This window comes from Physella acuta, unplaced genomic scaffold (genome assembly GCF_028476545.2).
Source record: "Physella acuta isolate Inbredline_101_S28 unplaced genomic scaffold, ASM2847654v3 ptg000514l, whole genome shotgun sequence".
Classification (NCBI taxonomy): Eukaryota; Metazoa; Mollusca; class Gastropoda; family Physidae; genus Physella; species Physella acuta.
The window spans coordinates 68,221-212,399 of NW_026732033.1; the positions used below are offsets into that span (position 1 = coordinate 68,221).

General features: G+C 39.3%; 1 protein-coding gene and 1 long non-coding RNA gene across 6 annotated transcripts; one reads left to right on the top strand and one right to left on the bottom strand.

The window, feature by feature from the left end:
• Nucleotides 1-52,098: 52,098 nt before the first annotated feature.
• LOC131944901 (sperm-tail PG-rich repeat-containing protein 2-like) lies at nucleotides 52,099-98,898 on the bottom strand. The gene is made up of 4 exons (XM_059305779.1): nucleotides 98,878-98,898; nucleotides 98,571-98,754; nucleotides 86,791-86,909; nucleotides 52,099-52,991 (listed from the first exon to the last, which is right to left on the bottom strand). Exons 1-4 carry the CDS (start codon nucleotides 98,896-98,898, stop codon nucleotides 52,860-52,862), a joined length of 456 nt encoding a protein of 151 aa, XP_059161762.1. The 3' UTR covers nucleotides 52,099-52,859.
• An 867-nt stretch (nucleotides 98,899-99,765) lies between these two features.
• Nucleotides 99,766-103,532, top strand: LOC131944900 (uncharacterized). Of its 5 annotated transcripts, none has more exons than XR_009387090.1 (5): nucleotides 99,766-99,913; nucleotides 102,248-102,365; nucleotides 102,532-102,684; nucleotides 103,029-103,093; nucleotides 103,410-103,532. It is a non-coding gene; the product is annotated as an uncharacterized LOC131944900 (long non-coding RNA). The 5 variants fall into 5 exon arrangements; XR_009387092.1 differs by lacking the exon at nucleotides 99,766-99,913 and adding an exon at nucleotides 100,070-100,104; XR_009387093.1 differs by lacking the exon at nucleotides 99,766-99,913 and adding an exon at nucleotides 100,085-100,113.
• The last annotated feature ends 40,647 nt before the right edge of the window (nucleotides 103,533-144,179 follow it).

Genomic DNA, 144,179 nt, shown 5'->3' on the forward strand with positions numbered 1-144,179 from the left:
AAATAAGAAAAATCTGCGCGACAAGGGACAACACTACGGACCGACATAGGTGAAAACAAGGGGAGATCACTGCCATGACGACAAATCCACCAATAATAGAAAGATAAACTTTGATACGGGTTTCCAAGTCTCCTTCGAGAGCCCCCGTTTAGTTGTAGATAACAAGTTATTCGAAAAAACATTAACAATACAAGCGTTGTATTTTTTTCGTATGACAAATGCGCACGGAAAATTTCTGAATGTTATTATTTGTGTATTGATGTAACAACCCAACCTGCTTATGCGTTTTCGCGCAGGAAATCTCAATTCGCTGGCAATATTTTCACAGCTACAAAAAAATAAATAGTTCGCCTATTTTTTCGTCTTAGGGTAAACGGTGTTTATTTTTCTACGGTGAAAGCGAGCGACAATATTTTTGCTTTCTATTTCCATTCGCTCGATGTTATGGGTGTTTCGATAAATAAAGCATCGGGTATTCCCATTGTGCGTAAAATGACTTATGGGGGAGTGTTTATTCTTTATTTCTGTGCGGTAAGTCTAGTTAGTGTTTAAGTGTTGATTCTTACATACAGGTAATAAAAAAAACCGGCATCAATGTGTTTTTTTTATCTTTCTGTGGTATTATATCGAATAATCCGTCTGTTTAAAAATATATTGTATGAAAGTTACTTCTTTTAATTTTAATTCTAATTCTTCATTTATTTTTTATACTATGAAACTAGAGTTCATGTATTAGTTATATAAAAACATTTGTTTTTGAAGAATTTTATTACGTATGCACACAGGAAAATAACAAATTATTATATAAGAAACATTTTCCCGTGAAATTTTTTAGTTAATGCATGCGACTATAGTTGATATCCAACAATAATATTTAGCTTCACACAGAGAGGGCAAGAGAAGTGACAGGATATCGGATTGTAAGTTTTGGGATTTGGGATAGCCGTAACAAGCACAGCTTATGTCGCTTACTACACTGACCATACCTTACCATACAACTGCTGTAACAATTCTTGCCTTAACCCTGGGCTAAGGCCTACAACAACATAGATCTAGTAAAGTCACGAATGTATTACATTCATCGTTTCATCGTTCTCGGCGTCTTTAAAATACTTTTGCAGTAGCTTAAAAGCTGTCGATTTTTGCTTGTTTTCCGTATTTATCTTCGTAGAGCATGGGTAAAAGGCGAAAGTGGGGTGTAGGTAAAAAGCGAAACGTGAAGTTATGAGGCGGTAAAATGCGAGAATATTAAGACAAGTGGCGTCCGTTGATAAATCCGCTGACGACTTTTCCTAAATGATTTTCTAATTAATATATTGTGACTGTCTGTAGTGTCACAAAAAGATGGATTAAGACAGACTGGATGAGAAAGAATGACATCAAACACAACTTACCTCTAACGTAGATGGCCAACAGCGAAAGTGCGAGCGCACAAAAGTGCGTGTATGTATTCCATAGGCTCCTCATTGTAGCATGTGAGTTGTTAAACAGGGGCAGGCAATCAGCTCACAACTCCAAGAGAAGGTAATCCGAGTTGACAGTGAAATAAATGCACAAACATCGCAGTTTAAGGTGTTAATCCAAATGACATCAGAATTTTTATTTTCTTACACTTGCACTTTAAAAGTTTGAATTTTCATATAATGCGTATAAATCCTAGCCAGAATAAGCACATCAAAATATCATGAATCAGTTTAGTCAGTGGAAAGATTTAAAGTAAACTGTTATTAGATCTAGATTCTAGATCTAAAAAAAAAAAAGTAGATATGAATTTCCAAACTATAAGAACATAAATCTAGATCTATAATCTGTCAAATAAATAATAAGCTAAATAATTCGAGGAAACGTACTGCCAATTAGATTTAGTAATTAGTACAGGTGAAATTAAAATTAAAGCGCGATTTTTTCGACTCGCAAACAAATTATGAAAAATAAATGTTTCAATTAGTGTCATACTAATTAAATAATTTTTTTTAAAAAGCTGGTTTTAAAAGAGAAGTTTTCTAATTTCAGATAATATTAAAATCATAAAAGAAAAACGGATCTAGATCTAGAATAATTTTAAAACTATAGGCCTTATTTTAAACTTTAAACAAAAGTATAATAGTAATACGTTATTAGATCTGATTTTCAACTTTAAAGGAGGTATTCTAAATTCACTTTATAAAGTCAATAATCAATTATATAATCAATTATATCGCGCTTGTCCATGTCCTAATCTCAATGATAATCCTTCAGAAAATCCCTGTATCACACAACACCAAGTCAAGAAACAATACGAAAAAAAACCTTACAGAACAGAATGAAAGAAGGACGAATCGCTAACACAGATAGCGACGTCTTGGCTGTGGCGTGTTTACGCTTGCAATGAAGAATAAAAGAACGTCCCAGTTCAATAAACAATACTTGCAACACAAAGTACTTAGTCCGCAGGATAAAGTAGACCACACAATCCTCTTGAAGCTTAAGAAACTTGTATCCAAGAAACTGCACTTTGTGGTCTTTTACCTGCAAAGGAAAACCATCGTAAAGATCATTTTTCTGTGTTGATCAACTCCCTACACTAGATTCACGCTGCTTCCAGTAGCCCATTCAAACTTTCAACACAAAAAAAAGCCCTCCACGCCCGCGTTCGTTGACTATACTACCAGCCTCGGTTCCCGTGTTAGGATATCGCGGCGGGCCCTTTTTTTTTTGTCTTCTCGTCTACCTCGCTCCACTTCTCTCGTCCGCCTCGCGCGCGGCCTCACTAAAAACACCCTCGCTACCCCGGCCGCCATTTTGTTACTTACGACGCCTCGTCAGCGCCGTGCGGCGATTGGAGTAAATTCTATTAACCCCGCCTTCACGAAACGGTAACGCCTGATTTCGATTGGTCAAAGGGCGCCGCGGATGGCCAGTTGACAGGACTTTGTGGTACTGTAAAGAAAAAAAAAACAAGAGTGGGGTGAAAGCGATCGTAAATTTACTTTTCCTTTCTTCTTTTGAAGTGGTAGCCTTAACAAGGGTAGCCTGTACGGTTGGACACGCGAGTGGCTATCGGCGACTACTGCTCACAAGTCGGGTTCCATCCATTGTACTAGCCCGGTTGCTTGCAGATGTAGGCCCCCTATACTGCCATCTAGTACTCTATGCCAGACTCTGTTCCTAAGTATTAGTTTAACTTCTAACCTAGCCCTAGTACATCTGCTTACCTATCCACATGAATGCTACTAAGTACGTCTATCTCATTCGCAGTGCTTCCCTCTACGTTTACCCTACTACATTATATCATCTCTTGTATTCCCATTACTTAATACCCAATGCCTAATCCAACTAACTTATACCCAATACTTATCCCCATACCTTATCACTTTACGTTATCCCCATTACTTTATCTCTTATCACAATACCTTATCCCTACTACCTTAGTCCAATGGACACTTTCATTTCACGGATCATTACCTCTTCATTTAACCAGTTATTAAAAAAACAAGTAATAATTAAACGGCGGAGGCCACCAATCCATTACCCAACCAATGAAGTGCCGTCTATAAATAGTTTAACCCTACCTGGGTTTGTTGTAATAAACCCCGAGTAGAGTTGCCATAGCAACCGTACAATTACAACGTTCGTAAAAATAACAGCCTCTTCCAAACCACATCCATAATATCTGATCATTATAAACCTTAACTCAGGACTTAAAGTAAGACCGAACTCATGACTTAAATACTTAAGCCTAACCCTGAACCTAATTAAGGCCTCATACATGCGAGACCATGAAAGAACCATATTTGATGAGACCGGTTTTCCTGGGGGTGGGGTTGGGAACTGGGGTGGGGGTTGGATGGGGTGTCTGAGACATTAGTTTCAACTACATAAAGTTATAAACGCATCGCTAACATCTGAAATTTGTATTCCCTACATTTACATGTACAACACTATTTCATTCAGCAAAGATGTTTCGTTTAGAAGTAGATGAGTATGAAATTCACATTTGAAATAAAATAGGGTCCCTAACTCAACATTACCACCAATAAACTAATCATCGAAGTATCCATGTCAAGCTATCTTTGCTGCCATTGTAAAACAACAGCTAACATACAGGAAAGGTACTGAGCTAAGTACGGGGTATAGAACCAGGGGAAGTAACCGACTTTTTGTCGTGTTTGCTACTATTGGGGCTTGGGGCAATGTAAAAATACAAGTTCTTCGGCTGTGCTGAGGAGGGGGCTTTAGAAGCGTTATACATTTGAGTATATGACAGTAGGAGTGAGTATATATCAGTGAGTGTAAAATAGTACACGTATATGTGTGTGTGTGTGTAAACAAAACAAAGTGCTTGTAATTGTTTTTATTTTGTCGACTAGCTAAATACAAGAAAATCGAAAGCAACGTTCTGCATACAACGTCAATACATAGCAAAAAGTAATAACAAAAGAAAAAAAAACAAAAAAGAAACGAATAGCATCGTCAAACAAACAACTCAAACAGACTTAAGTTAAAATAAATAAATAACTAAAAAATAAAATCAAATAGCAACAGGCAATAACAAAAAATAAATATAAATAATCAGCTTTAACAATGAACTTCAATAATTACAATACATCAAAAGATCACACAGGCAGTGCTTCAATATATTAATTTACTCACCACTACATATAAATAAAAAAAAACCGATTATGCTTTTACAGTTAAATCCAATATTTCCAACCTCCTTTTACCACTACTAATGCTTTTAAAGCCAGTATTTCAATCCGTCTTTGAACCCAACTACTGTTTTTAAATCCCATAGTTCAATCCCTCTTTGACCCCTACTTTGTCAACTCCTTACTAATGTCTGTAACATTTCTTCCCTGACCTTTCTATCCAATATTATCCTAGACAGTACAGAATATCCCAATCAAACTTCATGACCCTATCAGCGCATTAATGAACTTAATGAGGTTCAAGACAAAATTGATAAGCACGTGTTGAGCGCAGTAAGCACTAGTTAATTATGACACGTCAGTGTTTGACTCTGAAGCACGAGATTTTCAATAGGGCTATCCATAAATGACGTCACACTCCAGATGGAAGGGGAGGGGGGGGGGGGGGGCACGAGTATGCCGGAATGGTGGGTGAGAAAATGGGGGTTAGGATAATGTGACAAATCCCGTGCAATTTAGAAACAAAAATACCTAAAATTTAGAAGACCTTTCCAGTTTTTAGACGTTTAAAAAGTGGAAAAGAATTCCATGAAGGTAATCTTGACCGAGTTCAATAAACAGATCATAAATAACTTGCTATTATAAGAGGGGAGTTGTAAGATGAGAGTTCGGGAATAGTAGGGCTGAGGCCTCGTACTATTTTAATTTTTGTTGTGTGTGGTAGTAATCGTTTTTTTTTAGAAGCAAATGGTTTTTTTTAAGATCAGTTGGATACAATTCAATTCATTAGCAAGCTTTCATTCATAGATTTTTTTAGAGAAGAATAACAATAGTTTGTATCTGTAGGTAAATTTTTTTTTTTTTTTTTTTTTTTTTTTTTTTTTTTTTTTACTTTTATTTCCAATTTAAAACAAGTACATCAACATCAAATTCTGTACATAATTTCGAACATCAAATGAAAACGAAAGGTTTTGCAAATGTACATGATGAATATTTACATGATGTCATGTATGTGATTATACAAAATTGAAAGGGATAACAGTAAAGGGGGTGAACGTCAAATGAAAGTGTCAGGAGTCCGGGTGGGTAGTGGAAAGAAAATTGTTCAAAGGGGGGGGGGGGTCATTTTTTTTTTAATTTAAGTTTAATAATTTAATTAGTTTTTAAAATATAAAAATATTTTTTTTTTTATTAAATCAATTTTTTTAAACATTTAAATCAGTAATAGTAATATATTTGATAGATTTTACACAGCATCAAAGACATGAACAATGAACATCAATTGCATATATAATAATCAAAGGCAGAAAATAAAATGGCATAAGAACTAGACTAAAATAAGGTGTGCAAACTAGGTTTCTCATTGTAGCCAAATAATTTTATGTTTTTTTTTTAATTTTTTTTTAATTTTTTTAAATTTTATCCTATTTTTTTTTTTTTTTTTTTTTTTTTTTTTTTTTTTTACATTTTGATTATAATTTTTATTCTAATTTGATTTAACATTGGCAGTGACAAATATTGAAAAATGTTTTAATTTGGAGTATAACCAAACATGAATCCGGCTAAAATTGACCAAACTTTTGAAAAAATGTTAAATTTTATCCTATGAAAAAAGCAGCCAGAAAAAAACCCGATTTAGTAACTACATACGAAATCTGTATCATTTAAATATTTTCACGTAATTTAAAAGTTACAACTGTTTTGATAGAATCAAAATCAATTAATAATTATTGTGAAATGAGAAATAAATAATATTGTGAATATACAAAGTCGCCTTTTATATAAGAGCGTCTTTCTATTTCCCAACCCTGACTGACTTAAATGGTAATTACTTTTTCTTGATATAAAATTTTCTAGTTCAGCAACAATTTTTCTCTTGCTAACATTACGTCCCTTCTTTACAAACGCAGTTATCGTTCTTATCGTACTAACCTTTAACCAGCGTTGTCAGTGACGGCAGGTTTAAAGAACTTATTTTTTTTCTATATGCCTTCAGTCCCCTTGTAATAAGGGACCGCGGCTTTAGGCGGGCCCACCAAGTTGACTGCTTAATTGTATCAGCTTTGTTTCTTATACCGTAGTTATGGCCCCTGGCGGTTCACTTGTCATGTGGAGTATTTATAGGCTTTCGGTAACAAGGAAATTGAACTCCCGCGAGTAATACTTGTGTTCATTTCAATCAACATTTGCCGGGTGATTGGTGGTTGTTGTTTTATATAAGAAAAATATACGTGCATGGTTGCGATGTTATTGATTGGATGGGTGTATTAATGAGTGGATTAATCATATGAATGTAATGATTGCATGCGTGTATCGATTTTATGAGTGTAACACAGTGTGAGTGTAAAGAAAATATGAGTGCATGGAGTGAATGAATATATTTTTTTGTATGTTTGTGTGGAATAGGACGACGTTATTGAATAGAGTTGAAAGTTCGACTTCTAACCCCGAAGCCTGGAGTTCGGGTACTTGACTTGAGTTGTAGCACGCCCTGAGTCGACCCAGCTCTGATGGGTACCTGACTTAGGTTAGGGAAAGTAGAGACGGCTGGACATTCTTAAAACTTAGGTTACGGTTGCTAGTCTCCATGCTAAAGTTACATATGATAGGCTTAAGGTTAAGCTTATGGTTATAGTCTCAATACTAAAGTAACAGGTGATAGGCTACGGTCATGGTTGATATCTTATAGTTGAGGTTACGAATAATAAACATTAGCCGTTAGACCATCAACCGTAACTTAACCATTGAGACCATCGATCGTTACCTTATCCATAAGTTTGTCACTAGTCCTAGAGATCTGCATGTTAAAACATAGTTAGCTGACTCATAGACGTTAAGCTATGTAATCGGATCACGATCGTAATATTATTTTTTCTCTCTGAAATGAAAATTTAACTCTCCCGGCCACTAAATCCCACCCCCACCACCCTTCCACGCGCCACGAAAGAACACCTTCGTCCTTTGTCACGTTACATTAAACCAACCTGAAATCTTTTGTTTTGCTTCGAGAGACGAACAAAAAAAAACCATATCCCGATCAATATCCCACACTGGAAAAGTCTTGTTGTTCGTCCAAGTAGATAAACACCCGGGCTCAAATAAATGTCCGGCGCGTGGCTAATATTCGCACCATTAACTGGGATTTCCCGATTTCCGTATAGCGGGGATTGCCGTTTTTTACAGTGAGTGAACAGTGGCGAACTTTTTTTGTTTTCTGTTTTGTTCCTCTGATGTGGACCACTTTTGTAGTGTTACATTACCTAAACAGTAGTAAACATAGACATGCTATTGATACAATGAATGCGTGAACTAGGCTACCATATTGAAATAATGCTGTGTTTGATGTTTGACTATAAATAGAGACATGTTATTTGTACAAAAAAAAGTTTATAGAAAATTTATAAATGCAGCTAATGAAGACGTTATGGTGGTATCTTAAAAAACAAAATAGATCTATATTATGCAGAAGATTCTTTCTTGGTGGAAATTTTAACGTTTTTTTTTACTTTCTCGTATATACGAAGTATAGAGAAAGTATTGTAATCGTGCACAAAAATCAATTGAAATTTTAACAATTTTCACCGTATTACACCTCAGTCCTTCATCACATCCGAAGTATAGAGGACTTTTTTTAATCGTGCAAAAATTATCAATCCAGATTAATCAAAATTAAGAGGTTTCATGCGTAATCCAGTCTGGAAAACTGGGCTTTGCAATTCTGTCCGTATGTCTGTGTGTCTGTGTGTGTGTGTGTCTGTCCGTGTGTAAACACAATAACTTGAGTACCGTTACAGTTAGGGTTGATGAAATTTCATATATAAGTATTTTATCAAAATCGTAGATCCGTATCAACTTTTGAGCGATTTCCGATAAGCGGAAGTGGTACTTTTTCTACTTTGAATTTTCCAAAAACCTATAACTTGAGTACTATTTCAGATAGATACATGAAATTTCACATGTAAGTATAAAAAAAAATTCTCTACCTTCTGGTAAATTTTGAGTAATTTCCGTTGACCGGAAGTAGTAATTTACGCTACTTCCGATTTCTCAAAAAACTAATAATATTGCGCACTATTATGCACTTTTTTTTATTTGGCGTTCACTTGGTGTGCAATTCTTTTGTCTACGAGATTTTATTCTATTTCTAAAACTTTATGTATTTAAAATGGATTAAAAATCATGTCTATAGCCCGAGTTCCCATCCCCTGTTGTTTTATATAAGAATATTCGAGAAAGTTTAGGGGAGATCACTCCCGGTTTATTTTTCTTCTTCTTCGTTCTTAGTTGTAATACTAGAAGGGATTTGCTCGAAAACAATCAAGTATTACGATTAAACATTTTGGTCTAGTCCATTGACTCCGTCTCCAGACTGCTTTTCTTTATGGATTTGCTTTCAAAGCTTTTGTCCACACTAGAACAATTTACAAGGCAGCAGTTGTTTGATGTTAGAGTTTTCTCTCCTAGATGGGTTGCTGCCCCTGACATATTTCTTACATGGTCATTTCCGGCAATGGAACATGGTTAAGAATCGAACATTTCTCATGAGGGGCAGGTCTTTCTAGAACTCTTCTTCTTCATTCTTAATTTTAATGTTGGAATGGATCCCCTCCAACACAATTATGTATATGTGTCAACTGGTTTTGTGCCATTGAGGCCATTGACTCCGATTTCAGTCTGCTTTTCTTTTTGGATTGGCTTCCATAGCCTTTGTCCAACCAAGAACAAACTTGTAGTTTGTTCTTGGTTGGACAGCAGATGTTTGATTTTGGAGTTGTCATCTGCCCGAAGGTTCGAACTCGAGACTTTTCAGTTTAGCAACCATGAGCTTTACCGACTCGACCACGTCGACCCTCTTTCTAGAACGATCTACGGCCTCAAGCCCAGGATCCGCTAGACCACGCCGTCCACAGCTAACCCCAGCTAAAGATCCGGGAGTCCGAACTCGGAACTTTTTAGTTTAAGTGATCAATGCTTTTCTGCCCGATCACGCCCTCCCCAAGTTTAATTCTGACACAATCCAACAACATCGGTCTCCTTACAATAGGGCTGGTAAGTAGGTCACCAATCAGTTCTACGGCTCAATAAAACCTGCATGAGCCATAGAACTGGATGGTGACCTACTTACCAGCCCTATTGGACATCAACAATGACCTGTTTCAAAAAAATGTGTTAGCTGGGATAATGCTCAGTCGCCTTTACTTTCCCTAACGTGATTCGAGTATCCATTAGAGCTGGGTGGGCTCAGGGAAGTCTACGGCAACCATATTCCCAGTTTCAATACGGCGCTACAAACATTTACACATCCAGAGCTCCTGATACACACAATGTATAACTTTAATTCTTTTTTATTTAATTTTTTTTTAATTTTAAATTTTTTTTTTTTTTAGAAAACATTCGATTTTAGTGACTAATGCAACGTTCACTTAATCAACGCTTCGCCACGACAGCCCGTTTTGATTAACTAAACAGGAAATCAATTCTTTGAGTGATTTCTTTTTTTTTTAAATAAATTAAAAGGCGAGTTTTTTTTTTTCTTCGCGGAGCTCGATAGGCACGCGTCGTACCTGTGCAGAACCATCACAAGTCAGGTTGACAATAGCACCGTCTCCACCCCCTTCTTTCACTGCACCACAATGGCTGCCAACGGCAACAGGAATGGCGACAACAGCATCACAGAAAAAAAAAAAAAAAAAAAAAAAAAAAAACCGACCAGGCCCTCGACAGCCGCGGCGCTGCGGCGTGCAAGTCACTGGTGGTGATGTTGTAGGAGCGGTCTCTCCCGACCTGGCTACAAGACCGACATCTTTAATCAGGGCCGGCCACTCCTGTGTTCACCAGACCGCGAAGTTCCGGTTGTTGGTGAGTGTACGGGATGTGTACACGTCAGGGCGCGTGCGCGATGCATCACGTGCACAAGTGGGCGGGAACATGCAACATTCTCTGCGGGATATCATCGGCGCTTTGAAATATTTTTTTTTAATCTTAAGAAAATAGGCATAGCGACAAAAAAAAACATTTTTTTTTCTAATTTTTTCTTTAAAAAAAAACAACTTTAAATGCTTAGGTAGCTTCCATTACAGCAATGTTAAAAAAATAATGACGCAGTTTAAAATATGCAATTATAGACTGGCATAATTATAGAGTTCGGCTGAGCGTCCAACTGCAAATTTAATGGCCGTGTCAGGAACACATGCCGCCTAGCGAGAGGCCAGTTTTAAAACGACGAGATAATTAATTCGCGGGATATTAATGCGTGGGGTACACTACATCGATTTTTTTTTTTTTAAAGTTAGGGCGACAATAAAAAAAAGTCGTGTTGTTGAATGCGAGAGGTCGGAGGAATATTGTGCATGTTCAACATTTGGGGGGGGGGGGTGTAATGGTGTATGTGTGAGGGTGGGATGGTGTGTGTGTGTGTGTGTGGGGGGGGGGGGTTGTGACTCTTGAGAAAACAAAACAAAATTACAGGTTTTAAGTACTCAGACATCTGTGGGGATGGAATTTTTTTTTTTCCGAGTAGATTAGGTCGTTATGCATGACAGACGTCGTTATGCAAGACTGATGTCGTTATGCAAGAGTTATGCTTCAAGTGCCAGGTTGGGATAATAACCCTCTTCCCCCCCCCCCCTCCCCTGCACACACACATCGTTGGGACAATGTCGCTAAAAGTGAAATCTATTTTTAGCATCTAGCAGCACAAAGAGCGTTATGCAATATTGACTGATGTTATCGTCAATGTAATGAATGCCGGTTTTTAGGACTGTTGTGGATAGATCAAATGAAGTAGAGATGAACTTTTTTTTTTTGTGTTGCCTAAATGTATGTGTAAAGCTATCAGGATTAGCCATTTTTTAAATCCCCCCCCCCCAATTATAGTCAGGTACCAGCTAAAACGGGGCGAACACAAGCTGTAACTGCCACATAGTCAAGTCACATGGCAAATAAACATTATAAACATTGCATTGAAAGTTGTTTTTCCTAACAAAAATTGTGCCATCTTCGTGTTTGTAATAATATTAAGGAACATAATCTTTTAGTACAAGGGGGTGGGGGGGGGGGGGAATTCACAAAACTAACAGAAAATGGTTTGTGAATTTTGTTCCACTAGCAGTATTACCCCCCCCCCCCCCCCCCTCCCCTCCCACAACAAAAATTATACAAGATACACCCCCAAAGATCCGTTAAACATACACCCCCTCCCCACCCCACCCTAACCCTTACCCGCCACCTGAAAACCTACCACATTGATGGTAATGATAACGTCTTCATATCTGTATCGTGAATTTTCCCCGGGTCTCGACACCCCCGGGGGCGTAGCGTTGACAGACCCCCACCACGCTATATCAACAGTTTCAATCTGTCGTCTGCTAGTGGTGGTCAGACGGTTTAATTACTGACCAACCGACGGGTCCGGCCGCCGTCATACTTTACCTGTCGGTCATCTGGTGATCGAGTGACACGCCTTGCTGCAGGGCATCAGGTGACACAAAGCTTCAGGCGGGGAGTTACGTGAGTTGGTGGACGCCAGGGTAGGTAACTGCGGTCCAGCAAGGGGAGATAAGTCACCGGGAGGGTGAAGTAGAGTGCATCTGTTTTTTTTTTGTGAACTCGGCATATGAAAGGGTAATGCGGTCATCACTATGCCCATTCGCCTTTACTTTCCATAACGTGATTCAGGTACCCATCAGGGCTGGCTGGTACTATGAACTCGAACACCGACTAGTGACTTTCTGGTAAAGAAAAATTTTCGGGTTAGGAGTCGTACGCTCTACCCTCCGACCATGCCGTTCCATGGAAAGGGTCCTCACATCACCCTGTGTAGAAAATCGGTACAGCTTTTTCTTAAAGGCTGAGATTAGAATAAGATTTTAGGCTGGGGGTGGGGAGTGGTAGATTAGAATTTATTGTTGGGGCGCGATTCTAATTTAGGTTTAGACCAGGGGTCTCCATTAACTATCAAATTTCAGTTCGGGGGCCAGTTTCTTCCAGGCATGTCTTTGATTTTTCTGGGCAAAGTTCCTCAGCCATCAACAACAAACTTTTTTTCCCGTTGACAAAAGGATCTCCGCGGGCCGGATGAGAGGACCTCGCGGGCCGCATTCGGCCCGCGGGCCGTAGTTTGGAGACCCCTGGTTTAGACTATGGTGCCTTGGTGTGATCACAAAGTTTAGTGACGTTTGCATTGTTAAGGTTATGGGCAGGTTTATAGCCAATGCTAGGTTTGCGATATTGTTTCTTATAATTACCGGGTTTGACGTACCCATTATAAGAAAATTCTGGACCCTTAAGGGTTTTAACAGCTGTTGGATGTGGTAGGATGGGGGGGGGGGGGTGACGGCCTGGGTTGGAGTTAGGAAGCTACCTCATGTGACAGGTTTAAACTGGCCATATTTCACAGTAGACAAAAGGGGGAGGGGGGATCCGGTGGTGTATTGGGTGACCTAATGTAATCACCCGACGTGTAATTGCGTTAGCCACCGGGTCACGTGACGTCACAGCTCGCGGAGGGCACTAAAGACGCCGTAAACTGACGCGCCAAGGACGCACGCGGCGTCTAAAAACGCTCGGCTCGGGAAGTCGTAAAGTACAGGACCAACGGGAGCTTACTCCGATTTATTTCTGCCCTGGGTTACTCTGAAAATAATTCGCGCGGGTGCTTTTAGTGTACTTAATTAGTGATCGTTAAGGATTGGTTTAGTGATAGCATTGGTAATGACGCATAATATTAGCTAGTTATTTAAATTTAACAAATTATATAAGTGATCTACGTAAGTAATCTATCTCGTAAGACTATAGACCAAAAGGCCTCAGAGAACAACAGCAGGCGACAGAGCATTGTTTGTGTTCAGTGTTTACTACTAAGATCATTATTACACGACCAAACTTTGCTATAGTTTTAGGGGCTTATTCTAACACAGAAGCCTCTCATACAACCAGAGGCGTAGCGAGGGGGGGGGGGGCGGGGGGGGGGGGGGCACATGTCCCCGGGCGCCGACCTTAGGGGGGGGGGGGGCGCCAAATTGAAAGTTTGAGGGGGGTGCAAATGAAAAGTTCGAGGAGGGGGGGTGCAAATCGAAAGTTTGTCCCCGGCGCCGGGAAGGGTAGCTACGCCTCTGCATACAACTAAATCAGTGTAGTTAACTGAGATTAATCTGGCATCACCGTCACTATACTTTATTTCCTAAAGTCTACTGCCCTCGCCCCCCCCCCCCCCCCCCCCTCCCCCCCTCCAACCCATCGGCTAACTGAAGTGTACAGTGCCGAATAAATGCGAAGTTTTCGGGAGATCTCCGAAGATCGACTTCGTTATCTGATGGCGGCGGTGGACTAACGCGATGAGACACGGCCCGCGCATGCGCGAAATGGAGGTACTTCTGACCATCAGGAATTGGCTTGACCAGGGGTCAAGCAAGCTCTTTACGAACGCTTGACCTCTGCGTTTTTCTCCCCCCCCCCCCCCCCCCCCCCCCACCCCCTGCAGCCTATCGTTTGGTCTGGGCGATACTCCAGTGATCAAGGGCAGAGAAAAAAACGTTATTAACTGAAGGGCGAACTAGAGTTGTCTGGGGAAACTGTATGAGGGCATGGGTTACACTGAGATAAGATCGTGAACATGCAGGTTTTCATCTTTCCGTCAAGGCCAACTATTATATTTCTATTTACATTCGTTATTATGTATTACTATTTCTATTATTAAAAAGATATATTTTTTTTAAACATGAAGTTTGATCTAAAAAAAATATTTGAAACCAGAGTTTCTTCCAGGCATCTCTTCGGTGGGGGGGGGGGGGGGGGGGGGAAGGGGAAGTCTACTACCCGAACGAAATGGAATTTATATAAAAAAATATATATATTTAGAAAATATATATATTTTAGAAAATATATATATTTTATATAGATTTAACAGTGTCCCCCCCCCCCCCCGAAGAAAGTCTACCGCCCCCCACCCCCCCACCCCCCCGAAAATTTCAAGTGCCCCCCCCCCCCCCCCCCCTCGAGAAAAAAGTCTGAAGAAGCACTGTTTGAAACAATAGCCATTTTTAAGAAATATATTTCTACCTAATTTATTGATTGTGACATAGCCTACAGTTAAAGATGCTTAATTGACTTCAGTCTTGTACAAGTAAATTATAAGACTTTCCTTGCATGCATGTTTTGTTCTCTATTTAAACGCGCTGTCTGGTATATATTGTACAATGAAAGCATACTTTAATTTTAAGATGTGATTTGTGGGCAACAACTAATGATGTGCTTTCATTAAGAACAATAGACTTAATTATAAAACAACAGTAACATAGTAACCTACATTTCTTTAGAAGTATTACATTTAGAGATCGAATCAGGAGGCAACTACTGCGTTGCCACTTCAGTGCTAATTTAACGAGTATCTGGCTTAAGAATCTTTTGCACTTAATGGTAATAGCGTAACTTCACTTTGCTTTGTTACAGTTTATATTTGATACGCATCAAAGGTTAGTGGCGAAACTCAAATGGCAAGGTGTTCCCTGTGGCGTACCGCAACGTTAGGTTCCCCCCCTCCACCCACCCCCACCCTAAACCTAACCCACTTAAACACAAACCAAACACTCGGCCAGCGATACCATCGCGCACAATCGCACCAAATATAGCCCCAACAGCTTAGTATGAAGTCATTCAAACAGATCCAAATCTCGCCTGTTGTCGACGCAAACCCATAACCGCTGACAACCGCGGCCCATTAAGCGAATGTTTAAACTCTCGTGAAAACAAAAATATAAATAGCCCCTCGATAATAGTTCATGCAACATAAGACGCAAGTCAAAGTAGACTTAAGGGCCGTCGCCGCCTGCTCCCCCTACCCCCAGGTTCATTCCCCCCCCCCCCCCCACAACAACATCAAAGGGCGTGGTGTTTGTTCGCGATAAATGAAAACATTGCGAACATTTTAGGCCGTGCGGCAACGCAAGGTGGGGTTTGAGACGTAATGGTATTATGTGATATTTAGCGAGAGATTAAAAGACGAAGCCTCCAACGGCGAAGTTTAGCAACAGAAAGTTGGGGGGGGGGGGGGGGGGATTGGGAGTAAGAAGGACAGTGGCACTTGATGGGCGTTTAGATAAGGGTTAGGGTAAAGTAGAACAGAGTGCGACTTGGGTGGGTTTTGTGTGAGAGACGCTGGGTGCTGGAGACTAGCACAGGTGCTAAGAGAATGTTGTCGGAGACTGGTTGGTTGGTGGTGCTTAATACACGGAGAATGTGATACGCGGAGATTGTTATACACGGAGATTGTTATACAGGTAGGAAATATGACATACGGAGAATGTGATCAAAGTTTCTTCAAGGCATCTCTTCGGGGGGCTGAGCCCCCCCCCCCCGAAGAAAGTCTACCGCCCACCGAACAAAATGGAATATATATGTGTCCGCCCCCCCCCCCCCCCGGAAAATATTGTTGTCCCCCCCCCCCTCGAAAATATCAAGTTACCCCCCCCCCCTTCAAAAAAAAATCAAGTGATCTCCCCCCCCCCCCCACCCCCCACCCTCGAAGAAAAAAGCCTGGAAGAAACACTGAATGTGATACACAAAATGTGACACACACGGATAATAAACGGACAATGTGATAGAGAACGTGATACATATAATGTGATAAAGGGAGAATGTGACACACTTAGAATGGGATACACGAAAATTGTGACGAATAGCTCTTGCATAGACAAAGCCGTCAATAATCTAGCATTATTATAACCCACAACCACGGAAATAGTCTAGCAATATGTAAGTATATAACCTACAAAGACGACAATAGTCTAGAATTGTGTAAGTATATAACCCACAACAACGGCAATAGTCCAGCATTGTGTAAGTATATAACCTACAAAGACTACAATAGTCGAGCATAGTGTAACTATATAAGCTACAAAGACTACAATAGTCTAGGATTGTGTAAGTATAACCTACAAAGACGACAATAGTCTAGCATTGTGTTAAGTATATAACCCACAAAGAAGACAATAGCCTAGCATTGTGTAAGTATATAACCCACAATGACGGCCGCAGTCGAGCATTGTCTAAGTATATAACCCACAATCACTACACAGTCTAGTATTGTGTAAGTACCTATATAACCAACAAAGACGACAATAGTCTAGCATTATGTAAGTAAATAACTCACAAAGACGGCAATAGTCTAGCATTATGTAAGTATATAACACACAAAGACGGCCGCAGTCTGGCACTATATTACAGGTACAAAATCACCAAAGATTACATCGGTTTACAGAAAAGCTTACGGCACAAAATCCACATCGCCGGGCCATTGAACACGACAAGACTTCACCTAACCGAGGACGTGGGTAAGTTGCAAAATCAACACAAAATCCAAGCGTAAGTTGCAAGGTCAACAAAGCCTTATCGTAAATAACCACACGGCAGATAACATCACCTGGGGTTGTCTACGCTTGGTTGGGTATTTGAATGTAATCAATACAACAAAAGTTGGATCGGGACAAGTTGATGACTTGTGAAAGAAGGTCTTTTAATGCAGCGTAACATCGCTATGTAGGTTAGATCTATTTGAGTTGAAAGTCCTTTTGGAGAAGTGAGTAGATATCACTTGTTGATGTGAAGTTATGTTTACATTTTACTTGAATCTAGACGTGCGGTGATCAGATGTTGAGAAAAGTAGAAGCTGTAGAGTTAGTACCTCAAGAATTTTGTAAACCAAGTGCCAGTACTTGAGCACTTGTTGTGTATGTGAGAGAAAACATAAAGAAAAAGTTGAAAAAAAAAATAGATGGACTGATGTCCTATGTTCGTTCTAAGGGGAAAAAGCTAGTGTGTATTGTGTATGCGCGGTGTTCTTAAAGTCGTATACAAGAATATAGGAGTTTTACAAAATGACTGCGCGGTTGTTGAAAACTACTGCGCGGCCGCGCAACCGCGCAGCTTAGAGGGGACATTGCTGATGTTGTTGATTTACTTTGTAGCTTATTAGCAAGCCTGGATCAGGGAATGTGTGGGTGGTACGGCCAAGGGTGATGTGGGTGGTAGGGTTAAGGTTGATGTTGGTATTAGGGTCAGAGTTGATATGGGTAGTATATTCAGAGGTGATGTAGACAATGTAGATGGTGGTGTAAATGGTGATGTGGGTGATAGGGTCAGGGGTGGTGTGGGTCGAAGTGGCGAAAGTGGTGTAGATGGCAGTCAGTTGTGGTGTGGGGTATATGGTAATTTCTGGAGTGGGTAGTTGGATCAAACATGTAGGATTGTTGGTTACTTTAGGTTATATATTCCTTCTTTTTTTTGGCTACGAGTTTCTCGTCTCTCTAAATAAACAAATCCCCCCAAATACTAAAGAAGCCGAGGGTACAAATAGTAAAGAAAATACGACCGTCTTGCTGTTGACTAAAGCCCACATTTATACCGTCTATAAATGTTACATAGAACTCTATCGTGACTGATAAGTTACAGAGTCGAATGTTTGCACTAGACATCATACTGTCGATAACAGATTACATCTATTGCGCTGTATATCCACCAAAGTCGACAAATGGAGACCATACAAGACTTTTATGGGATGCCGGCCCAACGTTCCATTTAATGGAAAAAAAAGTAAGTAGTACGTGTATTTTGTGTGCGCACTATTCTATAAGGCGTATACAAGGATATATGTATGTTACAAAAAGATTACGAGGCTGGCTCAAAACTACGATTGTAGGAAAAAAAGTCACAGGAAAAAAAAACACAGGAAAAAAAAACACAGAAAAAAAGTCACAGGAAAAAAAGTCACAGGAAAAAAAGTCACAGGAAAAAAAGTCACAAATATATATTTGCATGATATTTGTTAATACTTTTATGTATTAAATATTTAGAGAGTGCAAATTAACTTAGGATTAATTAAATATAATGTAATGTGTGTAGGCTGTATACGCATTGGAATTTGTATAATTCATCTAAAAATATTTATTATAAAGTATGTAGATTGTAATTATTTTAAACTTAAGATTAGTAGCATTTAATAGAATGCTCCAAAGTCCACGTTTTTCATCGTGATTTTTTTTCAAATACCAATATTAAATTACCGTGAAATGGTAAGTTTATCTGACTTGCTGCCCTCAACTCATTGCAACAATAGTTATGTTTAGTTCAACCACCTCTACTGCCCACATTTATCACGCTCATTACATAACAAAACATAGGATCAAAACAGAAAGCCGACAAGATTCAAAGGCTGTCGATGACGCATAACGTCAACAACACAAAATATGTTCGGACAATGCCTACTGAGGAGAGGCCGACCAGAGAATAGCCTACGGCAAAATGTGCCTAAATTTCTTTTATAATTAACTTTTCTACCGCGTATTTAACTAAATACATAACAAATTTTGAGATTGATGTGTTAATTATCTTAGAGTATTTTTACTTACAATTGTTATAAATCATAATGCTTTTAACGTCTATACATAATTTTTGCTATAAAAAAATACAACCCACAACAATAAACATACAAAATTTTACAATTCTTAACAAAAATAATAAAAATATTTCTAAAAAGATTTTTGTGACTTTTTTTCTGTGACTTTATTTCTGTGACTTTTTTTCCGATACAATTTTTGCACTGTGACTTTTTTTCTGTGACTTTTTTTCCTAGCAAAAACTGTGACTTTTTTTCTGTGTTTTTTTTCCTGTGACTTTTTTTCCGTTTACCAAAACTACTGCACGGTCGCTCTCCCGCGTATGTTAGAAGGCACTTTGGACGCCGCTATGAATGATGATTAAAAATTGCGGATGCCTTTATGGGAAATAAAATTTGTAAAACTTTTTAACGAGGTTGTCGTTAAAGGAAGACAAATAGGAATATGAAAGGAGGACTATGGGGTGGCAGGGTATAATTACCGTACGAATGTCCAGTCTCATCAGTGAAGTTCTGAAGGAATTTCAAGCCCGTCCAAGCTGACCACTATGGTCCATAAGGGTTACCATGCCAACAATCTCCGGCGTCGTGACCGGCGGCGGTCCGTGTCAATATTTGGTCAAAGTTTTTGGGCCGCGGTCACATGGTGCGGGGCGGTTATCGGTGACCGGTGATCTGATTCAGGTTTTGAGAGAGCTAATGTGGCACTCGACGGTGCACTTGAGCTGGTGCACTTGAGCCGGTGCACTTTGGTGGCGGGGATGTTCGCCCTGTTGATTGCTCATTGTTGAGGCTAATACTCGTGGGTAGGGGGATGTGTGGTGGTGGGGGGGGGGGGGTGAGGTTTGCTGTGAGTCATGGATGATCCTAATCGTTTGACTGCGTGTACTCTCCACAGCTGTAGCGCCGTACGTCGCCTGCTTGGAATCTGAGATGCTCTTTTTATGGGACAGCACGTTCATCGGAGACTCCTGGGGTAGCCTCAGTACGCCATTTGGGACATTTGGAATTGTTAGTAGAATAGGAAATTCAGTACGCAATAGAAATATTTGAAATTAGAATAGGCAAAACAGTAAGCCAGTAGGACATTTGAAATTGTTAGTAGAATATGCATATCAGTACACTATAGAAATATTTGAAATTAGAATAGGCAAAACAGTACGCCATTGGAACATTTTAAATTGTTAGCAGAATAGGCAACTGTTGTAATGGTTGCCAAAATTCTAAAATTTCTTTACATTAAAGGAAACCAATTAGGAATATATTTGCTATTCAGAATGTTATCTTCGGGATCAACAATACAGAACAATAAAAAAAAGCATGGACACTGATTATTTGTTTATTCTAAAATAATTATTTATCTAGCTAATACCAGTCACTCTAGGTATTTTCTAGCCGTCCAATACATAAACCTTAGGCAAAGTATGAAATACATTTTATTGTATACAATGCAAAAGCGCATATACGCCCCACTTCCACGGTACCAACAGAGCGATACAACTTGTGTGTTTCAAAATCTGCTCCTACCAACAAAAAAACATGCCGACAATTTAATGAAGTCCCGACGTTTTTACACCTCTCATTTTTATTTCTGTACCGCGACATGGCGTCGGCGCATGTACGCTAAATACCAGACGTAGATTGTGTCTACGTCCTTTGGGTGGGTGCATCATGGGAGAACATGCGAGAAGTTTTATAACTACATGGGATTGTTACATGCATGTTTGGGTGATTGCTTGTTACGGTGGAGCCAGTTGCGTGTAATTGCAAGAAATTGCATGAGTTGGAGTAGAGTATAAAAATACAACTTGAGTGACTCATACGGTAATATAAATTAATGCGGTAAAAGAAAGTAAATCTTTCGATGGTAATTTGCATAACAGTAATTTCTATTAATTGAAGTATGTGGTCGTTACCTTATATTACTAGAACTAGTGTTATTACTAACGATACTACAACTCTAAACCTAGCCAAAGTTAAGTTCTATAGGACTGCATGGTCGATTAGTAGAGCGCTCGACTGCTTACCCAAAAGTCTAGAGTTCGGGTCCCTGGCTTAAGTCGCAGCGCGGGTAGGCTTCCAAGATTCTGTCACTGAAATTTTCGGCGTTGCTTAGCAGAAGAGCGCTATACTACTAACTCGAAAGTTCGAAATTAAGTTCAAGTCGGGAAGTAAAGGCGGTTTTGACCACACTATGCCTTAACAGTAACAGGTCAACTCTACTTCACTTGCCCCTATGGATCGTCAGATTGGACAAGGGAACTTTAGTTTACTTTTTTTCTCTCATATGACATGAATGCGAGTATTTTACGTTTTTGAAAAAAAATAACTTTTCAAGAACATGTCGTATGTTGAAGAAAACGCCTCAGCTAATTTGTGGTGAAGATGTGTGTCTACAGAAACAAAAAGCTGAATTATTTAACTTTCGCCAGGCTCGCTCGAAACTTGAAGGTTTTTTTTTTTTTTTTTTTTTTTTTTTTTTTTTTACACCGGGCCCTAAACAACCAAGGCCGCTCTTTACCCGGGCAGATACGTCACTTGATACGTCACTTGATACGTCATTTAATACGCAATTCCCTAATCAAACCCGGCCGTCGAGCAGTTTGCAGACCTGACATTCATTCCGTCGTCTGCCCCTTACCGACGACGTCTGATATTCACAATATGAGCAGGATTGTAAATTTCAGGACCGTCGACATGACCGGTGGGGGGGGGGGGGGGGGAGGGAGACAAGGCCGCCTCGAGGGCGCACCCAGTTGTAAATTTCAGGAAGAACAATGACACTAATAGGGGAGATAAATATGCTAAGGAACCCCCTTGACTAGGACACGAACCCTATTCGGCTTGACAATAGCTCTAAACGACGCGCTTGTATTTTTTTTTTATACTACAGCGAGACCATAACTCACCGCCGACAACACTTGCAGCAACGATTGCAAAGAAAGATTTTAAACCGCTGCAGGAGAATACAAGATCCTAAAACAAGCAGTTTGTTTTATTACCTCCCTTTACGTAAACCGAACCGAGTGGTCGCCCCTTCTGTGACCGGAATGGCTTTTTGTTGAGATATATGTCGCATACAGGATGTACAGCCAGTCAAAGTTATATTGTGTCTCCAGGCGCCATGTTGTGACTGTAAAAAACTAAAATATGAACAGGAGTGGGTCAAAGATTAAAGCGTTGTTATGTTGAGACCAGAGACAAAAAAAAATGGAATGCTAGTTGTTAGTTGGGTTGAATTTTGACAACAAATGTTAACGGATAGTGAGGTAGTATTTGAGACGTAATTGTATGGTGGACTATGAGACTATCCACACACTCACATACATACATAGAGATCTTACTGCGCAATTTCATATCGGCCTTTTTTCTGATGAAGACTTTACTGTGATAATCTCAGAAAACTAAGTAAGTAAAGTTCCCTTTCAAACCTAACGGTCTACGGGGAAAGTGAAGTACAGTTCACTTGTTTCTGTGACCTCGGCATATGAAGAGATAGTGTGGTCAGCACTATGCCCAGCCGCCTTTACTTTCCCTAACGTGAGTTAGGTACCCACCAGTTGGGTGGACTCAGGGGAGGTCTACAGACTGGCACCCGGATTTGAACTCAAGACTTACGGGTTAGCAGTCCAGCTCTCTACCGCTACCGTTCAGAGTTAATGTTTTCAACCACGTTGATGGTAGATGTAGATGCCACCCTAAACAAATATCAAACTAGAGTAAGGAGTCGTTCATTGTCCCACATTAGCACGAAAATCAGAATAATCCTTGACATGGCGTTACAATATTCAATCTCTTCCCTCTCCCCTTCCCAATAGTATGTTATTTAATACAGCGATTTCTTCCTAAAATATTAATTGACCTGTGTCAACATTAGATGTTCTGGTCAATTAAAGAAAAAGAGTCAAATAGCTGTTAAATTTCTTTAAAAAAAAACAACACTAGTACACAACTTCATATCTGATATTGAATTACCTAAGCAGTGGCAATATTTAGGGGAAGATGAATTCATTAGTTTGGTGATACCAAATCGACAGCCGAATGACGCAGCAATCATCATGGTGTAACGTTTACCTATCTATCAGCCAAATAGACGGTGAACGTCCCCGGATTCTTTTTTCGGGGTCATATGCAAATGCCTTACGGCCTAAGTGGATGAACACTAACACAACGGCACACTAGGGCTCGAATTCAATGTCTAGGGTAAACTAGTGATACTACTGTAATTAACACTCATCCAATCTACATACAACTTTTAATCAGCGAACACAGTTGTGGCAGAACACAAGGTTGAACTAGATAATATATTTAATGTATAAAATATCAAAACACAACTTACAAAATGTAGGAAAAACACTATCACAGATTTCTACACTGTCTAAAAATAGCCACAGGCCACACTACACTGCTAAAGCTTCAAGAATTACTTGGCGACAAGTAATATTATACTCGAAGACTAAATCAACTTAAGAAAGCAAGGCACACACAGGACTTAAGTTCTCTCACGTTCAAATGGTCAGAGTCTATAGCCGGACAATATGGACGGCTGCCTGATCAAGGTAAAACTGCCTGATCAAGGTAAAAAACTGCCCTGTAGACTGCCACGTGTTGCGAGTGTGCGGGGCAATTAAAGACTTCTGCAACAGGGGAGATTATCCTCAACTCATGTAGCCATTGGTTGGGATGGTCATCTGATTAGAATCATTCAATCAGATCTTAATGGAAATTTTCTGGGCCCTAGACACCTTAAATACGACAGTGGAAAAACCCCAGGTGTTGCACAATCATTCCATATAAGGTATTATACAATATCAAAATAAAATTGGAACCTGACTCGACCTAAGTAGGTCACATCCCCTCCCTTTTTGGAAGTGACAGATAGGTTCCACAAAAACATACATAAGGAACCAATCTGGCAATGAGAATAAAAAAAAATGTTTTACAAATGTAGTCAATCAAAATCATAATACCATGTGAAAATATCCCTGAACATAAAAGGGAAGTAACTCCAACTTTTACAATTGGTGAAAGGGGAGTAACCCTTCAAAAAGTAATTATACATCAAAATCCCTCAAAATAGGGTATTACAATATTTCCGTGAGGATATTAAAAGTGGTAAACCCGCCAGGGTAAAACCTTTATTTCAATGACTAGCTACAATATCAACTGAGTCATATGAGACATATTATTATAAAAGATTACATATAATCAAAAACCACCTTTAATTTAGGTTCACCTGAAAATAAACAAAATTTTCAACAGGAATGGAATTTTGAAAAAAATCAAAAATCATACCACCCACCTCCATGTCAAAACACAACACTTGTGTATGGTCTCAATGAACCACAAAACATGTCACATGATCAATGTGTACAATAAGATTTTACATCCTTGACAAACAATCAGCCACAACATTATCACTACCCTTAATGTGTGAAATTTCCAGATTAAAATTTTGGAAATATAAGCACCATCTCAATATTCTTTGATTTGTCTGTCCTAACTTAGAGGTAAATTTCAGGGGATCATGGTCAGAAAACACTCTGACTGGATTGGTTGAGGAAGAGACATAGACTTCAAAATGTTGTAATGACAAAACCAAAGCTAAAGCCTCTTTTTCAATAGTAGAGTAATTCTTTTGGTTCTCATTTAACTTCCTGGAAAAAAAGGCAATGGGATGGTCAATTCCCATGTTGTCTTCTTGAAATAGGACTGAGCCAATGGCTAAGCTGCTAGCATCAATGGCAAGTTTAAAGGGCTTGCTGAAATTTGGTGCAGCCATAACAGGAGCATTAGATAGAAATGACTTAATGGTTAAAAAAGCTTCTTGACATTTATCTGACCATTCAAACTCAACACCCTTTTTCAATAATGCAGTAAGAGGTTCAGCAATAGCTGAAAAGTTTTGACAGAACCGTCTATAGTAACCAGCCATCCCAAGGAACTTTTTGATCTCTTTACAATTTTTGGGAGGTGGTAACCTTAAAATAGCATCTACTTTAGCTTCAATGGGCCGAACTTGGTTCGTTCCCACTTGGTAACCCAAATAGGTAATTGAAGCTTTACAGAAATCACTTTTATGTAAGTTTACAGTAAAATTAACTTCAGACAATTTTCTAAAAAGGTTAGTCAACTGAACAATATGTTCTTCAAAAGTATTAGAAAATACAACTATATCATCTATGTAGGCCTCACATTGGTCTATGTCAGCAATGACAGAGTTAATGACTCTCTGGAAAGTTTGACCAGCATTTCGCATACCAAAGGGCATACGTTTGTATCTATAAAAACCATTAGGGGTTACAAAAGCAGATATTTCTTTTGCACGGTCAGATAAGGGGATTTGCCAGTATCCTGAAAGTAAATCAATTTTGGAAATTATCTTAGCTTGACCAACTTTATCAATAACGTCCTCTATCCGAGGTAATGGATAGGAATCAGCTTTGGTGAGCGCATTCACCTTCCTAAAGTCGGTCACAAACCTGAAAGATCCACCGTCTTTCGGTACTAGGAGACATGGGGAACTCCAGTTGCTGAAACTGGGCTCAATGATATCATTCTTGAGCATATAATCAATTTCATCTTTTATCAAAGCAGCTTTTTCCGGATTAACTCTATAGGGGTGTTGTTTAATGGGTTTTGCGTCACCTACGTCTACATCATGAGGTGGAACCTTCGCTTCTTTGGGGACATCCCCAAAAATAGAGGGAAATGTCTCAAATAACTGAGACAATCTATGGCTTTCCTCTGTGGACAAATGCATAAGGTGGACATTCAAATTATCTAAAAAGGAAGAATTTACCAATTTTGGGGGTTTCAATTTATCATGTATCACATCATCAGAAACATTTGAACATACAGGTAAAGTAATTTTAGCTGTGGAATGAACATTGTTACAATTATCATAATACTTTTTCAGTGAGTTAACATGATACACGGTCTGTTTCTTTCTTCTGTCAGGCGTATTGACAACATAGTTCAAATCACTTAATTTTGAATGCACAGTAAAGGGTCCACAATATCTCAAGGATAACGCATTGTTCAGATTAGGCACTAGCACGAGAACTTTGTCGCCTGGATTGAATGTTCGTTTACAAGAACTCTTATCATACAGTTCTTTCATTCTCACTTGGGTCTTTCTTAAGTTCTTGTGAGCCATTTCGCACACGGCTTTCAGTCGAACGTGAAAATCGTCGAAGTTTTCCACTGGATGATCACTGGTACCTGTCCAACGTTCGTGTATCAGCTTCAGGGGGCCACGGACAGAATGTCCAAACACAAGTTGAAAAGGCGAGTAGCCTAAAGAGTCTTGGACACAGTCCCTCGCGGCGAAAATAATCCAAGGAACAGACTCATCCCATTGGGTGTTACTGTTAGCGAACGTTCTTAGCATGGTTTTGAGGGTTTGGTGGAACCTCTCAAGTACGCCTTGAGACTGAGGGTGGTAGGCTGAGCTGGTGATGTGGGTAACGCCTAGCTTGGCTAGTGCTTCCTGAAAATGGAGACTGGTGAAGTTGCTGCCTTGATCTGTTTGAACTATTCTAGGTAATCCAAAGGTAGTGAAGAACCGGGTCATGGCTCTGACTACAGTCTTTGCCTTAATGTTCCGTAAGGGAATCGCCTCGGGAAAACGGGTACTTGAACACATAAAGGTAAGTAGGTACTCGTTGCCCGCCTTGGTTTTAGGCAAGGGACCTACACAGTCCATGACGATTTTTGAAAAGGGTTCTTCTAATACAGGAATCGGACTCAAAGGGGCCTTAGGAATTGTCTGGTTTGGCTTTCCGGCCAACTGACAGTTCGTGCAACTTCTGCAGTAACGCGACACATCTTTTCTCATTTTGGGCCAAAAGAACAGTTCTTTGATCTTCGCCGTCGTTTTAGTGACTCCTGGGTGCGCTGACATTGGATGGTCATGTGCTAGTTTAAGTATTTCATGCCGATAAGGTGGAGGGACCCACAGCTGGTTTTTACCCAACCATGGTTCGGCTGGTGAGGCAATCACTGGTATAGCGCGACGAAAGAAGAGGCCGTTCTCGGAGAAATATTCTCCATCGTCAGATGAGAGAGATTTTTCGACCGTTGCTTTGAGTTCCGCGTCGACTTGTTGAGCTTTAATGATGTCTTCCTGAGATATCCTCAGGGGTAAGCCCCGACTTGTGTTCTCTGGAAGCATAGACTCCAGTTTGGGAGTCGAATTTCTTGACGATGATGGTAGGTGTGGTTCAGACGTTATGTCAGCCAATTGTTTGGTCTGGCTTCTTGTCACCGCACATGCAGGATACAGTTCATTATCATTATCTGGAACTGTTGACAAAGGGTCTGAAACCGTACAAGGGTATACTTTGCTTCCCGCAAGGTCATTCCCTAGAAGTAGGTGTACTCCTGGGACTGGAATACTATCTATCACACCTAAAATGACCTCACCTTCGACGAGATGATGTTTCAGGGCAAACTTGTGTAGAGGGACGACAGTAGATTTTGTCCCCACTCCCTGGATAATGGAAATCCTTCCGGTGTTCGTCTCAGGTGAAATGTCCATGGAACTTTTCAAAAGAAGTGATTGTGACGCTCCTGTGTCTCTTAGGACGGTGATATTCCGCTGAGACAACGGATCACCTGGTTTGCTAATGATGGCTTCGGCAATAAAAGATGAAAAGTCAACTTTTCTCGATCCCTCGAGATCGGTAGACTCGGAAGAAACTGGATGGTGGCGAGAACAGTCAAAATGTGACTGCACATAATGTGTGGAGACTTGACTACCTTCTTGCGGACACTTAGGGTTAGAGACCTTTAGGATTCTAGAGTTCATAGTTGAACTGGCTGCTTGAGGGGATAGAGCATAGTGCGCGGAAGTACGCACCACCTCTCTGTTATATTGACGACGTTTGTAACAGTCCTTGACAAGATGACCAGGCCTTTTGCAGAACTGGCATACTGCTCGACGATTGAGAGTTGATCTTGGTTTCTCTCTGGATTGTAATGCCTTCACGTATTGGCCAACAGGAGGATTGCTGCCAAAAAGGGGAAGCACGGGGTTGAGGCGGTTTCCTGACACTGGTGGTTTCTTATGCACCAACATATATGTGTCAGCCGACTCAGCAGCCTTCTGGATGTCAGTTATCTTGTTATCCAGTATGTGTAGTCGTATCTCTTCAGGCAGGGACGATAGGAATTCTTCCCTTAGGATAAGTGACCTGAGTTTCTCAAACTCAGAAACTTCCTCAGAGTGTAGCCACCTTGAGAATATTTTCTCCTTTTCAAAGAGAAATTCCACATATGATTGTGTGGGTAACTTGCGGAGTGTTCGGAATTTTGTCCGATAGGCCTCGGGCGTCAGTGCGTAGGCCTTCAAAATGGCAGTCTTGACCAAACTATAGTTATTTTGAACGTCGTGAGAGAGTGCCTGGTATGTTTTTGCAGCTTTCCCAGTAAGGACAGAGCTCAATAAAGCAGTAATGGAAGTTTCGGGCCATTCACATGTCTTCGCTAAACTCTCAAACGAGTTAAAGAAAACGACCAAATCTGTTTCATCAAATTTAGGAACTAATTTCCCAAATTTGGCAATCACTTGCCCTACCGACAACTTTTTTGGATCTACCGGAGAAGTGACATCACTAACTTGACCAAACTCTAATTCCAACCTCCTCTTATCTAAAGCAATTTTAGCCTCTAACTCCTGTTTCTCTAAAGCAACTTTCTCCTTCTCTAAAGCAATTCTAGCTTCTAATTCTACCTTCTCTAGAGGTTTCTCCTCGCGGAGTAACACACCAGCTAACAAACTTTCATCAAATACACCTTCATTAATAAAATGAACAACAACTTTATCTCTCAACACTTCTGACTTCTGCGTAACAGAATAATCCAATTTCAATTCCTTAACAACACTAATCAAAACTTTTCTACTCAACTTCTCGACCTCTTCAAAAGTAGGATTAGCCAAAAAAGACTCCATAACACTAACTTTCAAATCACAACAAGCCAAGGTTCACTAACTTAACACGGTGCGTTGGGCCGTGTACTTGACCTCCTATCGTGACACGTCTGTCTGTTGACCTAGATAACTCTATGCTTGCGCGCGTTGTAAGAACACTGCGCTACTGGATAAAAAAACAACTAAATCCAACTAACCTTAGTATTCAACTGATATAACCAACAACTGGAACGACAGATTAAATCCCGGACGAGCCCCCACTTTGTAACGTTTACCTATCTATCAGCCAAATAGACGGTGAACGTCCCCGGATTCTTTTTTCGGGGTCATATGCAAATGCCTTACGGCCTAAGTGGATGAACACTAACACAACGGCACACTAGGGCTCGAATTCAATGTCTAGGGTAAACTAGTGATACTACTGTAATTAACACTCATCCAATCTACATACAACTTTTAATCAGCGAACACAGTTGTGGCAGAACACAAGGTTGAACTAGATAATATATTTAATGTATAAAATATCAAAACACAACTTACAAAATGTAGGAAAAACACTATCACAGATTTCTACACTGTCTAAAAATAGCCACAGGCCACACTACACTGCTAAAGCTTCAAGAATTACTTGGCGACAAGTAATATTATACTCGAAGACTAAATCAACTTAAGAAAGCAAGGCACACACAGGACTTAAGTTCTCTCACGTTCAAATGGTCAGAGTCTATAGCCGGACAATATGGACGGCTGCCTGATCAAGGTAAAACTGCCTGATCAAGGTAAAAAACTGCCCTGTAGACTGCCACGTGTTGCGAGTGTGCGGGGCAATTAAAGACTTCTGCAACAGGGGAGATTATCCTCAACTCATGTAGCCATTGGTTGGGATGGTCATCTGATTAGAATCATTCAATCAGATCTTAATGGAAATTTTCTGGGCCCTAGACACCTTAAATACGACAGTGGAAAAACCCCAGGTGTTGCACAATCATTCCATATAAGGTATTATACAATATCAAAATAAAATTGGAACCTGACTCGACCTAAGTAGGTCACAATGGGAATAGCCGTTAGATATTTTATGTCATGGAGTACAGTAACAGAACTCGAGACTTCCGGTTTTACAACCACGCTCGCTACCGCACGACAGTGCCTGTTTTTATAATCCAAAATGAAAATAATCTCAAAACTTAACAGAATATAAAAATCCGCCTTCACGTTCATCCTATACTAGCTACACATTGCACCCATATGAATCTAAGACAGGAACAAATACTCTACTATTACATTGTGGATCATGAAAACCTTGAAACCGATACTTCTCTTTACATTCAACATTTTTTTTTTACAATGTTTAGATATAGTGTTATTGAAAGACAGGTGCGGGTTGGTTGTATATCACATTGTCTCCCCTGAATGATCAGGCACCGAAGATATACAGGTGCTTGATATAAAACAGCCGACGAACAACGACGGCAGTGTGTGTGTGACCGCACCGGTATAAGGTTGGGCCCGGCAAGGCCGCGGATAGATTATCGCCGGATTTAATTTCACGTTGACAAGGCGGCCGTAATTATTGACACCGAATATTATAATCACGCGCCGATTTATTTATCTGCCCGCTAAAGACACCGATCCCATGTTGCCTGCACAGAGGTGTGCACAAGCGATACTTTGATGAGGGGGGTTGAATTTCATTCACACACAATAAAATTGGAATATATTAAAAGGAGAAAAAAAAAGAATACAACATACGGAGTTGAATTATGAACTGCATTTTTTTATGTGACTTCAAACAGATTTTTTCAAGTGGAAAAAAAAGAAAAGAAATTACGATTGAATGATATGATATCGTTAGTTTAAATATTTTGACAAGCTGAACAAGAGTGTTGACGCTGGTACCTTGTATACAATGAGTATGCGAGGGTCCTGATGCGACATTAGTAGGTTATGAAATAGGCCTAAACATATTCCTCATACACTCCCTTGCACAATAGCCTACATCCCTGCTTTAACTGCTAATATAAATATTATTTATCCTTTAATGTTACGGTACTACTAGTAAGTTTTCAAAGTCTGTTAAATCTGTAACAATACGTGAATTCTAGTTCGATATATACCACTTCGATCACCTGAATAGTTATCACAAGGTCGAAAAATTGAATGTCATTCGCAAAGACAGTTTGCGCATGCGCATACCTAATTGCTCCGTCTAGCCTAGAGCCTTAGGGAAGCTAGGCGGAATGCAATTTGCTCCGCGTAGTAATAACGATATTTTTTTTATTAACAAAAAATTTGGTAACAATAAAAAAAAATAACGTGACAGCTTCATTTAATACTTTTTAATTGATTGAAATCAAAATTAATGGTCAACGAATATATGCAGGTAAATCCGACCAAGTGACAAAACCCTGACACCCGTATCGACACGTGACACGGTGCCACCAGGTACCCCGGGTACTCTCACCTGTCTGGATATGACGTGGCGATGATGAATGATAGATCACGTGATACGCCCCATCGTCGTGTGGGGTGATAACGAGGTAGGGTACACGCAACTCTTCCTGTGAGGAAAAAGATATCTCGGCTAGACAGAGATGAGAGGTCTGTACTAGACTGTGATACGTCTAAATTTCGGGGGAGTGGGGGTGGGGGGGGGGGTGGGGGTGGACAAGTTGCTCAGTGAGTCTGCATGGTAATATATATTTGCATTTTAATATATGTTAACAAATATTTTTTTTTATAGGAATTTAAAAAAAATGGCATGGTAGGCTGGCAGCGTAAAATAGTTCTCACATTAAAGAGTTACATTATGGGCATGTCACTGAGTCCACTCAGCTTTGAAGAGTACCTGGCTCAAGTTGGACTTAAGGTCTGATTCAACAATCACTCCCATAGTGTATCGTACCTTTGCTCAAATGGGACCTAACGCTGATAAAACAATCACTGCATTGGTGTAACGGTATACGTAAACAGATGCACTCTGCTTCACCTACCTTATGAAATATCAGCTCTGAGAATTATTTTTATGCATACTGAGATACAAATTTCCCCCCAAACGTAACTACCGCTGGTGTATCTGTGGGTACGGCTAACCGAATAGTACCACACCTATTCCATTTATTATCGTCACGCCGCGATTTACACCTGCCGCTGTAGACACAAGTCTCTAAGGTTTCTATAACCTAGGTGTCCATTCCCCTCCTACACGACCGACCCTGGCGTCGGGGGTATCCCATTTCATCCGACTGGGGTCTTTCACCGTAGGGGTCGGGGATCAGTGCCTGTCAACACTGACATAAAATTATGTAGCGACACACCCCGACAACACCCGCTGTGGGGTGGGACATCTGTCTGGTGTTAGGGTAGGTCGGGGCTTAGGGTATTTGTACTTTAGTATCGTCTTATTTCAGTAAATATCTACGTACGTTGGTGTATTTGTATAGCTGTAAATACGTACATAGGCCTACATTGGTCTGTTTGTACATCTGTAAATATGTACGTACAATGGTCTGTTTGTACACCTTTAAATATGTACGTACTTTGGTCTGTACATCTGTAAATATGTACATACATTAATCTATTTGTACATCTGTAAATTTGTACGTGCGTTGGTCTTGCCTTAAATCTGTATGTTTGTACATGTGTATAGTCGTATACCTGTATATATGTGCGTACACTGGTCTGTGTGTATATTTGTAAATATGTCTGTTTGTTTATCTGTAAATACGGACATATATTAATTGTCTGTTCGTATCTGTAAATACGTAGCTAAATTAGCCTGTTCGCCTTTTAGCAAATAGGCAAGCACATTTATTTTGTTCGTATATCTGTACATTTGTTCGTATAACAGCAAAGGTGTACAATATGTTTCTGTTGTGTCACACGATATCGTGAAATGTATGTCGGGTATATACGAATAAAATAAATATAGCCCTCTACTCACTACGTCAGGGTTAAACCCTGGACTCTATCCATCTAGTGGAAGATATCAAGCCTCCAATGTACCATGGCAACAATTCCAAGCAACATTAAAAACGTTAGAACACTGTGGTCTCATGGTGTGGGGTTAGGGGGGGGGGGGGGACAGGAGGAGGAGAGGAGGGGGGGGGAGAGATATAATAAACCAGCAGCGAATATGACGAAGTCTTACAGTAACCCTCTGACTTAACAATTAGAGCCAGGTGTCACGTGATACCCTGAAACCACCGCCAGCGAAAATTGAAAATGTCGGAGTGTTAGATGGCATGGAATAAATTAACCCCACTCCCCCCCTCCCCCAACATCCCCCACCCCACATGGCCAGCCCGGTCACGTTTTTTTTATGTCAAACAAAAGTGAGGCCCCACTGGAGGTAGAACCAAGAGAATATGATTGAACAAATGCAATCGTTTGACACACCGGCTAACACTAAAACCAGACACGATAAGAATTCTACGGGCACACCTTACTTAATGCATATAGATCTAGCCCTCATTTGACACAAACCCTTTCCAAACACGAATTTTAATTCATTTTCGCCGGAAATTTAAAATTTCACTTTCAATAATTTTTGGCATTTTATTTTCCTTATCTAACTCAGTGGCGTAGGCAGGGAGGGTTAGGGGGGTCATAACCCCCCCCCCCCCCCCATAGACCCCTCGGTATATATATATATAAAGTATGAGGGGGGTGCAAATCGAAAGTTTGCGGGGGGGTGCAAATCGAAAGTTTGAGGGAGGGGGGGTGCAAATCAAAAGTCTGAGGGGGGGGGTGCAAATCGAAAGTTTGTCCCCGGGTAAAAATTGGAACCCCCCCCCCCCCCTCCCCCTTTGAGACGATCCTGGCTACGCCACTGATCTAACTTACTAGACGACGTGCTATTAACGAAATAATTCACTGAAAATATAAAAAAACAAATTGAAATGTAGTTTTCTTAAAATAATAAATAATTTTCCTCGATTTAAAAAGAACAATTACAATTCTACAATTAATGACCCTCTCACTGTTGATGAAGGGAAAAGTCCCTAAATGCCTCTATTTGCCTGTTTTCTGGGGGTTTGAATAATTTATTTAGAGATGGCTTATTGGAAGCGGCGAAACCAAACAGAACAGACAGTGACCTAACGGCTTTTTAATGCCCTACTGATGATCCGGTAATCCGCTCCCCACCCCCCTCCCCACCCCCTGACCGAATGCCTGCTTGGGTTTTCCTCAGACAGGGGGACACAAAGGCATTATTCTCACGCTCTCTCGTGACGTCATGCGCAAATACGTCACAGGACATAAATTATTTTAGAAGCGTGGGGGTAAATTGATTGGTTAATTAAGGTAATCCTCGGCTAATGAGAGTCGTGTGGAATGGTGTGGTGAAGTGTGGGGGGGGGGGGGTGGAAAGTGTGGGTTGAGGGAGGGATGGGAGGCGTGATGATGGTGGCAGTGGATAGTGGATGAGGGGAGTTTAGTGGAGTTGGATATGCTGGATAGCGAAGATTGATGATGGATATAAATAGATGTGAAAGCGGGTGGTGGAATGGAAGGGGGGGGGGTAGGTAAGGAGATGAGATAGAAAAGTGGAAAAGAATAGGAATTAGTGAGTTTTGGTAGAACTGATGGAAATTAATTATAAGCGGGTTTTAGATACTAGGTAGTTTTAAGTATTGCGAGTAAATACAGTTCCCTTTTCGAGCCTGAAGATCCATGGGGCAAGTGAAGTAGAGTTTCTGTTTCTGTAAAATCAGCACTATGCCCAGCCGCCTATACATTTCCCTAACGTGAGTTAGGTACCCATCAGAGCTGGGTGGCATGAGAAACATTCGAACTCGAGACTTTCGTGGTAGCAGTCTGGCGCTCTACCGCTAAGCCACGCCATCCCACCAGGTAGAAGAGTCCATTGTTCGTAGAGCTGCTGATAGTTAAAGGCGCCTTACGTTCTTACATAATAGAATATATATAGTTTGCTTGTTGTCTCCAGTAGCTTTTAATACATTCTCTACTGCTATCGATGTTGATATCTAAGATTTTATGTACAAGTAAAGTCAAGCTGACCCACTCAATAACCTAAAAATAGACTCACGGATCAGACCCCCTTGATGACCCACAAAAAGACTCACGGATCCGATCCCTTAAATGACCCACCAAGAGACCCCCACGAATCAAGTTTTAATTAATTGAGAGTAAAGAGACCTGTAATGGCGCCGCGGATCTCACATTATTACAAAAGCATCACGTGACCGTTGGGTCAAACAGTATCGGGTGGCGGGCACCAAACTACGAACAATACTGACCAGATGGGGCGGCAGTTGGCGGGCCCGTTCCCCCCCCCCCCTCCCCCTTCGTCCACTATGTACATTTGCTAAAGAATTGTTTCTTCTTTTGTTTTTTTTTACGACACTACCGTAAAAATATCGTTTAAAGTGGACAGTCCGCCGAAGACGTTGTCCTTAGGGCAACAGAAGCAGACATAAAAACCCACGGGCTGTTTTTTTTTTTTTTTTTTTTTGTGTTGGCGAACCTCTGAGACGACGATACCCCCACGATTAATGGCGACACGAGAAATGCCATAAAAACTCTCGGGGGCGAGGGCTCTGGCTGCGAGGGTGCCAGAGAAGCGGCAACGACGAGCATTCGTTTTCCGGACACGGGCTCGTGAGATGGGAGTCTTGGACATTTGTAAATATTTGACCTTTGTGTCTGACAAAGAGGGGGTGGGGGGGGGGGTGGGGGGAGGGGTTGGTGTTTGAGATTCATTTCGGCCGGGAGAAAGAAAACAATAAAGGACGAGGGGGCTTGATTAAGCTGCCCTTTCCTTAAGTACCACTAGACCATATTTAATGTTAGTTTTTGAAACTTAATATTTGTGTTCTTGGTTGTGTGGCGTATATCTAATTTATACGCTACAATACTAACAATTTCTTCGATATGGATGGAACATACAGGCATGATTTATTTTATTTGTAACTATTTGTTACCGGATTTTCCGATGATGGCATAGTTTCGAAACATAATTCGACAAGTATTTCTTTTTATTTTGAAGCTGCAATTAAAATTATATTTCGTTTTACTTTGAATATTTTAATTGTTTTAATTTTAACCGAATAAAAGATATAATGAGGTTGTATTTTTAGGCGAATTGCAGTTTTAAGGACGAAATTTTAACAGGAATGCTATGTCCAGTTTTACAAAATCAATTAATAATCCGCTTAATGACCAAATTCTCAGCTCCCCCACCCCCATCCCCCCACCTCTCCCCCCGCTCCCGCGTGTAATGCATACACCACCGTTTGATATTTGAGACCGATGGGAGTTGCTCACGCGCAAGGCATTTCCGGTACCGCGGGAAATTGTAGATCCTATTTCAAATCACGGCAACTTTCTCTAAAAATGAAAAAAAAAAAAAAAAAAAAAAAAAAAAAAACTATTGTCTGTGGATGATGTGAGATTATGTTCCAGAAAATTCTGACCTGACCACAACTATCTGCATTATCTCTGACGGACATGCCTGTCGATGACGACGAGTTATCTTCCCCCTGCTGTTAATAGGAGTTTCTTTGTTGGCGACGTCACTCGAAGGTAACCAAATACTAATGACGTATTTCTCATTTTAATTCTCCAGCTCTATGAAGTATAAAGGGAGTATGGTTTCATGGTAGTGTTCTTTTTAAAAAAATGGTAATCAAACAATAATTATTTTAAAAAATTACATTTTTTTGAATTACATCGGCGTGACTTAAAGTGAAAACTTTGCTTTATCTTTTATTGAAGCATTTGGGGGTGGGGGGTGGGGGAGGTAGATATCGTGTTGCCAGATTTCATGCTGTTGCATATAGTATGCATCTTACTTCATCTTTTGTCGAGTATTTTGAATTGTGATAGTGTTGCTTTATTTCATCACGATAACCCCACTGGCTCGTGATCTCAGTAGCGGTTTTGTAATTTGAAGAATTCTGAGAAATATTTTTTTTTAAAACAAAAATAATATTAAGAAAAACTTTTTTTTACAAAGTGTTTAAAGCGAAATAAAAACAACGGTAATTTGTGTTGTGTAGTGTAAGTTTGTTTCCTGACTTTTCTCCAAAAAAAAAAAATTGATTGTGATTTAAAAAAGACATTTTATTTTTGTGTGTTTATAAGCCAGAAGCAGTTAGATGATGCGTACATGGGTATGAGGACATGATGATATGAGAATTAGAATATAGAGGACATATCGAGCAGTGGCGTAGGCAGGGGGGGGGGGGGGGGGGGTTAGGGGGGGTTATAACCCCCCCCCATGGACCCCCAAAATGACTATTTTTTTACGTTAAGCTACAGCTATTGACTTGTGTCGATATTATTTAGGGTCTAAACACTTAAGCCTGGCAGCCTCTAGAACAATATTCAATAATTTATATCATTGTGATGAGAATTGCATGTAGAATTTAGCTATGAATTTTATTATCGCGCTAAAGTAAAGTATAATAATCTGGAACGCAGTAGGCCAAGGGAAAGTTGGCCAAGGTTAGATCAGTTAAGGATTGTCGAAAGGGAGGGGTGGGCTACGTAGGTAGGCCTTTGTTGTCTAATATGATTTTAGTGCAATCGGAAAGCGTCTAGAAATGAAAAACAAACAAACAAAGGAATTGACTATTATTCGCATTGAGGTTCAATAATGTGTATGTTTTTACTACTTCAAACCATTTGAAATTCGTTTCACTTAATTTTTAAAAAGATAAGTAAACTGAAAATGATAAATATGGCAGAGGGAGGAGTAGGCAGGGGTGAGGGGAGGGGGGGGGGGTAGAACCTTCAAAATGACAATCCTTTACGTTAAGTTACAGCTATTGACGACGATGGACTTGTGTCGCTATCATTCAGTGCTTAAACAACAAACACTCAGGGTCGCAATAGGCGAAGGGAAAGCTGAATAAGGTTATCAGTTAAGGGGTGTAAAAGGGGGTGAGGGTGGGATGAATATTGGTAGGTATCAATTATAAAATACTACCGGATGCACATCTGGCAGGAAGGCGTGGGCTTGACCCACAATTGTTGACACAAAACTTTGTGTTGGTAGGCTATATAAAAAAAAATGCGTATTTGGTTAAATATAGATGTAAAGCCAGGAACCTACAGTAATCAATTTAGACAGAATAGAAGACCAATAATAATTTGCTTTCTTCTTCGTATAGTCGTGTTTTAATGTGTATCTTTTAACTACTTCAAGCAATTTAAATTCATTTTAATGATGGCGGAAGGAAAAAGGAAATTAAAAACTACTTTATTGACTGATTTCTTTACAAAGAAAAGTAAAACTGAAAATGATAAAATTGAAGATGGTACTATTGCTTTTCAAAGTACATTACATCAAGAAATTTCCATAAATTCAGCACCTTCGACTGTTTCTTACACAAATCATATCGGCAATTTTATCAAAGGAGTTATAACAGACGATACACGGTTGTATTTATTAGAAAACATCTGGCGTCCTGATGAACTTTTAAAATTTCCAGCAAGCGGACAAAGAAATTTAAAGTTTCAATATTTGTGGCTACTTAGGTGGAACTGGTTGACTTATTCCAAATTACTTGATGGCGCATTTTGCAAATATTGTGTTTTGATTAGTTTGAATTATCGTGGTGTAGGTAGTCAGCCTATAGATAAGCTATCAAAAATTTCATTTTCAAACTGGAAAAAGGCAACAGACAAGTTTAATGAGCACCAGCAATGTGAGTATCATAAAAGAGCAATTTTACTTTCCCAAAATCGTAAATCGGTGATGGAGAAAAAAATTGAACTTATTAAAATCTTCTTAAATTTATCATAAGTCAACAAATTCAAGAAAATCGTTTTAAGATTAGCGCCCATAATAGAATCTATAATTTTTTGCGGCCGACAAGGAAATTTTTAGTTGGAGAAAACTGCTGAAAATGATGGAAATTTGATTTTTATAATTTTTTTACGATAATGTACATGTGTAACTTGTTACAAAACAATAGCTAATACTAAGATAAGTTAGCCGGTGGCACCCACGAGTTTCTATTGTCACCAGCCACCAATACTTTACACGTACGCACTTACACATACATATGTACATACACACACACACACATATATATATATATATATATATATATATATATATATATATATATATATATATATATATATATATATATATATAAATGCTGAAAAAAATTTGACCCCCCCCCCCATGAGACGATCCTGGCTACGCCACTGATATCGAGGAATAGCTTAGGATAGTGAAATATTCTATAACAGTCGTGTGTAGATAGCGTGATGCAAACAGTGAAGGGTTAATCAGCCAGGGCATACACTTGCTTGATACAGCTTCACCTGTGAACTCCCATTATAAGTCAACAGTAGGTCACTGTCAGTCACATGATGGTCACTGGGCTTGTATTGACCGAGTCGTAACTTCGTCACTGATACTAGACGTAATGGCATGTGATACCTGAGATCTCATCAGGTGAGGTAACGGCTTCATCTCACTAATGCACAGGTAAACAATGTAACGGGTAAACACTGTAACAGATACACAATGTAACAGATAGACAATGCATTATCTCTGAACCAGGTGTCAACATTTATTGACACATCATAGGCGCTTTCATGTTTTCTCGTAGCGGTGGTCAGTTGATCACCGAAGGTTAAAATTAAGTCGATTGGTAATTAAAATTTTCTAGAGTTAAATACTAGAAGACGTAACATTTCAATAAGTTTATTAATTTTTCTAAATTCTGTGTTAATTTATGACTCAACTATAACTCGTTATGAATAATTTCAGCTTGAGGGTTCGGCATAAGGTTGCCGCCCCTGTCACAAGCATGTTCTGACCGTGAGGTCGTCAACATCGATTTGAATGACGTGACGGCTAGTATACACTACATGCATAACACATGTCATGACACATAACGCTGTAGAGATTTGAGAGGTCAAAGGTCAAGGAGATAGATGGCCACGTTGGACTGTAAGGATTTTGTTAGTGTCACGCTTAGACGATGTTCGGACTACACCGGCCATGGCGTTCAATGGGTGATTGTTTTACGTTTTCCCAACTGTCCTCAAGGTGACCAATCGCCACACGGCATCGTTAGTGTATTGTGACGCCACTCACAAAATATATCATGGGGAGTAGTATTGATTATAAGAGGGGAAAAATACTTCTTAGGAAAACAAAGTCACAGGAAAAAGGGGCATGCAAAGTCGAAATAAAAATTCCTATGAATTCCCTCAGGGAAAAAAAAAAGTCTAAGGTAAAATTTAAAACGTTGGTTTAAAAAATGTATCGGAAATATAGTCTGAAAGAAAGAAATTATCAACGAAGAATTTAGCGAAAAGTCAAAGAAAAAAGTCTACGTCTAGACAGTCTATATACAAAATCTATCAATAAAAACAAACATCCCTTGTTTTTGTCTTAATAACCACTGCATCTCCAATGAAAAATGTAAGAATTATTTTTTTATACAAGTCTGTAAAATAATTTTTTCTAATTTATTAAATGAAACTAATTAAAAAAACACAGTAAAAATAAAAAAGAGCATCCATTTGGCCACTGGCCAATTATAATATTGGTTTTATCGTCGCTCGTTTGGTCAAACAAAATTTAATAACCCGAGTGTTCCCTTTTTGTAGGGGAAAAACAAAAAGATTACAAAAGAGGCATTGGAGAAAATTTGGAAATTGCGCCCTCTGCCAAACTTGACCCGTCTCCAAGAACGGCCGCGACAAACTGAGGAAATGACGTACGGTCGCGTGGGGGACCAATCGCTGACAAGCACGAGCGTCACGTGACACGGTCATCATTGTCCGGGTCCTAATCCCGGACACCGTTCGTTTGTCATGTTGCGTAATTCCTTTGTTAACGGCGTGACCAGGTTCTACAGCGCCCCCCCCCCCCGACAAAAGTCTGGGGCGTGGGTGGGTCGGGGAGGGTGGGGTGTGAGGGGTGGACTATGGGCGCGTGCCTAGCCGATGCACGTGCGTGTGTGCGTTAATGACCCCGATGCCGAGCCGGTCAGGTCAAGCTTCATCTGGGGGTTTTTATGGAGCATTGTGAAAGATAATTATGATGATTAAAGAGAGGGCTGTAAGATGACGGGCGGGTGTTGGGGGGGGGGGGGGTATCATGTCTCAAGGGGTGGACCCGTGGCACCGACTTGGACGGTGCTACCCACTTGAGCGTGGGGCGTGTAGAGGTGTGGTCAGTGGGGTTGGTATAAATGGCAAGACGCGGTGGACATCACGTCCAACGGTCAGTTTTGGAGGGGTGGGAAGGGTCTTTATGTTTATTTGTTAATTAAAACGCGGTTTAAATTGCAAGGTTTTTACACCGACAGCTGCGTTAATTCAAGCACTGAGCAATCAGTATTAAGCACTGAACACCAATGTAATACAAGCACAGACCATCGATGTACCACCAACATCATCATCAACATTTTCCTGTTCCATCAAATCATCATACTTGAAAATTCTTGTTAATTACATCGCAAAACTTTAGATAGTAAATAAAAGTATAAAAAACCACGTGAATGATAAATTATTAAACGAACCATTAATAGATGAATGCTCGTGAGAGATTGATGCAAAAACCTAAGTCATATCCACTATAATAACGCTTAAAAATCGTGTATTGATTTCAAATTTTAACAAAATCTTATAACTTCATCTATGTTCAAACAATTTACACATTTAAAATACGCACATAATTTTGAAAAGAATAAAAAAATAAAAACAAAAGTGTATTTTTCTTTTAATTAATGTATTTTAATGTTAGATATCTTGTTAGCTTGGTGTCGCTCATTACTGTCACATGTTTAAAATTTAATTAGAACTAAAAAATCCTTAAGACTAACACAACCGGCGACTATTTCATCACGTGGTATCGCTCATTAACTTTAAACACCCTCGGCCTATCTGCCAACACCCTCCACCACCAACCCATCGGGTTCTTTCCGTCGTAAAACTGCCCCGAAATGTCTTCGTGTGGTGGGCCCTAAATGTTGAACACAGGGCCCCCTAAGTATGGCGTATCTACCCTTACACACACGCACAGCGTACGACTCGACCAGGGCCTCGCTATCTGACAAGATACCAGCGACTTATCTGTGGTACTCGTACTCTCGCCCGCACGCACGAGAGACTAACAGTTTAAAGGTCGCACGCAGTTAAAATGTCTACCGCGGTGAAGTGAGTCCCCTTCAGAAGAGCAAGGCGGGTATCTCTATTTATGTAGCGGCCTGACATGGTCGGTTGGAATAAAACTTTCCCACTGATAAACATGTTGCTCTCACTGCTATCAATGTTCGCCTTGAGCGTACAACGTCGGTAAAACAATTTTTAGGTTTGTATGTCTTCTATTGAAGACACATAGTAGATTCTACCATTTTTAAATAAGTAAACAAATAAACAAATAAGTAAATCAACAAACAAACAAACTAACACACACACAAACATATATATATATATATATATATATATATATATATATATATATATATATATATATATATATATATATATATATATATATATAATATATATATATATATATATATATATATATATATATATATATATATATATATATATATATATATATATATATATATATATATATATATATATGGGTGCAAAAGGATATATGGATTAGGCTTAGAAATTGTACAAGCTCAGTAGAACAACCTTCTGGTTAAGTAAGAGTGATCGGTGCGACGTCATCCTTTATTGACACGAACTTTACAGTGATTGACTTGAATTAAGGTTCGTTAAGGTTATGTAATGAAGCGTTCATTAACCCCAGCGAACTGTGCACACCGCCGACAGTAAAAGACAAAAGCCCTCGGTGCCAGTTTTCCTGATCTTACCTGCACTGGAAGGTAGACTGGTGTAGGGAAATGTTTATCAAGTCGAATGATTCTCAAAGCACAAGTTTACAAAAGTAGGTTTGAAAGAATGGCAATGAATGTTTGTTGTTGTTGAAATAAGCAAAGTGGGAAGCTGTGTGGAGGTGGATGGTTGTTGGTTTGAAGTGTACTAGGCGATGGGCTGAATTGTAGAGGTAAACATGAGAAGCACCTCTACATGGTGATAGGTGTGGACCCTGAAGATATACATGAAAAGCACATTAACAACAAGCGGTGCGCAAATATTATCGTGAAATTATGAACACTACATCCGGTATACGAAAGTCAAAACAAAACATACACCATAATATCTGTTAGAAAATATTATTAAAACAGAAGCTACATCATTAATCTCAAACCATAATGTGTGAGATATCAACAAGAGAATATTAATTTAAAAAATATCTTAAATTTTACAATTTAACACCGTAGTTGCTAAAATATTAGCAAGACACTTGTAGTTAAACAACAAAAAGACCAACAATTTAGCTGGTCAACAGTACAACAAAACTAAAACATCAGCTAGAAATCAACAATACAACAAAACTAAAACATCAGCTAGAAATCAACAATACAACAAAACTAAAACACTAGCTAGAAATCATCAATACAACAAAATTAAAACATCAGCTAGAAATCACCAATACAACAAAACTAAAACACTAGCTAGAAATCATCAGTACAACACTACCAGCATTAACCATCTTCTAAACACGTAGAAAACCATCTAGCCTCGACCATCACCAACACAACAGTATCAGCTGTCAGACTGTACAAGATAAGACACACACACTAAACATCCTGTGCCATAGTTCTCAGTCTAATTATAAACAAACAGTTTTAACGAGCAAAAAAATAAAAACATAAACCTTTTTCGAAAAGAAACGAAAAAAAAATAAAAAAAATAAAAAACATAAACCTTTTCCAAAAGAAACGAGACAAAAAAAAACACAACAACAACCCTTATAATCTTTGTAGGCACACTAATGAGAACAAATGGCGCACGCGTTAAAATTTGTTTATGTTGCCCCGCAGACGACGCGCGCGTCACGTGCATGCACGGACCAGCACGTGGGTGAGTCGTTGAGTCAATACACGCGAATACGTCCAGGGCGAGCCGCGCACTGCCCGGGTCCCGTCCCCCCGTATGGGTCACATCTGTCCTACGGCCCGCCGCGTCGGGGTTCCGTTTCATCCGGGGCAACCTGTCACAGGCCCCAGTACCAATTACGTTTATGGACTGGACGTGGTCAATTGAAAGACCGGTGTCCATCAAAACACGGTAAACAATATTAAAGCGACCAACTGGCATGACGGTAACTAATTATTTTATAAATCCGATATGATTAGCGTTATTGGAAAAAGGGGATAATTCAACACGTATTAATTACAACGAATTAATTAGAAATCATGAACCCGATAATCAAAACTTCTACATCAACGATACTCTTTTTCGTTGTTATGAGTGTTCATAAAAATATGCGGTACAAAAATTATTCATTATTTGTTTCGTGATTATTTTTTTTTTTAGTTACACTTTTGAGCGATATGATTTACAACATGATTAATAGAATCCAGGCTACCACTGAATAGGGCAACGAGAAAATTCCTTTGAAGCAATTGTCGTAAAATCAAGATTCCTCAAAGCTGTATTCAGCTAGCTGCACCCAAATGTCGCCAACAGCCTAGTTATTAAAACGACATTCTCCATACCACGTGACTCACAGCCGTCTCAGTACGACATCTACTCGACCGTCAATTAATTAATTGGTACATCGCATGTCACGTGATGTACTGTACGCCGACGGTGATTAGAAAACTGACCGCCTCTGGCGTTTCCTCCAGAACCCCACAGCTACATTTTACGGCCCTCCTCATCCCATCGGATTTAAGAACCCATCCCCCATCCACAACCCATCCCCTCCCCCACCCACAACCTATCCCCTCCCCCACCCACAACCCATCCTCTCCCCCATCCACAACCCATCCCCTCCCCCATCAACAACCCATCCCCTCCCCCATCCACAACCCATCCCCTCCCTTATCCACAACCCATCCTCTCCCCCCATCCACAATCCATCCCATCCCCTCCCCAATCCACAACCCATCCCCTCCCCCTTCCACAACCCATCCCCTCCCACCATCCACAACCTATCCCCTCCCCCATCCACAACCCATCCCCTCCCCCATCCACAACCCATCCCTTCCCCCTTTCCCAACCCATCCCTTCCCCCTTCCCCAACCCATCCCCTCCCCCATCCACAACCCATCCCCTCCCTCATGCACAACCCATCCCCTCCCCCCACCCACAACCGATCCCCTCCCCCCATTCGAAACCCATCCCCTCCCCCATGCACAACCCATCCCCTCCCCCCACCCACAACCGATCCCCTCCCCCCATCCACAACCCATCCCCAGCCCTAATAAGATACGACGTGTGTGGGAACTTATGGGCCTTAAGATCTGATTTATGTCTATTCAAATCGAAAGTGACCTGGGCTTAAAGGAGGTAGTCGGCTTTTAAAATCAATTTTTAGCAATAGTCGTGGCTACCAATGTGTGACTCGCGTTAATTTCGACTCAATATTTTTGTTTTATATTTTGAAGTTCCCTTTTTTCGAAACTGCCGTGGCAAGTGAAGTACAGTTCATCTGTTTCTGTGACCTCAAAATCTGAAGAAACAGTGAGGGTAGCATTATGCACAGCCGCCTTTACTAAACCCTAACGCCATTTAGGTACCCAAAAGAGTTGGGTGAAATAATGACCTGAACCCGAACTCAAGCTCGAACCTTTGGGGTTAGCGGTAAAGCACTCTACTGCTAGGCCACGCTGTCCTTTTACTTTACGATAATGCCATGTTATTAAAAATATACATTTCCGAAGTAAAAATAAACAATATCATGGTAACGTTCACCTACCTGTTTTTGGAATTAAAAAAACTATGTAGTGTTTCTCGTTAAAAGAATTTATTACATCTTCGATGAAAATTTAAATGTAGCTAAACAAATTTGAAGGTTAGCCGAGCAAGATTTTAAAGTCGTGCATATTCTAGAGGCAGTACCTATATTTTTATAAATCTTGTTTAATTCAAGACCATGACCAGTATTCGAACCTTGAGGATACAAAAGTAAAGACAATGTTCTTCCCAAATGCAATACTGCACCTGATTGAGACCACCATCGTCTTCTTCTTCTTCGATCTTAATTGAAATGTTGGACAAGATTTCCTCTAAGACAGGGGCGTAGCGAGGGGGGGGGGGCGGGGGGTGCGGACCGCACCGGGTGACACCATTTAGGGGGGTGACACCAAATCAAAAAATAGCAAAATATATAGAGAAAAACTTGAGGGGGGGTGCAAATCGAAAACTTGAGGGGGGGGGTGCAAATCGAAAATTTGTCCCCGGGAAGGGTCGCTACGCCTCTGGGGGGTGACACCATTAAGTGCCGCACCGGGTGACACCCGACCTCGCTACGCCACTGCTCTAAGGCAATTAAGTTTTACGTGTCAACTTGTTATACGCCATGTAGGCCGTTGTCTCCGATTTCAGCCTGCTTTTCTTTCTGGATTTGCTTCCAAAGCCTTTGTCCAACTAGGAACAAACTACAAGGCAGCAGTTGTTTGATTTTGGAATTTTCTGTCTCAAGATGGGTCGCTGTCCCCATCTATCGAGCCTCATCTGCCCAGGGGTTTGAACTCGGGACTTTACGGTTTAACATCCAAGACGACCCGACCATCTATTTTATTCTATTGATGTATATTTTTATTCCGACATATACACAGTTAAGCAGGGGAGGCTACTCCGAGTGTTTCACCAGATTTAGATCTACATGAGACCAAAGCACTTCCACCACCAGCTCCCCGTTACCCTACACCTCTCCCAGGATGTCCATCAAAGTCTACATCCAATCAACCCGCGGTGCCAGACACCCAGCAGACGACCACTTACATCCCAGACCACACCGGCTCACCCCGGGGAGATCCGGCCTAACCTGACCCCAGTTGACCACTCGTGTAACGTCCCTCTGATAGCATCGGCCATTAACCACAAGGGGAGATGACCGGGTCCATCTCCACTGATTGTTTGGTTGGTAATGGATAGATCCAGAGCGTAGAAACAAGAGAATTTGATATGTTGGGAGAGGGGGGAGGTAGACAGGGGTCAGCGAGCAGGTACATTGTTTCAAATATCCGTACAATTGACCACTGGTCAGCTGGTCTGGTTTGAGTGCAGGGGGAAATTTGTAACGAACGAGACGGTCAAGTGGGTCTGGCAGGAGGGTGCACGGTGTCCAGAGTTGTTGGATGAGATGGGAATCTCGGGGTTTAGGGCATGGGGATAGGGACACGCTTCACGATACACTTGGTGTATGAGATGGGAATCTCGGGGTTTAGGGCATGAGGATAGGGGCACGCTTCACAATACAATTGGTGTATGGCAATTAGCTATACACTGGCATTGAGCGAACTAGTGCTTGTGTGATTGTGAAGTAGTTTTAAATGATATTAAGTTGTATGGGAATTAGCCATAGACAGAGCGAACTAGTGCTTGTGTGATTGTGAGCAGGAATGGACTGGTGTACTTAGGAATTTCCTTGTGGGCCCCAAGAAACAAATCCCCGTGGGCCACAAGAACGGTGCTGTAATTGTCTTATTAGTGTTTAGATTTAAGGAAACCTAATTTGATGGTATTTCTCAATTTTACCGTTTCCATTCCTTAATTCCAAAGCGTAAAACTCAGGCTTTGATCACGAGAAGACGCATATTGAAAATTTAAATCTGGCGTTGCGGACCCCTTTAAAATTTCTCGGGCCTCTGATATAGCCAGCCAACACATGATTGTAGGGTCATTTTGAAAGAGATTTGTAAAATAGAATCAGCGTAAACCATTAAGCAACAGATAAACTGAAATATGAGGAATTCGAGGTTGAATTGATTCTCGAACGTATCAATATATGCTAGATATGCATAATTCTCTGATCAAATTATTTTGATAAGATTTTTATTTTACCTTGAGAGCACTTAGGAGAGAGATCGCGCAAACATTACTTTTAGAGAAACACATTCATGGGTCAGTGAATCGATCTATTTTCGATCGATCTTTCTTTCTATTGGAAAGATCAATTAAAGAATGATCTCTAGGAAAACCCCCACACACAGGTCTGCACATGGTATGTTAGGTCTGCACATGGTATGTTAGGTCTGCACATGGTATGTTTAGGTCTCACTTACACGACCTTCGACCTGTCAGACTGACACGTGATGACCTTCGACTGGTCACTGGCACGTGATAGAGTCAAGGTTGCCCTGACATGAAACAGACCCACTTGAGCCAGCGTTATCGGCCGGTGCTGGACACGACCACGCCCCCCCCCCTCCCCTGGATGTCAGATGTAACAAGGTTAGAAGACCAGACCATAGCCCGCATCCATTTCAATCAAACACGGAAATCAAGTACTGCATGTCGGTGTCTTAGAGGGACTGAGATAATTTTTTTAGAAATCGGATTGGAATTAAATAATTGGACAGCGTTGTTCTACTGAAGAATCTTTTAGTTAATTAAATAATGTGTATGAAGAGAAACAGGAGCGTTTTTTTTTATTTTCAAAATGTGATAAGTTTAAGACTTAACATTTTAAATGGCTATTTTGATCTTGCATGTTTGGCAAATGTATATTGTCGTCTAATGATTAATTGCTTGTGATATGAATTTTTGCGCAGTATTAAAATTTCGTTCAAAATAATGTACAAAATGTGGCTTTTTGTTCTCATATTGACTGCTGTGTAAAAAAAAAATCACTTTCATTTATCAGCTTGAGTAAGGTCAAATCACGTCCCATGACCAAGGTCATATAAAAACAAGCCCCCTGAAAAATACGCCAGCATAATTTCGAGACTCATACATGCATATTTGGTAGTACATTTTGAGGACATTTTCCAATGACGTTTTCACTGTTATTTTTTTTTTTCATTCAAAAACATTCTGACTATTTTCTTGTGAATTTTTTTATTTCTTAGTGCATACAGGCTTACCCTTCAACATCAAACAAACTCCCAGCAACCCCCCCCCCCCACACCCCCCCCAACAAAAAATTAGGTATTCACGCTTAGCGTCTATATTTTAAATTCCTCTTTATTCTTAAAGAGCTCGCCGAAACACCTCACCCCCCCATACACACACACACTCCTGGGTCCTAATGAAACATAATTAGATTTGTTTCTGGGTGAGTCTACTGCCCTGCTTGTGACGTAACACACAGGTACGTCAGAAGTTTGGCAGAAGTGGAGAGGAAATTATGAAAGCTTTTATCCTTGTTTGAGTAGACGTTTGGGCAGATTGGTTGGGTAAGTGGGCATTAGGTAATGGCTGCTGCTGGGGGAAGGGGAGGGTGGGTGGGGGGGGGGGGGGTCACACTTAGTGAGTGAGTGAGCATTTGGTAATGACTGCATGGGGGTCACGTCTGCACGTGGGTCAATACAATAGAAGCTGAGTGTGAGTAGGGTAGATTAAAGATGTACACGCTGCACTATTTTCTGAGTGGTGAGTAGATTGGATCAAATATATGCATTTTTCACAATATCTGAATAGTGAGTCAGTAGTGTGAACGGAAGATGTTTCAGAATGAATAGCTAGAAAAAAAAAAGGAAAGTCGAGTTTTTTTAAGACTTAGCGAGTTTTAAAGCCAGTACTATTACATAATACATTTGGGTACAGGCTTGTATGACCCAATTCTCAGTGGCCATTATAAAAAAAATAAAAAAATAAACCACCCCAGAAATTACAGACCAGGTAATGCTTTACCGGCAACCGCGTAATTAAACCAAAAGGTCAAGGTTAATTATTAGCTAATTTGGGTTTCCCAGGTTATAATTATGTCTAATTAAGGAGGAGTGCTCTTAATTAAATATTAATCTGGAAGTTTCAGGTGTCTTCCACTACATGATACCTGACATGGGGTTTGGTGAGAGGTGTGGGGGGGGGGGGGGGAGGGGGGGAATATGGCTGTGGATGGCACAAGCCTCCTTCTCAAGGGCGGTAAATCTGTCTCGTTCAACAAGCAATAAAACGGAGTTACCAAGTCGTTGATGACGTCTTAATATGACGTAATAAATTTACAACCCTCCCGCCCCCTCACCCCAGCGGCGGAGAAGACAAGTTACGTAACGTTACGTGTTTTCACGTACGTATGCCCGACGTACGAGTGGTATTCAGTTTTAATGACGGTGATTTAGATCCGCCTCACCTCTAGTAGTGAGCCGGGGGTTCACAAGGCTAGAGGTGTAGTCTTGTGGGGGTTATCTTGATGCTTATCTCAGCGTCAAAGGGGGACTGTTACTATTTTTAGACAGTTCAGTCAGTAAATTGCCAGTGTACTTTCATCGGCTTGCTGACAGTACTTAAGGAAGTAGGTCAGCCGAGTGCCAACATAATAAGAAGTAGGTCAGCCATGTGTAATGAGAAATAGGTCAGTAGATTGATAGGTCGGTCAACTGCCAGTTCTTGGAAAATTGGCTAATCTGCTAGTCAGCGTTTGGATAAGTAGGTCAGCATTATGTCAGTTCTCGGAGAAGTAGGTCACCCAAATGGAACAAGTAGGTCAGCTAAAACATAAGTAGGTCACACTACGCATTACACAGATAATATATTACAACGCGAGTTATGACAATGTGGCTAATCCACCCAATATAGCAAATATATTCGCAAATTATCAATACTACCACAAACATCTAAAATTTATCGAAGTTATTAATCAGAAAATTCTTGATTACTAATCATACAAAAAAAAAATACACGAACACTTGAAAATAACCTGCAGTAAAAATAAATCTTCCAATAACCGGTTCGTTTCCTAAACCAACATATCCATATCACATGTTTCCCCTAAACCAACAAAACCTCCACTAAAAAAAAACGTGTTCAAATAAACGATCAAACTTGGTTTCTAATAAAATACAAATCTTATCAGAAAAGGGCAGTAACTTCCTTAGTTACCTAGATCCATTTCTAGCGATTCAATGTACAATACTACGGACGTAGTGTTTGAAGACAAATCTATTAGACCCCCCCCACCTTCTATACCCCCACCCCTACTGCTGTTTTTCTCTGATGGTGTAACTGTTTGGTTGGGTAGATAAACATAGAGAGCTAGCATCAAATCAACAAGACGGGTCTAATGCATTAAGGGGGAGCAACTCTAGACGGTGATAAAGCTATGTAGAAACATGATGTAATTTTTGTTGTTGTAACATGCTAATGGAGTTGTTGTCAAAAGAAAATTGTAACAAATATCACGTGATTTATGCAGGAGTTTTATCAGTGATGACATAATAATTTTACAAGACAGCGAGGTTCTTAACTAGTAGAGAAAAGGTCATTTATCAGACAAAAGGTCTATTGGTCAAGTAGGTCTATTCAAAAGTTGGTGTGTTGGTCAGACAGATATATGGGCTAGACGCGTACTGTTAAAATGTATATCATTGTATACCCTTACAAACACTAACAAACATGCTGTTGGTTTTACTGTAAAAAAAATAATTATTGTAAAACAGTTTATCATATTTACTAAGCATAACAACCTAATCACAAGCTTGTTGAAAGGATGAGGTCATAGTACATCAACTCATTATCAAGTTTGTATTAACCCTTCGTTTCATATTGTATCAATTTTGCTACAAAGTGAAATAACTTCCAGATTAAACAATACATTTAAAAAACATTTAAAATATTAAATTGCATTGCATAACAACAACAAAATAGTGTACATCGCTTAAACATTTTTTCTTTTTTTTTGGAGTTTGAACAGACCAAAACAATATCAAAATACATAGGCCTATACATTATAAGATTAATCCAAAAATAATCAACGGAGAGAGGTATTGATGTTAGACTAATACCATAGAAAAACGTATTTTTTGTGTATAGATAAGGCATTGTAAACATTCTACGTTGCATTAGTTTTCTAGTTACTGGCAGTTTAAAATGTCGGGGGGGGGGGGGAGATATCTCCAGTTCAGCAAACAAACACCGTATCGCAACCAGAGGCAGCATTCTGTTGCTATGGTAACCACGTATCGCAACTTACCGTAACACCGTGTTGCTATGGTAACCACGTATCGCAACTTACCGTAACATTCTGTTGCTAAGGGAATCACTTACCGTAAAAAAAAAAAAAATTAGTGGCTGTGGGAATAGAATACAAGCAACAACTCAGCATGCGTATGTTTTCCGCAGTACAACTTTATTGCAGTAGTAAAGACATATCAATTAAAATACAACATCACGGACACCCACTACAGATGAAAATATTACTTCAAGTTACTAATACTGTGTCGTAAGAAGACATCTATATTTAAAAAAAAACCCTCAAAAACAACAGTGAGTAACATTTGCTTTGTTAAAAGATATTTATAAAACAAATATGATTTTAGTTTGAAATTTTGTGAGGCTATACATAATACGAGCCGAGTGGTCAAGCTATCCAACGCAAGGTACCAAACCACTAGGCTAAAGTTCAAACCTCAGTGGTACAGCCTGAAAAACGCCTCTAGCTCCAACGACCACTAAAGGGGCTGTAGACAAATTCGTGGGCAATTGAAACAGAATAATGCTAGCCCATTTGACCGCTTTTTAAAACGGTGCATGCAGATGCATCATATAAATATTGCGGATATTTCAGTTTATTCTCATTTACTTGGGGGAAATATTACCTTATATTATCTAACACTTTACATTTGATTTTAGCTTAAAGTAGGCTATTTAATATGGATTTAAGTCATACGAGTTATTTACACCATATAATTATTTACAACAACATGCTCGAGAACGCTAAAAAATGGTTAATATATACGTGGGTATATATAAAACCAGTTTTTGCGTTAGCACGTTAAAAATATAGTGAAATTTTTTATCACTATTGCTGTGATGGATAAAATAATTTTCTTTTGTAAACTTTTTTTTTATCACATCGGATGAAAGTGTAAACAACAAAGGTAAACATTGATCACGTGGGTGACTCCCGCGGGGGGCGTCACACGACTCAGACTCCAAGAAGGAAGGGGTGCTTGGTGTTGGTCGTGGTGCGGGGCGCGCCCTGAGGGGGCACGACGGGGTTGTTGAGGGTGTGGTTAAACGTTCCGATCAGCACCGTGTCCTGAATCAGGGGGGAGAGCTGAGGAGGAGAGAAAATAAAGGGTTAAACATGGTGACCAGTGAATAAAGGGTTAAACGTGGTGGCGAGCAAATAAAGGGTTAAACATGGTGACCAGTGAATCATGGGTTAAACATGGTGGCTAGTAAATAAAGGGTTAAATATGGTGGCTAGCAAATAAAGGGTTAAACGTGGTGGCTAGTAAATAATGGGTTAAACATGGTGGCTAGCAAATAATGGGTTAAACATGGTGGCTAGTAAATAAAAGGGTAAACATGGTGGCTAGTAAATAATGGGTTAAACATGGTGGCTAGCAAATAAAGGGTTAAACATGGTGGCTAGCAAATAATGGGTTAAATGTGGTGGCGACCAATAAAGTGTTTACAATGTAGGAGAGAAAGGGTTAAACATGGTGGCTAGCAAATAAAGGGTTAAAACGTGCTGGCCAGCGAATAAAGGGTTAACAATGTAGGGGTGAAAGAGTTAAACGTAATGGTTAGCAAATAAAGGGTTAAACATGGTGGCGAGCGAATAAAGGGTTAACAATGTAGGGGTGAAAAAGGGTAAAAAGTTGAGAAAAGAAGCTGAAGTTTAAACGTACGGAGGGTTAAAGTTGAAAGTGCAAAAAGAAAAAGTATATTCTATTAGATGATCAAGGGTTTAAGTAGATAAAAGGGAAGTAAAAATGTTAAAAAATGGAAGTGTGGAAATAAGAACTTGAGGTACAGACAACATTATTTAAATTTTAAAAAATGTAAAACACAATTTAAAAAAAAAACACATTTTTTTAAAATATGAAATTAAACTTAAACAGAATATTGAAGCCATTTCAAGAAAACAGTACATACATGTTTCGTTACTTTAAATTCTTACACAAACAAAAAACATAAGGACTATGGACATTTGGTCTACCGCGATATTCCGTTTACCACGATATTTGATAAATCGACATTTTTTTTTACTGCTACACTAACCCTCACCAAAAGTAAAATTACGATTTCTAATCACCGTTTGAGGTTCAGTACCGGATTAGACTACGTTTCAGTAGACCAAATGTTGGTAGACAAGTCAGAGGCGTAGCGACCCTTCCCGGCGCCCGGGGACAAACTTTCGATTAGCACCCCCACTCAAACTTTAGTTTTGCACCCCCTCAAATTTTCGCTTTGCACACCCTCCTCCCCCCCCTCAAACTTTCGATTTGCACCCCCCCCCCCAAACTTTCATTTTGTTTTTCCAACCCATTTTGGCGCTCCTAAGGTCGGCGCCCGGGGACATATGCCCCCCCCCCCCTTTTTACGCCCCTGAGACAAGTTGTCGTGACACCTACCCTAACCTACAGAACTCTGAATACACACGTTACTTGAGGTTACAAGAATAGTTAACAACAAGCTAACCCTAACCTTCTGTGGACGTAACCCCACGTTCAGTTAACGAGTAAAAACAAAGATAATCTTGACAGAACCCGACCCGTCCCCGGGCGTCACCCCTGGCCATCATGATACCCCAGCGCCGGCATGTATCACACCATCGGAGACTACCACCACAGCCTACCACCACGCCCCATCATCCATACGTGTCAATTCTCACGCCATCCCATCCCCCCTCACCATCTGTTGTGTTCTCGTTATTTCTCACAAGCAACGAGACTAGATGAAAATTATAAGCTTTGAAGAAAGTATATTTTTTGTTTAAATATGAAAGACAGAGCAAAGGAAACAAAAAAAAAATAGCCTCCAACAACTGAGACCGATGGGTATCTGAAGACGAAATGCCAACAGGTTAGAGGCTATCTCTTAAGCATCTTCTCGGCTATCATCGTAGAGAGCAGCATCTTATCGTTGTTGGCTTAAAGACGTCTAGGTATCAACGTGTAACAGATTTCACACCTTAAGGAAGATGTAACACCTCAATATAGATACAAACGCGCGCGCGTGCGTGGAGGGGGGGGGGGGTGAGGGATGAAGTGGGGTGGGGTTTATACTGTTAACTGTCAGAAAATATAGGATTTTATTCATTAGCACTAAGTAAACTTTCTGACTTTACGGTCCCTAGGGTATATGAAGTATAGTTCACCTGTTTTTATGACACCGGCTAACGCAGGGTCAGATTGTTCCCAATCAGCTTTACTTTCTCGGATATAGGTACTCATTAGAGCTGAGTAAACTCAGCGACGTGTTAATGACATCGATCCCAGGAACTGACCCTCAGACACTTAGGCAGTGATTTGTCTCTCCATTTTTACATTTCTTCAGCTCACAATATCACATGGATACATAACAGCATAAACACCCTGTTCCTAAAACCAAATCTATCTTTGTAATTTCAAATTTCAAATTTCCAAGATCAGTGTTATAACTGGTTAATAAGCTATCGGTATGTATTTTTGGTAATTAATTAATAGATTACATAAATAAATAGTGAAATAAAGCACAAAATACAAATATTTTTTCTCAATATAGTATAATCGACGGATTATCGAAGTTTTCATCTACATGATTTTCTCGGCAATGTAAATTTTAAAAATATTTTTAAAAATCCGTCGGGATAGGTTCATGGATATAGGTGAGACTTCAATTTCAGTTTCGAGCAAATACCCGAACTTACACCTTTCTGGCTAATCTCCGAATCTACAACTTTCGCGATGGTATTTGAACTAACAACTTTCGTACCTACATATCAGAGGCTAAAACCTAAAATACAAATTACATGAGGATAATTGATACTGCTATCCTCATATCTTTTATGAAGAATGAATACAACCAAATTAACATTGGCTGATCAAAGAAAGAGTTCTACTCAAGAACCAAAAGTTGAAAGAAAAACAATGCATAATGAACATTTTCTGCACAATTTAGCGAAAATTCGCGGACCTCCCCCGTGACAAATCGGATACACCATCAAAGTGAGAGCAAGAGAAAGAACTCCAATAGGGGGTACAAACAAACAAAGGAGGCGCTGTTTAGGAGGTTTTCAGTTAGATAAAGCATATGCATGGTTAGCCTGAAGTGGCACCCTACCCCACTTGGCTGAAGCTTTCTCCTATTCAACTACATATATATATATATATATATATATATATATATATATATATATATATATATATATATATATATATATGTATGTAATGGAGAAACGCACTCACCAAAAAAGATATACCTGTATAAAAGACTAACAAACAGACAATTTCCAATCCACCTTTATGCGTTAGGGCGTCGCTGAATACAAAGATGTAGAATTATTTTCGATTTGTTAAATAAAACTCTGAACCGACTTCCTGCAGTTTTAAAACAAAGTTAAAGTGAGGGGGGAAAAACCGCTGGGAAAAAATGGAAAGAATGAAGAGAACCGAGTGCGTTTAAAATAAGCTATCACCAAAACTGGCGTACAGTTTGCGCGGCTGGCTTTTGATTGTATATCGCTTTACAAATTATCGGGATCATCTTTGGAAATTCACAAAAACCCCACAACTGGTAGGGTAGAGAAAAAAAAACCCAAGGGAGACAAGTAGAGGGGGATAACTCGGGGAAGGAAGATGTCAAGACGGTGAGAGTGATAAGGCGTTAGGTGGGCAAAAATCATTTTCAGACACTCGTATCTTACTGGAATTTGTCGAGGGGGAAAAAAAATTAAACAACATAATTCCGATGAGAGAATAATCATGGGGGTAAAAAAAAAAATAAAGTTTAAAAAATAAACGAAGAATTTAGAATACAGAACAAGTTTGTGGGAATACAAAAGTTTGGGGTCGTTGTTTTAATTTTTATCTCCCCCCGTTCAGCACGAGGCATGCGCGAGGGGAAGGTAGATGCAAAATTGAGTGCACCCCTGGCACTGTCAGCTACTCAAGGACCGATTAAAGACATGATTTGCGGCCGGTTCTTTCTCAATTGGGAATGTAGGGCTCCAAGATGAGCAGGCCCGCGCGTGGTGCGCGCAGGTTATTTATTGCGCAATGAACGGTTCTAGGTGAGTGTCGTTATCTGGTTCCCGTTTCGTCCTGGTCGGTACTTAAGGTTGAGTACTTCTTCAACACCTTTTGTCGAGTGCCTAATTAAATAATTCCGCTCTTTAAATGTATCGCTTTTCATTTTTTGCTTTTATGGTTTACACAACACGTGGTGGTAGTTTTCACAATATTATGTAAACTATAAAGAATTACGGATATATATATATATATATATATATATATATATATATATATATATATATATATATATATATATATATATATATATATAAAACCACAAAACAAAAGCTTGGAGGCATGGTATGCCTATTATATGGTTTATCTATCACTTATCCAAAAACAACCACTCTCGCAAATGATCACGTTGAATGAAGAATGGTGATGATGATATCGTTAATGGTTCTCTTTAAAAAAAATCTTTGATTAGCATGCTGAAGTTTTCAGGTGTGAGACGGCACATCACTAATTTGGCATAGAACCGCAGACCCCTCTCCACACGGTCCCTGGGTAGGTTCCCTCTAAGCTTCGCGGTGTTGTGGCCGCGCAGTAGTTTTTAACAGCCGCATAGTCATTTTGTTAAATACATAATAATATATCCTTTTATAAGATTGAAAAGAAAGGCTGCGACAGAAAATACACGTTGCGCGATCTTTTTGCAATCGAGGGAACATTGGTCCTAAGGTTGGTTTTGTAACGTCATTATTCATACGTCATCGTTTATATTAGTGTAGAGGAAGATACGTGTGGAGTGGCTACCACGTAGTCATGACGTGTGGAGTGGGTAATACCAGTTATGACGTATACAATGGCTACCTCTAGTTATGACGTATACAATGGCTACCTCTAGTTATGACGTATACAATGGCTACCACCCAGTTATGACGTGTCCAATGGCTACCTCTAGTTATGACGTGTCCAATGGCTACCTCTAGTTATCACGTATACAATTTCTACCACCCAGTTATGCCGTTTGGAGTGGGTAATACCAGTTATGACGTATACAATGGCTACCTCTAGTTATGACGTCTACAATGGCTACCTCTAGTTATGACGTCTACAATGGCTACCTCTAATTGCGACATATACAATGACTATCCCCCGGTTATGACGCGTGGAGTGACTAGTTATGACGTGTACAATGGTTACCACTCGGTTATGGCGTGTGGAGTGGGTAATTCTAGTCATGCCGTGTACAATGGCTACCTCTAGTTGTGACGTGTACAATGGCTACCACCCAGATATGACGTGTGGAGTGCTACCACCCAGTAGACGAAGAATGTTCTCGAGAAGTGAAAACACCCACAAGTGAGATAAGACACACGCCAAAGTTTCAATCAACTCTTGTTTTTTGGAGGCCAGAAATGTATTGCAGATGGAAACAGATAAGCTAATGCGTTCGCACCCCAAGACTTTGATAAATTACTACAATTGTATTCGGCAAGCATTTGCTTTTTCTGCTTAGCACATGTCTAGACAATAGAACAATATTATTTCTTATACATACATTAATTTGACCATCTTTTTTGTCATTATCTGAAATTATTAAGCCTTCTTTAAATCTAGACATCAAAGTATAAACAATCCATTAAACTATTAACCTTCTTATTGTTATAAGAGGATGATATATTAAAAATATCAATATACGTTTTGCAACATTTGATTGGTCAATGAAATACAATGAAATATCAGGGCACTTCGTTTGAAGGCACAGCCCTTTTAAAATAAATCCAATGTTGAAATCCCCCCCCACCCCCCCCCCCCCCCCCCAAAATAAAACAATAACACACAGAAACACCAATCCTCCAAAAAGCACAAACAAGAATACTATCCCACAATCCTTGAATACTATGCATATCCTGAAATAGCGTTAGATATTATTAAATTATTTTCTTCAAAATTTTTATAAATTTCTTGCTATTTCACCTAACGGGAAAGCATACTTTAGCTGATAAATAGATATGTTTATTTTATCAATTGCCCAACCCCTCTCCCCCCTGTGCTGCCGTCGCTTATATTTCTTCATATCACGCATGCCACGGCAAAAAAACTAATGGCATTGGCGTGAAAGGGGCGACCACTCAGATATAGAATGTCTAGGCCCCCAGAAAACGCTTGTCATTTTGAATTCGGATGCAGTTAAGCAACACCTGGTTTCATCTTACACGCGCGGTGTCTTGTGGGTGAGTTGATGTAGGTAACAGTTGGCAGTGAGGGGAGACAGTGTGTGTGTGAGGGGAGACAGTGTGTGTGTGGGGGAGGTAGTTAAGTGGGGCAGACAACTGGGACTGGTCGTTCATCAGTGGCTGTTTTTTTTATCGTGGCTAACGTGAGGGTATTTCCGGTGTCCACTGGATTCGTTGATGTCGTTTGTCTTTAGAAAAAAAAAATTCTCATTAACTGGTAGTGTTGGTGATAGTGGTGAGAGGGGGGGGGGTATTTAAAAATAGATTATGGTAGGTGAAAATGTCAAGCAAAAACAAACGTGACAATATTTTTCATGATTGTACTTTTGATAAATCTTGAATACAGTTGATGTATGGAATTTGTGCATGTACTATGAGCTTCGTTTTTTAAACCACAGGAATCCCATGCACCGTTTAAAGACTGAGGTCTAGATTAAGGATAACCCATGTCTAGTTACAAAAATATTTTCTAAAAATCAGCGGCATCTAGCATTAAATAGGAGACTTTGCGATTTTTTGTTACTATAAAAAAATGCAAGATCTGTACTTGGATTTCAGTGACATTTACCTTGGTGGGTTCTAGAACAAGAACATTCCTGACGCTGAGTTATAAAGAAGACATGCATTGTACCGTCGGTTGCTTAACTGTTGAATCTACGCGGCTGCTTGTAAAATGGAGGGGAGGGGGCGGAGTAAGACATCAGTAAATTTAATTACTAGACAATTAACATCCACGCATTATTAGTGGTATATCAGTTATAAAACTACAAACATCAAACACACAACCACCAATAATGGTAAACCATTATGACTAAACAGTCACAGATTGTGACATATCAAAAACACAACCACCAAAAATGGTATACACTTGTGACTATAAAAACACGCAAACACTAGATCATCAAACACACAACCGCAAACACTAGATCATCAAACACACAACCGCAAACACTAGATCATCAAACACACAACCACAAACACTAGATCATCAAACACACAACCACAAACACTAGATCATCAAACACACCACCGCAAACACTAGATCATCAAACACACAACCGCAAACACTAGATCATCAAACACACAACCACAACCACTAGATCATCAAACACACAACCACAAACACTAGATCATCAAACACACAACCGCAAACACTAGATCATCAAACACACAACCACAAAGACTAGATCATCAAACACACAACTCAAACACACAACCGCAAACACTAGATCATCAAACACACAACCACAAACACTAGATCATCAAACACACAACCACAAACACTAGATCATCAAACACACAATCACAAAACACTAGACCATCAAACACAGAACCGCAAACACTAGATCATCAAACACACAACCGCAAACACTAGATCATCAAACACACAACCGCAAACACTAGATCATCAAACACACAATCACAAAACACTAGTTCATCAAACACACAATCACAAAACACTAGACCATCAAACACAGAACCGCAAACACTAGATCATCAAACACACAACCACAAACACTAGATCATCAAACACACAACCACAAAGACTAGATCATCAAACACACAACTCAAACACACAACCGCAAACACTAGATCATCAAACACACAACCACAAACACTAGATCATCAAACACACAATCACAAAACACTAGATCATCAAACACACAATCACAAAACACTAGATCATCAAACACACAACCACAAACACTAGATCATCAAACACACAACCACAAACACTAGATCATCAAACACACAACCACAAACACTAGATCATCAAACACACAACCACAAACACTAGATCATCAAACACACAACCACAAACACTAGATCATCAAACACACAACCACAAACACTAGATCATCAAACACACAACCGCAAACACTAGATCATCAAACACACAACCACAAACACTAGATCATCAAACACACAACCACAAACACTAGATCATCAAACACACAACCACCAGCACAGACCACTGAGACAAAATGGTGCCCACTTTGAAAGAACCACTTCGTTTACCAGATTAGAGAGCCCAGTCTCAGGACGGTGGTCTATAAGGGGGGGGGATCCTGTATGGGGGGTGGGGGAGCTTTTGACCCAGTGTGTGGTCAGGGTTTCTATTTGTTTGGGCGAGCGCTGGACTTAAGATTTATCTCAAGAGGTCAAGGTTCCCCGTCCACACCAGGTCTTGCTGATAAGTCGCTAGTTTTGTATCTAACTTGAAAGGACTTTTAAACCCATGACTTTTTAAAAAATGTTCGTTCATATGCAGGCGGCTTCTTTTTAAAACGAACTAACTCCATGTGCTAACAAAACATATCATATATAAAAAAAAAAGTGGTACGGTACATAAAAAAAAACAACAGCATTAAAAACTGGCTCATCTAATTGTTTAAGGTTGAAATCCTAAAGCAACATCTAGATAAAATAGTGATATGGTACACAGAAAAAAAACAACAACATTTAAGACCAGGTTCATCTCATTATTTAAGGGTGAAATCCTAAAGCAACATCTGGGATAAAAATAGATCTTCTGGCATTTATTCTGCTGCGTATCAGGAAACTGGGCGACTAAAATAGAAAGACAAAAAACCACCTCTTATATTTCATTGCCGAGCATTAGTTTATCTTTAGAACCGCTTTAAAAAACTCACTCATCATTAGAATAGCCGAAACGAAACACTTTTAGTCGGACGATATATATATATATATATATATATATATATATATATATATATATATATATATATATATATATATATATATATATATATGTATATATATATATATATATATATATATAAAACAATATTTCAAATACACTTTCCAGGTAAAGATAACATAGCATAAGAACAGTTGGCTTATTTCTATTTTATTCGTTAATGAATGTTATATATATATATATATATATATATATATATATATATATATATATATATATATATATATATATATTGCATTTAAAGGAATCTATATATATAATTCTCCTCTTCGAGCCGTTAGAAAACAAGCTGCAAACGCTCTCCCTACCTCCCCACCCTACATGGTTTTAGTGAGCTGTGTTCACTCTAAATGTTTACAAGCAGAGCCAACGATTTTAAACGTAGGGGGGGGGGGGGGGGGGGAGGGGGGGGGGAAAGGAAGGGGGGGTTATGGTCCTTAACGAGCTACTTATAGTGTTTTAAAGAAATATTTTCAGTGTCAGCGTTGGTACTGTCGAATTCACAAATTATGAATTATTGAAAATTAGAAACAACTAAATAGCGGCGTATGTTATGCCGCGGGCCGGCTCGTAGTTTATATTTTATCAATTTGCCTCAAGCCTCCGTATCTTTCCATTGATCGAATTATGTGAAACGTGTTTATTAACAATCATCCATTTAACTAAACAGAAGTTTTAAAAATAAAGGACTCCCTTGCGTCATCTTCTGCTGTAGTAGTCTGAGCAGAGCTACAAAACCCACACATTGCATTAGTCAGACTTAGGGCAGACGCGAGACTAAATCTGTTTTTGTTAGCGGGACACGATTAGGGCAAGGATATTTTTAAAACGTAATGCGTCCCACTGGGTTTGTCTAGGGGGGACTGGAGGGCGAATCTAGATATCACCAACGATTCGTCCGCCGGATGTAGGTGGCGCCCTCTCACGCGGCGCATGCGCAATTGATAGACTAATTAATTTTTTTTAAACGATTCAATGTTGTCTTGATTTTAAAATACACCTCTAAGATAAAATCTTATTTTTTCTATTTTAAAATACAAAGTAAACAACCTCCATGTGAAAGTTAAATCTAACACCGGGAATATTCACCGAAGTTCAATAAAACTGGTTTATTGCAGTTTGTTGTGAGCGATATTGTGAGCGATGTTGTGAGCGATGTTAACGAACACAGGGATGGACGTCATAACATGCCAGATGTTGACATTTAAAAACATCAACAGTTTCACTGCCGTGTCGCGCCCTCATTGGCTGATGTCTGTTTGATTAAATAAATTGTCCCGATTGAAATTACGATGTTTGGTTTTCTGACGCCATCGATGCAGACCCTAGTTTTATTCAACGGACGCTGGGACAAATTGTGTCATTACAGTACAGGCAGCCTCTTGGTACGTGCACCATATAGTCACACAATATTGTCACTATGGTAGCAGTCGGTAGCACCATACTGGCACTCACAAAGGTAGGCTGTAAATAGTACCCAAGTCAGTCTATTTCTTAGGTTTGAGGCTAATATCTTGCTAAACGTATATGCCTTGCGACACGTATGCGTATAATTTGATATAAAATTTGATATCTTTACATATCCAAAGGTGGGCACTCGATTTTTACGACCCTTTCTCCTTCGCTCTCTGTCTCTGTTTCTCTTTTTTTCTCTCTCTCTCTCTCTCTCTGACGTGCGAAATTTACATCTATCCAAATAGAACACCACTTGCAAGATTCATTAGCGGCAAAATCTGACTTCATTTGAGCCTTTACAAAGTCAAAATGTGTATAGAATCATTTTATCAGTTGTTTATGAGGGTTCCTTCTCATGATGTGTTTGCGAATGTATAAAAATAAACTGGTTATTTGTGCTCTACACATATAGTTATTTAAATAAAAAATAGGAAGTACACCGTGCAAAACAAGAGCTCTTTACAATTTTGTTTCAACTACAGTTAGTTCTAGAATTGAAAGTCCGATAACTCTGGCACGTAAGTTTAAAAAAAAAAAGAGTTTTATCGCAATTCAAACACAATCTATTGATAATGCCCTAATAAGTTCCGTTCAACTGAAAGAATTTGCAACGTAAGACAAACACTGGATAAAAACATCAATACCAGGTTTGATAGAGCAACCCTTCCCCTACATCCCCCCCACCCAGAGTTATCTGTAAGGGATGCCAGCGCCGCATGAAGGGAGACAATGCAGGAGAGGGGAGATAACCAACTTGGTCACGATAAAGTTTTGACATGTCGGACAGAGCCATCAGTGACAAGAAATAAACAAGGGGCACAACCGGTGTAGTCATTTATCTCGTGAAGGATGTTTGCGTTGAGACAAAGAATCGAGCTCAGAGAGAGAAAAAAAAAATTGGTGCATCTAAAAAACGCAACTGGGTTACTAGTTTGTTGGAACAAAAAAATCTAAATAAGAACAATGGTTTTATTGTAAGCATTTGATGTTACAATGCACGCTTTACATTCAACATAAAAAAAAATAAATTCAGAATTAACGCAAAAATTATTAATAAAAACAAATAGCATAATAACAGACTTATATCTAGGCTTTGTTAATTGTGTTTTCATCGGAGCGAATATTTTAAAATACTAGCCAAGGTACCCGGCGGTTCTACAAGTTGTTTTTGAAAGCGAATGACAGTAAAATAAAATATTATAGAAAATTTGAAATTATAGAGGAAACATTAAAACGGATAGTGGTAGTCTCCCTTTAGTGTCTAAAAGATCGATCACTGACCGAGGTTAACAAGCGATGTGAATATAAACAACAACACAGAAACGTGTTTTCATTCTACACAAGTACACGAAAAACATATTTGTGATTACTAGCTACACAAAAGTTGAAAAAAAAATAACTCAACTTTATCGGTTGTTAGTCGTTGTTTTACAAGAAACAAAATTCACACAATTACGTTCTGTCCGGTCACTTCAAAGGCGACCAATCGAATGTTCGAGTGCGAGCTATTTATAGAACACTACGACAGCAACTGGTGTTGGTGTTATCAAGACAAGGTGTTCACAACAAAAGGACCCTCAACAGGTCTGTATCGTTGATTACAAGGTGGCTTGAAATAGGCGGCACGCAACGTGTGGCATGGGAGATAACCAATATGGACACCGTCGTTAAGGCAAGAGTTCTCAAACAGTGGTCCGTGGGCCGGCGCCGGTCTATGAGTTATCTCATGGATCTGGGTGACGCCTTTAAGTGATACACCCCACATTTCTCCCACTGTCTTCACGCACATAGTTACCATCTTGACTTTTAGCCATACTAAAAGACGTTCACTAAAAAATTAAAGAACTTTCAGCCAGTTTAGATAAGTTATGCCGGTCATCAAAGAAAGTTTTTAATAATTTTCCGGTAACCAGCCGGCAATTAAACGACCTGCCGGTTAACAACCAAAAAAGACCGGTCACTAGTCCACGGTAAAAATTACAGCCGTTTTCCAAAGTAAAATCGTTTCAGAAACTCGAGTCTATTCGCATACAAAATGGAAAAATACATTTACGAGAGTTGAACAACGCCTAAAAAAACAACCGTAAAAGCACCCACAATCTGGATCAAGTTAGGATTAAAAAACTAAAAAACAACAACAACAACAGCGCGCCGGTACACTGATATCACCACGCACTCCCCCACACCACACTGCACTCACCAACCCGCACGACAACAACGCTACAACCGGAAAGCAAAACTTAATTCACATTATCTTTCGGGATAAAACATCGGATTTTAAAAAGACAGAGCGCGTCCTGTGTTCCCGCCAAGACGGCATGGGGTCGGGATCGCCGGCGTCATGTCAAAACATCACAAGTCAAGTCTTGGGAGCGGGGCTTCAGTACACCGCGGGCGTGGTCGGGAGGTTTTTTTGGGCGTCGTGTTAGAGTTTTGATGAAAACTAAGCCGAGCTTTCAAGTAAAGATAAAGACTTATCATGATTTTTACGAACACACACCCCCACCAATCTGTTCCGAGAATTAAAATCATGTCAAAATTTGAAAATACTTGTTTGGACATGATGCTCTGTCGTGGAGATGGAGTAGATTACATATACTATGTATATAAAGAACGATGTCCAATTGTAGTTTTTTACCCCCACAGTTGTGAGCACTATGGAGGACCACCAGAGTATAACTTAAAGTGAGTTAAAGATTGGCGGGCAGAGAAATGGCGTACATTATGGATGACTTAAAGATGACTGGACTAAGGAACAACCAGCAGAATGGAGGTCTTAAAGATGACTGGACTGAAGAACAACAAAAAGCAGAATAGAGGTCTTAAGAATGTGTTTTAACTGCATGAAAAACGGAAGCTTTACTAGAGTTTACGTTGGTATATTTTTTTTAAATACTTTTAATTAAAGGGAAGTAACTCGGACATAAAGAAGAGAAGGAACATGAACTCAGCTAATGTGAGAAAAATAATACAAACATTCAGAGGTTAGAAGTAGGTACTATTGTAATTGGCTTAGAACTTAGAATTGCTTTGTCTTTTCTTCTACTATATTTTGTGCCCTTGGTATTGAAATCTAACACACTTCGTCAATATTGTTAATAAAATAATATAAAGAGCCATGAAACAAAGACAGTTATTTTTGTTTCAGATTTAACAAGATATACGAACTGCTAACTCTGCCACTGAGTGTTGTCCTAAAAAATTCAATCAGTGACGAAAATGTTATCTTTTAGCTGATAACAAATGTTGGAATGGTGGGAAGTGCGACGAAGAAATCGATCCGGCTAATGAAGACTAATCAATTTTTTTCCCACAACTATTTTAGCTGATAGGAAAACTAAATATCATTGTCCATAGTTTTATAAACTTCACCCAAATTTAATAATTACGGAGATAAAAATTACGATTTCGTAAAATTACTTGATCAGAACATTTTCAGATTAGCGAAGAAACATGTATATAAAGTAACAATACGCGTGAATGGGTGTTTAAGACCTACATTCTGTTGGTTGTTCGTCAGTATACCTAACTTTAAATCACGAGAAGCGTATACAGATCAATGTTATAGCTACAAAGATGTCTAATATAATAAAATTATATATTTTATAAAATGTCGGTTGGTAACTAATTAGGTTCCACGACCTGAATTAAAATTAATTTAATTGAACTGATTGTTTTTTTTTTGTTTTTTTTTTGGTAAAGCTGCGGTGTTTTGTTCATCTTTCTAACGATAACCAAACAATGGGGGAGCCTCGGATGAGACCGCCAAGCTTTAGGTTAAAGCGTCTTTTTGTGCTGGACCTGACAAAAGACATGCACGGGAAACAGTGGCACGTGCTAGAACTCACAATTAACATGGAACCTGGATTAAAGTTTAATGAACTTAATGAAATGTAATCAACGGGGTTGAATTATTTACGTCACTGTGTGGGGGAGTTCGTCAGTCTGGCCTGACTAGTAATGGGGTTGATAAGCGGTGGGGGTGGGATGGTAAAAGGTGGAGGAAGTGTCGTACTATGGTAGTGTGGTGGTGGTGTGGTGTGGCAGGATGGTGGTGGCGTGGTGGGACTGGGAGGGTGGTAGTAGTGTGGTGGTAGTGTCGTGGAAGGGTGGTGTTTGTGTGGTAGTGTGATGCGGTGTTGTGGTGGGAGGTTGGTGGTATTGTGGTGGTTGTGTAGTAGTGGTGTGCTGGTGGAGTGGCGGTGGTGAGATAGTGGTGTGGTGGGAGTGTGGTGGTCGATGACAGTGTGGTGGTTGGTGATAATGTGGTGGTTGGTAGCAGTGTGATGATAATGTGTTGACGGTGTGGTTGTAGTGTGGTAGCAGTGTGATGATAATGTGTTGACAGCGTGTTGAGAGTGGGGTGTTAATATTGTAATAATGTGGTAGCTGTACCGTATCAGCGATGCATCGACCACTGTGGTAGCGATGTGGCAGAGACGTTGTAATAATACAATAGCCATGGTGTAGCAAACAATTACAAGTCAACATCCATGCACTTCAAAACACTGCCACAATTTAAACAGAAACATTACACAGAAAAAAAACGACATTTTTGATTCCCCCTTTTTGCCAACAAGTCGAGATGCTAATGCGGTTTTCCCAATTAGATATTCACACGCATTAACTATAACCGAAGGGTGAGCACTCTATAAATAGACCACCGTGAGTGCCTCTATAACCTTCAGTCTAACGATGCATTTTGCTGCATTGTGCTATAAATAGACGTGTGCGTTTGTGTGCATGCACGTCTGCGTGAGTTTGAGTGAGGGAGGTAGGGGATGTAATTTCAGAATAAAACAAAATATTCGTGGGGAAAAAAACGGAACAAAAAAAGCAACCAAATCATTGAGTGATTACTGAAGATATATCCCCAACACGGATAATGAGCAACAACAAAAGCTTCTAAATGTTGAAATTAGCTTTTGGGAATTCCCGGTATCAAAATGCTTTTAAGCCCTCACAAATGACTTTTTCCCCCCATTCTACTGTTATAGGCCAATTAGTTACGGGAAGCTGAAAGTGTGCATAAATCTATCCGTTTTTAACACGTTTTTATTAACTCAGCTTCGCGTGTGTTTGTTGTTAAAATTGACATCGAAAATTAGCCCACTTCTGATTGCTCTATAGATCTGAAATTTGACATGCAGGCTACTTTCGCCTAACAATTTCAGATGCAATCATAAAAACTAGCAATTAGAGACCGTAATTAGCTTAATTTAATTACGCCCTAAGGACCATAAAATTGAGGACATGATTTCTAAAGATACCGACAAGACTGGAGGCCTATTGACACAGTTACTTCGGCCCCAATCGATGTGATCGCGCTGGCCGTGATCGTATAGTGGTTAGTACTTCGCGTTGTGGCCGCGACAACCCAGGTTCGAATCCTGGTCGCTCAAGATTTTTAGTCCGTGTATTTATAAACACTTAGTCAAGTCATACTTAATCATCATAAGATAAAGTAGAAAATAAACTATATAAAAAACTTTTTTAAAAACCACGTTTTTCATGTGTAGCAACGGACTAAAAAGGAGAAAATAAAATACTTAAAAAAAACTTTTTAAAAAACCACGTTTTTCTTGTGGACTAAAAAGTAGAAAATAACTATTTACATACATTTGATGACAAAAAACGTGGGTCGGGCAGATGGGTCGGGAAATTTGATGGTGAACGTACCCACGTTTTTTGTCATCAAATGTATGTAAATAGTTATTTTCTACTTTTTAGTCCACAAGAAAAACGTGGTTTTTTAAAAAGTTTTTTTTAAGTATTTTATTGTTACTTTGTAAAGCGGAGAATGATCTACATTAGATGGATTATGTGACTGTTTTTGGAAGGGGGGGGGGGGGGGGTGAAAAGGAAAGTGTTTAGATCACATGTTAGATACGTCGATCTAATATCTCACACGTGCGTGGGTTAAGATTTGGTTTAACCGGAATATTTTTTTGTTGTTTTTGAAGGAATATACCAGTGTAGTACCCGAGATTTTGATTTGTAATCGGAGAGCTAAAAACTTTGTTATGCTTCTGTTCATTGGGTGGAGGGTATTGCCTTATGCATTAAAAAATATAACGAATGAATTCATGAAGATTATTAAACAATAAATATAGAGAGCCCTAGACTGATAACCCTAAAGTCTTGAGTTCAAATCCGGGTTCGAGTCAGTAAAACGTCCCTGAGTCCACCCAGCTTTAATTGGTACCTAACTTACGTTCTGGAAAGTACAGTCGGCTGGGCATAGTACTGACAACACTATACCTTCATATTCCGAGGTCACAGACACGGGTGAACTCTACTTCACTTGCCCCACGGACCGTCAGGTTCGAAAAGGGAACTTTACATTTATTTATAAGCACACTAAAATAACGTGATAAAAACACCTTATTCCTCTAAAGCTATTTTGTGTTTCATGAATAGAATTCAGATCCTATACACAATTTTGGAGTAAGTTCATTTATTACTATATAATATTAAAATACCCCCACTCACCTAAACAACACACACAGCCAGAAACAACACCACGCAACCACACATATTTAAATTTTAAAACAGCATTGGGGTAGGGTAAACGTAGTTTTAAGTTCAGCATTTTAAAAAAGCTGGTAAAATCTTGAAGACAGAGCTGAGAGATGAAGTCACTGGTCTGGGTTTGTACCTCACCTGAGTGACGTCAACAGGTGTAAATAAACTACCTTCAATTTTTTTTTTTTTTGTACTTATGTTTATGGGATAATGGGGAGATAATTTGAACGTTTACAAAAATCATCCTGAGTTATTCCCCTTTAAAAATTCGAAACGGATACTGATCGAAAGAGCAGATGCAAGAGAAAGTAAGCTTTGTAAACATTGACCACTGTTGCTTAAGAGTTAATAGGTTTGTGCATGGTACTATAAAAAAATACAGCAATATCTCGCTATTATAACTGTACTAAAATTGACGACAGGTTTAACCCTGATGATAACTTTATCGTAATAGCCTACCTTAACCCTAAACTGCACGTACGTTAAGCATGCTTTGTGTGACAATATAAATCCCAATTTAAGAGAGTTACTCCCTTACTGTGATACCTTATGACCAGGTGAGCGAGATTTGAACCAAACTAGCGAATCCCTGACTGAAAATTGATTTCAATTTCATAGGGAGAAGAATAAACACATGTATAGTAGAAGGTATGGGCATACGCAGTAACATTTTGAACGTAAGAACCAAGCGTTGTGAAAGAAATATTTAGACTGCATACAAAAACGAACAAGTTCAAATTGGGTGGTAAAGAGAAAATTGGTATTAGGTTATGAAATCACAATGGTAATCTCTGAAAGGATGGTACGAAAGGATGGTACCAAAATGTCGTGAAAAATAAATCTCTCGGTATGATACCCTACCATCTTGTCTGCTGGACCCACCCATCATAAGGAGACTCTCTGTCGGATGGTACCCAACCATCTTGTCTGCTGGGATAGTACTCACCCATCATGAGGAGACTCGCTGTCGGATGGTACCCAACCATCTTGTCTGCTGGGATAGTACTCACCCATCATGAGGAGACTCGCTGTCGGATGGTACCCAACCATCATGACAGTACCCAACCATCATGATAGTACCCAACCATCATGACAGTACCCAACCATCATGACAGTACCCAACCATCATGACAGTACCCAACCATCATGACAGTACCCAACCATCATGACAGTACCCAACCATCATGACAGTACCCAACCATCATGACAGTACCCAACCATCATGACAGTACCCAACCATCATGACAGTACCCAACCATCATGACAGTACCCAACCATCATGACAGTACCCAACCATCATGACAGTACCCAACCATCATGACAGTACCCAACCATCATGACAGTACCCAACCATCATGACAGTACCCAACCATCATGACAGTACCCAACCATCATGACAGTACCCAACCATCATGACAGTACCCAACCATCATGACAGTACCCAACCATCATGATAGCACCCAACCATCATGGCAGTACCCAACCATCATGATAGTACCCAACCATCATGGCAGTACCCAACCATCATGATAGTACCCAACCATCATGGCAGTACCCAACCATCATGATGGTTCCCTCACACCCCATGCTGGTTGATTACAAAGCATGAAAACAATGTTATCTTTTCCTAACCCCCAGTCTTAATTAACCCCACCACAAGGCGACTGAGGTTAATGAGACTTCAATGGTCACGCGACCATACCCCCACCCTCACCCTACCCCCCCCCCCCCCCCCCCCCCCAGCACACACACAAACCGATTACTGCATTAATTTGCATATTAAAAGCCCACCCCTCAACGTCATTGGTCCTTTAAGACGCCCGTGCATATGACAACACAATCAAAACAAAATCACAGCGGTCAAGATAATATCGATGAAAATGAAAGCGACGTTAATTAAGAAATTGAGAGTGTGATCGCTGGTATTAAACTCAAGACATAAATTGATCAAGCAACGAAAGAAACTTAAAAAAAAAAAAACAACAGACTAACACAAAATGCCATGATTTTAACTGCCAATTCATTTTTGAAAGTTTTTAGATTTAGAAAATATAATGTTAATTAGTACGTAAAAGAAATTAACAATTCGTGAAATTCACTAGAAAACAGAAATAAAGACGACATTTTTTACGAAAGTTAATTTAGAAAACCTCGTAACAAATAAAGCGGAAATATAAAAAAACGGTGAATAAAATGAATTTACATTATTTTAGAATCCCCTAGAGAAGGAATTATTGTATTTGTAAAAAAAAAACGTCTTTCCGTTAAAGTAATTTTTAAAATATTCCAACTTATTCAAATACAAGCTAATTCGGTTTGTTATACATTGATTGTAATTCAGACTGTTTTCTTGTTGCATTACTTACCTTTACCAGATTGTAATTCAGACTGTTTTCTTGTTGCATTACTTACCTTTACCAGATTGTAATTCAGACTGTTTTCTTGTTGCATTACTTACCTTTACCAGATTGTAATTCAGACTGTTTTCTTGTTGCATTACTTACCTTTACCAGATTGTAATTCAGACTGTTTTCTTGTTGCATTACTTACCTTTACCAGATTGTAATTCAGACTGTTTTCTTGTTGCATTACTTACCTTTACCAGATTGTAATTCAGACTGTTTTCTTGTTGCATTACTTACCTTTACCAGATTGTAATTCAGACTGTTTTCTTGTTGCATTACTTACCTTTACCAGATTGTAAAACGGTAGCATGAAGTATCTTAATTATATTTAACATTGGTGGTGATCATGAATAAAATAAGAAATAATTGCGTTTACTAATCTCTGGGTGGGGGGGGGGGGGTCATTATCAGTACAAACAAAAAAAAATGTTTACCCGAGAACCACTAAGGGCATGCACTGACCAACATGCATTTTGTAATGCCATGTAAAAGTAAAGGGGGGGGGGGGTGAGATGCCATTTCAATTCAAAGACGGACCGGACAGCGGAGCTGGCGAACTTGTTTTACCAAGTGTTGAGCCGACCCCCTCGGGATTACTTCAGACGACCTGACAACGGGGGCCGGGCCCGACCCCCCGGGCATGTACTTCCCACTTCTGTTAACGGACCTCACACTTGGAACTCGTGCCCGACCCCCCCTGATTTATGGACGGGGGTCCCTCTGACACGCATCTTGTACACCTATGCTTACGCCCTGGCCCGGGCCCCCTGCGCGCGGTTCGCGTTCTCTTTGTTGCTCGTTAACTAGGCTGACCGACTCCATTACATTGGACGCATTGCCTGGGTTATTTATGGTTGAGCTAACTAACGCGACGGGATGGTTTTATTGTTGGTACAAATAGCACCGACACGCCTCTCAAACAGACGAGGGTCGCTACTTGAAAAACATGTTGTCGTTAAACCCGCTAGATGGAGCTTTTTTTTAAAAAAAAAACGAACAATTTGAAGCATTTTAAAAGAGTGTTGAATTTACGAAATGCATGTCAAAATATTCTTAGAAACAATAAAACGGTACTTTCATTTTTCTTATGAATTTAATTTTTTTTTTTTTTTTTTTTTGTTCTATGTCGTTATTATTCATGTTTAAATTATAGCCTATATATTTGGTTCAGATTAAGGTTTAGAGCTAGGCTTATTTTAATTTCAAGTATCAATATTAAGATAGCAATGTAGAAGAATAGTTGGGTTTTTAAAACACAAAATATATTATACAGAGTGGAGGATGGCTTCTAGCAAATGTAATGGATTTTCACAGAAATATACGTGGGAACAACCAGCTTTTAAGTAATTGACAAATACCTACATCACACATAGACTAGACGAATGTAACTAATTTATAATAAAACCCACGCGAGTAAATCTCTCTTGAGGGTTAGACATACATACAAAAAAAAAAACGTGAAAAAAATATACCATTAAATCTAGCAGAGAAAAAAAAAATTCAAGGGCGGGTAATAAGCATCCGCTGTGATAAAATCTTTTCAATTTTCTCCCTTCCCTGTCGGCGATGGGGGGAACGGCGGGACTGTCAGCCTCACCATTTGCTAGGTCGTAAATAACCAGTCTACAGCGGCATAGTCCTGTCTCGTCGTGTCTCGTCCTGTCTCGCCCTGTCTCGTCCACCCGAGTGGTCCAAAAGTCAATTTCATACTTCAAGCATCAAGTAGAAACACTTTAAGAAATCTGATCTATAATTAATTGAAGTATATTTTAAATTTCAATTAAGATAAAAGCGTTTTTTTTTAAATACGCATTTTACAATTATTTCGATCATCTGTTATATTGAACTTTACCGTTATATAAAAGTTTAATTTTTAACTTCAATTGAAAGAAAAATTGATTGTGCCAATAATACTGAAGACTATATAAATGAAAAATTCTATACTTTATTAACAACAAAAACTGAGGCAAGTGTAATGAGAATTTAAAAGAAAAAGAAAAATGAAGTCCGGGAGATTGAAGGCGGTTGGGCATCAACTAGGCAATCAATCGAAAGAGATGAACTCTACTTCACCTGCCCAGGTCAGAAAGAGAACTTTCAACGCTATATCTAACAATGCTGGACATTAGCTCCGACTAAAACGTATTCTATTCAATAAGAAAGATAGAAATTACAAAATGAAAGTATTTTTTTTCTTTAAAAAAAAACAAACAAAAAAAAAACTAAACAATTCTGAAATGTAGCCTATATGAAATAGAAGGGAGACAACTAACTAAAAAAAATATCATCAATTCTAATTAACACTGACAAGTCGGCACAAGACGATAATACCCTCCCCCGAGCCGTTTATCTCTATCCCACCCCTGGTACCACCCCTATCCCCACCCAACCGCCCATCTTACACCCCCACCCCTCCCCCTTTTTACACCCCCTCGCCTAAAGACCGCAGCACCCTACTAATCACCAATTAGGCCCGTTTCACTTTGTTCACTAATTAGGGATTACAACGCAACTTGCTGTTGTCTAATGAATGACTCACACAATAGCTGGCTTGCGTCATCAAAGCCATTTACGACGCCTCTTTCAAATGCCGGCATTCGGAGAAGAAGAAGGATCTTTTCGCACGGCAACTGACATGTGACAGTCTGCTAGTGTCATTCATCACACAATTTGTCATTGGTCTAATGTCACTGTGACAGTCTGCCAGTGTCATCTATCACACAATTTGTCATTGGCGTAATGTCACTGTACCCGTCTACTTGTGGCATTCATCTTATAATTTATCATTAGCCTACTGTCAAAATGATAGGTCACTAACATAATGTCATTGTGACAGGTCGTAGCCTAATGCCAATGTGACAAGTCAAAAACCGAATGTCAATGTAAAAGATCAATAACCTGATGTCATTGTGAAATCTAATGGTGTCATTCTTCACACGCTGTGTCATCAGCCTATTGTCAATTTGACAATTCAAAAACCTAATGTCGATGTAAAAGGTCACATACCTCATGTCACTGTGACAATCCAAAAACCAAATGTCAGTGTGACAAGTCAAAAACCTAATGTCAATGTGACAAGTCAAAAACATACTGTCAATGTGACAGATCCCTAGCCTAATGTCTCTAAACATTCTCATGAACTGACAGACGAGAGCTACAGATACGGCTTCTTGACCGCTTTAATATGAGTGATAAACTCTCTAGTATTTACATCGAAACAAACAACGAACAAATCGAAAAGTAGCATCATGTCTCTATGGTCTAATAAACCATGAAAACAATGAAAATATAACGCTATTTCGTAATATCACAGCAAAATCCTGATCATAGTAAGCAAAACGTGATAAATACATGATCAATCTCAACATGTAGATGATCTGTTATGAAACTTTAGGAATCAAGTTTATCCCTTTCCTCAACAACCCCCCCCCCCCCACCCCCACAATCCATCCCCACCCCCACAATCCATCCCCACCCCTAGCCGCAACACTAACGGTGTCAAGCCCTTAAAACTCACATGGGCGTGACGGCCTGTCACGTGACATTTCATCTAGCAAAACGTTGTCAGGTCGCGTGCAGTCCTCGTGCAAAAACAAAGCTCTGATTTGCATGAGAAAGCAGAGGTCACACTCATGAAAACGAGGCACGACAAAGCGCGCGGTGCAGCACCAAATGAACGATTATGGAGAACCAGCCGGGGCTCTAAATCCATCCGACTTTGAACCAGCAGAACATCATGAATACTTGCCCTTCTTCGTTATGCTTCATGTGTCAGTTCACGAAAGGCCTTGATATTCAAGGATCGAGAACACAAAAATGTTTGTGAAACTTTTTGAAAAACCACAGAAAGAGTTGGGACAATTCGACAATCAAATATTTCATTTCTAGCTTCATAATCAGATATGAATATTAAGTAAAAATCCAAAATTATTGAATATTAATTATATACAATGGGAGATAGCAAAATTAATAGCCGGGTATCGGAAGAAATGGAAGGAAATGGTGGAGGCCCTATGTTCCATAAGGAGCACAGAGGACTAATTCAAAGTTGTTACGTTCCGGGTTGGTTTCAAATAAATGACTCTTCAAGACTTTGTTCGCTACTTTTATTCCGTCTCAAAAACATTTAAGCATAGCCCTCGTCCTAACCGCTAGCAACTAACCCCTGACAATCATTCACTCCCGCTTTTATACCGCATTCGACCTTGGGATAACAATACATAAACACACCGGGGTTAACAATATTCTAGGGTGAACTCAACTCACACACACACTCTCCCCTAAGTTAGAGACTATTCTACCCTATTCTAACCTGACCTCAAATGAACCCGTAACAAAAGTCAATTATACACAATAAGAGGGTAATTGGTTTTAAATTTTTAACCCATTTTAAGAATGTTCAAATTTAAAGTACCATCAGGTATTATTGAACCCTTTATGCACACCACTGTAATTTGTTGGAAGAGAAAAGAGTGTAAAGTGTTTCTTTGTACATACATGGTATAAGAGAATTAATACATGGTGCCCGTACTAAGCAGAATAAAAGAAAAAGTATAAAGTTTTAAAAAAAAGATGGATGGAATTTTAAAAATAGATACAATGTGACACTGACGTCACACTGGGTGTCCGAAATGCTAGAGGTCAACAGTATTTGGGACAGATGGCGTCATGCTGGGCGTCAGCAGTTTTTTTTTTAAGACGCCTTGAGTCACGCTGGTCCGGCAAAATATAAAAAAAATATATAGTGTACCGCGTCCATCCAACACAATAACCATGTCTCTAACCAATAACTAAAGCCGTCCAATGCTCCACCGACTCCACCCATCAGCACATCCCTGCTCTACACAAGAAAAAAAATACTTAAAAAAAACTTTTTAAAAAACCACGTTTTTCTTGTGGACTAAAAAGTAGAAAATAACTATTTACATACATTTGATGACAAAAAACGTGGGTCGGGCAGATGGGTCGGGAAATTTGATGGTGAACGTACCCACGTTTTTTGTCATCAAATGTATGTAAATAGTTATTTTCTACTTTTTAGTCCACAAGAAAAACGTGGTTTTTTAAAAAGTTTTTTTTAAGTATTTTATTTTCTCCTTTTTAGTCCGTTGCTACACATGAAAAACGTGGTTTTTAAAAAAGTGTTTATAAATACACGGACTAAAAATCTTGAGCGACCAGGACTCGAACCTGGGTTGTCGCGGCCACAACGCGAAGTACTAACCACTATACGATCACGGCCAGCGCGCTCACATCGATTGGGGCCGAAGTAACTGTGTCAATAGGCCTCAAGTCTTGTCGGTATCTTTAGAAATCATGTCCTCAATTTTATGGTCCTTGGGGCGTAATCAAATTAAGCTAATTACGGTCACTAATTGCTAGTTTTTATGATTGCATCTGAAATTGTTAGGCGAAAGTAGAATGCATGCCAAATTTCAGGTCTCTAGAGCAATCAGAAGTGGGCTAATTTTCGATGTCAATTTTAACAACAAACATCCAAACAAACAAACAAACGCGAAGCTGAGTTAAGAAAAACGTTTTAAAAACAACGTATTCCCCTTTAACAAAAAAAAACGTTGCTGTAACCTTATATGACCTACAGGACCCAACGGCCGGTTCAACGGTCACCAGCCGGATGAGAAAATAATTTCCTTTGTCGAGCGGCCGAGCGGAGGCACGAGAGACCGGAACAATAACCATAACTTAGTGTTGTGTCAAGTTTTAGGTCTCTGAGGGTAAACTTGTCATTTTTTTTCACCCCCCTTTTTATGCGTTGTTGTCAGAAGGGCACTAAATTTTCATCCGAAGAATGGGGGTCTTTTAACCAGATGTTGGGAACCGTTGACATTTTATCAACGATATCTGTAAAATACCACATTCGGCATTCTTTTTATTTTTTCAAAAACGAACTGAAACACATTAACCAGTATAACTGGCACGTTCACAGACGGGATTTTTAACTAGTTTTTAGTTATTTATCAAGTTCACGGAGAATTGATACACAGATACTATCAACAAACCCCAGTAACTAATCACAAACCAAATCGGGAATTTCCAGACAGCTTTAAATTAAGAAAAAAAATAGAAATTTATTTTTGATGACTTTTTTATTACCACCGTGGCAAAGTCGGCGTCCAGTGGTGGGGCTGAAAGGCTCGGCTACACTTATGATGGACATTATCTCCGGGTCTGGCTCGTATAAACGTAGACGCAAAACATAAAATAGAAAATTGGAATTTTTTGGTTTCCTTTACTGTGGAGGTAATACGCTAGGCAGGAAGACACACACAGAAGGAAATACATAGCTTCTCTGAATATGTGTGTGGGTTGAGCTAAACATATACAAAAACACCGGAGGTTTAAAGTGCCACATGAATCGCAAACAATATCGTGCCCTAGGGATAGTTTCGGAAGAGTGTGTGAGTAGGTTACACTAGACAGGTGAAGTAGAGTTTACCTGTTTCCTGCGTCCTCGGCAAATGGGTGGACTCGGGACGTCATGCGAGGTCCGAACTCGACAACTTTTGCGGGTTAGCAGGCGAACGCTCTACCATTCGACCACCCCTTCCCCCACGGTAAAAATGTGTGAATATTAAGAAACAATACACATATGAAAATCAAATGTTGGTCGCTAAATATTATCAATTGTGTGCATGAAGTATGAAGTAGAAACGCTAAATAAGTCATTTAATAATTCCATCACGTGAAAGGCTTCATACAAGGAATGGAAGGTGTGTTGGTTTTGAGTAAGTTTGTTGTTGAAAACTCGTTGTTATGTCCAAACATATACCGACAGAGTGATGACTTAGGTCACTACAACTAAGATATAAAACGTGGGATGTCTGGAAAAATAGTCTGACCATTAAAAAACACTAAAATTGCAGCTTTCCTTAAACCTAGAATTATACTCGAATTTCGGGCAAACTCTCTTGAATCGGCTTCCGTGGTAATTTTTCTTTCAGGATAACAGTATGACCAGAAAGCACACCAGCCTTTAGAGACCCACCAAAACGTATATATATATAGGGTTTGACGGAAATTTGGACCAAAGCACTCAAAATGAGGGACCTCTGAGGGGTAAAGCAGAACATTCAAATACAGAAGGATCAGAACAGTGCGACCTGAACAGTCAAATACAGTGCGATTAAAAACATATAAGACAAGAGCATTCACATTTTGGGACCCCCTAAAATGTATCACCTTAACACTGGTATTTCATGTCTCTTGTAATGTTAGATCAGCGAACTCGTCCTTGGTCACCTGAAAATTTTCTACTATAAACCTGACATCATGGGCCACCAGAAGAATACAAACAGGACTCACACACATACACACACACTTACAACACGCACAAACACACACCGGCCGGATTGATTTACTGAGGACAAACCGCCCCACGGTGTTTCGACCCCCGGAATTAGCCAGGCATTTCCTTGACCAACACTTGTGTACGTGTCTTCCGCTAGCCGGGGCGTGGTGAGTACGTCAACAGCTGGTAGACCCAGGACAAACTGGCAATTAAACCCAGCAGTCAACGTGGCCGTAAGGGGCGAGACGTCCCTGGCCATGATGAATGTAAATCTCAGCAAGAATGGCGCGTCTCAGACCTGCGGCTTCTAGAGATTCTGGGGTGTTTCATTTTATGGTCGCGTTTGTTGCAACGTTTCTGGTCGCGTTTGTTGCAACGTTTGTGGTCGCGTTTGTTGCAACGTTTGTTCTATCGTCTATGGTCGCGTTTGTTGCACCGTTTGTTCTATCGTCTATGGTCGCGTTTGTTGCACCGTTTCTGGTCGCGTTTGTTCTATCGCATGTGGTCCCGTTTGTTACAACGTTTGTGGTCCCGTTTGTTACAACGTTTGTGGTCCCGTTTGTTACAACGTTTGTGGTCCCGTTTGTTACAACGTTTGTGGTCCCGTTTGTTACAACGTTTGTGGTCCCGTTTGTTACAACGTTTGTGGTCCCGTTTGTTGCAACGTTTGTGGTCCAGTTTGCAACACCCTTATTTTCTTTGTTACACCATTTGATGCTATTTATTGCCTCGTTTATTGCTGATTGTTGCCTCATGTGTTTGCTTTTATTTGCATTATCTCAATATATTTACAGCTACTGTGGTAACCAAATACATTGACACACTAAATTATACAAACGTTTAGTCCATATAATCCTTTAATACTTCCAACATTGTATAGGGGCGATTCTCAATCTTGTTATCCCATCCTAATGTAATACATTGAAATATGCCGCTCCAAAAGCTATATCTACATGGAACCAACATCTTAAACTGAAATCAAAGCATAGCCAGAACCCTAGGAGTTTATCAAACCAGCCAACCGTAAAGTTTCATCAAAGCAGAAAAAGCTAGTTTGCAACGTGTATGCGCGGTGTTCTAAACCTCTTATAGAAGGATATATTTATTTACAAGATAACTGCGCGGCAGGTTCTAAATAACTTTGCGGCCGCGCAACCGCGCAGCCTAGAGAGAACGTTGGCTACACGTACTCCAAATATGGTTTTCGGTCCATAAAGAAATTCTCACTCTGCGTGCGTTGGTAGACGTGTGAAGAGTGCAGTTAAACCGGACTCACTCTGCGTGCGTTGGTGGAGGTGTGAAGAGTACAGTTAAACCGGACTCACTCTGTGTGCGTTGGTGGACGTGTGAGGCGTGCATTTAAACCGGACGCTTGGCCGGAGGTCCGGCATTTGTGGAGCCGTCAGCTCCTGTTAGCAAGACGCCTCGGACGAGCTGCTAATTTAGTGCCTGGCTTTCAAAGAGAGAGTGGTCAGTGCCAGGTGAGCGAATATAACGTCGGTGACCCCTTGACCCCGAGCTGACCACCTCTCAATTAACTCTCCGGGTTCAGGTTTTTGCCTGGGTAGCCCAGCCCCCCCCCCTCCCTCCACCCCCTCCCATGTGAGATAAGAACGAGGATGAGAGACAGGGGCGTGGGACGGCGTCTTGAAGATGGGAGATGGAAAAGTATAAAACTAAGCGATGCGTTATTTTAGTGCGCGTGATAGACACCCCTTCTCTCACCCTCCCGGGTCACATGCTTTACCCCCCCCCCAACCCCCTACCCACAATCCAACAGCCACGCAAAAAAAAAGAAATATATTAGACTGGGGTGGGGGAGATGGACTTTATGGCGAGACAAGGATCAACGCCAAAAGTTGAAGGAAACAACACCAGATCTCCGTGTCGAGCTATCCGATTGGTCAGGGCGAATGTGTCGAGCAACCCGATTGGTCAGCGAAGCTCTACTGACGGAGATTGTTGGACTACCAAGGAGACATGAGGTGAAAAGGAGGAGGGGGGGGGGGGTGAGAAAAAAGTTTTTTTCGGCGAAGGGGGGTGGGGTGGAGAGGGGTAGAATCCGTCGAGAGTAATCAGGACGATTGCATGTTAGAAAACAGGTCACGTGTTATGATTGATGGGCTGTTGGTAAAGACGATTTTCACCCCGACATTTTTTTTTCGACTTCTAAAAAAAAATACACGAATTCATCTAAAACACACTTTGGGAATTTCCGGAAAGACGAAGATTTCCCAAGGCTCGGAATTAAGAATATGGTTTTTAGACCTCAGAAAAAATAAAAAAATAAAAAGACTTTAATACAAATTTCGTTATCTCTTTCTCATTGTCTTTGGTGATAGAAGCAGAACAACAAAGGTCAAGGTTAGGAGGCAGAGATACTTCAATAAAACTTGTGCGATACTCGAGACATTTATTGCCGGAGTTAAAATTGTTAACAGAATTGAAATCAGGAAAACACAATAAAAAATTTAAATTGAAACAAATGTTTCCGGAAAAATAAAATAAAACAAAAAACGATTAAATTAGAAGAAGTTTAAAAAAAAATAATTAGATTATGTTTGATGTTATCCCATAATTATTAAAACATTAACTTAATCTTGGTCGTCTTGACAATGCACACTATAAAAAACAGAGAATAGCTTTACAATGTTGAATAAAAACAGGAGTTATTAATTAAACAAGTTTAATGGGGTGAACCAGTCTAGGAGACAAAAAAAAGTTAACAAACGATTGTAAGGATTTGACATTGAAAAACGATGTACATCTGTTTAATGGATCAAACAAGGAACTGGTATGAAGCGTAGAGTTATTGCATCCATTTATGACGTCCACAAAATTTCGGGTTTTAGGCCAACTATCCCCGTCCACTTCGACGAACCCCGACCCCCCCCCCCCCCCACTACTTGTGTAATTCGACACGGACCCGAACTTCACAAGTCCACACACGTCCTCAAAAGTAGATTATTTTCGGACCCCCCCCCCACTCCCCTCTTCGTGTGGACGTCATAAATGGATGACCCCTTATAAGTACTTTAAAAAAATATATTAGTTTTGTTGAGAATGACTAACTTTCTTTATAAAAGAATGAACAATTTTTAATTCATCTATTATTTAATCTTTTAATCTCCATCCATTACCCATCTTAATATTGCCCGTCGCCATCACCCCCCTTCCTCTCAACACACACTCAAAGAACTAAAGTCTACCACTGCCAAGCGGTCACCAAGATGAACGATGGTGGTAAATCAAGATTCCCACTTTTATGCCCACCCCTCCAGCTTGGAGTGGTAAAAAAAAATATCTATTCACACGGGGTTGGCCACACAGCAGTGGTATAAACGCCCCTGTGGTCCTTAGGGGCGTCGGCGCCCTGCGGTCAAGGAAACTCAAACGTTTTATTACTACAAGGTTTTAAGACCGGTTTTGGGAATACCCGTGATCTATTTTTATAACACACTTTACTTGCGAATGATTCACACTGTCTGGTTCATCTAAGTCTGGTTTTACTAGATGAAACTAATGTTGACTGGTTTAACTAGTTTGAAACAGTTTTTTTTGGTGCTCTCAAAAAATAACTGTCGTTAAAATTTACTTAATACCGTTTTAAGAAATTTCATATTCCATCTGCCTTTCGCTGTTACTAAGAAAACTTTTTTTTTCTGAACAAGTAGGGCCTATTATAAGTATTATGTAGTATTTACCTAATTCTTAAATTTCTTTTAAACCGTATAAGAATTAACTTACAAAGAACTGAAATTTTTTTTCAAATTTATTGTGTTGTTAAAATAGAATTCAGGATCAATATTAAAGGAATTATTTCAAGTGTATTTTTTTTTTGTTATAAAATAAAAGACTATTCTTTAAAGGAATTTTTCTCAAAAGTATTTAGATCCTAAAATAGAATAAAGGACACTTTTGACAAAGTTTTCGGGGAATCCCGCTACAGTAGCAACAGAACAACCCAGCCAGCAAACCATACATAAAAAAAACCCCCAGCTCCTCACACAAATCAGCCGAGGTTCCATTACCTCCAGGAATGTTCTAGAACGGCGTGTAGACATTCATCAAAGCAAATCTGGCCTTTTATCTCCACGAGCGTACGACGGCCAGCCCTGCCGACTCATGCGTTCAAAACTTGGTGCGTGTGTGTACGTGTCAGACACGGGGAATGGCCTTGTCCGACTCGATAACGGGTCGCTCACCTTGTTACCGATACGGGTTCGCGTGAGCTCGAATACCGATCACCATGACCTCTAGTCTTAAGACGTGTGTCACGTGGTAGTTGTGTGTTGGTAAAACCCGTCACAAAGCAAGTGACTATTTTTTTTTTTTGAAAATTAATGGCAGCTAACAAAAAATGCTGCTACAATTTTAAAGAGTATAGTGGTAAGTAAAAGTAATGTTCCCTTATCAAACCTGACGGTCTTTGGGACAAGTGAAGTAGAGTTCACCTGTTTCCGTGACCTCAGCATTTGACAGGATAGTTTGGTCAGCAGTATGCCCCGCCACCTTTACTTTCCCTAACCTGAGTTGGGTGGACTCAGGGACATTCTACCGGATTCGACCTCGAGACATTCAGGTTAGCAATCTAGCGCTCTACCGCAACGTCACATATCAAAGAGTATAATAAAGGAAGATAAAAAGGAACGGGGAGGGAGATGTGAAGAAAAAGATCAAAGTTCCTGTTTATTTATAGTTATAAAAATAAAATTAAAATAATAGGATTATTAGGGTCAGTTTTGAGTTAGAGGTTGATTAGAATGTCAGGGTTACAGTATGGCTATGCATTTTGTTTTCACCATGGACTAGAATTCTCATCTACCCCTCCCCACAATCATACATACGTACAGGAAAGTAGGTGGCGCCTCCGTTGAAACCTCATCTCGCCTATAACTACGAAGCAGAAGACAGACTTGGGACTTAGGTCAAAGTACTTATTCAGCTTTTTGCTTACAATTTTTGCATTTACTAAGTAGCAGAGGCGTAGCGAGGGGGGGGGGGTGCGGACCGCACCAGGTGAAACCATTTAGGGGGTGTCACCAAGGCAAAAAATAGCAAAATATATACAGTAAAGTGATTATTCCACTTAATTAAGTGATTAATTAGAGTGAGTTAAATAGTCTTTTAAGAGCAAAGTTGACAAATCCCGACAAGGGTGGAGAGGGGGGGGGGATGACATAATTAAGTGCCGCACCGGGTGATACCCGACCTCGCTACGCCACTGCTAAGTAACAGGTACATGGCATTCTCTTTAATATATACGGTGTAGTCGGATGGTAGAGCACACGGCTACCAACCAGAAAATAGCGTGTTCGGATCTCTGGCTCGAGTCTGTAGGATATCCCTGAGTTCACCCAGCCTCAGATGGGTTCCTAACTCACGTTAGTGGAGGTAAGAGCGGATGGGCAAAGTGCTCACCAAACTCTTTCTTCATCTGCTGAGGTCACAGAACCAGATGAACTCTACTTCATTTCCCCCCATGAACACCCAGGCTCAAAAAGGTAACTTTTACTAAAGCCAATAACAGATAATCTTTTAATCTGATAATAATTGTATTCAAAGAAACCAACAAAACATTTATTTTTGAAAGTACAGTTACTTGTAGGGATCACAGAACACCACGCACTAAATGACATCTAATTATACACAAGTTAAATCACATAAACAGCGGCCCAGAAGCTTGTCTAAGGTAATGAACAAGACGACATGATAAGCTAAATTAAGATCCAACCCCCTAGGAAAGAATTTATACGAGCGGGAAACCGACAGCGTGGTAGTGAAGAATTCAGGGAGTCGAAAGCCTCTTTATGAAAAACGGAAGTGTGACATCATTTTTGAAAGAAATATATTTTATGTCTATCCAAGTATCCAAGTACACGGATAAAAGTCTATCTCTATCTGTTATCTGCCGATGGAGATGACGACAATGTCTTTGAAATCGCACTCAATGATATGACCTTTGCACACAAAGAAATATCTGCAGTGGTTAGAACTCGTGCTCCTGAAGTCGCGTTCATCAGGGACGAAAACCGATCCAAGGAAATCCTAATGGCGTTCAGGAAGGTTTTCTTGGGGGTTCGCGCTTTTATGGCGCGTAAATAAGTGCGCAGGGTATCGGAAGGAATAAAAAGGAGAATGAAGAATAAATGAGAGAAAAGATGCAATGAAAGACCAGAATAAACCGACACAGCGGGATGGACTGTCAATGAACTCCGGAGTCTGGGTATGGTTTTAAAAATATATCGCGAAAAAGTGCGGGGGCGTTGATGCGCATGCGCGAGGTAAACGGACGTAGTAGGGGATAGGGGTAAATTAAACACTTAATATTTTACAAAAAAATAAAGAAACATACATTTATGTTTATATTGGTGTTTTTACGTACACAAAAATAAAATAAAAGATAAATTAAGCTAGAGATAGGGCCTCAAAAAGTGAATTTCAGTTTCTAATCAAACCTACGATCACCTGAAAGGTGGGTGGAGGGGGTGGGGGCGTAAACGTAGCTCATATGATGCTGATATAATGTAAATGTATATAGATTACACACTCTCTGGGTCCGTGGTATTAATAGAACAGCGGGCATCCTTATATTAAAAAAGGTTCCAAAAATATACGGCCCTAACCCATACGTCTATGGTTTCATAAGGTCCTGACCTAAATATTACGCCTCTCTTATAATGTAACAAAACAATGACCTTCGCCTCACTCCCGATACCTAGCAATCAAAACAATTACCTACTTCGTAGGCCCCTGGCCCCCCCCAAAAAAACAACAACAAGGACCTACTTCGGATTCCTGACCCAACAATATATGGACCTAAATCACCCCCCCCCCCCCCTGAACTTACAAATAAAATAACCTACCGCGCACGTCCCTGACCCAACAAAACAAAGACCTACATCACACACAATGACCTACCACATAACGACCTAACTTGTATGCCCCTGGGCCAACAAAACAAAGACCTGCATCACACGCCAATGACCTCACAAATAAAAAGACCTACCTCGTACGCCCCTGGCCCAATCAAACAAAGACCTACACGCCCTTGGCCCAACAAAACAAAGACCTACACGCCAATGACCTAACAAAAAAAACGACCTAACTCGTACGCCCCTGGCCCAACAAAACAAAGACCTACATCACACGCCAATGACCTAACCAATAAAACGACCTACCTCGTACGCCCCTGGCCCAACCAAACAAAGACCTACATCACACGCCCATGACCTAACCAACAAAAAGACCTACCTCGTACGCCCCTGGTCCGGGAAAGTCTTCCTTGTCGTCCCTGAAACGTTTATCCCTGGTGTTGATGAGGGCCGCCTTCTTGTTCAGTGTCTCCCTGTCCGTGTTGTACGACGCCGGACCTGTCAGACGAGACACAAAAATCTGGCTACAGAACAACGTCTTCGGCCATGTTGGGGGGTGGGGGTGTTGGAGGGGACAGCCGGGGCAGGCACTATGTAAAGACACAACCATACATCACCGTGGGAACATGCGGATTACAGGAAATGGCAGTCAAACATGTCCGGCCGACACGGTTTCCGTTGGTTACGGAGAAGAGGTGTCATGGTAACGAACATTTTGTTTTTTTTTACTCTATGCAAGATATGCGTGTCTAAGTGACGTAAGTTCCGTTTTTTAAAGAGTAACAAATCAGTGGCTTAGCAGGTAGTGACAAGCTCAGTAACTTGCATATTTGACATTTCCTTATGAAATTATATATATATATATATATATATATATATATATATATATATATATATATATATATATATATATATATATATATATATATATATATATATAGTTAACTTTCCCCTATCGTTTCAGCTGAGACAGTGTTTTAAAGATATATTTGTAACGTAGAGGGTCTGCGTGGTCGAGTCGGTTGCTAATGGTTGCTAAACCGAAAAGTCTCGAGTTCGAACCCTCGGGCAGATGAGGCTCCCTAGCTGGAGACAGTCACTCTTCTAGGGGAGACAACTCCAAAATCAAACAACTGCTGCCTTGTAGTTTGTTCTTGGTTGGACAAAGGCTATGGAACCAAATCCAAAAAGAAAAGCAGGCTGAAATCGGAGTCAATGGCCTCAATAGCGCATAACCAGTTGACACGTAATCCTTAATTGTGATGGAAGCATGGTCGAGTCGGCAAAGCTCATGGTTGATAAATTCGAAAAAAGTCTTGAGTTCAAACCCTCTGGTAGATAAGGCTCGATCCCTCCCAACACTAAAAATTAAGAACGAAGAAGAAGAACATATAAGACTTTTTAGGAGCAATTTTGAGTTTTAAAAAGTTATCTAATGCGCAAAAAATACGGTATTAGGATCACGAAAATATGAGTTTCAAGCCACATTTAGTACTAGTGTCGTGGATTTAAAAATGTAGAGCAAGACTCTATGAAACAATTAATTGCTGTCTAATGGAGACCGCCATTAAAGGTCTTGTAAAATTGGGATGCGGTATAAAACAGAGGCGTGAGTCACTGGCCCATTATGCTAATACACGGCAAGGGATTTCGCGAAAAATGCGAAGAAATAAAAGGCCTAAACAAGATGGACTCTGTCGTCAAAGAATTAACATACCGAGCTCGTTATAATATGGGAGGCAACTTGTTTTTTTTTGTTAAAATATCAGAAGAATATCAATTTGTTGATTTAAATAATTTTTTAAAATGAAATGAATGTGTTAAATAAAAATTGTTTAAAGTTAGCTTCCCCTCTATCGTATAGAGATCCCCTGCAAAAATGAAAATTTACTTTTTAAGCAAGTTTTTATTTTATGAATGTAATGCGATATAAATTATTTATGTCTTAGAAAAAGATTTTAAAAAACTAATTTTTAAAGTGTTAATTTTATTTATTTTGATTATTTAAAAATGCTTAATAAGATTTATTTTTAAAAACGTATAAAGTGAATCGATAGAAAACGCATAATTTGAAAAAAAAATGCTTCTCGTCCCAAATAATGTTGAAAATTATAAAACTGAGTTTAAAAAGAATTATTTTATATAAAAAAAAATTAAACCTTATTTAAGTTTCTTAAAAAATAAGATGTTTTTCAATTTACATTGATTGCACTAATCTTTGAACTTTTTTTTTTCTAGAATAGCTTTCATATCTGAATATCGAATCTGTATTTGAGTTTCTTAAAATTAAATTTATTTTCTTTATGGTTTAGCTGGCTGACGTGAAATCGGGTCATTGTTTTCGTTTCTTAAAATGTTGTTTTAATTTAACTTTATTTCTGTTTTTCATATAATAAATGTCGAGACATGCTATAACGGTACGTCTACATTTCCTGAATTTTCTTAAATACACATTCAACGGTTTATATTTAGAAATCGTCTGCACGAACTTCAGATAACTCTAGCTGTAAATGCCCGACTGAATTTTAAATAGAAATATCTTTTTCAATACCAGTTAACCTCTGTGGAACCAGTTGCTGTTGTTTTTTACTTTGTTTTATTTTTTAACTTTTTTTTTTTTTTTACTTTTTTTTACTTCTTGATATTTTTTTCTTTTTTTTTTCTTCTAAGCTCAATATCAAGAACAAATAAGAAGGATGCGATGAAGAAGCTAATAACAGTGAAGGAAAAAAAAAGAAAAAAGGAAAGACAGAAGGATACGCCCCCAACTGATTTCCTCTTTCAATAAATCACTTGTTGCATAAATGAAGGGCGGTAACTCTCCGAGCGGCGTTTAGTCATGCAACAGGGGATGTAATCTGGTATTAACCACATCAGTGGGTGCCGATTGAAGAAAACACATGCGGGCTGGAGGAGGGGGAAGGGTGGGTGGGGTAGGGGGGGGTACAGTAGAAGATGAGGTTTTGGTGGCAGGGTCAATAACAGGATTTGGTGGAGTTAAGGATTTCAAGATCACTGTGGAAATACTATAGATGTGTTTTTTGTTGCAGGGCCAATAACAGGATTTGGTAGATGATGTCAAGGTCAAGGTTGTGGTGGAATAGTGGCGTTGTCAGAATTGTATTTGGTGGAGTGTAGAGTTGCAGAGTGATGTCTATGGTGGAGCGGTAGCGTCAGGAAAGTTTATGGTGGAGCATAGAGTGGCAAGGTCAAGGCTGTGGTGGATTTGGTGGCAAAGTGAAATCTATGCCAGGGTGGATTAAACTGTGGTGGCGCCAACACACACGGGGATGCTGGGATATAAAAAGCATGACTTCAACTCGTATTTTAATGTATTTTAATGAATGTGAAATTCAACTTTTCCCCCAGCCTTCACGATGATCTTGTAGCAACATCAGGGGCGGTGCGGACCGCACCGGGTGACACCATTTAGGGGGGGGGGGTGACACCAAGGCAAAAAATAGCAAAATATATAGAGAAAAACATGAGGGGGGGGGTGCAAATCGAAAGTTTGAGGGGGGGGGGGGTGCAAATCGAAAACTTGAGGGGGGATGCAAATCGAAAGTTTGAAGGGGGAGGGGGGGTGCAAATCGAAAACTTGAAAGTTTGTCCCCGGGAAGGGTCGCTACGCCTCTGGGGGTGACACCATTAAGTTCCGCACCGGGTGACACCCGACCTCGCTACGCCACTGAGCAACATTCAAATGTGGATTTTAACACCAGCTTCCACACTCCTAATCAGATACTGCCCTCAAACATAACTCACAAGACAAACATTCCGTTTGCTGGTTCCCTGTATTAAAACAGTCTACACTGCGTGGCCTAGCGGTAGAGCGCTAAACTGCTTAACTTACCGTCTCGAATCAGGGTTCAAGTGTCAACCCAACTCTGATGGGTACCTAATTCTCGTTAGGGAAGGCAACGATGCTGGGCATAGTGCTGACCACACTATCCCTTCATATGCCGAAGGTAACCGACACAGGTGAACTCTACTTCACTTGCCTCATGGCTCATCAAGACAAAAAAGGGAACTTTACTAACTTTATTTACACAGCTTTAGATAGAGTCAGGAAATAACCACCAAGCTTTTACATATCCCACCCCAATTCTCTCCCCGCGTGTTAACCAGAGCCCACCCAGCTCCGAATAGAACATGGCGTCAGGTAGAGGAAGACAAGATGGACTAGGCCGAGTGGAGGATACACATCTACACTATAAATCGTTAGAAAACAAATTATCTTTACCCCCAGCTCGCCAATTAATTTACCGTCTGAAACAGGTTACCTTTTCGGTAGAGGTATTTTAATTTACCTAATAAAATAGAGATAGTTTCATTTACAAAGATAAGTGGTCTAGTTGTTATATATATCCATTTTTTTTTTAGTTTGCAAAGTTGAAATATTACTGTTGCTGTGACTACTAAACACGTAATCGAGAAAATAAATGTGTGTATTCGTTGGGATTTAATTTTAAAAACGTTGGTTACATTTTAAAATTCAAATATTGGTCATATCTATAGACAACTAATCAAGCAAAGCAATGTGAAGGATTCACATTTAGCAACACAATACAAACAGGTTTTAAAACACGCAAAATTGAGGCGTTTTCCGGGTCGTTTGTTATAGTTTGGTTTCTAAAAATAGACGAATGGGAGGAGCGTGGGAGTGGGGGGTGTTCTAGAAAAAAGGGAGGGGTGGGGGCAGAATATCATGACTCAAAAGGACGGCTGTAATAAACGAGGGAAATATTTAAATGCTATGCAAAAGACGCGATATTTAATGAATCCGCGGCGGAACTCTCCTCTGCGCATGCCAGGAAGAAAAAAATATAAGGGAGAAAAAAATCTTTATAGAAAAATGATTTACTCAACATCATTAATAAATGTTTGGGGGCGGGGGGGATCTTGTTTGCTCACAGTTGCCATTCCTTGACCGCGAGTGAGTTTTCGAGAGTATGGAGGAAGGGGCGGAGAGGGCGAGGGGTAAGGGGGTAGGGAGGGGGGTTGGGACGTGAAGACGGTATGCGGTCCCGAGATTAAATCAACAGTTGGGTACACAATCGGTGCCAGTGTTTGCCGTCCGGTGATCACGTGACGGGGAAGGTCAACAGTCATTGGCCAGTTGCTGGTCACCGGTCCACTGTTTGCTTATTATGATCCACCAGACCGTGATTAGCCTCACGTAATTAGCCGCACTGTTCAATCAAGCGGGCACATTTATTTTTGTCGAAAGACGATCGAAATCGTTGGAATATTTGGTCGTGGATTGGTTAAAAATTAGCTTAATCGTGTAATGTAGTGTAGAATAGGGTATCAACAAGTAATTAAAAATATATATTAGCCTGTTGTAATACTAACTGGTGATGTTTAAATTTCGATAGCTTAATACTTGGAGTTTTCTTTTTAAATTAATAGTTGCAAATGTTTTAAGATGTTTTCCAGCTCATTAGAGGATCCACTCTATGAAATACTGCTGTAAGGAATACCGATGTAAATAACAAGATGAATAAATGAAGTTGAGGAAGTTTACGTTTTTCTGAACGCATTCGGGCAAATGTCCATTCGGGCATTTGTTGCATTCGGGCATTTGTCGCATTCGGGCAAGTGTCCATTCGGGTATTTGTCGCATTCGTGCATTTGTCGCATTAGGGCAAGTGTCCATTCGTGCATTTGTCGCATTCGGGCAAGTGCCCATTCAGGCATTTGTCGCATTCGGGCATTTGTTGCATCCGGGCATTTGTTGATTTCGGGCAAGAGTCCTTTCGGGCAGTTGTCGCATTCGGGCAAGTATCCATTGGGGGCAAATATCCATTCGGAAAAATATCCATTCAGGAAAGTATCTATTCGGGCAAAATGTCTTGAAGTAAAACCTCCGGCTCCCGTTCTGAACCAGGATCTCCTCCAACCATCCCAGATCACGGCTTGTCCAATCACAACCTAACATATCGCCAGGGCCCAGATCCCATTTGTTCTAGCAGCTAGACATTGATTGAACCCAACATTTCCTTCCCCCACAATCTCAAACACAAACACCCGCGCATAAAATGGAATCTAATTTCTCCCCCAGTCAAATATATATCCAATATGTATCTCCTTCACGATAGTGATGGGGGCGAGCAGGGCCGGTTAATGAAAGTCGTTTGTCTCTCATCAATGTGAACCTCTATTTACCGAACCCTCCGTCATGATCGCATCCTCCCAGATATAACAGATATATGTAGATACAAAGAACTTAACCTTGCACATATTCCGTTATCGCTCACTTTCTTAAAATCTAATCCGTAAATTGCATTACATTAAAAATAGCTAATAATATAAAAAAATGAAAATATTTTTCTTGTTTACAATAAAAATATAAAAAAATAACCCGTGATTTATTGTTTTTTCGTGAAAATAATTAACTCCCTTGACCTGATTGAAGGCGAACCTTTGAGACTTATTCTATCATTTAAGGCTCCCATCGGGGGGAATTCCATATCAATCTGTAGCTCTAGCTAGACATGGAAATAACCGACCCTTCAAAAATCATCCAATCTTCAATCTTTTTTCCTCGCACTGATCATTCAATATCGCGCTTACTTTAACAAGATTTCCCTGACACCTACTTGCCTCATGCTTTAAGCATTGGACCCGGGCAATTGGAATAAGCAGAACGGGAAAAAAAGACGGAAAAAAAATAAAAATAAAATAAAAATGACAGTTCGAAATCATTATCTGCCAATCGTGTTAAGATTATATTACTTCGAGTTTATTTTCGCCGACATAAAAATCAGACTTTGAACATATATTTTTATTATCGTGCAGGGAAAATACATCATCTAATTTCATTGCCTGCTTAGGAAAAATTGTGCGCAGCAAAAAAAAAAAAAAAATAAAAAAAAAATAAAAATAAAAAATAAAAAAAGATGGCCGCTGGAACATATAAATGATGGGACGTTCCCAGAAAATCGTTCAATATAATTTTAAGGATAAACTACACAAACTCAGATGACGGAGTGTACATCCGCCTCGTTTGGAAAACGTATCATTTAAACATATTTATTCATTTATCTTGCTAATAGATGCGGTCACTTGTTAGATGACGATTGGTTTTTTTTTAAATCACCTTTTATCACTCCCATAATCTGTCAATAATCTTTTTGTGTGGGATTACTTTGTCAATAATCTTTTTTTGTGGGATTACTTTGTCAATAGAATAAATATTTTTCTCATGCTAAACATTCGCCCATGTTGTATGTAGTCAGCCGATGTGAATATTAGAAATGTTTGGTTATAGTTTAAAGATTAAAGCGTTATGCTAGGTACTTCATTTCTTATTGTAATCATACTATTGTAATCAATGCTTACGGACGTCAGGTAGGATTACCCATGGCTTAAGACTTTGATGGGAAACAAATTTATATTTGACGTAACTGGCCATTTTAATGTCGCTTGATTGGTGTAGATCATAAAGTCGTGTGATATTTAAATTAGATTTTTAATAAATATTTAGTTTTTCAGTCTATAAAATATTTCTTCTGATTGTATCCAATTAAGGCAATCTTGAAGGAAGGTAAAGAAAAGTTCTCTTAAAAAGAATAGACTTTAAACCAATAACCACTTTTAGATTTAAAACATTGTATTTTTTCTTATACTTTTTGTTCATCAAAAGCAGCCGAATCATTTGTTTCGCTTTGTAATACAAATAATGAAAAGAAAAAAAAACGATTGCTTACTAACGCTAAGACGTGTGACGTCATCATTTCCGCCCCTCTCTCCCCACCCCCTCCCCAGTGAATCACATTTGACGAACAGGATCTTCCTACTCTGCAGTACTCCCACAAACTTTGGGCGAGGTTACTTGGTGCGTTCCACTACCTCTCTCACCCCCCCCCCCCCCCATCATACCTCCTCCTAAGCTGGCACCCCTCCCCTCAACTTTAAAACAACCCCTCTTTGTTCTTGTGTCGCGCTATCCTCTTAACTTTATCACCCATAGGACTATCACAAAAGGAAGCTTTTATCCGCTCTTCAAAACCAGTTGTAATTATAATCAAAAAGATAATTGTAATCAACTAATAAATCTACAAGGCACGAAACAGAAAGTTTGGAGGAATGAAGGAGGCGGCGATTAAAATTTTGCGAATAGCTCTTAAAAACACTACAAACATTTAGCCTGCTAGAAGAAAAAAAAATAATATTAAAAAAAAAAAAAAAACTCTTTAACTAAAAGTAAAGCCAGCCAGTTTTCTAATCTTTTGAAGAAGAAATAAAATTCAAATAAAAAAAAAACGACAAAAAGATAAGCAGCGTATACCGCGTCAGTTCCATTGGGGTAAAAAATTTAAAAATTCCGCCGCTGATATATTTTGTTCTTTAGAATACCATACTCAGACACGTCATCGGTGTGTGTGTCCTTTCTTCATGTCCGTGGATGAAAATAATTACAAGATTTACTTTACTCTTAGACATGGGCGACTCACTTCTATTACCCCCAACCTCACTCCCTATCACCCCCCTACACTACACCCCGCCTACACCACACCCCCTACACCACCCCCCCCCCTACACCACACGCCCCACCCCTATATGAACCTGGCTATGACGGATGGAATAAAAACTTTATTCGGCACGCGGGCTGGCACGAAATGTGTAATGTTGACTGTAGTGGATGGCAGAGATAGATCTACATCGCACACACAAACGTAGGCCATCATTTCTCCACAGTTTTCCATTGAGTAAATATAAGTTTCAATTTTTTTTTACGTCAAATAGAAAAAAAATCACCATCCATATCCACAGTGTATTTATAGAATGGACAGCTGGATGTGGTGTTTATTTTTTTCATTAATATATATATATATATATGTATATATATATATATATGTATATATATATATATATATATATATATATATATATATATATATATATATATGTATTTCCAAAGAAAAGACCCTATACCTAATAGCCCTTCCCCCTTGTGTTATCTACCCAATGTATCTGTACCCCAATCCCATTACCCCCGAGCAATTGTAGACATTCCAATTCCAGATACTCATCTCTGCTGGATCCGAACCTTTTACGAAAACGACGTATTATAACGGACATGCGCAGTTGTCAAGCGTAGAAAAAATGGCGAACAATAAATAAGTCGATCTGATACAGTTTTTTTGCTGTTTATTTTTGTGCACCCAAAAAAATAAATTGTTTAGACGATTTATGTTAATAAAAAACCTAATCAGATTTTAAATATTTCTTTTCTATATATTTATCTTTAAAATAAATAACATTTTTCAGTCTTTTTTTTTTTAACGCAAGGTAATACGAACGCATCAATGCGAATACATAATCAAGAAATTGCATTGAACTAAACATTTCAAACGGTCTAGTATTATTTAGAACTCTATTTCAGCTGTAGACTGCTAAGAATCTATACATGAAATAAAGACATTGACTCACAAACGTTTAACAGAAACCAAATAAAAGCGAAAAGTCCAAAATTCACTTAAACCTCGAGACATAGCTCCGTGGTGACAACTTCCTTCACTTCATCAACGAAAGAGCTCGGCGGAAAGGGCAGACAATCGCTTATGATTACATCCCTTTTGACACCCAGCTAAAAGCAACAATTTGGCCAGGGCTTGTCCGTGCGAGCCAAAACCCGAGTTGCCGCATCAGCCGTTGAATAGAATGCGTCATTCGTCTATTGAAACGAACCCGCTTCTTTCCGTTACATCTAAGTATATTCGCCATTTACGGACCTCCCGGTTGGCTTTTGAGAAAGTGAAGTTAAGTGTAAGATTTTAGTGAAGACAAATGAATGGGGAAGAAGGTGGCTTGATTTTTAGAGGATCAATTTCTTCGGCAAGACGCGTTCAATTGTTTTCTTTTATTTTGGCGTGGTCTTAGTACCGTGGAGCGACGGAGATTATAGTTGTATTAGAAAAACATAGTGGGGCAGATATTAGAGCAATAAGTAAGCGCGACAGTACTAGAAGTCAATACTAATCAAAGCTGTGAGGTTAAACTAATCTGGTGTAGTTAAAATGTTGCAGCGGAAAATCTGAAGGAAAATACGTATAATTGTTGTCAAGCTGTTCCCAAGAAGCCAAAATGCTACATCATCACGAACCGGAGTGGGCGTTGGAAATGCCACTGCATATTAACATTGCCGAAGGGTGTTTTTGCATTTCATAAATTTGATAAGCGGCCTTTTATTCAAGTTATGTTTAAAAACAAATGCGGACAAAAAAAAACTATGTAGCGTACACGTACACAAACACTTTAAGAAACAATAACGATTTAGAAAAGCACATGTAATGATTACATATTAATAACGACTAAGTTTGTCATCTAAACCAACACAAAAGTTTTCTTTTTCTACTGTTGGAAAACCGGTAAGGGCCTATATTTGCATAGGTTTATAATAAGGATCATCATTTGTCGATCTTAATTTTTAATAGGTTAATAGGTATTATCGTAGAAAAGATTTCATGAGTTCGAATTTTGATAGGCCAACTCAAATAAGTTTCAGCCTTTCAATCAACCACAGTATATGTAACATCGAACGTAGTCAAAAAGACATGTGACCTGTATGTTTTACAGTTGTGACATGGACAATGGTCGAGATGACTTTTACATGTGACCTCTCTATGTTTTACACCCGCACGAGACGACCCCCACAGTTTAGCATATCACTTGAACAAGACAGGATGGTGATTTATGCTAAGTGCATATGCTAATGTGAAACGGTATCCGACCATAATCCTCTCACCCCCACCCTCCCACCCCCGGGGCAAGCAGTCCGGCGTCTAACGATGGTAGCTGACATGTTATTGAAGGATGTTCTTGTTGGGTGACCGGAAGTCGATGCCCTCCTCGTCTCACCAGCTCGGCTTTTGCAAAAATAAGAGAAATAGCCCTGATACAGATGGATTCACCTGCAGCTAACTCAGGTAGACACATCTGATGCTAGACACACCTGATGCTAGACTCACCGGATGGTGACAACACCTTTACACACCTGATGCCAGACACCTGATGCCAGACACACCTGATGCTAGACTCACCGGATGGTGACAACACCTTTACACACCTGATGCTAGACACACCTGATGCTAGACTCACCGGATGGTGACAACACCTTTACACACCTGATGCCAGACACACCTGATGCTAGACACACCTGATGCTAGACACACCTGATGCTAGACTCACCGGATGGTGACAACACCTTTACACACCTGATGCCAGACACACCTGATGCTAGACACACCTGATGCTGGACACACCTGATGCTAGACACACCTGATGCTAGACACACCTGATGCTGGACACACCTGATGCTAGACACACCTGATGCTAGACACACCTGATGCTAGACACACCTGATGCTAGACACACCTGATGCTAGACACACCTGATGCCAGACAAACCTGATGCCAGACACACCTGATGCTAGACACACCTGATGCCAGACACACCTGATGCTAGACACACCTGATGGTGACAACACACCTGATGCTAGACACACCTGATGGTGACAACACACCTGATGTCAGACACACCTGATGCTAGACATACCTGATGCTAGACACACCTGATGTCAGACACACCTGATGCCAGACACACGTGATGCCAGACACACCTGATGGTGACAACACACCTGATGTCACACACCTGATGCTAGACACACCTGATCACAAACCTGATGCCAGACACACCTGATGGTGACAACACACCTGATGGTGACAACACACCTGATGGTGACAACACACCTGATGCCAGACACACGTGATGCCAGACACACCTGATGGTGACAACACACCTGATGTCAGACACACCTGATGTCAGACACACCTGATGTCAGACACACCTGATGCCAGACACACGTGATGCCAGACACACGTGATGCCAGACACACCTGATGGTGACAACACACCTGATGTCAGACACACCTGATGTCAGACACACCTGATGTCAGACACACCTGATGCCAGACACACGTGATGCCAGACACACGTGATGCCAGACACACCTGATGGTGACAACACACCTGATGTCAGACACACCTGATGCCAGACACACCTAATGGTCAACCCACTGATGCCAGACACACCTAATGGTCAACCCACTGATGCCAGACACACCTAATGGTCAACCCACTGATGCCAGACCTACCTGGATTCTCTTTGTCCGGTTGCCGGACGATGACATCTCGGGGCGGGGCAAACCTTGTGGCGGCCGACAAGAAAGACGTCTGCTTGCGCTGGGCGGCCTGTGACCTGGGCTTGGCCATGGTGGGCTTCACCTGGCTCTTCTCGAAAGCCTCGGCCACGTCATAGGACCCCGGGGGTGGAGCATCCTGAAATACACACAAATTCGGGAACGTTAGCGTTTAGCTTAAAGTTTAGTTGCTTTAGTTATAAATAAATAGGCTAAATTTTATCTTTATCTTTTTTTTTTTCGTTATTCCCAAGACACTTACGGCAGATGAAGCAGAGTTCATCTGTTTCAATGAGGGGTAGTTTGGCCAGCCATATACCCGGAAGCCTTTACTTCCCCTAACTTGAGTCAGGTACTCATCAGAGCTGAGTGGACTATGTGACGTCTGAAGGTCTCAAGCCGGAAATTTGACATAAAGTCGACAAACACGTACCTTTTTTTTTTTTTTTGAAAAAAAAAGCCCACTTTTTATTCGAAAAAAAAAAAAGAAACCATTGATACAAGTGGAGTAAATTTAACAAAAGCCCATACGTTGAAGCCCTACTATTACAATTCCTCTTTTAAAAAACAAACACAATTCAACATATGTGAGTACACCAAAAGCCCACCATCTCCCTTAGAACAATATCCCAGCCTTGTGTGGCTTGTTCAAAGCCCACACTAGGGCAGATAAAACGCCCACTACACTTGAAAGAAGAAGAAGAAAAAACAAAGTGTACTTGAATGGCCCCTTTGGATCAACCCACCCCCCGGCTCGCTATAAACAGGGATTACTGCAAGGTATACTTATGTCCCGGGATTAACGGAACGTTGTTGTTCAAGGGCCGAGAACTCTGTGTGGTCCTATCAGAGTTAATCTCAAAATTAGCTTCCCTTCTCAGTTTGTACTGATGGAAGTTTGGTAGTAGTTCTTTTTTTTTTTGTTTTTTTTTTCTGTGTACACGTGTGATGGATGATGGATTAAGCCAGGCTCACGATAACAATCAAGTTCATTTCGCCCCAACCTGATTCACTTCAACATTCGTATTCACTTCAACTTGATAAAGTTCAAACATATTTTAGTTCAACTATATTCACTTCATCGAGATGCTTCGTTTCAACTTAAATCATTTCACTCCTATATTTAGTTCAAGTATCATTTGATCACCCCATGCGGATCATCTCAACGACAGAATCGTTGAGCCTCTCTCCGACTGTGTCGTTGAGAATAAAACCCTTTGGTGGTTTCTCAGTCAACACTGTCGTTGAAAATAAAACAATAATTAAACATGCTCTCCACAATTAGGAAAGCATAAACTGTAGGTGTTTTGAAGCTAATATTCCAGCCATTTTGTTTTGACGAGAGCTAGTCCAGGTCTAGATCTAGACTAGATCTACTTGATCAACGATTTACACTGATGTAAAATCTACGTAAATCTACAAGATCTAGATTTACATTTAGATCTAGATCTAGAAATCTACATTATTGACTAGAGAGAAAAAGTTAAAAGTATGCCTAGTGCGTCGAAAGTAAATGATAGAATCTAGATCTAGAATCTAGGCCTACCTAATTTAATAATTTTTCAGTAGCACTAGTCTAGATTGACTAGATAGTAGTATAGAAAGATAATTATTTCCGTGGCATATCTGTCCTTTAGGATCTATTCAATTTTAAATCTCTTCTATTTCAAATTGTTTGTAGATCTATATCTACAAGCTTAGGCTTAGGTCTAAAAATATACTAAAGCTACACATTATTCATAAAATTAATGCCATTAATGGCTAAAATTCACTGAGCATTGTTGCACTTATTAAGACTTAAACGTAAGGCCTAAATACTAAATAAAATTATTACGGTAGCTTAATTTTCTTGACAGCTTTTCTCTTCTTTTTTGCCATGCTTAATTTAAGTCACTTTCATGTGCTGGTAGCTTAAAATAAAACTTGTTTAGGAAGTTTATTTCTTTCTCCCTTTCATAATGCTGCAAATATGAGTAAGACGCTTATTATTATAATTAAATAGCTGCGATAAATAATCATTTGCATCTTTTTGGGGGTATTTCTTTTCCATAAACTGTGAAATATGGTATCTCAAATTTTGCGCGTAACTCAAAGCGAAATATTACTCGCTCAACTGCTCGTATTTAAAAAATCTGGTATGTCGAGGCACTAGAATGTTGAGGTACCACAGGATCTACTATGTATTGAAAGAAAACATAAATTAATTATAGAATAATAGGCCAATATAGTAATAAAGTATAGCTTTAGATTTTATTCAGCCTACTAATAAATAATTAAATAGGCCTAAAGTAGTACTAGATATTAGATAAATCACTAGTATTGTGTAGGGTTATTTTTATTAAAAAAAACAGATCACATCTTATACTTGACTTATACATTAAGGCGGGCTCAATAAAATAAAAATAATTTATTTAGGACCTAGGCCTATGTTTTGGAGATCTAAAATTCTAAATGAAAAATAAATTATTAATTAGACCAACAATAGGCATAGTAGTCTAAATCTATTTTAGTATTTAAATTTAAGGCTCGGCCATCTACTAAAAATTTTATAAATGTCATAAAATGGCCTACTTTATTATAATTACTAATTACTATTAGGCCTAAGTTAAAACCAGACCTAGCCTATTTTATTAGTAGAGTTAAGATGTTATGGCCTTTTGTAAATTAATGTAATCAGTGTTAGATTATGATATCGATCAAGCATTTATTATATAATATCGGAAAGGGGCCTAGCACTCTCTTAGTCATTAGTCTATTATTAGGTCTTACAAGTAGTTTAGCCTATTTATATATTATATAGGCTGTTATTTAAATTAGGCCAAAGGCTTATTAGGAAAAGGCTTAATAGGCTTTAGTTTTTAATTAGGCGACAAGGCAGAGGCTTAATGTTGCTTATAGATTTAATTTGAAATTATTATGATATACGCTGCTCTGCGGCTATCACTTAACTATAGACTACTATAGAGTATATTATAGCCTAGGCCTATCTAAATAAAATAATTCAACTCACTTAGCTTACCATAATTTTTAAAAATGTTTAGTTAAGTATTCAGCTCTCTATGTCAGCTAAGGCCCATAATTGTAATTATCCTACTGTTAGATCTATTAATTATTTAATGATTAGTAGGCCTAATTATAGGAATTAGGTCTGATACATTAAGTCCTATATATTGGTCATAGAGTAATACTATTGGGCTAGTAATTATATACAATATCTATACAAACCTACTTATCGTTAATTTGGGAGTCTTTGCATTGGCCTTAGTTTTCAGATGAAGCAGCCTAATTTTTTATCAGATTATACCATAAAATCAAAAGTAGACTTGTAGATCTTTTTAAAACAAGGCATGAAATATTAATTTAAATAATATAAACAAATAGCCTAAATAACAACTACACAAAGTTAAAGTCATAATAACTTTTTATAAAGGTATCTTGAATTTCAACTGGAGGTAGTTTTGATAAATATTAGTATTCTGAACATTAAAATAGGTAGACTTAACATAAATTTGTTCTGAAAACATATTTAGAAATTGGTTTTAAAAAATGAGGTTAGGATTGGGGTGATAACTAGTTGAGGATTAGATATGAAATTCATTGTGTTTATCCATGTTGTAATTTCTCTTTTACAGGTTCACCCAAAAAAAAGGGAAGATCTGATTTTTACCAGTAATAAGACTACAGCATACTAAATGACACAAGATGTTCTTTCTCTATTACCTCTTACATTTGACATAAAAGCAGGAAAAGGTATGACAATTATTAATAAGCTGCTTTAAATTTTATAATTTGTTTTTTATAACTTGATTGTACCATTTTTATTTCCAATGTTGATAAATATAATTTAGTGTCATTTATATTTTAAAATATTTATATTATACTAGATATAATATACTTCTATAATATTACTATCCAGGTTTAACAGTCTATGCCTACAACATAGATTATGATAGATCTCCAGGACTAAAAGTGCAAAAAATTGCAATCAGTATATCACAAGTATTATAACACACGCATCTAATCTGCTTCAGTGGCGAGAACTGGGTGAATCCTCTCAAACATTAATCAGGTAAGTTATCACAAGTTTGCTTTGGTTTATTTTGAACATGTTGATTGAGATAGATTTTTATTTGTATAAATATTGTATTTAAAAAGTATTTTACCTAGTAAAACCAAGTCAGTGGTGATGATTGATACAATATGTATTTTTTAAAATATTTAATAATATTTTAAATATGCTGATTTGCAGGAAGGAAATATATATATATATATATATATATATATATATATATATATATATATATATATATATATATATATATATATATATATATATATATATAACATCATTTAGTGGTTTGTCTTACAAATTTGAATTATTTAGTTACTTAATCTGTCTTAACTGCTCAACAGGAACTAGGCATACCTAATGAGTGTCAAGCTGATACAGTAGATGTACAGAAGAATTTTAACACAAGGTAAATATTGATAAATTTTAAGTTTTCTTTTTTTAAGGTTACATGTAGTGTTTTGGGAGAAAGGAATTAAATTATTTAAATTAGGCCTAATAGTTTATTTCTCTATCTTATGTTTCTCTTAAAATAACTTAAATTTTTACCCCTTTATCACTAAAGCAAAATTTATAGATATCTATGCCATGATTCATCTCATTCAATCACTTTTTTCTTGTTTTGTTTTGATGTATTAAACTAATTTAAACTAAAGATTATTTTTTTTTTGCTAATTTTATTATTTCAGATGGATGATTAAGAAAATCATTTTGTTTTGTTTCAGGAAGTGAAAAGTGATGTAAAAGGCAACTAATACTTCCATCTACCATAGTTAAACAAGAATCTGCAAATGGTGATAATTGCAATAATCTTGATATGTTAATGTTTGGCTTTATAATTATATGCCATTGTCAGGTTTGATAAATAAATTATTTCTCAAAATTTGATGTATTTGGTTTTTTACTTTGTACATAAGATGCAAGTGATTGAAAGCTGAAAAGTGTTGTATGTAGTTATAGTATTCCCAGCACAAGTTGACATTAAAACAGCTGAAGCCCTTTAAAAAAAAACACAAAAAAAAAACAAATAATCTAGGAATGCTGTTTCTATTAGCTGAGCACGGAAAAGAACTTAATTGTTTACCAGAGAATACTGTGACGCAGTTTGTACTCCAGGCAAAAAGTGCCTATGTTTATTATTATTAAGTTAAAGAAAAGTATCAAACAAACAGGATAATATTAATAATAAAGACCTCCACACTAGAGAAGTATGGAATCCAAATCAACTTTGATGTTGCTAATTGCTACACTGGCCATAATTGGCCTACATTGACTTTTGCTGAGCTAGGCAACTGTTTTTGTTTAACTTTAGATGTCGACTAAATAAAGAAGAAAACTGACACGCCAATACTAAAATCAAGAACTTGTAAAGTTCGTGGTTGCTAAACCGAGAAGTCCTGAGTTCAATCTCCCGTGTAGATGAGGCTCTATAGTTGGGGATAGCAACCTATCTTGGGGATACAACACTTGTTTTTGGATTGACAAAAGATAAGAAATCCAGAAAGAAAAGCAACTGAACGAAGAAGAAAAAGGCTGGATATATTCGGTATCAACTGTACAATTTTAACAGACACACATTTCAAACTACACATGCATTTCAATGACAAAGTTCAGTGAAGCCATAATGTTGAATTTGACTGAATGAAGAACGATATTGTTATTTCAAGCAAAGTTAAGGTTTATTGTCTTAAAGACATTGTCGTGGATTGATTTAGACTAAGACTTCCCTGTTAAATAAGCCGACAACGATGGCTCTTCTTATTTCTCGTCTTTGATGTTGCTTTCAAGAACTTGTATGAGATTAGATTACCTACATAAGGCTACAAAGTTTGGAATCTTGGCTTTCTAATAGTGGACCTGGCTACATGACATTACCCCCACCCCGTCAATTACCCCCCCCCCCCCTCCCGTATTTACCCCCCCCCCCCCCGGGCAATTACCCCTTGTCAATAACCCCCCTGGAGACCCCCCCCCCCGGCCTCAAGTTATGATCCTAACTCAAACTCTATACCTATGTATTTCCTTAATCCTAATCGATAAAAAAATGACCAAACCCTAAGCATTCACCTCAGCCTAAAACTTAACACATAACCAAAACCAACTCTAGACTTAGGTTTCAGCCTAACCTTGACCATAACACTAACCCTAATCCTAGCCTTAATCCTAACCCTGACCATAACACTAACTCTAATTCTGAACCTAACCCTAACCTTAGCCCGAACGCTAACCCTAACCTTAGCCCGAACGCTAACCCTAACTCTAGCCCTAACTCTAACCCTAGCCCTAACGCTAACCCTAACCTTAGCACGAACGCTAGCCCTAGCCCAAACTCTAACTCTAGCCCTAACTCTAACCCAAGCCCTAACGCTAACCCTAACCCTAGCCGTAACCCTAACCATAATCCTAACCTTGGCCAGAACGCTAACCCTAACTCTAACCCTAGCCCTAACGCTTACCCTAACCCTAGCCGTAACCCTAACCATAATCCTAACCTTGGCCAGAACGCTAACCCTAACTCTAACCCTAGCCCTAACGCTAACCCTAACCGTAACCCTAACCATAACCCTAACCCCAGCTGTACCTTAAGAGGTGTGTCCGTGGGGGGGGGGGGGGGGATGTCCTCCTTGGCGGGGGGTAAATGACAGGGGATAATTGCTTCAGGGGGGGGGGGAGAGAACTAATAATCTGTAAGTCCTACTATTCACAAATGTAAAACAAAATAAGCAGTGTTTTTATTATTTGTATCCTTAAAAAATGCAAAATAAATGCTACGCCATTAACTCAACCCTCTTTTTTCTCGTTACATATCGTCACATAAAGCCACCGCCCAAAATGATGGTGACGTCAATATACAATCATAAAGTGGTCACCCATTAACGACGACTCACTCTTCAGACGATTTTGCACCCAACCCCCCTTCTCTAATTGTAACACATTTTCACAAAAAGCCAGATCTTCGCTTTCCCCCCCCCCCCCCCCACCACCACTCTCTTTAAAAACACCACACCTCAACACATAACCCCCTCCGCCGTTCCCCTGAAACTGCATTTTTACTTTCTCGTATATACGAAGTATAGAGAAAGTCTTGTAATCGTGCAAAAAAAAAAATCGAGATTTTTTTTACAAATCTCGACGTTTTACACCTTACTGATACGGAAAAACATAATTTTGCAATCTTGTCTGTATGTCTGTGTGTCTGTGTGTGTGTCTGTGTGTAAACACGATTACTTGAGTACCGTTACAGCTAGGTTGATGAAATTTCATATATAAGTATTTTATCAAAATCGAAGATCCGTATAAGCTTTTGAGCGATTTCCGATAACCGAAAGTGGTACTTTTTCTACTTTGAATTTTTCAAAAGCCTATAACTTAAGTACTATTTCAGATAGATAAATGAAATTTCACATGTAAGTCAAAGATGTAATTCTCTGCCTTCTATCAAATTTTGAGTAAATTCCGTTGACAGGAAGTACTTATTTACGCTATTTCCGATTTCTCAAAAAAACGCACGTAAATTTATAAAGTACTAATAATGTTGCGCACTATTATGCACATCTTTATTTGGCGTTCACTTGGTGTGCAATTCTTATTTCTACTAGGTTTTGTTCTATTTTAAAAAGTTTAAGTATTTAAAGTGGATTAAAAATCATGTCTATTTCCCGAGTTGCCATTCCCGGTAGTGTTAAATTAGCATATTCGAGAAAGTTTAGGGGAGATCACTCCCGGTTTATTATAATATGTACTGACCTCGATAAACATTGAGTTAATAAATGAATTAATACCAAAAGCAACCGTTTAAAGCCCGAAATAACGGATGAAAGCAAAAATGTGTCGTCACACTTTCCGATCACCCCTTCTCATAAATGAAAAAAAAAGCATGAACATACTAAAGGAGAGTATGGATGTTGATGGAGGATCCCAACGTTAAAAATTAAAACAGAGCAAAATTTCAGGAATCCATGTTACATATTATTATTTTCCTTAGGTATAACAAAGGTATTTACATTGTGTTTTATGTTTTACGAGCCGCTATCATACGCCGCTATTTAGTTGTTTCATTTTCTACTTTTCAGTAATTCATAATTTGTGAATTCGACAGTAACAATGCTGCCACTGAAAATATTTAAAACACTATCAGTAGCTCGTTAAGGACGATAACCTCCCCCTCCCCACCCTCCTTTCACACAAACCCTACCTCCCCCCCCCAGTGAAAGCAGCCCCCTCTGAGTTACCTCCACTAAGTTTAAAATCTTTAAAACGAACGTAGGCGCAATACTGTTTATGAGGGACCCACACAGAGGCGCTAGACCACACGCCAGTGGTGCAGTAGACACAAGTTTCCCTACTGTAGGGCGCTCTTTTAAAACTCATAGTGTTCCTCCCGAAGCCAGGGGGGCGCACCGGGTCAAACGAATTGTCATCGAATGTCGTGTGCCACAGAGTCAATATTGTAGAGTGCTCTTTAACACAACCTTAGGATATCCCAGGGCGCCAAATCGCATCCTGCCGGGGCGCCGGCAGACGCGCCTGATTCCATATAGTCCAATTATTGTTGACCATCGTGTCTTTAGTGTATAAATAAAAAAAAAACGAACGTAGGCGTCGTAGTGTTCACATGGTAGCACGGGGCGCTTCGGGTTACGTAATATCCGGGGCGCCGGCGGCTGCGCCTGTTGTTGCTATTTTACCTTAGCCCCCATGCAGAAGGCTCAAGTTTTAATATCGCCGCCCTGGATTTTCGGGCGCCAAGCCATTTATTAACAAAAATCGCACCCACTAGGGAAACGCCCATAATAAATTTTAATTTTTGTTTTCGCAGAAACCTTCTCGTGAGTGTTTTCATTAACTCTCGAAAGTTTAACGGCACTCAGATGAACGAAGTCAAACAGCATCCGTTTTGTTTTTTACAAACTGTGTAGAGAAAAATTGCACCCTCCAGGAGCGCCGCCCTGTTAAAAAAAAAAAAAATGCCTGTAACCTCCACTAAAGTTTTATGGCGAGCGGATGAACGGGATTAAACCGCAATCTACTTTTTCGTATATATACCCTATATAGGGAAGAATCGATTCGCGCCCTGCTGGGGCACCGTGCTTGTGAAATATATCCAGTGGTATTCTTAACTTAAGTTGCATGGCCATAGGATGAAAGGTGTAGTGCTGCATAGAGGACATAAACAAACCCACAAACAAACAAGCAAAACTTCATTATATATATACATAGAGAGAAATATACATAATTCTACATATGCATATATGCACATATATATATATATATATATATATATATATATATATATATATATATATATATATATATATATATATATATATATATATATAGCTACATTTGGTGACTTCCCATTTTCCCCAATGGCGTCAAATTTTGCACATAATCCACCTATTAATTCATGTGAAAAAAAGCATCGTTTTCATCGTAAATTATTAGATTTTGGTATCAGCCTCTCTCCGGTCGTCGCTTAGCAAATCTGTTATCCAAAAATTCAACAAGCATGTATTCACCTGTACATTTTGCCGTTTGTGTCATTTCCCCTCACCCCCCCCCTCCCCCCCCGGGTGATATTTTTTAAACGTGCACAGTTAATTGTATATTTTTTTTATCTGCAGTCAGTTATTAGTACAGTTAACTCTCATTAGTCATTTATTGAACTGTCAAAATGCATACTTCTTCTATATATTTTGCTATTTTTCGCCAGGGTGTCACCCCCGAAATTTTTCCACCTTGAGCAGTCCTCAGCCCCGCCCCCCACCTTGGGACGCCTCTGGTTAGGGGTACTACTTGAGTACAGTAAATATGTATATATATATATATATATATATATATATATATATATATATATATATATATATATATATATATATATATATATATATATATATATATATATATATATATATATATATATATATATACATATCGGGGGGGTATAGCCCCTTGGCACACCTTGTACCTACGCCACTACATAATCATGTTCTTAAGATTATATAGCACATTCTATGTATAAATTCGATAAAAATAGCTATTACGTATTCTACAATTTTATATTTGTAATAACATATTGTAAACGAAATGAGTCTTAAATTCGATTACAAAATGGGCCTTAATATTATGTATTTTTTCTATTTTGCAATCGTATCATGTATTACTTGTTGTATAGCCTAGATTCTATAATAATATACTAATATATTCTATATTACATAATCCTATATTATATCGTTTAGTAATCTCTACCCTAATGTTTTCTATACCGAATAATCAATATTCTGTAATTCTAATTGTGTATAAATTAATCATATAATCTCTAAAATTAATCATAACTGTGATCACAATTAAATTCAGCAATCCACTGTATTAATTTATATTGCTAAAAATAATTTAATTTTCAATTTTAAAGACAGAAGATACATTTTTATAATATTAATTATTATTAGCTCTGTAAAATGAATGGTTGTTTAATTTTTCTTATATTAAATATTTTAAGCGATTAATTAATCGAAATGGTTTTATTCCGTTAGCTAGTTTTTACAGTTTATAACTATAATTAGAGTCTCAACGACAGAATCAAATGAGAAAAAATCTATAGCGTTATTATATACCGACACTGTTGATAAGCCACTCAACGACAGTGTCGTTGAGAATAGTGTATGATCGGCTGATTTGATTCATATTTTTAACTTGATTTATTTTAACAATCTAATTCACTTTATCTTGCGTCGCTTCAAAAATCATGTTCAGTTCAATTTGATTCATTGCAACCACATATTCAATTCAAATAGATCCTTTTTGACATTGTTGTTCAATTTCATTTGATTTATTTTAACAGTGTAATGTAATTTAACTTGGTTTACATCAACGACATATTTAGTTCAACTTTATTCACTTCAATAACATGTTTCAGTTCATCTTAATATACAGTGTTTGTGTACTTATGTGTGACTGTATGCATAAGCCTGTGTGATTATATGTGACCAGCTAATTGTGTGTGATTGTGACTACGGTTGTAAATAAAGCTATTTACAACCGTAGTCACTTACAATCACACACAATTGTAAATGGCTGTGAGATTGTAAATGGCTGTGAGATTGTGGATGGCTGTGAGATTGTGGATGGCTGTGAGATTGTGGATGGCTGTGAGATTGTGGATGGCTGTGAGATTGTGGATGGCTGTGAGATTGTAAATGGCTGTGAGATTGTGGATGGCTGTGAGATTGTGGATGGCTGTGAGATTGTGGATGGCTGTGAGATTGTGGATGGCTGTGAGATTGTGGATGGCTGTGAGATTGTGGATGGCTGTGAGATTGTGGATGGCTGTGAGATTGTGGATGGCTGTGAGATTGTGGATGGCTGTGAGATTGTGGATGGCTGTGAGATTGTGGATGGCTGTGATATTGTGGATGGCTGTGAGATTGTAAATGGCTGTGATATTGTGGATGGCTGTGAGATTGTAAATGGCTGTGAGATTGTGGATGGCTGTGATATTGTGGATGGCTGTGAGATTGTGGATGGCTGTGAGATTGTGGATGGCTGTGAGATTGTGGATGGCTGTGAGATTGTGGATGGCTGTGAGATTGTGGATGGCTGTGAGATTGTGGATGGCTGTGAGATTGTGGATGGCTGTGATATTGTGGATGGCTGTGAGATTGTAAATGGCTGTGATATTGTGGATGGCTGTGAGATTGTAAATGGCTGTGAGATTGTAAATAGCTGTGAGATTGTGAGTGACTCTGAGTGACAACAGTTGAGAGTGGCTGAGGGATTGCGAGTGAGTACGATTTTGTGTAGCTGGGTGATTGTGTTTGAATGTGAATATGTGTGAGGGTGTGATGATTGTGTGTGACTGTGATATTTTGAGACACATAAAGAGAGAACATTTGACCATAGGCCGAGCCAGCACAAGGGCCATAACTCACCAGCTGTATTTAAACACCTACATTTACTGGGGTCTCTTAACACATGCGGGCTTGACCCAGTATAATTTTATACACCCTTCTGCGCATGCCCAACGGACACTATATTACAATAATCCCTCCCATAAACTCGCCCATTTCCTCCTATAGCCAGGTGTGCCAATTTAGAAATGTCCCCACAACGTTAAATCCTCAATACACCATAATACTATAATAACCTTTGTCTTTGAGTGAGTTATATACGGCGGTGTGAGGCGGGGGGACGGGGGGTGGGGGTGTGGAATATGGAGGGTCATAAAACTGCAGTCACGTCGTAAAAGAATGATTTACAGCCGCCGAGTCGTGTAGGGGGCGGATGTTCGGGTAAATGAAGCTAATCGTGGGGGTAGGGGCGCACATGGCGGACGGACATGAAAGCCAGTTGGTCAAGTGGACAATGTCCACTGATAACCCACGGGGGCGGGGGGTGGGTGGGTTATAAAATGGTGACGTTTAATTAACCCCTTTAGCCCTGCTATTATCATCGAAATATACGATTCACGTGGAAGTTAATAATGACTTAAAGTATTTAAAAGTAGGCATATTAGTGAACAAGTACTTAGATAACGCGAATGGTATAATAGTTTGGTTATCAGGGTATACAAAATTCGTTATCTAAACATATTAGTATATATTAATATTTACAGGAACATACCAATACCAAAAACGAAGAAGTAAAATTGACGTTTAGAATATTTTAAACAAAAAACCCATTCCATATAATATGAACTTGCAAAAAAGGTGGTTTAGACTATTTTTAAAATATATAAAATTACAAAGTTTGTTGCTGTGACAACGAACAAAAGCTAGACCACTAGAATCGATAGTAGACTTTGGTAGTCTAAGTACGGCTAGGGAATTCGGCTGGACATCGGTCAAAGTTTGACACGAAATTACCGTAGACCATTATTACGTCTTCTCTGAAATAACCCACCGAGAAAGAAGGGGGAAAATTTTCAAGTGCTACGTAGCTTCGGGGAAATTTTTGTTTTGTTTTGAAAATAGCGATCGGGAATGCCCGTAAACTGGAGAAGCCATCTTGGCGACCCCGTTAGGCAAAAATCTACTCAGCGTCGGTCGTGGCGAGTCTAGGGTCCTTTGTCATCGATGATAATCGACGAGGGCCCGGGCGAGGGCTCTCCGTCTCCCTCCCACAAGTGCTCCTCCAGGACGGTATGATTGATAGTAATGGCTGCCCGGGGACGGTCCATAGTCGGCTAGGGTTGGGGGGGGGGGGGGTAGGGGGACGACGGGCGGCAATAAACCTTAGGGGTATTGTAAGTTTTATAAACAGATTAAACGACGGCAGATTTATACGGTGGTGGTATGGGTTGGGGGAGGGTGGGGGGGGGGGGGGGAAATTGAGTTACTTTTTGTAAAAACCATAAACATATTTCATTTTGTTACTTTTAATCAATTTGAATACTAATTGTTATAGAGTCGAATTATTCAGTATTTAAACGCTCCCCACCACCGCCATCACCACCACCGCCACCACCACCACTACTACCACCACCACCACCACCACCACCACCACCACCACCACCACCACCACTACCAATGGCATCATTCATATGGGAGAATATTGTTTCGTTTGTTTTTCAACAAACAAATGGGAAAAAATCATTTTTTTTCAAAAACATGTCGGTTTTAGAACAGCTCAAATGAGTAGAAATACAACAATGTAGATGAGATACTATGTGCAAACAATGTTGATGTGATAGTCTAGAGCATCACCCATCAAACATGTGGATATGGAATCCTTAATTGAATAAATTACTGACATTTTCTGTTGGCTGTTCTACCCATTTTACCGGCTGCTCATCGGCTGCTCTACCCATTTTACCGGCTGCTCATCGGCTGCTCAACAGCTGCTCAACAACAGTTCACCGAGCGACAGATGTTGACTGTTTCATCATTGACTATTATGTTATGTCGTATGATGTTATGATGTGTTCTCCTAGCGAGGCCATACATTACACACCACGCGAGTCTTCAACGACAACAATCAAACTACACGTCACATTTCAACTTCAGGTACTGAGAACATATAGGATAGTTCTTAATACCCCCACCCTCCTTACCACAACGCATACCGCCTCACCCAAAGAATGATAGAAACAGACAGGCACTTGCTGGGGGGGGGGGTGGAGGAATGGATTAACCCAGCTCCCTACCCACGGCGCCATCTTATCCGAGGCGTCCACCAGCGATAGCCGCACAAAGGCTCCCTCCTGAGAGTGAGCCTGTCTTGAGGTTAACCCACCTGATAAAAACAAACATGGTGTTTATATTGTTATACACCCCCCCCCCTTTCCGACTTAAAGGGTAACCCACCTGATAAAAACAAACATGGTGTTTATATTGTTATACACCCACCCCCCCTTGCGAATTAAGTTCAAGAAGTGAGTGTGTAGAGTTTAGTAAAGTATGTTTTTTAGCGTTGGTTAAACGAAAAGTCAAGTCGAATAATAAAACAAAGTAATACAGTAAAAAATGTGTATCAAAAATAATGTTCCTATACCAATGCCATTTCTTTCAATAATATTTAAGACAAATAGCATATGTTTGACCATTAGCTTAGTGCACCCATTAATCACTTTACTTACTGGTAAGGCATTTGTTGATTTACAAAAATATAGGTTACTCTTTCCAATCTGGCAGCCCATGGGGCAGATGAAGTAGAGTTCGCCTGTTTTCTGTGACCTCGGCATACGTAGGGATAGTGTGGTCAGCACTATGTCCAGCAACCTTTACCTCACTTAACGTGAATCCGATACCCTTCAGAGCTGGGGGGGGGGGGGGCGACGACTTAACAAGGTCATACGTACCCGACCCCGTGATCCGAACTCGCGACTTTCGAGTATGCAGTCGTACGCCTTATCATCCGTACACACGTCTCTTTTATTTCTAAACTATCATTTAAAAAAGCAATACCATGTATACTCATTTTCCACGTTTTGTGTTTTGATAACGGCGGACGGGGTCGGTGATGGTACTGGTGGTTGCTGGACGGAAGCGGTGGTTGTGGGGGTCCTGTGACAACTGAGGGGGGGGGGGGGGGGCTGGTAATAACTCTTACGGGGGGGGGGGGCTGGTAATAACTCTTACAGGGGGGAGGGCTGGGTATAACTCTTACTTTTTTATGAAGACAGATTTCACATGACAACCCCAACCACGGCCCGCAGGGTGTGTTCTTTACGACGGTGGGTGGGTGGGGGTGAAGCAGAGATATGGGTTGGGGGTGGGGAGGGGAAGTGATGGTCAAAAAAAAAACCCACCATCAATACAAATGGTTCCTCATTTTCCATCTGTAGGCTTGTCTTGCAGATTTTCTCAGCTTTCTAAATGTGATACTGCATTTTATAAACGACATTCTCATCCGTCAAAAACAAAACGCCATGGAGACAAAAAAATAAAGTTTAACCAATGGCAACACTTGGCCAATAAAATTAACCTTGTAAATGAATGGACGACTCCGTCTGATAAAGAAATGTGGGGCTTTAGACTAATACATCTTGAAAAGTTACACTTTAAGTATAGGGATTCGTTTGCGTTTTATGACATGTAGTTAAATACTTCCCAAGTGTTTTTTAACATTTGTTTCGTCTACACGTGTTTATTTGTGATTATCCCCCTGGTTTTAATATTACTTAAAAGTTGTTTTTATAGCGCCGCCCTTGTACACCACAAGGGGTGGGTAATCTGCATAATTTGTCAATTAATCGCTTACCTCCCTTCATCATATTTTGTCTATACGATATTTCCCCCATTCCCAAGCGTAGATAACGTATAATATTTAGTGGTAATAAAAATGGGTTTAGCTAATCTCTCGTGTCAAACATATTGTGTATCTGTCTCCATACGTTTTCATACCGTTGTACAAGAGCAAAGACCTTCGCGGAAACCTAGACAAGGCTCACCAACTCCAACTCAACTATCCGACCCACGGGCTCCCCTGTGGTCACCGAATGGTCAGCAATGAGCTCATCACCAATTACTCATCGCCCTAAGTGGACAGTGACGGATACGCGGCACCGGACCTGCCGGTCGTCAAGGTTACTCAACGTATCGGTGCCACCGGTCAATTAACGACTTCTGTCATGGACGCGAGGGTGCCGGTCCGACTATTATTCCTGCGACACGTGCCGAATTAGGGATGCACTGGCAAGGAAGATGGATGCGGATAAAATTTAAAAGATTGCAGATTAGGATCATGTGGGTCTCGAGGTAGAGGACGATACTGTAATTATTCCATCGTGAGTTCTGGAGACGAGGATGCACGCGCTTAAAAGAAAACAGCGACGGGTGAAATATTGGCAAGTTGCAAAATAGGGTTCGGAGAGGGGGGGGGGAGTGGGGGTGCACTTTAAAAAAAAATGCAGCCCATAAATAATATATTTAGTAAAGGTTAAGTAATTAAAGAATGACAGTGTCCAGACAATGCTACGCAGCGGTAGGTGAAGCAGAGTTGATCTTTTTTTGTAGTCCAGATGTACAAAAGAATTTTTTTTTCCTCGTTCACTCTCCTTAAATAAAGGTCGCAGACAACTCAGATATTGGTGGAAGATCAGGCATACTAGTTAACCCAGTCATTAAGAAAAACATTATTGGTGAAAACATTCTATTATTTTAAGCAGCGAATACACGATACATACTCCAACAATCTTAGTCAAGACAAAAGAAACATTTCTTTTTACAAGTCAAATTTGACGCTATAAAGCTAAGCATTGTCTGTGTTGCTACATCTACCTTAAATTTTCATTGAACAATACAATTAAGTTTATCATTATATCTATATAAACGTCAATACTACTTTTTTATACATCTACCTTTGCCTACACGACAAATCTAGCTTCTTTTTTTCTGCTACCGCTACCCTACACAAACACTTCAACAAACCCTAAATAGTAAAGAAAATAACCTTCATTCTAACTCTTTAGCACTGCCAGTGATCATATTTAAAATATTATTTGTTTTACCGCTGATCTTTAGATATAACATCTAACTTATCTAACGCAAATTGTATGTCCATGAATTTCTGCTTCCCATCCCCCAGCATGCAGTCGACGATCCTACTCACCCAGAGACCCCCTCCCCCCCCCCCCCAGCATACAGTTAACCTCCCATCCCACAGTGACCCCTCTCTGCAGCATAAGTCAACGATCCGACCCACACAGTGACCAACCAAACTGCTGGCCATCCATCAGTACCCCACCCTCACACCCAGCTGGCCAAACCCCATCCCCACCATCCGACGTCCGAGGGTTAAAAACGTCTATATTGGTCGACCCCCGTAGACATGCCATCAACTCATATGTTAGTCTTGACCCCCCTGGTGCTCACACCTTCTGGGCGCATGCGCTGACCATGCTGGACAGCAACACGGGAGACAAGGGGGGGGGTTAATCAATTATCTGTGATAGAACAAGTTAGTTACCGGCTAATTATAGCTGCATCCCTTCATCGCTTGGTTGGATGGTTGCCCCCAGCCCCCCCCCCCACGACCTACATAACCCATCTTTAGGGTCACGTGATGTACACCCCTGTGGGATGGGGTGGGGGCTTCCGAAATCTGTGCTGGTAGGGTGGTAAAGTGAAAGTGTAATGTCCAGTTTATATGTTTGAAGGCAAGTGTCCAGTTTGGGAAAATGGCGGTTGGGAAAAGTTAAATGTATTCTACAGCAAGAAAATTCGTGTCCAATTTATTCAGTAATTGGTCAATGTCCAGTCTACATAGTTAAAAGAAAGTGTCTTGTTCAGTTTTGAAATGTTGATACACTTGATTAAATAATTTAACTTTGTATTCAGACTGTCTTAAGCTTAACCCAACAGATAATATCAAATACGGTGTTTAAAATTAAATTCGGCACCCCAAGCCGAAATCCCCCTGTTCGTTCATATACGTGTGTAGAGTTTAGCAACATGTTATTGCTGCTAGTTAAACTAGTAAAACCAAACAAAAGTGCTAAGTATTTAAAAGCTTGGAGAAAATAATTGAGAGAAAAAAATACGTTTAGGATCGATTTAGCATAGACGCAAATTTTCCCCCATACTTTACAGTTATTGATTATACCAAAAGTATTGTTAAAACAATTGTGTCTGCAGAATAACCAAGAGTGACGTCAGAGCTGCAATCTGCGATATCAACTTTCCCGCCGTTTTAAAAACAAAAAAACAAAACCTTCACCGCGAGACTGGTGACGCGGGGTCAGAGGGCACGACCAAAGGGAAGTAACCGGAGAAATCTGATGGGAGACACCGGGCCCGAACCGCCAAGGGAGGCTATGAGAGCCCGTTCCATCATCGTTACAAAAAATTTAATCTCCTCAACAGTTTTGACCAGTCACCCGGATCTTTGGGACTGAAGTCACCCCCACCCCCTTAACCCTCACCCCCTCCCCCCATCAATTTTTTTTATAGAAAGCGCGTGGGGGGAGAGAATGGGGGAGACTGGGTAAGGGTAGAGAAATCGTGATTAAGATTGATAATTAGTGACAGAGTGAGAAAAGGGAGATCACTGACAAAAAAAAAAAGCGAACAGAAGGGGGGGAAGAAAATCAAAGAATCATGAGCCGATCAGATATCTCGAGAAACTTCGTGACACGTGGTCGGGGCGCGAGAAGAGGGGGTTCACACCTCCAACACGTCAAACCCTCATTTCCCTCCCTCTGAGCCCAAAACACACTCTCCCTGAACCCGTTAATTTACATTAATAAAACACAATTTATTTTAATAAAACGTTGGTTTTTTTTCTCTAAAAGTTTTGACGCCAAAACTCTTTTTAAAAACCAGTAAAAGAAGAAGAAAATATAAATAATGTGTATGCATATATATATATATATATATATATATATATATATATATATATATATATATATATATATATATATATATATATATATATATATATATATATATATATATATATATATAATCAAGTATATTAATAAATAATGATTCAAAATTATAGCACTGCTCGTTATTTTCTAATTATTATTTTTTTTTTTTGCGCAAATTATAAATAATCCGCAAGAAATTAGGTGTATATGTGATTTTTTCAGACAAATTGGTTTAATGTATGTTTATATAAACCACGCTTGATCAAACTCACAGCTACCTCCCTTTTTATCTGATATGTGAATTGTGTGTCCAACTATTTTAAAAATGTGGATGAAAGTTTTAAAAAAAAAGTGTAACCGCGTGAAAATGTGGACAAAAGATGAAGATGGCGTGTTCCAACCACGAGTTAACCAGACCCGGTATCGATGAGGTGCCTGTATTCGATAATTACGCGGTCAATCATGTTCCTTCAGATTTCCTATGATTATTCGTTATGGATCGTAGTCACGAAACAGTAATCGATACTACGAACTAGTTTCTCTGTACAAACATTTTTTTTTTGAAAAACAAAAATCGATTGAAATACATTTCACCACTTAGGCTTTAAAAATAAAATAAAAAACTAAAAATCAGGTACTCCCCTCAGTAGCGAGGGGTGGGGGGGGGGCAGGGGGGGGGGGGGACATATGTACCCGGGCGCCGACCTTAGGGGGCGCCAAAATGGGTTGGAAAAATAAATTGAAATGTCGAGGGGGGTGCAAATCGAAAGTTTGAGGGGGGGGGGTGCAAATCGAAATATTGAGGGAGGGGTGTGCAAATCGAAAGTTTGAGTGGCGGGGGTGCAAATCAAAATCTTGAGGGGGGGGGGGGGGGTGCAAATAGAAAAGTTTGTCCACGGGTCGCTACGCCTCTGACTTCCCTCTATTCGAATTGATCACTTATTTCATAAGCTAATATCACAATGTTTTGGGTAGAATCTTTTTCTTAACTTTGAATACAATTCTTTGTAATACACTTCATTTATAATTGTTTTTTTTAAAGAAATGTATGGTATTGTTGTGGATTTCAAATCAATGCAATTATTTTTTTAAAATTCGAACTATTTCTTGTTTGCGTAAAGTTTTTTTGAGGTGCGTAAAGAGTTGAGCTCGCAGGAGTTTGCGGCGAGTGATGTTATTATTAGCGAGCTGTAGAGATTGCTCTAATGTGAAATGACGAGCCGCCGAGATAGCACTAGGTGGCGCGATGACGCGATACGGTGTGGTGGAAATTGTGATGGACATGGTGGGGGGGGGGGGGGGGAGAGGGGGTGACACTCGTGGGAAGTCAAAGCTGAACTTACGGTTAGGATATCTCAATGTCTTTATATATGGCAGCGTCAAGGAAACAGATGGGCTCTACTTCATCTGCCATACGGATGGTTATATCTGAATGTGTATATTATAACTCAACACCCACTTAATGCATTGCTTTGAACTATAGTTCTGTTAGAGTTTGACTTTAAATTTTGATACTGTGTATACGGGAGGGCATGGCCTAGCGGTAGAGCAATAGACTGCTAACCAGATTGCCTCAACCACGCTATCCCTTCCAATGTCGAGGTCACAGAAACATGTGAAATCTACTTCCCTTGCGCCATTGATCGAAGAGGGAACTTGACTTTTACTATGTATACATAAATGAGTTAAAATACTGAATACTTGATACCTATTTTTAGTTCGAGGTAACGGACGCTATGTCTATTTTTGGAGCTGGGCAGATCGAAACAGGAAACAGAAATCTTCGTGACTCAACGTGACCAATCACGTCAGTGACATCCCAGCATTCACCGCGTGACATTTGTTTTTCATCGTGATCAAATTTTGGGCATTTAGGGCAATAGATCAGCCCGAACCGCGGGCCCATTGAAAACAATGGGAAATGGGAAGAGAAACAATGGCGGGGAATGGAAGGAGAAACAGCTCTGAGCGATTACACGAACTCGATATCTTCTTGAATCAACCGCCCATTCGGGTTTAACCAAACAACAATAACGTCACTTCCGCTGCCGAGCGCGTTTTGTCGTCTGCGGAGCATCCTCTTCGGCAGCCGATTATCATTGATCGGGTCTGCAGTGAGTACGTCTGGCTACTCACGTTCAGTGACGGTCTGTTTGGAGACTTTCTATTTTGGTTCTAGACGGGTTCGTTGTTGTCTAGGCAATGCTAATTTGGCTGAAAGTTTTAACGTATCAATTCATGTGTTTATTTTATATTTAATTTTCCAAAAAAAAAATAAAAAATGATCAATGTATGTTGTATATTCATTGCTTTCAAAAAACACATCATGCATGGTTTTGACGAATCAATTTATGTGCCCAATTCATCATATTTTCCAACATAAACGATAAATGTATATTGTATATTCAGTTTTTTTTTTTTCAAAAACACATCTTGTATGTTTTCGTATTTTTTAATCAAAGTCCATGGCGTGCACACTCTACTTCATCTACTATGATTTTCTCACCAATCACGACAAGGGCGAATTTTTCACCCTCACACAATAAAACAGAACTTTATTTATGTAGGTCAACTGGGTTTTATTAATAGTTTAAATATAGAAACAAAATTGGAATTAAAATGTACAACAAACACGACGGTCACAAATATAATGAGACTCAATCTTTACATAAATTTGGAACATCCGAATATAAGATAATATCACACAAAGTTGTACTGGGAACATTTTATACCACAGTACTGGTCAACCCAATTGATTTTAAATTATTTAAGGTAAATAAATACCACTTTCTGACTTTCCCAACAAACAAATTATTTAGAATTATTTTTTTTTACGATGTACAGGTTTTCTATTAGTTTGAGCTAATCTTAACGCTATCAATTGTCAAGGTCGAGTAGAGGAAGTGATGTTTCAAAACTTTGTTCTGTAGAATAGTTGTATTGAGAGAAAAGGGGGAAGGGGGGTATTCGGCGAATGGATCTAAGTAAAGCAGTCGGCGCCAGAGCGTGTTCTATGGTCTAAAAGAATTTATTTACTGGAGGAAAGCAAAGAGCTGCTGGGACCAAGGATGAATGTCTAGCTCCAGTCGGGGGCATAAATAACAAGGGACGCTAGAAATTTGGGGTGGGAAGGTGGGGGGGGGGGTTGTCATGTAGGCTTTCAGAAGGGGCTGTTGGTATGGGCGTTGTGTTGATTTGTTTGTATGGGTGGGGTGTATCTGTATAGGGATGGACGTTGTTTGTTTGTTTGTTTGGAGATGGGATTAAGAAACAACGTATTATACACATTCTTAGCAAACATACTGTGAGCGACCAATGAAGGTAAGCGATCTGTGATGTCTATTCCAACGAAGAGAGGTTGTTTTAAGCATGGGTCTCCAAATACTTTTTATCATGACTTTCTTAAACAATTCTTGTACATTTTGGAAATACAATTTTTTTTTCTACACTTTAATATAGTTTAAATGTTCGTTTAACAATTCATAGGACTTTCAAATTGAATAAAAACCTTTCTTTAAAAAGAATTAATTGTTTTTTTTTTTTAAAAATCAATATTTAAAATAAAAACAATAACACAAAAGTCTTTCCTTTCATTCCACCCTTTACACAAGTACGTCACATGTTCAAAAAAAAAAGTCACATTACAAAAACAAAACAAGCAGAAATAATTCCCGAAGCAAACGAAAGCAGTTTATCCCCCCCCCCCCCCCACCCCCGGCCCCGATCTGACCCTCAGATAAGACAGGAGGTACAGCGCCAAGAGGCAACACAGGCTGTCTTTCGTCATCTCTGGAACCAAGATAGACAACTCTAAAAAAAATGTGAATAACGGATCTAAAACTTCTCGTAATGAAATTCTATTTTTTTTTTTTTTGGGTTAGTGACGTTGTGTGGGAGGTTTGAGGTTTGACGAAACGGAACAGGAAGTAGGTTCGTTTCCCGTTGGTTTCGGTTTCAAGCAGATTGTTATAATTAGGCTTTTTACTACAACGTTTTGTTTAAATTTCATTAGGAAATACTTTTTTTTTCATTTGTCTTGAATTCGTAAAGTTATTTTAACACGCTAATGATTTATTTTAGAACTAACAAACTAATAATAAGGTATGTATTATACGGCGAACATACGTTCAGTAACAACACATCCGACTTTGGAATGGTGTGATCATGCAATGTCCATTAATCATAAACACCGGTATACGTAAAATACTCCTTTAAACCTCGCGTTCATTGCGCAGATGAAGTATAGTTCATGTTTCTTGACTTCGGCATATGAACGGATGTCGAGCCGCCTTTACCTTTCCCAACTAAGTCAGGTACCCATCAGAGCTTGGGGGACTGAGAGGGATGTCCTACAATTACAAATCCGAACCGAGAACCAAACTCGAGACCTTCGGGCAAGCAGTCAAACGCTCTACCATATAACCACGCCGCTCCTATAAACAACAGAATACTGAGTTTAAATAAATTTTACGGCACATTTAAAAACATGATCCACATTACATATTACACATCAGCAAACAGCATTAGTAACACCAACAGGACGTAGGTCTGTGAGATTTTACTGCCATTCGCTGGTCAAACAGTGATACGTGTTCCATAGCCTTGGAAACATATACACTCTACTTCGCCTACCCTACTGACGACATGAACCCAGCTGTTAAGATACAAAAACAATGTCTAGCACTTTATAAACGAGTGGTCAAGACGCTTCATCCGGAGAAGTTTCAGACTATTTCTCTGCTAAAGTTCCGTCTAATCTTCAAACGGAACTTCCGTCTACTTGTCAGCGAAATTTCCGTCTACTTGTCCCCAGTCTCGGGAAGGAGTGAAGATCACTTGTTTCTAACTGCTGGGTCTCTCTAGAACTATGCCAATGACACTTCTTTCAATAACATTACGATTGAGAAATCTGACCACTTCCAGTGAAGAAAGTAAACAAAAATAAGTTGTTTCTTTTTTTTTTAAATTAAAAACACAAAACATAGAACTACTAGACTGGGTTTAATTCTAAAGTATAATCATAATGTTACCAGAAAAAACCCACCAAAAATATCCCATCACGAGTATTTGAAAAGTAATTGCACAAAGGCACATAGAAAGACATTAGTCATGTTGATAACGCGACTTGTGTTTGTCTACATTATATTATAATCATGTTGTCGTGTTTATTTTTAATCTGTGTTTAATCTTATTTCTATGCTTTAAATTGCTTACAAATTTTCATACTGATTGTCAGCCATTGTAGCACAATATATATTGGAGCGTAGAAGAGGAAAAAAAACTAAGTTTTCGACGCTCCACTAGACAGATGAAGTAGAATTCATTTGATTCTATAGCCACGTTAAGGTTACTGGGTGCATGGCTTATAACTTAGCCTAGAGACCAAACGCTTTGGATTAGTTATAGAGTGGGAACCGTCTATATCTGATCATCTCTTTTCGTTTGAGATATTTATCAAACCTAACCCATGACATAGCAATCTAAAACTGTGAATTCAATACAGAGGCCCTGACTTAGATCAACTAAATACTACAAGCCATGCGTGTCAAATATGCCCTTGGTGAACCTACCTACACACGGCACTACACATTTATTTTTATCCAGATGATACATAAAATAAAAACAAGTTTGCGACTAGTATGTAAAAAGATATTAACATTGTCAAGCCCTTGTTAATCCGTACACCGCGTACTAGTAGATTGGAGTTACCGTTCCTGCTTCTAGTAACAATACAAGCTTAAGCCTCGCCTTTCATGGTTTTTGGACCACCCCCGTTTTCTCACCCCCCGGCACCCCACCCTCCACCGCCTACGACGGGTTGCGCTAGACCTGATGGTATCACTTTAAACCCTTTTCGGTCCCCTAGTGGGGCCGCATGGGGTTGTAACAAAACAGTAACAATTCGCACCCAGCTACCAATGTGGTTTTTACTGGTATAACACGGGGGTGCGAGGTATTCAAAGATAGAGGTAGGCAAATAAGGAGGAATTTGACATGACGGCAACCCGGGATACAGATATGGTGTCCTAAACAACCCGTTATTAAAGGTTGCATACAACCCTGACCCCCAAGATCCATTTTTATTCACTCAACCCATGAACAATTTACAAGGTGTGTCCATGTTTTAACATAAATATTGTATTGTATTGACAGATTGAATGTAACAATATTATTACAAATCTTTACAATTACTTATCCTCCTTAATAAATGCTACAATTTACAAAGTCAAAATCAATGTATATTAATGTACAACCTGTTTTTGATGGCTATTCATTATTCATTTTGTTATGACGGCTACCCGGCTATTCAGATGGTTGTTATTGCTACCAGGCTACCATGTTATTCATATAGTTTTGATGGCTACTTGGCTATTCATATGGTTTTGATGGCTAACAGGATATTCATTTTGTTATGATGGCTACCCGGCTATTCATATGGTTTTGATACAATCAAAAGAATCAACAACAAGGGGAAGCTATCAACTTTATTTTGTTTAACCAACCGTCACGGCTAGACAACTCTGCCGGCAATTAAACACCGGCGACCGGTACACATTTCTTTGCACAACAAGGCAATCAGGACAAAAATGGACGAATTTATTTCAATACAAGATTCAATTTTTGTGTGTTTTTATTTTCGAGGGGCTATTAATTTATTTTTAAAAAAATCGTCATCAAGCTTGGAGTCCAAAAAAAAAAATTCTATTGAGAAGATTACGGCATAAAACAACACGACCTGTCTAGTGGTGCTATAATTCATAGCAACATTAGAACCAGACCGTGGAATTGATTGTAGCGTTTCGATCCCGGGACTCTAACTACGCGGAAATCGCAAATATTATAATTCATAACGTCAAGAAAAAAAAATCAAATCTCTGCATTGTTGTATCTTTAGAAAGAAACCAAAAGGGAATGAGGGAGGGGGGAAGATGAAAGGAATTCTGGCGGACATTAGTTTTGAAATTCTGGAACTGCACAGATGGCCCCCCGCAAAAGAAGGTCCGCCATAATGATACTTTTGTTCTCCGGGAGACGGGGGGAGGCGCTATCAGTTACAGGAGCCGTTGGGCCGCGCTCTTGTCTCGCTAGTTTGTAGCCGTGCGACAGGACAAAGCGGCCCGCGTCGGCGTGAGGGTTTATTAAAAAGTTTGACACAAACGGAAAACGTCAAGGCGATAAAATAAAAAATTTAAAAAAAATATGACAAAATGAAAAACGACACAAAAGGGTGGGAGGGGACACAAAAACACGTTCTGGTGCTAGAGATTTTCTGCGCGGCGATAAGACAGTAATTTTTTTGGCACGAACTTAATTTTAGAATTATTTTTTGTAATAGATACACACGTTTTTTTTAAATGGATGAACACTGGTTTAAATTGCATCCCCTTTTAAAAAAAAAAAAAAGTTATCTCCCTTTCCTCTAGGATAAATGGATGCCTTGCTTGACTAAGGAAGAATATAAATGGAAACTGTCAAAACCGAAAAAGGATGATAAAGAAACGTAATACGCACTTCAGATTAGTTGTGTCCCTTTTCATTGCGCAGTCGTCCTCGAGTTGTCGGTCCGCGAGTTAGTGGTATTGTTCTCTCTACACAAGGGGAGACAAATCACAGATTTTTGTTGTGTTGGTTTGTGTGTGGGTTGGTTCATGCCTTCATTGTCGACCCATGTGCTTGAAGAGGGTGGGTGTTCACCTTACGCGCACCCTCCTACCCCCAAGCAAATTGTGGTATTTTTTACCCCTATGTTTAAGCGATTTAGACCCTTTACCATAATTATTATCCAGTCTAGAAAAACAAATTAAGATGAAAGAAAGAAGTTAAATCTCCCTAACAATAATCCATTCATCGATAAAGTGGTGTATCTAAAACTTTAAGTCCGTGTTTATACGACAATGTTCTGGATAAGTCCAATGGAAGTGGTTGTATTTGCATTGGTGAGTACAAATATGTCCATGGAACGGGGTGGCCTAGAGGTAGTGAGCTATACTGCTAATCCATAAGTCTTCAAGTCAATAGATCATCCCGGCTCTTATGGGTACCCAACTCACGTTAGGGATAGTAAAGATGGCTGGGCATAGTGCTAACCACATTACTATTGTTACAATAATATTTCCCTAACTATCAAATGTCGCACTGCTAATTCACCGCCATGCTATTTGTGGCAGTTTACTTGCGATCAAATTCAACCCAGCACGATATAAGGGGGTCATTGACCGAGCTGTACTCGGTGACCCCTAGGCCCCCAATGAGTTTTGCTATTATCTACGGAAAAAAAATAAAGTCACATCGGGGGTATAGTTAAGGTTGTCAATGGGTAATTTTCAGCCAGGGTGTGGGGGTGGGGGGTGAAGCCATACTTAATCCACCCCTGCAACGCCGTACTAACATATTATACACTAATGCACCGAATTCACTGTTATAAAGCTGTCATCGGCGTACGTTTGAGAATGAATAATTAATTATTTAAAGATTTAATTAGTGAAATCTGGAAACGGTTTGTACAAACGAAGACGGTAATATGGGATCAGATGTGGTCATTACCATTGGTGGGGATGAGAGGGGGGATGGGGAGGATAGGGGGGAGGGGCAGCGTCCGCATCTTGTGAGAAAAACACACAAAGATGAACCGGACATGCCGGCATAAGCGAGTCAGGTTACGGTTTAGAGAGGCCGGCGTCCGGCCTTAATGAAGCCCGGGCTTGGAACTGTCACGCCGAAGGAAATTGTGTGTGGGGGGGGGGGGGGGGCACCCAATCTGGGAGGGTACCCAATCTGGGAGGGTACCCAATCCCCGTGGAACCTTAACTCTGTGGGTGACCAACGTCCTGGGCCATGACCGGGGTGTCGAACTCCCAGCTGCGGTTTGACAGCCACCCCCCTTCCATTGTAGAGTGAGATCCCTAGAGACATTTGGAAAATTCCATTGGCTAAATGAGGCCTCAGTAATGTATATATATATATATATATATATATATATATATATATATATATATATATATATATATATATATATATATATATATATATATATATAGGTTCTAAAAAACTAAGAAACAAAGATCTTGAAGTGCCACCAATTGCTGGAAATGATTCTTCCAACATCTGATATAATTTATTCTGTTTTCATCCGGCTCATTACACTTCCACAAATACATGTTTTTCGAGCTGTCAGTTCCGGCTAGGCATCGCACATGTATGCGGCAGATGTTTTATGTTTTTGTTTTAAAGCGTCCCTACATGCGACGGCTGGGCCGGGCGTCCGAAAGCGGACACCGGAAGGTCACCGAAGGGAACCATGGACGTTTACGGCTCATACTTCCGGATGGACATTCCTAATTACGGTGACGTATTATGATGAATCTGGTCACGTGTCTGGAATGGACCGTATGGTGGGGTGTGTGGGGGGGGGGGGGGGAAGTTTGCGTGCGATGTCTGAGCAGGGGGATGTTTTTCTTTTCCCCGGGTAATTATTGGTACTTAATTTGATTACAGTAATTATGGTATTAATAGTCAACCCATACGGCTTATAGTCAGCCCGGAACAAAGCAGGCAGGAAGTGGTTTAGTCAAATGGCTTTGTATTGGTTTTTAAGTACGGTACAGATAACCTTACACTGGAATATAAAATTCAAATGAACATCATAATGTTATATTAAACAGCAGAGGAAATTGATACGGTCTTGCGTGTACTATAGAGTACAAAAATAAAAAAAGAAGAGTTCGTCACTAGTACTTTAATAGGCTGTTATCTAAAGCTTCCTTTCAGAGGACTTAATTTAAGGCGCATGCACAGATATAAAAAGTGGGAATTCGGTTGGGCATTAAGTCTCAATTGCCAGTTTACTCCCAACACATTGTCATTTTCCTCTCCTATATTGACAGTCTTGCCAGTTCTAGAATAACCAAGGCGAAATTTAATTAATCGTTTCTTCTCATATTACGTTTTCTTTAATAGAAATATCATAGGTATTATTATTATATGCCTATATTATATATATATATATATATATATATATATATATATATATATATATATATATATATATATATATATATATATATATATATATATATATATATATATATCATAGGCCAATCGGGGAGGTAACTTCAGATAAACAGCTACTTTCTCAATGAATTGTCATGTACTTCATTAAATCCATAATATGAGCAATTCATACCAACGGAATGTGCCAAATTAAATTTGTAATTAACATAGTTTATATTTATTCTCTCTATCCCTATGGGCTGGATGGGAATAAATCTACATAATTAAACAGCCTGAAACCAGACACCCATTAGGCAGCTAAGAGTGAACTAACGACACCACGAGGGACCCCATTTAAAGATAGTTAAAGGGGGTCACGGATAGTGCCCCGAAATATAAACGATCCCTTACATAGGAATAAGGTCTTCAAAAAACTATTGGTATAATTTAACTGTTTACGATATTAATGATTTTTTTAATCAACTATTTACTAATAGATAGTTACGAAAGTGAAGCGGAAAATCTTCCAGCTGTAAACAAGTTTAAGATGAAGCCTTGGATACCAACATATTCAAGCTCAACAAGATGAAAAAAAAAACGTTTTTTTTTTCTAATTTAACACTTCCGAATTTGTAGTCAGTGATCTTTCAGTAGCTGGATATGAGTAAACGCCCCTTAGACACTGATCGTTTCCCTTTGATAGAAAAAAAAAGTGACATGAGAAATATTAAATATCACGTCTGGTTAGATTGCATGAAAACCGGAAACTAAAAGGAACGAAATGGGGGGGGGGGGGGGGTACTCCGATGACTAACTGTGCAAATCGACTAAGTGACTAAAGTATTGAAATAGTACAATTACTTATGCGCATATTATTCTAGCCCCGAAATTTCTGGTCCGATCCTCTGTTGTCAATATCCCATTAACCATTCAGCATAATTTATACCCCCAACGAAAAGCTGTTTATAAAAATCGGAAATGGTACTCAGGGGGGTAAAGGGAAGCTACTCGCTTAAAACAAGGGAAGACAACTGGGTGAGATATTGAAACTCTGATTTAATGGCGGGTTGGTCATTCTAATACCGTTGTTTTTTTTTGTTTTTTTTTTGTTTTTTTTAAATTTTGTAGAAATAGTAGACTGCGAGAGTTATTGTTTTAGAACATTTCTGTGAGAATATGTGTGTAAGGGTATTTGTGTTAGAGTATTTGAGTGATTGTGTATTAGTGAGGGTATTTGTGTAAGAGTATTTGAGTGATAGTATATTAGTGAGGGTATTTGCGTAAGAGTATTTGAGTGATTTTGTATTAGTGAGGGTATTTGTGTAAGAGTATTTGTGTGATAGTATATTAGTGAGGGTATTTGTGTTAGAGTATATAACTCATAGTTTATTAGTAAGGGTATTTGTGAAGAGTATTTGAGAGTACGTGTGTGATAGTATATTAGTGAGGGTATTTGTGTAAGAATATTTGAGCGTATTCGTGTGCGTGGTGTACATTTTTGTTTCCGACAAAGTAACAAGATGTTCGAAGATGGGGCAAAAAAAAATCAATAGCTCGAGTCATTTTGACAAGTGCATCCCAGTAAACCACGTCACCGGTCCACGAGAGCTGTTAGAGACCCAGGGATGAGCCCGGGGGTAAGGGATGGGGGTAGGGGGTGGGGGGTACACTAAGCGTCAGTGGTCCATATTGAGATTAGGACCCGGATATTTTATTACAGCACTAACCTGATGGTGGTTTTAAATTAAATACGCTTTGGCTGGACGAAACATATTCAATAAGATAACGTCTTATTGATTTTTTTATTTTATTTTGAAGATTAATTCATTTTAAAATTATAATAAGCAGATTTAAGGTAGCTTTCAGTTAAAAATTATTAATTAGTCGTAAAATTGTAAATTAACCAGGATAATCTGGCTCTTAGATAAATAGCCCATATAAATAAATAGTTCGCAATTCGATGTTTCGTATAGGCATTATTATGTCTAAATCTTACTATTATTAGGTACAATAGCTTGTTAGAATGACAAGAGTGAATAAGCCTAATATTTGTTTTAGGGAGGTGTTTACAGCGTTGAAGTATAATTTTGGTTACTGCACAATACAAATTGTACACAAGAGATATTTTATGAAATATATTTTTTTTATTTGATTTTGCCGACACCTGTCCGAAATAGCTTGTTTGTGGATCTTTGTACACACAAACACACAAACATACAACACGCACAAAACAAACACACACCCAACCCAATCTGATTCTCCACTGATTTTAAATATCTTTTTTTTTCATCAACTCATGCGCTTGTGTACTGTCTTCATCATTACTTCCGACTGTTGATCTATCGATCCATGTGTTGATTTACGCATGCGCGAAATTCGCTCGCTCAATCTCTGGCGGCAACTCCCGGAATGTACCGGCGCAACAACCAGATTTACAAGGCGGGCGTCACGTGACTTACGGCACCGTTTTAAGGGAATTGGTTCCTGTTAGGGTGTGTGTGGGGGGGGGGGAAGGGGGGGACATAAACAGGAAATTGATTGAGTTTATCTTCAGTCCGACTCGTGGGTTCAGCAACCACTGAGGTCAAAGGTCTTTTATTACTTAGTGGATGTGTGAGAGGGGTGAAAAGGGGATGGTGTGTGTGTGTGTGGGGGGGGGGGGGGTGGAGATGAGGAAGACATCATTAATTTACCGACATTCTGGAGGATGTGTAAGTCTTGCGGTTCTTTATTCGTACACATACGTTCACTGTACACTCAAGTTCTATTCACAAACATGAATACACACGTGTAGATATGTGTGTGTGTGTGTGTGTGATTGAGTGAGTGAGTGAGTGTGTAAATATATAAATAAATCCATTAACCCTTGGGGGTCGTTGGGTCACTAAAGATTTTTCTGTCTAGGGCTAAGTGTCCCATGGCGGCGCACACCACTCTCCATGCCTGACCACAGCCGGATGCCTCCATCTTGGTGGCTCGCTTTGGTCACGAACACGTGGTCGATGAAGATGCTCTAGAAACTCTTGCGCCACTGCCGTATTAGCATCGGTGGTTTGATTTTGTATCGAGCCTCATCTGCCCAAAAGTTCGAACTCGTTACTTTCCAGTTTAGCAGCCATGAGCTTTACCGACCCGACCACGCCGACCCCCATGTGTGTAGTGTCGTCCTAATTGCGAGCGAGTGACTCGAGTTGAAGTGAAATGGATGTGAGAATGATCCAGGTCAAGCACACATGTCGTGTTGTCAAATAAAGGCTTCAGATCGTTATACAAGACGTAGGCTCGCCGGGGTCATAGACAAACACAGATCAGTGGGGACGGGGGCTCTCGGTCGGTGCGGGGCTTGGGGAGGGTTGGTAGGGGGACTAGGTAGGTTTAAAAAGGACTTGAACAGTAAAGAGCTTGAAGTAATGGTTGATATAGGGCTAAGTGGGTTGACAGAGGACTTGGTGGTTTGAGAAGGGACTAGGTGGGTTGGCAGAGGACTTTGCACGTTAAGAGCATGGGGAAATGGTTGAAAGACGAATTTGTGGGTTGACAGAGGACTTGGTGGTTTGACAGATTAGTTGGGTTGGCAGGGGACTTGGGGGAGGGGGTTGACAGATTAATTTGGTTAACAGGGGACTTGAGGGGGGTTGACACGGGACTTGGCGGGTTGACAGTGGACTTGGGGGGTTGACAGGGGACTTGGGGGGTTGACATGGGACTTGGGGGGTTGACATGGGACTAGGTGGTTGGCAGGGGACTAGGTAGGTCTAAGAGGGACGGAGCTGGAGCGTATCACAAGACATCTCAAAACATTCTCGTTTTTTTTTAACCAAGAGAATTCAAGTCACGTGTTAAAAGCCAACTACAAATATCACGTCCATTCAAGCTTAAATTCCCTCCACTTAAAAAAAATGTTTGCAAGCTTAAAGATAATTACTCTTTGGATAATATTTTTATTTGAACAATGTTTTCAAACAGATTAAAGTATTATACAAGCAAGTTAAACCTAACCTAATATTTACAACTTAACTTAGCGATCAAAAAGTACATAAAAAATTTCGCTCGTATTTCAAAGTTTTTTTTATGTCCCTTTCCCCTTTTGATGTAGTTCTAGTACAAGGGGCATAAAGGGAGACAATCGCCAGTTTCTACTTGTATGGTTTATGTGCTGGGTACGTGTGTGTGTCATTGTCAGATGTCGGCGGTGTGGGTTTCAAAGACGACGTTGTCAGAACGGCATTAATTCTCTTGTCTTTAACTGCGACGGGAGGAATTAAAAGGAGGTACGGGAGTCACGTGACACGAGGGGAGAGGGGGAGGGGTGGGGCTAAGGGCCGGTCAGGTGACAGGACCGGCTCGTGAGGCGGAGGGTGGAGGAGGGTGTGTGTGACATGACGCAGGATTAGCGCTAATCTCTGGTGGGAAAACAAGAGGTGGACACACTTTAGCATGCGAGAGCCTACAGGGGCCGCTTAAGATCTGGTAAACAAGAGAGTATTAAGGGTTGGGGCACTCAAATTCTTGTGATGCGCCTACAGAAAAAATAAATTCCATTTACACTACAAAAATTTGTTATAAAAAGTATAAGTGTTCCTCTTTCCCCTTCCTCGAATAACGTTTACTGCCCCCACCCCCATCCACCTAAAGAAATATAATTTATATATATACTTACGCCAGTGTTTTACCCATTCTGCATAAAAATCCATTTTCACTGAAATTTCGTTTCCGGCCAGATTTCTCCCGTTTCAGCACAGATAATGTTGAAATGCCGATTCTGGATAAAAACATCCGTTTTCAGTGTCATTTTTTAAAAAATTTCGGTTTAATTTCAGGTTGAGGTGTTGATCTTGGTTTTGGTTTCGGTTTAGAGAAAAAGACAACATTTCAACCCAGCGCCCGTTGTATTCCTCCGTCAACGGGCCATTTATTTAGTATATATATATATATATATATATATATATATATATATATATATATATATATATATATATATAAGTATGTATGTATAACGTTATAACGTATCAATAGCCCTCTTTATTTAGCATATCCACTGTGTAAGTCGTAAGTCTACGTACAGATCTCAGCTAGGCAACAGACAGCCTTCTGTCAGAACAAGAGAAAGTCGTTTGTCTTGTGAGAACAATGAGCCACTTGCAGAGATCGATGATGCCAGCCACTCCCGATCCAATTACAGGCTGTCAAACCAGACAAACAGCTCAACACACACAAAACATACACGGCCGTGGCATGTGTCAAGGTTTAACAATAGGTGAGGGGGGAGGGGTTGACACACGTTTGGCTAAATGTACTAGAAAACATGTCTAATGGTTTTGTAACTGATTCTAATAATAAAATATGTACCTTTATTTTTCAGTATTAGATCTATGTTAAACGTGTTTTTAGAAAATCGGACTTTGTTGTTTACATTTATTTATTTGCTCATATAATGATCTAAATGGATCCTTTCAATACATTTTTATAAAGACAAGGTTAAATATTTTGCCCCATTATGATATTAAAATGCATACTTCTTTTTCAAAATCTGCATGTAAATTTATGTTATCTTATACTGTGACTATATTATTTTTTTAAAAATCACCCATTTATGCAAATTAATCAATTCAACATTAAAGCAAAGCAAAACTAATTAATTAATGTTGCGAATATAAAACTTAAGTTATTAGGGACCAGTCAAAATGGACTCAGACACAGACTTTGGGCAGACAAAGTTCTCAAACCAGACAATCCGCAGACCAACCCTGAGAAGCTTTGGTCAATATTTGAACCCAAGTCTTAGATTTCACGGGATTTAGTTTCTACCCTCGCCACTTGCAGGCCGGCCTGCCCCCGACCCCCGGGCTTAAAGCGGCTCCAGTCCCCGGGAAGTCAAACACACGGCCTGGCACACGTTGCGAGGTTTCCTGCCAAGGGTTTAGATTAGGATAAAGACTTGGATTGTAAAAAATAAAGAGACTAAGGCTTCATGTGGTTGAAGAGGGATAACATTTTAAAAGCTTAGGCATGGAATGTACAGTATTAAAATGTAAGTTACATTTATCATGACGGCGTGGCATAGCGGTAGAGCGCTAGACTGGAAACGCGAAAGTCTCGAGTTCGAATCCGGGTTTAAGTAAAGGGAACGTCTATGAGTCGGACCAGCTCTGATGAGTACCTGAATCCCGTTAGGGAAAGTAAAGGTTGCTGGTCATAGTGCTGGCTACAATTATCTCACCATATGCAGAAGTAACAGAAACACTGAACTCTTCTTTGCTTTCCTTTTTACTTTGAAAAAAATGTATTTAGCAAAGATGCTATACTTTTTTAAATTGCGGAACGATTAGTTTAGTAATGAATGAATTCAAAATCTAAAAATTTCTACTGAAAAGAAAAACATCAAAGAATTTTGGTTAATTCAGTTTCAAACAACTAAGCTGCTGGAAAAAAAATGTTAATTTGTAGTAACATTATGTTTATTTTAAAAAGAGATTGAAGTTTCAGATTTTTTATGCTATTTTAGGGGGGAAGGGGGGGTGATGACTTACGATGATAATAGGCTGGGGGTGGGAGCTAAAAAGTGACTAAAATTGCATGACGTCAGTTAAAGACGGACCCTTTTGTACATCAGGTGCGATCAGGTTCTACCACTGATGTGAAACACCCACAAAGGGGCAGAGCTCCCCGCGTTCGTTCCTACATCAATAATAATTCTTTCAATTTTCTCTAAACAAACCGCTTATTACCTGGCGGGGAGCCAGCTGTATTACACGTCCTGATTCATCTTCTTCGCGGAGAGAGGGAAAGAGAGAGAGAGAGAGACCAATGACGTCACTAATTATAAAATAACTGGTCTGGAACCAAAGGGGTTTAATTGGTGTAAAAAACGCCGGGTAATAAGTGCAACGTTCGACCTACTTCAGGTCATGACTAAGTATTTCAAGCAACAGGGTGAATGGGGATATATACATGAATACATATACATACATACAAATTTATATTTATACATATATATATATATATATATATATACATAATTTTATATACATATATATATATATATATATACATAATTTTATATATATATATATATATATATATATATATATATATATATATATATATATATATATATATATATATATATATATATATGTTACGGTCAAGGCCCGAAGTGCGGCCAAACCCCGGATTGGCCGGCCAATGCGCGGATTGGCCGGCTCTCTTGGCCAAAGCCCGAAGAACTTAGAACTAAGATCGTATTTCGTACATTGGCCGGCCAATGCGCTCACTGGCCGGGACGTACTGGCCAAAGTCCGAAGTACTTAAACTTGACAGCGTATTTTGTACATTGGCCGGCCAATGCGCGCATTGGCCGGGATGTCCTGGCCAATGTTGTATCTAGACTAAGTTGTGATCGCGTTTTAATTATTCTGGGTGCGGTTTCATTGTGAGTAACGTATTGTTTAGCTCTTGTTTGTATAGCATTATATATGCAAGGCGACATGGATCAAAAGGGCCGCCAGACCATGAGACAGACATAGCAAATGGCTGTCAAAAGGAAAAAAATGTAAATCCATGTTAGTTTCAATATATGGGCTACAACTGTATGTGACAGCCTCCTCCATGATGACGAGGTGAGACAATCATCAAAGAACAAAAGACAGTCGGCGTCACCGACCACGTGCAACAAGACGGAACGTTCAAAAGACTTTTCCGCGTTCCTAGATGTTCAAAACATGATGATGACATGGATGCAAACAAATGAATCAGCTCATTGGGCTGAGAGTCTCAAATTCATTCAATTTATGAAAAATCGTTCTTTTCATCAAGGAATCCAACAATCACCATACGAAGCCTTGTTTGGATGCAAAGCAAAAGTGGGACTTAGCACTTCAAATCTACCAAGAGAGGCTCTCAATAAAATAGCTACTGAGGAAGATCTTGAGAACATTGAACAAGAAATGGAGGTTGCCATAAATGCAACTACATCCTCAGCTCACACATCTACTGCCGTGGCGGAACGTCCAGACCAGTTGCGTGACAATAATGTGGCCAACAGATTCTGTATAGTTTGTGAAAAACATTGTAGTGCAGCTCATTCTTGTGGATCCTGTGGCAAAGATGTCCATGCTATTTGTGGAGTACCCAATGAAGCAGACAACAAACAAGACATCATGGAACACAGGTCAGCAGCTCATACTGGCTTGCAAAATCAAGGTGCTAAGATGCTTAAAACATCAAATACAAAATTTAAAGATGGTGAAGTGGGTGACAATGTACGCATCCCTGTTCCAGATGTTGACAGAGGTCGCGGTGATCCCCGAAGCGTGATTGCAGTTGTCATGAGCGTCGAGGGCGGTTTCTACAAATTAGGAACCGAACATGGTGTTCTAAAACAACTGTATGCTAGAAGTGAGTTTTCAATTCTTCACGAAAAACTGCTCTTATTGTCGTCAGTTGGCACTGAGGAAAAATCACTACGAACCATCGCATCTTCATCGCATCTTCACAATCATTGACTGGGGGCCAAGGCTACACTCGCTGCAATTGCACAACCAAGTGTACAACAAATCGCTGCAAGTGTAAAAATAACAAGCTGCTATGTAATTCTAAATGCCATAAAAGTTCAACTTGTTGTAACAAATGATAATATTGATTGATTGAGACTATAGTACAATAAAAAATTTGAATGTTTATGTCATTTACTTTAATTAATAATCAATAAAGACTTAATTGCATGATCCTACCGGCATAAAAAAAACCAAAATCTGCTCATGATCTTCTAATTAAGACTTTGGCCGGTCCACCATGGCCAGTCCGCGGACTGGCCGGGACTGGCCGGCCAAAGGCCGAAATCAAGAGCTATTTCAGACTTTGGCCGGTCCACAATGGCCAGTCTGCGGATTGGCCGGCCAAAGGCCGAAATGAAGCAAAGTTTCGGACTTTGGCCGAGCTATGGGAGGCGATATTGGCCAATGCGCGGATTGGCCGGCCAATCCTAGCATTGGCCGACTTCGGGCTTTGACCGTAACATATATATATATATATATATATATATATATATATATATATATATATATATATATATATATATATATATATATGTATATATATAAATAAATAAATAAATATATATATATATAATGATATATATATATATATATATATATATATATATATATATATATATATATATATATATATATATATAAAATTATGTATATATTTATATATATATATATATATATATGTTTGTGTATATGTGTGTGTATGGAGTATTTAAAGAAATATTTTTTAAAAGTGTATTTTGTAAAGGGTATTTTAAACAATCTAGCAATCAGAAAATCAAAGCATCACCTCTCCTTCATAGACCCATTAACCTCAAACAATACCCTACCTTACATTATCTCGACACTCAGGTTATATATTTTTTTTTAAAAATTGAAAAAAAAAAGCAACTGGCCTCATCCCCACCAGGCCAGCCATTAATTGCTCGTATCTACCTGTACCGATGTATAAACCTATTGACAACGCCCAAGAACTTTGGATGTATTTGGAACATGGGACAATTAAACGCATTACACAAGCGACTTTGTGAAAGTCTTAGTTAACATTTTGACATTACCATGTCACTAACTTAGAAAGTGGTGTAGGCCTACTTTAATTCACTTACGACTCTATTAGTAGTCTTGTAAGTGTCGTATTTTACAAATAAAATACTTCTTTATTAAAATCCATTTAATGTTTTTATATTCTTTATACTACGTCCAGGTGCATCATATGAATGGACCATGTTTTATTACGATATCTAAAACGTTTATTTTTTAAAGGATTATACGGACCATTAACTAGAGTTTGATTGCGATCCATGCAATTTTAATTGAACGCATGCACCCAGTCCCCTTTTTGCCTCTATATTATTTATTGTTTCCGCTTCAGTGCTTCAATGCGTCTGGTAAACGGAAGACGAATTAAGCAACGCGTTTATTTCCGCTAATGGACCCATGATGAAATATCCTCTAACGGCAGATACTTCAAAATATGCTCATTTTATTAATTCAGATACAATTCTCCAATTTCGCTCTGATAAAAAATTATCATGATTATGTTCTTAGACTAAACCTAGCCCTGACTATTAGCCATAACCAGAAACCTAAGGAATTACTATATTTAGATGTAATGCATACACATTCTATTATTAATCAAAACTATTCCCGTAACATAGCTTTACATTATATCTGTCAACTTCTGTTTGAAAATTCTAAATTTAAGTTCGATTTTAAATAAAAACTAAATATAGATCGCCGTTGAGCGAAATAAGCACGTTTTTTTTTTGTCTACCATTGACCGATATAAGCACTTCCAAAGCGCACCTTCAGGTTATGGCTAAAAATAGAACACGTGACGTTGTAAAGGTTAAATGTCATGCACGGGATGTACATTTTAAAAGCGTAAATGACACTACGAAAGTTACATGTAGTCATGTGATACATTACGCAATATTCATTGCTATGTTGGATTATCTCAACCATAATGACACATTAACAATATAATGTTTTTTGCAGTTTTTATGACGTCATGTCACGTGGCAGTGCCGTGTCGCCACGTGGTCAACTAGGGCTCATTAATTTAACTTTAATTACCAGCACGACATGAAAACTTGACTTACACAAAAAAATAAAATCTTGTTGCAGACAATTTAGACAGGTCGTGTAAGGTTTAGGTTGTACATAGCAGTCTGGGTCATGTTAAGGTTGTAGGTTTTTACGTCATGAGTAGGTTGTAGGTTTTTGCGTTAAGGGTAGGTTGGAGGTTTATATGTCATGATTAGGTTGCAGATTTTTACGTCTTGAGGAGTTCATAGGTTTTTAAGTCAGAAGAGGTTGTAGGTTTTGACAATGGAAGACTAGGATTTTATGTCAAAAGGTTGTAGTTTTTTACGTCATCAGGTTGTAGGTTTTTACGTCAGAAGGTTATAGGTTTTTACACCAGAAGGTTGTAGGTTTTTTTCATTCAGAAGATTGTAGGTTTTACGTTAGAAAGAGGTTGGAGATTTCTACGTCGGGAAGAGGTTGCAGGTTTTTAAGTTAGAAAGAGGATGTAGGTTTTTACCTCAGAAAGAGGATGTAGATTTTTACCTCAGAAAGAGGTTGTAGGTTTTTACGACAGAACAGACCAAGGTACAAGACAGAACATCCTTATATCAAGTCACTGAGTGGACAACAACACGGTTCTAGACATTCCTAAACAGGCACCTCCTCCATAGTAGAGACCGACAACCCATTCCAACTCCGCCCCCCCCCCTCCCCCACCCACGATCTCCAAACATACCGACCCCCATCCGTGTTAGATGGACTATCAGACGTATCAGGTGACCAGTTGAAGTAAATTTTAGGAAACTTCTACTGTAAACAGGACCTGGCAAACACAGCATGAAGTGGGTGCATCTTTGGGCTGAGGGTGGGGTCGGATGGGGTGGGGGAGAGGGGGGGGGGTCGAGAAAGGTATGTGGTATTTGGAGAAGTGGAGAATTGTTTAAAACGCGTGTTTGTAAACGGTGTACTTCGTGCAAGTAGGCCTGTGAGTTGAAAACAAAAATTGGAATTTGGGAAAAAGGAATTTCAAGCATTGCATTGTGAAAAAACTGATTAAAGGAAGTATTTGAAGTACATGCGGGCATGCGCAGTCGTATACAGTATGTGTTTGTGCGTCGGTGTGTGTGAGTGTGTCATTGTAAGAGTGTGTCGCTGTGTTTGTGTGTGTGTGAGAAAGAGAGAGAGAGAGAGAGTCTGCGTCCGTGTCTTTGTATGTGTATGTATGTTGCATGTGTCGCTGAGGGGTGTAGGACAAAAGACCGACATCCAAAAGGCCGACAAGACAAAAGGAAGACACGGACAAAAGGCCGACATGGACAAAAGGCCGACAGCCAAAAGGCCGACAGGATATAAGGCCGGATTGTGCGGCTGTCGGTGTGTGCGAGTGGGGTGTGTGTATGTCGATGTATGCGTCCGTGTGTCGGTGTGTGAATGAAGCCGTGCGTCGGTGTGGGTGCGTGTGTCATTGTGTGTGTGTGTCGGTGTATGCGTAAGTCGAATGTGAATGTGTTTGTGGGTGCGTGTGCTTGTATATAAACCTGTCCGTGTGGCTCTGCACTACTCCATGTCCTGTATCAACTTGTCGCTAACAATAGGGATGTAAACGTCAAGATTACACCAAGTAAACATGACACTAACAAGCTTGTCAAAAAAAAAAAAAAAAAAAAAAACAACAACAATTTTTGTATTTTTGTTCACATTTTGTTGTTGAGTAATTTCTTAGACTTTAGCAGCCTTTCCTCTTTACTTCAAGAATTCTATTCCCAGATAACATGTACGCATAAATGTCATGTTTGCTTGTTGCGGAAACTGCATATTTTCTGGTGCACCTGATTATTAAATCGCTGCTAGAACCAAATTAGCCACATTTGTGTTTCTATATTAAAACTATCACCGAGGTCGATCTTAAAACTGTTAAGTTTAACATTACAATAAATGTTTAAAGTGATTTGGATTCGGATTATCGTTATCATTATAATTGGATTAGGAATATTTTAATGTCTATCAATTATATGATAATGAAACAATTACGTTTTCTACTACGATAATATAAAATCAGTACATTGAAGTGTGTAACTTATTTGTAAGAGAGAGTTGCTTTAAATGATTACCTCAGCAGAAAAATATCAAGTTTTGTGGGATAAAGTCAATGTAATGATTTAAAGACTCGTAAAAACGTAATTAGTTTTCAAATTTATTTATTTATTTATTTTTTAAATGGAATCTTAAACTAACGAAGCAAAAATGGTTTTAACACTTGAAAGTAATACGTTTATTACAAGATTGTTTAGTTTTGTTTAGTGAGATAGATGGTTGAGAGGGGGGGAGAGTGGAGTTTGTTTCCAGGTTATTTAGTGCAGTCTGGAACATCTTTCCTGAAACTATTCTCACCTGTTCTTTGGCTGTTCATTATCGACAGGTGGACTTATTAGAAAAATTATCTATGTGTGTGTGCAGGTTGCATGTGTGTATGTAGGTTGTGTGTGTCGATTGTATGTGTGTGTGTGTAGGTTGTGTGTGTGCGCTGAGTTTGTGTGGGGTATCATGAAGTGAACTTCAGATGGTAAAATTGTGTTGTCAACAAATGCTGGAACAAGCTATTGTAAAAAACAGATAAACAAAACAACAGTTGATAGACAGTCTTACATTCACAAGCAAACATTTAAAATTATAAACAATATGATATATATATATATATATATATATATATGTAGAATTATATATAGGGATATATATATATATATATATATATATATATATATATATATATATATATATATATATATATATATATATATATATATATATATATATATATATATATATATATATATATATATATATATATATATATATATAGATTTCCTACTTGACCCCTCAAATACCCTTCCATCACTGCTCAGCATCACCCATCCCTTCCCCCCCCCCCCCCCCCCTACTCCTACACTCACCATCGCCGACTCGCCCAGCCTACTTTGTGCTCTAACTTAATTTGACAAAAGATAAACGGTAAAGGATAATTGGCGCATTCCTGCCCTAAGAGTCCTCTCCCCCGTGCGCCCTTATTGAATTAAACACTTCAATACCGCAATAAATAAAGCCGGTGATTAGCCCGCGCGCTGGCACGCTTTTTCCCACGTCTGCTAGCTCTGTCGTTTTAGGGGGAGGGGGGGGGGGCGAAGTTCCCAGAAAGGTGGCTAAATATAGACATGTTTGAGGACCGCGTGTGTGTGTTGAGCAATGCTTAAAAAAACTACTCACATTTTGTAAACCTGTTTGTATTTATTGCTCCGATATTGTTTTTAGATAATACCTGTACGTTATAATTACGGTCGTTGTAAATTTGGTTAGTGGCGTTGTGATATCACGATCGCTACGGTGATACGATCATTTTGAAGGGTTATAAACAACTTGATTGTCTAAATTATTTACAGATAATCGTATTCCCTATTTTAGAAATGTTAATTTCATGTACACAATTATTACACATAAACATTATACGATTTTATTGTTGCCTGATTGTTTTTTTTTTTTTTAAATTCCAAGTTAACTACATCAAAAATGGTTACTCACTACCGCTGCTGGTATAGGTTTATAGGTGAAATTTTAATAATGGGAAAATAATAAAGTTCAAAGAATAAAATCGGAAATTCTGGAAAAGATATAAGAAAGCTGGTAAGTCAAAAGCCTATTCGGACATGCAATTAGCACTGCGCTACTGATGCCCCACACTTCAATTATGATTAGCTATTTTCAGTATATAAAAAATTTGCAAGCATAGTTTTAAATAAATGGCATAGTTAATTAGCAAAGCGTAGTTATTTTTATAAAACAGCATATTAAATTAGAAAATATTGTTTTAAAATAAATATACATTTTTAATTAGAGTGCAAAGTTTTAAATAAACAGCATAGTCAATTAGAAAGCACAGTTTATAAATAGCATAGTTAATTAGAAAATTAGTGGTTATTTTTTTTTTAATAAACGGAGCTGGAAAAAACGCCATGGGTGGTATAGGTACGGTTCCCAGAAAGAACCGCAACGGAAAAAAAGCGCAACGGAAAAAAGCGCAAATAAAAAAGCGCAACGGAAAAAAGCGCACACGGAAAAAAGCGCAAAGAGAAAAAAGCGCACACAGAAAAAAGCGCAAAGAGAAAAAAGCGCAAACGGAAAAAAGCGCAAAGAGAAAAAAGCGCACACAGAAAAAAGCGCAAACAGAAAAAAGCGCAAACGGAAAAAAGCGCAAACAGAAAAAAGCGCACACGGAAAAAAGCGCAAAGAGAAAAATGCGCAAACAGAAAAAAGCGCAAAGAGAAAAAAGCGCACACAGAAAAAAGCGCAAACAGAAAAAAGCGCAAACGGAAAAAAGCGCAAAGAGAAAAAAGCGCAAACGGAAAAAAGCGCAAACAGAAAAAAGCGCACACGGAAAAAAGCGCAAACGGAAAAAAGCGCAAACGGAAAAAAGCGCAAACAGAAAAAAGCGCAAACGGAAAAAAGCGCAAACAGAAAAAAGCGCACACAGAAAAAAGCGCAAACAGAAAAAAGCGCAAACGGAAAAAAGCGCAAACAGAAAAAAGCGCACACAGAAAAAAGCGCAAACGGAAAAAAGCGCAAACAGAAACAGAAAAATGCGCAACCAGAAAAAACACAACGAAAAATGTGCAAAAGAGAAATTTAGCACAAAGACCATATGGACTAGATGACACATTTATACATGACTGTTAGGGCTGCTGTGAGAGTGTCGTGTTTGATCACGTGATCTACTACCATTTAAAGCGTACCGCTACCATCTGCATTCCCATCACCACGATACAGGCAATAATCACTTCACACAATGCCTATTATTTTCTTGGTCAATAATTATTCAACTACTATTCTCGTATAAACATAAAACTATCGACATTACACGAAGTATCTTTCACATTCTCCCTAGTCCGAACTACCTAGCTTGCATACCATAACAACCCGTTCCTATGGCAAAACTTCACTCTCTTTCATCCGCGTCATCAAACATGCATTCGTCATATCTCTCTTAACAACATTCATTCGCACCAAAATAACAATTTTGTATTTAATATTTTTTCACATCATGACGCACCTACCTACCTACCTACTACCCACCTACCCACCTACCCGCCTACATACTTACCAAACTACCCACCAAAAAAGTATCGGCGAAGTTCGTAAGTTTCGTAAACTGTACTAGACATCTTTTTTTTAATGAAAATTCATTGACATCATTGACATATGTTACATATATGTTACATTTTGCGACAACCTTAATTGGTGCGTTGGGCTTGTATGAAAACTCACTTCGAACTAACTCAATTACATGCTATTTATTTTAACATTACACGGTAAGCGTCACCCAACTGTTGTGATGTGAGGTGAGGACAGGTTCGACAATAAACCAACACGAAAGTACGAAAGAGACATAGACTGCCTATTAGAGAATGGACCCCTTAACTTTCCTAACCCCACCATTTATTATACCCTACCTAACCTCTAAATTTCCTGCGCTAAATGTCACTTCCCTCCCAATCGTTCCTATTCTACAGAATTGCGTATACTATTTATTTACATTCTTTACTCTCAATATAACTAAAATAGACTTTTGTTTGAAGGGTAATGAAAACATGTAAACAAAAGGGACGCTACTCTAAATCTATGCGAATCTATTTGGTAAGTATGTAGGCGGGTAGGTGGGTAGGTGGGTAGTAGGTAGGTAGGTAGGTGCGTCATGATGTGAAAAAATATTAAATACAAAATTGTTATTTTGGTGCGAATGAATGTTGTTAAGAGAGATATGACGAATGCATGTTTGATGACGCGGATGAAAGAGAGTGAAGTTTTGCCATAGGAACGGGTTGTTATGGTATGCAAGCTAGGTAGTTCGGACTAGGGAGAATGTGAAAGATACTTCGTGTAATGTCGATAGTTTTATGTTTATACGAGAATAGTAGTTGAATAATTATTGACCAAGAAAATAATAGGCATTGTGTGAAGTGATTATTGCCTGTATCGTGGTGATGGGAATGCAGATGGTAGTGGTACGCTTTAAATGGTAGTAGATCACGTGATCAAACACGACACTCTCACAGCAGCCCTAACAGTCATGT

Bases quoted from the DNA above. Each gene is read 5' to 3' on its own strand.
- LOC131944901 (XM_059305779.1), bottom strand. From the start codon at position 98,898: ATGAACTCTGCTTCATCTGCC. The intron at 98,755-98,877 runs GTAAGTGTCTTG...TGTGTATTTCAG, and splicing joins TGAACTCTGCTTCATCTGCC to GATGCTCCACCCCCGGGGTC. The intron at 52,992-86,790 runs GTAGGTCTTTTT...TCTCCTCCTCAG, and splicing joins CCGGACCAGGGGCGTACGAG to CTCTCCCCCCTGATTCAGGA.